Below are 115,673 nucleotides of genomic sequence, written 5' to 3'. Positions count from 1 at the left end.
AAATATATAGTAAATTGAATTCAGTGTAAAACGTGTATTCTTTTGTACACGCTGTTTAAAATGGTAACATTTCTGGGGGAGGTAGTATTAATATTGTTGTTGTAATATTATTATGAAGAACATTAACAACAGCGATAATATCATTCAGGGTGAATGGTTAAGTAGATGAACTAAATAACTAAAACGTTTTATCCTTAAATGACCCAAGAGTAAAATGTCACAGCACACACTAGTTTTTACTGTGAATACTGGGATAGTGTTCTTTCTGACAGCAGATGTTCTGAGTCCAGATGTTTATGAAATGATCAGCAGAGGGCAGCACATTCTGAGTGTTAGCTGCTGAAGTCCTCGCAGACTGCATCATATAAAAGATGGGGTATTCTACAACAGGGTCAAAAAGTGTGGGCTCTGGAAGATATTTATCTTTAATCTGTTTCCACACACAAATACACAAAGACATCATACACACTGTCCTTTCTGGGCAGTGCACAGATATGAAGGTGGGCGGTGATGAATGGCTCATATCAGCTGAGTGGAGAGGCAGGAGAGAGTTAAATGAACTATCCTTGTTCTGGGGTCTATGTATGCGCATACATTGTTATATTTTTACCGTGGCCAGCGGAAAAAAAAAATCTGGGTTAGTCTTTGGTTTATTTTCTTTTGTGTCCTCTCTGCTAAGATTCCTATCTCTCCTCAAAGGCAAAAGCACACTAAAGTAATCAGCTACAGCCAAACTACTGTATGTTTTAGATGTATCAGTGTCTGGTTCACCTTCAGCTTCAACACTAGAATAATCTCAACAATCTTATTTTAGAAAAGGAAAAGACAAACTGGTTACAGGACAGTCTTTGGAGTGGCGTTGGTTTATTCAAAATAGGAATCATGTCAGACCTAAAAGAACAAGAGCAGAAAAAGGAAAAGTAAGCCAAAGCTGACCTTGCCACCCTTAGCTGTCTTTGCCAGACTTTGCCTGATATGTGTTTGGGCAGCTGTTGCCTAGCATGAGCTGGTGTTTGGGTTGGCATCAACCATGCAGCTTACCCTCACCAGCCAACACAAACATCTGCTTTACCTCCCCACAACTATTTTCGCCCAACATCAAACAACAAAGCTCGCCCGCTCTACTGCCCCCATGGCCATCCGAAGAATTAATGACCCACCAAGCACATTAGCGGTGCCCTATTGCCCCGGCCTGGCTGGAGCGGGGAATAAGGAAAGCTGTGGCAGAGAAACAAGGAGAGGGAAGGGTTAGTGGGTCGGGATGATGAAATACTTCGCAGGTCAGGAATCGAGATGGATAGTTATTCAAGTAATAGTGTGATGTTTACTGCATTCATGCAAATCCCTTTTCATCCTGCAATGCGCCTTTAGCATTCATTTTACAGTCACGTTCACAGATGAGACGTTTGATTTCATAGCATGTTATTGTTTGCAATTCTGGTTCTATGATAGATGTTAAGGGTTGCAGTGAAAGCACAGTATTACTCTCTATTTTTGCAACTTACCCTAGTGGTGTACTCAAGTTGAGGAAGGAGTTTGTTAAAATACAAATCTATGACTAGAAGGCAAAGCACTCAAACTGAAACGACCTGCTCTTGAAACAACGAAAACAGAGGAGGATCTTCAGCCGACGCTGCTGCTGTGAAGGCTCACTCTTTCCCCAACTGTTGCTGTCAGGGTGTGGAGAGGAGGGCTGGGTTATCTCACTGACTGCAGCCTCGATGCAGCTGAGAAACAGTCATCATTTCCCTAAGAAAAAGAAAGAAAACCGTCCAGCCACTCTCTTTAGAGCTGTCTGCAGTTTTAAAGCTTTGAACGGACTGAACAGAAAAGTAGGATGACCGACAGGCTCGGCATGCTTGGGTCTGTGTCTCCGGTTCCACTTTATGGCCTCCCTATTCAATTTCACACAATGCGCTCGAGAGACAATGTACAGTAGACTGTTTTCACAGCACAGCGAAGTTACAGTCATGGCCTCGATCAATCATAATAAATGTTCACCCCAGTACACAGAAAGAAAGGCTTTGAGCAGTTTTTTGTCCCACATGCAGGCCACCAGTGTTCCTCGTTTTGTGGTTGCTTGTGAGGATATTCACACACCCTGGCTTATATTTGTAAAATGTTTACAATTTTCAGTTTTGCACTGTTCAGCTGTCAACACTCGCAGGCCTTCAACCCAGAGTGTGCAGGAGGGAAGAAGTGCAATAGTTTAGAGAGAGTCGTGCTAAGTGGGACTGTTTAGGATTGGTTGGGTAGAGCATGCACTCAGCGCACCACAATATATACCGCTGTTTTCTAAATGGCCCCTATTAACTGAATGGGAATAGGCTGCACTCAGGCCTGTGCTGTTAGCTCAGAGAGGACAGGCTACATGGCTCACACAGCCTGGTGTCGTGTGCACACGGCTGACCTACCACACAGACATGTTTCATATCCAGAAGACTGATATGGCGCCGTTCACAGTCACCAAGGTGCAATTTGTTAGATTTGGACTATAACTGTCAGGAAGAGATATACCCTCACTTAAATAGCCGCCCATAATCTGCCCCTCTCCCTGTATTATCCTAATTGAACCCACGGGCGGCCAACGCCATCAATAGCTGAGCTCATCTGCAAATTAATAAAACATGGGCCCTCTCCAAATCTGTGCTTGAGATAAAGCTTGAAGCTACTTAGACACACTAAGACTGAGTGTTTGTGATTGTTATTTTCAAAAGGAATGGAACACAATAAAATGTTTTCATTTTCTTTTTCAGCAGTGATGAGTCCTTATGGCTCTCCAGGTCCTATGTGTATTCCCAATTCGCTAGTTCTTCCTTTTCGTAATGGAAACACTTATTAAAAACATAAAACGTCATTTACCTAAACATGCTTTTGCAACCCTCGAACACAGGGATGTTAGATCGGAGGCCACACAGCTTTGAGGTGCAGATTCTTGATGATTCAACAGGTGATCACCGAGCAGGATGTTTTGTTTTCTCCTCACTGCTGACTGTTGTGAAGCCACATTTTCCTTGGTCAGGACTTAGACATACTGGCACCACCAACAAGTGCCAGATCAGCACAAGAACAGGGGGGTTTTGACTTTGTGTTTATTTTGACTGTCTGGACGGACGCCCAGCGTGACGTGGGAGTTGATGAAAAGGGTGGTCGTCATAATAAGACCTAGATCTTAATAATAACAAATCCTAGAGGACACTAAAAAAGCAGCCAGGGGTTATTAAAGACATCTATCGTGTATCTTGGGCTCGTAGTCACTGAGTTACCATCCCTTCCTCTTCCTCCTCCTCCTCTTCCTCCTCTCGCCATTGTTGATCACTCTTCTGTTAAACATGCAACCAAGGCCATGGTGACAAAACTTCCCCTCCTTCTCTTTTTCTCTCCCATAAAGCTTTCTATCATGGAGCACAAATCCATTTGTTTTCACACATACATAACCCAAGCAAGACTTTCAACCTCCTACTGTTCCTCCGAATGGAAGGCCGAGCCTAAAGTGGCATCAGTCTCTGAGAAAAGGTGGGACTCCTCCATATCAACATAACGTACGGCCTTGAGTGCACCTGAAAGTGGTTGGTTTGCTCTTGGGTTTATTTTACAGCACAGTATGCTCAGGACATAAAGAAAGGAATGCTGTTAAAGCTGGAAGGCCATGACAACTTGATTAGCCATCAAGATCAACTGTGAACAACCTGGGAGCACGGAGAGAAAAGGCTGACATCACAGAGCTCGGGTATATGGAGCCATGGATATATGGACAACATAGAAAAAACATACTGACTCTCCAAAGAAAACAGTGACTAATCCTGGGACAGAGTATTGTTTGGGCATGCACATGATTGTTGAAACACCTCGATGCCACAGTGAATGATGGTGCTCACTTGTCTATGCTGGACCAGTTACAAAGTGAGGGGTGTAAAAACACGAGTAATCATCAAACCAGAGGGTAAGCAGGTTCCCATGAACAATATACACAGAGACAAGCCTTTTCATCCACAGAGCCTAGATGGTTGAACTTTAACAGTGCACAAAAAGAAGACACAAGGTGCTTAAGGCATCTTCATGGCACAAAAGGGCTGATCATTTGTTGGATTTGTTCGTTTTAAGTGGTTGTTCCTAAGTGTATTTACTCAAATATTACTGGGCTCATGTTTTGTCAAAGAAACATATTGTACTATATTGTAATGGGGCACTCAACTGATTTAAAACATTAAGTGTTAAATCCCCCATTTTGTTCGAATCCTTCTCTATCGCAACAATACAAATGTTTGCCATTTTATTGATTATGTGTCAGACAATTGATTTGCCAGGAATGGTAACTCAGCCGTTTGCCTGGACACTCAAAGCCAATAATAGTTCAAAAGTAACATTGTGTGAAACAGCAGGGGGTCAAACATTGCATTGATGCTTGTTACAGGTTAAAGAAAACATATTATTTAGTGACATTTGGAGATATTGGTAAGTTAACCACTTTGTCTAACAACCATATAGCTGTCTGGGAAATGATATGATTACTTGATTGTGGGAGTTCATATATATTCAACAGTTTGACGAATTACTTAAAAATACTCCTTACATCTGTATATTAACATTTCACCCCTCTGAAAGTGACTATTCATCACAGAGAGTGCTGTTACTTTTGATACCTGTATAGATAATGTTACCCTTAATAATTTCTTTGGTCATGTTTTATCTGCATTGACACTGCAAATGACATTTTTAGGGCTGAAAACACAAAAGTGCAGTGTAATATAGGGCTGTCTGCATTCTATTGAATGATTTACTCCACCAAACTTCAGTGGAAACATAATATTTTACATCCCTTTGAATGTCTTGTCTAGTGCAACAGAGCGTTATGTCGACTTTCATTACCGGAACGGGTTTTTTGGAAAAAGTAAACCTTGGAGTTTACCCAGGCAGCCTTGTTGAAATTTGCTGTGTTGATTAACACATTTTTTTAAAGAACTCTCTCACTGTCATTGTCACTACCTATAAAAAGTGAAGCCCAAAGGACATTAAGTGGAGGATTTATGGCCTCCATATATTTGAGTGGAGGGCTGCTAAACCTTATGAAGTCTCTCTTGGCGCTGTAAGGTTTTGCTTTCTCTGTCTCGCTCTGTTGGTTTTTTCCCTGTTGCTTGAGAGTGCCTACAATTTCCCTCTCTTTATTTTCATTGGCATTTAAAGAGCTCAGTGCTCTGTTGAATGTATTCATTCAATGGCGAGCTTTTCAACACACACACGCACACACAAACACATTAGGACACACATGCATGCACACACACAAAGAAAGCAGCCGCGAACATGCAGAGAGTAGACCCTGACTCTCATGTTAAAGGCACACAGGAAGTTGAAACACAGCAAGTTTCAAACGTACATCAGGTCTGAAAGCTTGTCCCTGTCTATGCTCGTCATTGTTTGGTGGCATTAATTGATTGGCTTGGTTTCTATTCCCTTTTGTGAAGTGGCTTTAGTCCTTGCTTTATGAAGGTTGCTGAAATCCATTCAGACCGTTCTCTTTGCCTGCCGAGCAGAGCACAGCAGTGGAGCAGCCGCTGTCTCCACCTTTATTGGTGGAAATCACCCTTGCACATTTTAATCTGCCATCTCCTGGGGTCTCATAATACTTTATAGCTTTATATGTCTCATCAGGTTTAATACTCTAGGATCATACAAAGAAATTACTTTCCTTTTTATTTGTATTCTCTTGGTCTTCTTGGCTTTTCGGTCACCATCATGCTTTTTAGCTCTTGTATATTTAATCACTTTCTGCTGTGTGTGTGTGTGTGTGTGTGTGTGTGTGTGTGTGTGTGTGTGTGTGTGTGTGTGGTGTGTGTGTGTGTGTGTGTGTGTGTGTGTGTGTGTGTGTGTGTGTGTGTGTGCGTGTGTGTGTGTGTATAATGAGATCAAAGTGTGTTGGTGCAGCAACATTTTATTATCAGCTTTTTTTAGTAAAGGAGTGTGACAAGATGCTGAAAGTCTTTGTACACTCTCCAAACTATGTTCCAGTAATTAAACGTTTAGCAGTTTTTCCTCCCATAAAACAGCCAACCTTCACCTCGAGGCTATCAGGGTCTACAATAATCCTGATGGGGGGGTAATTGGAGAGGTAGGTGTAAGAATCAAAACATCAAAAATAGTTACGTTAGTCAATTTGACTCATGTGAGCTGCAGCTTTCCATGCCTGCTTTAAAAGAAAAAAAAGAAAACGCACACAGTCACACATACACACACAAAGTAACAGCTCATGCAGATGGTCCTATCCACATCTGGCGACAGCTGGAGTTGTAAGCACATCTGTTCCATCCTAGGTGGAAACAGAGAGGGTTACTGCCGCTTTAATACTGACCTTCCTTTAGATATTTTTTCACTATTTTGAACCACATGGTGGCCAAAAACCAATAGCAGGGGGGTTCTCTTCCCCCAATTCAGACAGGATGGGCTATTAAGCTCGCCCAATGGGAACAAATGTCTTCCCAAATTACATCGTTTACACTCTCACACACACACACCATACCTCCTTATTTTTCCTCTTGCTTCTGCAATTGTTGTATCCTTTGTTCTTTCACTTCTTTACTCATGCTCTGCTTTTCCTTCTCCCTCGATCTCATGTCAACATATGATCAAAGCAGCTGGTGAATCACCTTGAACTGCTTTGTTCTGCGGACAACAGACCGCTAAGATCTGTGTGTGTGGGAGACGCATCGTTGCTACAGCTGCGAGGGTTTGTGGTCATTTTGTTGATCACTTTTCTGATGACACCTTGCCTTCAGAAACCACCTTTGCATCGTAACAGATGTACCTTTATAGGGCCTGTGCAGATGGCACAAAATATTGGAAAACACACATTTTGAAATGTTTAATTTGAAATACAGCCAAAGACACATGGCCTGTCTGTTACTCATTTAATTTCACTCTCCCATCCTTCTTTCTGGAGATCCATGATACCTATTTCCTTTCTCTTCCATCACCTTCTACATCTTACTTTTTACTTGCCCCATCTTGTAATCAATCTGCTGTTCATCTTATCTAATGAGCTCATTAGGGTGTCTTAAGCAATGGTGATTGATAATAATGGCTTAGAAATGTCCCATTGATTCACTTCTATATCAGGCCTGTAAGGTAAAGGCACTCTGCAATAAACTCATAGGTCAACTGAACCCTCGTTCCTGACTATCCCCTAAATCTAGTCGTTTGGTATCAACACAAAGGCCCCTCCCCCCCGTTTCAAATCATGATGAGTGAGACTGGTCTTAGTTGACACATCTGCTTAGACTGGTGATAAACATTTACGCAAAGTTTCCTTAACAGTGTGAAAATGCATCACAGTTTAAAGGATACATCAATGACAATTTTTTTCCTTGAACAGGTTTAAATCCTGACATATTTTACATGTTTACAGAGACTGGTGAGTGAAACCGAATGTTAAGAATAGACATCTCATTTTTCCAGCCAACCAAAACATAGGAGACGTGTTACAGTCGGTCAGTTTGCTGGAAGTATTTAATTTTTATTGCTGGGCTTCTTAACAGCCATGACTGATGGAGGCATTTGAATTTAAGAGCTACTGTTTGGAATACAGGAAAGTTTGTGAGGCCACTGCCAATATGTATGAGGTTATAGTATAGCTTTTATGTATGCCGTTTGTGTGTTTTCATTTGTATGTGCATGAAGGAAATAAGGAGAGTGAAAGACGGGTAAGGGTGTTAATGATAATTTGGGAGGGGGTGTGTGACAGAATATGCACCCACATGAATAGCGCACAGTCAGCATGCAAGCTCAAATCACTTCAATAGTTTCACATCAACCAATTTAATGGCACAATCCCGGGCCAGTGAAGTTTTTATTCCAAATCCTGTCCATAATCTAATGGCCTTTGAAAGTCTGCCACTTCCCCCTGGCTGACAGGTTGTGCATTTGGATCTAATTGAATCCATTTACATCCTGCACAAATGGAAAGCACATGGAGGCCTTCCCACCTGGTTCTGATCAGCTACTGAGTTGGGAGAACCACGCTCTGCGGAGTGCGCCTGATGCCAGCAGGGGATACACCAGTGAAGTCAGAGAGAGGGGAGGAAGAGAGAACACCTTTTGATAATTCTCCTGGCTTTAATTTAATTCAGCTTGAGTTCGGTTACCTCTTCACATTTCCATTTATTCCTATCTGTCTGGCAGATTGTGGTCTTTTTCCAGTAGTGTAATATTTAACCACTAGGGGGAGTCCAACTAAACCCTCTCATGTATCACTGTGTCTGCTAATGTGGACCTGTGAGCATTCATATGCTGTACAACAGAGAAGAGCTGAGTTAAGTTTAAAATGCTACGGTTTTCATTACATTTAACAAAACCTTAATGTAGAGTGTGACATCTGGGCCAGAATTATTCATTAATTAGCATTTGACATGCCTTTACAAAGGTGTGGGAAGTTAGTTTAAGGGTAATAAGACATCTGTCAGTGAATACGATTTGACAGTGAGCTGTTTTAGGTTTTCAAAGCAAAGCATGGCACCTGATAACTAAAAAAGGGCTAAACATTATCAAAATAATCTGATGTCAGACTGCAGTTGTTTTGTTATTTTTTTAATATAAACAAATTCAGTACAAACAAACAACAAGAATGAACAATATAAATAGATAACTCTGTTGCTTATAGGTTTTCATTAGCATGTTTAGCATGACATCTAATTGTACAGACAATGTGCTTATTTGAACGTTACAGGTCGTAAAAGAAATAGTTTGACATTTAAAGAGGGGCTTGCTTTATTTCTTGCTGAGGAAGATGTTAGTTTAACAGTGACCATAATCATGTATGTTTAATAAACAGGCTAAAACAAGCAGCCAAGTAGCTAGCTTAGGACCAAGACTTTTAGCACCCCGTTTTATATGGATAAAACAAACTAAATAATGTGTTAGCAATGAGCTCTAAAGGGCTGATAGGCTAGGGTGACCAGACGTCCCCGTTTTCCGGGGACAGTCCCCGTTTGTATTGGCCTGTCCCCGGTTGAAACTGTCCCCGAAAATGTTCCCGTTTTTTAATATACGTTAAAAACACATAGCAATGTGAAATAAAACGTATAATGTCAGGTAACACTGGGTAAACAGACTGTGGTCGATCCAACCCCCACTTCGGAAAACACACTCAAGCCAGCCCGCACGTTGTATTGCGGTGCGCGAATATGCATTACAGTAGAGGCCTGTAAAAACTGCCTTCAAAATAAAAGCGTTTACTCGGTCAATAACAAATATACCTAAAAAAACACACCAAACATATTCATATATAGGCTACTGGAGCTTAAATTAAGAAATATGTACTATATAATGTGATCAATAATAATTTAAAACAAACTACGTATAAACCACATTATAACTGAGTGAATGTAAAATGTAAGGATTGTTGTGACCACCCCCACCCTCCTCGGCCCCTGTGGTGCTTACTCCTCGGACGCAAGGATTTTTTTGCCATGTTTGAATTCTGGGGGGGCTTGTGTGGTGACCACCTATTAATACACTGGGACATAATTCATACATGGAACTACAGTTGGGGCTATTGTTCCCACACGGACATGTTATGTTACTATATATGTTGTGTGCCCTCCTGACTTCACTCTCTTCTTCCCGGACTGCAACCGGATAACATGACCTGTATTACTCTCTCATAAAGTACCCTTTTGCACCTTCCTTGCACCGCCTCTGACTCCCTATCTCTCGGCACTACACTGGTGACCCTGACAAAGTCTCGAGAAGTTTCCGGGACGGACCCGAACACGGCAAAAAGAACGCAAGTTTTTTTCTCGAAATGCCGGGGATTTTTTGGAATCGTCCGTGGCTGCCACCGGCACGCGGACTGAGGCTCGGTGGGCGCCCCGCAGAAGGCTGGGGACGTTGCTCGCCGTTCCCGCATCGGCTTTCCAACCAACGGGGGGACGATGCACGACCTGCTGGGTCGACCAGCAACCCGATTGCTACCTCGTGGGCTTGTTTCTTCGGGGCGTGCGGCTGCACGTCCCGGCTGCACTAGCTGACGACGACTAGCGGCTAACCACGAGGGGCTAACGACGGCTAGCAGCTACCCATGGCTGCCAGCTAGCGGCTAGCTGTTAACGGCTGTCGACATATATCTGTTAACATCTGACCATGCGGCAAACTCTGGGGAAGAGCCGGGACGCCAATACGGAAGTGCCACACACTGCAGTTCATCTAGTGGCCAGTAGGAGCAGGCTGCAGAAGGGAGCAATTTCCATAGACCCCATGTTAAAATGCCCAACTTTACAGCAGAAATAAACATGTTTACATCGTGGTTCAAAAAACCATATTCTCTGTATAGTTAGATTCCCCCTTCATGACTACTGTGTGGGGGGGTGAATTTTTTCTCAACTCATCTGTTTAATTAATATTAAGCCTTAAAGCTTTTGCATAAATTAGGGCGTGGTCACTTTGATGGACATGTACATGCCTCACTGTCAGCTAACAGCAACTTGTTCACTCTGCTAGGCTACAACCATAGAGGCTACAACGTTAGTTAGTTGTCGTTACTGTACTTGACCCTTTAGCCGTGTTCGTGGTGATTGTGCCTTTTAGGGAATATTGTTACAAATACCAGACAATTAAAATGTTGTGCTGTGCGCTTGAATGTACTAACATAACTTCCAAGAAGTCTAAAATTATAATATTATACATGTTAACCCCGTTCGCAGGTGTTTGTGTGCTTGGTAGCTTAGCTTGCTACTTATTAGCCAGCTAAGGACGTAACCCTTTATACATACATATACATTTTAGTTTATGATTCAGCCTTGGGTAAGACTTTTATAGTCTATGGCTATGATGCCCATAATGGTAAACGGGAGCAAATGTTAATAGGGGACCCAATTATCCCAGTGGTGGCCGCCGGAGCTAACGGAGCCGCAGGGGGCTAGCTCCAGCCGGCGTCCCGGAGCTAGCCCACTGCGGCTCCGTTAGGTCCGGGCGGTGGAGTCCGTCTTTTCTCAACGTGTGAATGACAAGCATTAAGAATAACAAAATATAGCTAATTCTCTTGCAGATTGCCTCATTTGATTATGAATGTAACATTTATATAGGGGAACTACAGTACACTGTTAGCAGTAACTTGGTATGCATGTATTTCATGTTAGCTTAGCTTCTTAGCCTGAGCTAGCTCTGTTTACTTCCAGTTCGGAGGCAGCAGGTCCCGCCTCTTTGCCCTTATTTGGAGCAGGCGGGATTAGACTCTGACGTTGCTGTCAAGCCGTTAGTGGCCGACTCCGCCTACTAAGGGCTTCACGGCAACTCTGCAGAATCCTATGGGTGACGTCACGGACACTACGTCCATTTATATATACAGTCTATGCATCTGACTTAACAATTTGTTCCGGTGCCGGAGAGGAGGTTCGACCAGCCGGTTGACCTCGTGTGGACACTCTCACCTTTTTCACCACCTCGATGGCGGTTCCAGACGCCACTCACGTTTTCATCGGCGCCTGGGTGGCGCACTCCTGGACCCCGTCTCGCCTCGACGGTTTCGGACGTCGCCCATGCTGCCATCAGCCCGTGGGTGGCGCGCTCCGGAACCTGTCTGGCCTCTCCTGCTTCCCGGGGATACCTCGACGCCTGCCGAGGACTTCGTGCCCGCCGCCGTTGTGCACAGCGTCTGCCTGCGGCCGGGTTGCGCTCCTGCCTCCCGGGGATACCTCAACGCCTGCTGAGGACTTCGTGCCCGCCGCCGCTGCGCGTCTGCCTGCGGCCGGGTTGCGCTCCTTCCTCCCGGGGCTCTTGTCTTCCGGGGATACCTCGACGCCTGCCGAGGACTTCGTGCCCGCCGCCGTTGTGCACAGCGTCTGCCTGCGGCCGGGTTGTGCTCCGGCTCTTGTCTTCCGGGGATACCTCGACGCCTGCCGAGGACTTTGTGCCCGCCGCCATTGTGCGTCTGCCTGCGGCCGAGTTGCGCTCCTTCCTCCCGGGGTGACTGCTCCTCCCTCCCTGAGATACCGCTCCGTCCTTCCAAAGATTTCATGCCCGCTGCGGCCGGGCAGTGCTCTTTCCTGCTGGGTTCGCCACGACACCTACTGCGGCCCCATTACGACGGCCCTTTCCGGCCCACCCCCAGTGGGGGTGCCCTCGTTAGGGCCCCTACCCTCTCCTGCTGCCCCCTTTCGTCGGCCCGTTCCATGGCCCGGCCCTCATCTGCGACCCCACCCTCCTCGGCCCCTGTGGTGCTTCCTCCTCGGACGCAAGGATTTTTTTGCCATGTTTGAATTCTGGGGGGGCTTGTGTGGTGACCACCTATTAATACACTGGGACATAATTCATACATGGAACTACAGTTGGGGCTATTGTTCCCACACGGACATGTTATGTGTTTACTATATATATTGTGTGCCCTCCTGACTTCACTCTCTTCTTCCCGGACTGCAACCGGATAACATGACCTGTATTACTCTCTAATAAAGTACCCTTTTGCACCGCCTCTGACTCCCTATCTCTCGGCACTACAGAATACAGTTATGAAGACATATCTGACATTTCCACTGGGTGACTAATTTCAATTGATGTTGACACCATCTCACAACCAAATCTGAGGCCATGGTTCTCAGCAGGAAACCGATGGACTGTCCACTTCAAGTAGGGAATGAGTCCTTACCCCAAGTGAAGGAGTTCAAGTATCTCGGGGTCTTGTTCTCGAGTGAGGGAACAATGGAGCGTGAGATGGGCCGGAGAATCGGAGCAGCGGGAGCGGTACTGCAGTCGCTTTACCGCACCGTTGTGACGAAAAGGGAGCTGAGCCAGAAGGCAAAGCTCTCTGTCTACCGGGCCATTTTCGTTCCTACCCTCACCTATGGTCATGAAGGATGGGTCATGACCGAAAGAACGAGATCGCGGATACAAGCGGCCGAGATGGGTTTTCTCCGCAGGGTGGCTGGTGTCTCCCTTAGGGATAAGGTGAGAAGTTCGGTCATCAGGGAGGGACTCGGAGTTGAGCCGCTCCTCCTTCGCGTCGAAAGGAGCCAGTTGAGGTGGTTCGGGCACCTAGTTAGGATGCCACCTGGGCGCCTCCCTAGGGAGGTGTTCCAGGCACGTTCAGCTGGGAAGAGACCAAGGGGTAGACCTAGGACCAGGTGGAGGGATTATATCTCTTCGCTGGCCTGGGAGCGCCTTGGAATCCCCCAGTCAGAGCTGGTTGATGTCGCCAGGGAAAAGAAAGTTTGGGGCTCTCTGCTGGAACTGCTACCCCCGCGACCCGACCACGGATAAGCGGGAGAAGATGGATGGATGGATGGACCATCTCACAACACTCCTAAAATAACATTACTTTCTGAAGCACAATTTTAAATGTATGCTGTTTAAAATCTCAAATTAGATCTATTGTCCATCTATATTTTGATTATTATTTAATGGAAACCGTCCATAATCAAAGAGTCATTCGAATTCAATAAAATACTTATTTCACTTCCTTCTGTTTTTGTACAAGAATAAATAAAAAACTGTCAAATTATCAAAGACTTATTTCACTCCAGGGTGATAGCAGGACACCCCACTCAGAGAGAATCTGGACAATCTGATGCACAGTTTCAAAATAAAAGACCTTTGAAGTCTCATAAATGAGCTATCTTCCTTCTGTTTGTATCCAACAGTTCAAATGTTCGAATTACATTGAACCAATTGTCCCCCTTTTTTCTTTAACAGTGAAGAAAATTGGATGTGTTAATGATATATTGACCGCAAAACTCAAAATGTCCCCGGTTTTAATTTTGAAAATCTGGTCACCTTATGGTAGGCAGATTATTTTCCCTTTTGGACAGGTCAGATGTTGCACCTTTTCTAGTCTTCTGCTGAGATAAACTAAACAGCTGCTGGCATCAGATTCATATTTACCTACGAACATGATAGGTATCAAACTACTCCCAACGAGGAACTCGTAGTGGCATTTCCACTATTCCTATTTTTGGTCTGGACATTATTTAATTAAAATAGGACATTTTTTTTTTTTTCATGGTAGTGTCATTCATTCTTGCATTTGGGTGACCACAATATTACTATACACCGGTTGGTTCTGACATATGGAAAATTGTGTTTTGGAGGATTTATTTGAATATACACACGAATAGTCCAGGCTTTAAACATGGCCTACATGCATGTGTTTTTGCAAATATGGTTAATGGGGGCAGTGGGTAACATCATGACCTTCATCAGATCTCCCCTCGTGGTCCATTCAAGCCCCACCTCAAAACACATCTGGTTTGACCATCTCCCCCCCAGACCCCTGCTAGCCACCCCCACCTGCACCTCATCAATCCTCTGTGTCATCATTGCCACACTTCTGGCTATTGCCAAAGTAAGCCATGACACAAAGACGTGAAAATGATGAATGGACTTTTCCGGACAGGAAGCGGCGATGGTTGAAGAGACACCCCACCCTCACTCATCTTTCCGATCCATTTTTCACTTTCTTTCGACTGTCACGTCTCTCTGTTGTCTGTCCCTCTTGAGTCAATAGGAACTAAGCGTTCATATTCCACAAATAGAGCCCTCCAAAATATGTGGTTGTGTTTTTCATTTTCTTAAGAAATTTGAGTCCTAACATTGGCTTTGAATAACCAACGTTTTGGTTTGGTTTTGGGTTTTAAGCAATGTTGTGGAACTGTAACTGAAGAAACTTTGGCCGGACAAAAAGAACATTTATATAGACTTGTAATTTTCACATTTCTTACATCTGCGTCCCACTTTTTCTTCCAGTTTTGACAATTAAAAACATTGTAGGTTATCGCTGTTTACACAATTCAATCTGTGACTACTTTAGTCCTCACATCTGCAACCACAAGAGTTACAGTAAACCTTGTGACGTCTTTATACTGTCCATTGTTGTGTCTGCCTACCCATAACATGTCCATTCACTAGTGAACAATGCTGTCCATATATGAGTTGCTGTGGTTTTTCTGGTTGTTGATAGGAACAAAAGTCCCACTGTGTTCCCTCAGAGACATAATCAATCTTGATCGCCAAAACTATCGGTTACAATTTACGTTCTAAGCAAGGCATTGGTCCAACACAGTCCCTAAATGCTGTAGAGTTTCTCATAATGGCTCATGAATGAGATATTCGTTGTTAGCTTTCATCAGACATGGTTATTACCTTTATAAATTGTAGTCATTTTCTCTGTCATAGCCTATGTCATATGATTTTAATGTTTGTGTCAGGGTGTGTCTCGAGGCTTTAGGCGCATATTTTCCAACTGAGCTAGCTCTTAAAATCCTTATAGTCATCGCTTACATTTTGCCTTCATGAACTCTAGCTTCCAATATCAGACCAAAGAAACACTCCCTTGTTTCAATGCTCCCTCAGGGCAAAGTGGCACTGGTAGATTTTTAAGGGATTTAGGCCTCCTTTGTTTAGGGTACTGAAGCCACTCCTTCCCAAGAACCCTAAAGCAGTATAGGAGCAAGAGCGCTGCTTTAATAAAAGATCTTCATCATCTATAAACTGATATAAGACACCGACATCTTAGTTTCCTTCAAATAAATGATGAATAAAACATACACTACATTTAAATACAAGTTTTCTTGAGACCATTTGTTTTCATGCCTCCAAAGTAATTCTCCAAGGAGTTACACAGTTTGTCTGACATCAATTATTTCAAATAAGACAAACAGCTCTTGTTGGGCCCTCTTCACACAGCAGGACAGATGTGAATATTCAATAAATTACCTAATATTGCAGGTTAAACACTTCACCAAGTAGACGTTTTGGGTGCTGATATTTAATTTCAGTTACCCCAAAAGACATATAGAGACTTATTCTTGCATATTTACAGATTCTCTTTCATGTAATTTGATTAGTGGACCAGGATTTCAGCCAGCCCTCCCTAATTTACTATTACTGAGAAGAAAAACAATTAAGCTATACGTGTTAGCTATCAAGGAGACAAGGCACCCGTTCACAGGCACACCAATGGATACAACACACACACACACACACACACACACACACACACACACACACACACACACACACACACACACACACACACACACACACACACACACACACACACACACACACACACACACACACACACACACACACACACACACATACACACACATACACACACACACACACACACAATCACCCACACACACAGTCTAATTTAATCCTTTATGATGCGCCTGGAATTTGTAATGATTTTAATTAGGAAAGGTGCAATAGGAGTCTACTCCGTGGCAATGCTTACACTCCAGGGTGCCCAAAGCCAATTAAAAATATGTGCTGATCAAACAGCCTGCCCTCGCCATGCACGGCTATCCCTGGAGCCTCCGCTGCTGCAGAGGGACGGCCAAGCTCAGGGCCTCTTGCTCCCACCGAACAGGCTGCAGAGAAGTCGGGGAGCTCCACCCAACACTCTCCGCCCTGAGATCTGGTTCAAGGCTCAGCTTCGCCCATTAGCTGCACGCTATGGTGGGCAACCGGCGACTAAGCAGCCCCATAAGAGGAATCTTTCAATTCACAATCAAAGGTCTTTGAGAAAATGTCACACACCCATTTGATCCCCACAGAGATCCTTTTTTCCCCACAAGGGAAACTGGCTATGTCTAATTTTCCCTCACACTCCGAGTGAGAATGTCACATTAAATTAGAATTATAAGACAATTTAGAGTGACAATTAAGCCCGATATTAATTACAATGTTCCTTTTGTTTTGGGCATCCCTGCGATGTTGCCAGACCCAGGGGTGCCCAAAATAGATACATTTAAATGAATTTGAAAGCAACATATATTTTCCAAATGTTAATATTCTAGAGGAATCCTTCATCTATGTCATATCCTTCCCCCTCCTTTCTCTGTGAAGTCCCTCCTCTCTCTATCATTAGGAATCACTGTCCCCGGTGATTAATGATACTAATGAGCATGTGCAGCCATTCACTCTGCCACACATTATTCTATCCTCTGGCCCAGGCCATGTGTCATGTCCTCCTAAGAACTAAAGAACATGTTTCTCTGGTCTCATTCTCTAAAACAATAATATTAACTCATATTTTTGGAAATAATCTCGTGTAAAAAAGAAAGGACATGGAAAATATATATTTGCATGTACACTGAAGGCACAGGATAATAAGACAACTCTTAAGTGTAGCTAAATTGACAACCTACTGCTGTCTGACCTGAAGGAGTCCGAATTACAGTGTGCACTATCAAAAAATATGTATCTTTCTTTTGTTCTTACATTTTCAGATATTTCTGTTAGTTAATGGTTGAAAGTTCCCTAGTGCATATTCCCACCTCTTCTACCTGTAGGGTTTTAGAGCACATGTTGCTCATTGAACCCAGAGTGCTCACTGCCATTTCTTCTTTTCTCCACTTTGACATTGTTGCAATTATCTGGCATTGTTAAACTTTATCTTTGGCACACGTTGCAGGCTTGTCAGGTGGGCAGCCAGAGCGATAACTGCATATTTGAAGATCCATAAAAAGGCCTTCCTATCTTTGGGAGTCGTATCAGCCAGGACACTGAAATACAGCTCATCACTTTTATGTCAGAACCACAATCAGCCATTGGGAAGTGAAATTCATATGACAGGGGGGCCATCTGCTATAGGGGGGGGGGGGGGGGGGGGCGGGGGAGGAACAATGGCAGGCAGGACAACGGGTTTAGGCCTTGCAGAGGACATATTTAATTGGACGCTTCATGTAAATAGCATATACATGTCATATAAACTGATTTGTTGGTATGATGACTGAGCTGGATTTATGGCAGCAGGCACAGACACAGGGAGAGGCAGAGAGAGAATAAAAAGCATGACATGGAAGCAGACAGCTGTACAGTTTAGCTATTACCTCCATCAATGCACATCAGATAACTGTGAAGAATGCTTGGTTTAGTTTAGTTGCTCGTTATCAGAAGCCATTATAACATACTCTAACTTCAGTACATGTCTGTTTTTGTTGTTTTTGTTACAGCAGATAACATTCAGAGGCTGTTGCCTGCTGTGCTGCAAGGCCTGAATCACTGAACCCCTATTGATCATTGATCAGTAACTGGTGGGCCTGGTCTCAGACCCTTCTTGATTCAGTTAACAGAGAGGTGGATGATTGGATGCTGCTGCCATGGCTTTACCCTGGGTTCATTTTCTGGTTGCCTTGCTGTCAAGTGTTCCTACTCTGAGGTTCACATTAGTGATTGTTACATGTCTTGGTCACATTGCAAAAGTGTGGTGAAAAAGTTCAAATGTTAGCAATGTTTGGTCAAGTGTACACCAAACTTTAATAGCTGATTACAGTTTATGTCTCCATTTCATTCCAAGAGATATGTGGACATGTAATATGCTTTGCAAAAATTATCCAGTAATATGACTTTGTAGGCAAAAATCCATTATACAAATTTAAGGGAATTTTAGCTGTGATTCACAAATCAGTCTCCAGAGGATTTGATCAGTTTGATACAAGTCAACATGAAGCAGGCGCTTCTGCATAACACAATCTCTCTCATATCCCTATAGCATAAGCAGGACATAGCCTTGATTTGCACCATATCAATCTTAACAGAATTCATGTGGTGTTTCTTTATCAAACTGGCAAGAGAAATCAGAATATCTTAATAAATCAGCCTTAACAAGCATTAAGGGGGTCGTAGCAGAAAGAGAGAAAGGGAGCGTTAAGTGTGTAAAATGAATGCTGGGGGATCTCTAAATGAAAAAGAAAGAAAACCTGGGAGTTGGAGATACCAGGCCTATGTCTGGGAACTTGAACTGATCTCTGCCTAGTTTAGCCATGTGATGCCTCCACCAACCTGCAGCTGGGGGAGAATCAATCACACCACAAACCCCCTTTTCTTCTCTCAAACAAGAGCTTTTTAGTGACAACAACAGCCATCTTGGTCACATGACCATGGGAGCATCATGCATCCCCCCAGTGTCCACCAGCACCCTTCACTGCAGATGTTGAGTAACAACATGGCTGGTGAGTTTAATAATGGAGGCACAATGTTGCTCTTGTGCGTTGTTAAGCCCTAAACAGCTGTTTTAGATATCCATGATCACAAGACCTGGTCAAGGAACATGATGACATATTGTGCGGGACATTCTAAAGAAATTATCAATGAGATTATTGAAACAAAGAGTCAACTAATTCAATTTATATTCATATTAAATATTATATTGTCAGTGCAGTGGTATTTGAAAGTATACAAATATGCTGATGTCCATGCACATCACCTACAGACAAAATACAAATTGATTAATAAGAGTATTTATATCTGTAAGTGTGAGGTTTAATAGCACATTTATGGGTTTTATTCTGAAAAGTGTATTGCTGTTAGCATGGAATTGCACTTGCAGCCTCCAACTGGTGATGAACTTTGCAATGTTTTAATTTTCACTGAGGGCCCGCAGGGCTGCAGGGGAACAGTCCTGGCCTCATCTAATCCCAACTGATGGGGGGGGGTTAAAAATACAATGTCAGGTTCCATGGGTTGATGAATTTAAATGTAAAGAAGGGGATGTCACAGAGCTGTAGACTAGTGCTATTGTCTAGATCTTCCATTTGTATAGACAAACAAATATAATGCATGTTTCATTATCAAAATCACTGTGTGGAAAGGAAACTTTTTTATTTAAGAAAATAGACATTTGGCATAAACAGTCATGGACATGTGTATTTTTTAATAAATAAATATAATTATATTCATTATATAATTATATAGATTTTTTATTTATTTTGTTTTGTGCTCTATACTATAAGCAGTTGTTTTACATTGGCTGTGTTTACCATCTTACACACTCATTCCTCCAATGATCTTTGGTTGTCAGTCAGAGGAAGTCTGAATGAACGAGATCTGGTTTAAAATTGATTGGCCTTTTGCTAAAAAAAATATGAACCAATACACACATTAATAATTACTGTGAAATTGGGGTTCCCCCTTTAAAGCGTTTTGGGATCAATGGACACACACACAGACACACACAGATTTAGATTATGTGCCTATTTCCACCTTGAGTATGCCACGTCACCCATGATAAACATTAAACAATTGCCTATTTTTATTTAATTTATCCTGATTTATATTTTCAGTACTGCTCTCGATATTTGAGCAGTTGCAAAATGTTATGAGCTTTAAATAAACCTATCCATGTGAGATTAATTTCATCCTAATTAATATATTGACTGATATCCAATCAGATACAAATACAGGCACTCGTGACTGCTCCTATACTCACACAAAGCCAAACACACACACACACACACACACACACACACACACACACACACACACACACACACACACACACACACACACACACCACACACACAGGTCAAAGGCTATTGGTTGTCAACTCACCCCAAATTATTTCGGTTGCATGACTTGTAACATGACCAAATGAAACGCATAAAAAACGTCATTTAGGCCTGTTCACTTATTTGGGATGATTCAATTCATTTTTAAACAGTTCTTACAGTGAGATTTTCATTTAAGTGGCTATATTAGGAAGATCATCTATTGACCCATACAACTTTAATCTCGAGGTAAATTAAAGCGTTGTTGTTTTGAATTTACCCTAAAACAATATTTTCAGAGAAGTAATTCTGTGTCTAAATTTCCATTTGATCCAATGTGCTTTTATTGTATTTTATGTGGGGAAATAAAAGCGTATAGACAATCAGTTTGTCCATCCTTAATGTCCAAGGGCGCTTTCTCGTGGACGTGGGTGGGAGGCACACACTGTCAATCATCAATGCTCCATTGACCAAGGACAATCCTCGTCATAAAACTGGTATTTTTCTTAAGAAATCCCTCACTCCGCATTAATTATCGCTCGTCTGTGTGTATGTGTATGTGTATGTGTGTGTATGTGTATGTGTATGTGTATGTGTATGTGTGTGTGTGCGTGTAGGTGTATGTGTGTGTATTCATGCACGTAGAGCTAACCTCTTTGAAACCTCTTTCACTATTTCACATCGCATGCACTCACTCAAGAGGAGCCCACTGAGATGAAATTCCAACACATTCTGCTAAAATACAAGTTAGTATTCAAGCAAAGCAGCCAACCCTTTGTACAATCTCACACAGCAGGGCAGTGCACAGTGAAAATAGTGTCAGCTGTGGTGGTAAATGATTATGGTCACACTGAGTGGACGCAATAAAATCCATTAAATTTGGCTTGACGTTATTGTGTGCAAGCTTTAGAAATATTTCGAATTTATTTTGTATTGGCCTATGTTGAGGGAGGGAAATCATGCCATATATAAATATTATACTCCTCGAAAAAATATATAAACACCAATTACTGAAGAGTACTATGTCAAAAAAAATCTTACGTATAACAGGGCTCATTAATACAGGAGGAAATGTGGCAATTTAACCATTTTTATGTCAAGGGCATTAATAGCCTTGCATATATATTATTTTGCATAAAATATTATTTTGCATAAAATATTGGGCCTCGTTAAATGCACGTTATGTAAAGAAATAACCAAATTAGACGTAAATTAGGAATATGATCTTTATTTTTTATTATAAAAACAATAACAAATATATTGTAAGTGGCAGCTATTAGGGAGCCTCCAAGAAGTATTTCCAGAACAAACAACTATTAACAAAATAAAATGGCTGTGTGGTATAAACCATGTCAAATATTTTTGGCTGCAACACATTTATGATTATTTCTACATCGTCTTCATATCCACTAATATTGTATACGCAATTCTGGATTTACCGACTAGAGCCACAACGACTAGCCTAAAAACAGCATGCTATGCGAATGAGCCAAAGCCATAATTTATATGAAAGAAATTACTGTTTTTAAGACGTTTTATTTTAATTTCCACCACACTAATCCCACGACGACAAACCTCATGCAGCCACAATTTTAAAGGGTGAAAAGACTCCATGCAGATTTTCTTCATTAAAGCGGTTTTCAGCAGGACGATCCACAACCGGAGCTCTGTTTCTCTCCCTCCTCTCACCCTCGCGCAGCCTATAACCTGATATTGTTTGGAGGCTCCGCTCGTGTCACTTGTTTTCATAACTTTTCCTAATAATTAGCCATTCGCTGGTTCGCATTTATCCCAAAACTAACCTCGATTATTTAAATATCCAACATATAATTTCCCTCTCTCTGCAGTGTTCCCTTTGATTCACGCTTGACTCATATGGCTTCAGGGCCAATGGGGGTCCGCCTTTGGGGTGCCTTGAAACCGACTCTTCTTATCCTCTTTCATCATCTAACCAGGGACGCCTTGAAACCGCAGGGCCAGTTATTGCCTCTTTTTTTCAGTCAGCCCAATGCGGACTGGCCAACAGCCAATCAGAGTCTTGTTTACACTTTGTGACTGACAATGCTTTGGCACAGCGCCAGCCAATCAGAAGCGTACATACATGGAGGGATTCATTTGTAAACATTTAGCATAATGTAATAACCAAGTCCATAGTAATAACATGATGGAAATATTACAATTACAGTCTTGTCTGCATGATTCAGTGTAGAGTTTCAAGAAAGTGGCTTTAAAAGCACTCGTCAAAACGCCTCTAGTGGTTTTAAAGAAGGAGAAATTAGACTGTAAATGTCATAAATGCCTTAAATTGTTAGCAAAAGTGTTTTTCAAAAAGGTGTTTTCAGATGAAAAACAAACATAAATCTTAAACAGAGCTAGTTCAGTTTTATATTACAAAAAGTCAGCTGTACTTCATTTCAATTAAGTTGTATTTAGATTTGGTCAACTTTAAAATCAGTGTGGTATTTCAACATTAATAATTAGATATTTGTTTTAATATATTTTGTAGTTTTATTATTCAGCACCATAAATAGTTGAGGACTATTAAGCAACAAGTCACAGTAAAGGAAGGGATGTAAACATTCAAAACAATTTTAAATGTGGTATCAATCTTTTTGATTTATCAAAGTCATTCATTTGGGTCTTTTTCAAAGCACTAAGCACGTAAAACCGCACCTTTAAAAAATATATTTTTTTGTTTTTCCGTATGTTTGCATCTAATTAGGCTATTTATATTACTATGACCTTTTGAGATGTGTTCAGGGTTCTAGGCTAGAGCTTTCTAAATGTAATAAAGGTAAGGTAATTTAGCCTAATTGTTCGGTTCTAATATATATTTTTGCATTATCCATTGTAATGTAAGTTTGGGGTTTTAAGCATGCATGAATAGAATTGCACATTCTGATTGATTGCATTTACTTTTTCATTAGGGGCTGTAGACTTTTTTATTATCTACATTTTTAGCTGTTCCCAAGCTGCTCTGAGTTGTGAAGGATTCAGACCATCCCATGCTTTAAATCTGGCGCTTTTCTCTCTGTTTAGCATTGCCAGTCATCACACTATTGGCCTGTGCTACCGGCCAATCAGAACCTTCTGTATCTCCGGGCGGGCGGCACGAGCTAATTAACATGCAGGTATCCGACCAATGGGAGGGCGTGTTTACCCTGCCCCGAGACGCGAGGTACGCAGTTGCACCGGGAGAGAAACCGCTGCTCGGAGATCCGAGCCGCGATCCAGCCAGGCCGGAAGCCCTAGTTCCACAGCTTCCATAGACTGAACCAGCAGGCTACAGCACAGCCTCAGATGGAAATATTGTAGGATTTCACTCTAGCCACATGGTTTATTCAGATTTTGATTTTAAATGGGCGTCGCACTTGGCCTTACTCCTTTCCACCCTGTGTTTTGTGATTTTATAATTTATTGTTATGCAAGGATTTAACATACCAGTAAGTAGTCATTTTTATATTCAATTTTTGTATTGAATACAATTTATTAAGGCCTGTTTCCTCGTTTAAAGATGACAGAGGTTGTAATTTAGTCCAACACGCTATGACATGCATTTTATTTTACCAGGTGCAGTGCTATAATTTACAAAATAACACAACAGGATGTATGAGGTGTATCCTATGAGAAATACATCGATCATTTAATGTATTGAGCTGACACAAAATACATCCCCCTGAATAGTTTCTATTATAACATATTATAGTCTAGTTTTATTAATATTAGGTGGTCCATATTTATGAGCATTTCTAACAATTTAAATGGTTTCAATATATGTTGGCATTGGAAGCATGTTCGTAATTATTAAAAAAATTGGACTATTGATTGGATTTATTTGCATGTTGTTTTATTTTTCAATTATGCTATTACAATGGTGCAAGGCTGTCTTTTTTTTTTATCAATAGGCAAGTTCGAGCATTTACAAATTGTTTAAAATAATGTAGATATTTTTGTGAACTGGTCAGTGGGGGACTGACTATTGTTTTATTTATATTGCAATAAACTATTAGCGTGTAACTTGCATTTGTTGAGCGGAAGACGTGTTTCTACCCGACCCGGCATTGGTGCACTCCCTGCCGGCCAGCTCAGTCACGGAGGGCCGCCTGCCTCTCAGCGCGAGTCCGAACTATACAGCGTAATTTGATTTATTATCTGCGTTTCTGCTTTCGATTGGGTTCGGTAAATGCAATTGACAGCTGCTTAATGAATTACATTAGGGGCGTCGATCATTTGAACGGTTAAAACAAATTAAAGCGTATATTTGTGAGGATATTTGCACAGTGGAGGCTGGGAGAAACCTCCGTTTGTTTTTACGCTGCCGATATTTAATTCATATGATTGTAGGCTACCCTTCGAACATTTACAAAACAGCGGTCTCTTCACAGCCTGGTAAATGTTAAATATTTTTTCCGTGAGGATGTTAGTGGACATACAGAGGGGGCTGAATTCAACAGCATGGCGAGGGGGAAGGTAATGGCTGACTGCAAAGCACTGTCTCAGTGTGGAAACAAAGACAGTCCTGCTGACGGGCGGCCATTCACCTTGGATCTCTACACAGTCCTCAAAGTGAATAATCAGCCTTCATGCAGGCAACAGCAAGGCTTCTTAAAAGTGTTCACGTTAAAGGACCTACATGCATGCAGCACATTAGCTCAGGAAGCCTCAGTGGAGGAGATTTGGTCTCGGGCAGCTCCGTATGGAAGGATTTTATTGTTGTTGATGTGGCACTGAATTGGAGGCTCGGCTGTAACTGGCTACATGTGGAGATAATAGTGCTTGAAGTAAAATAGCATGTATTTAAACAAATATTCCATTCTTACACACTTTAGCCTATATATATTTGTTATAATTAATTATAGCCTATTTATGGTAAAACCACTCATTTATTTTTATTTTTTAACACCCCCTGCAACCAATTCGAAACCCTGTAGGGACCCCAAATTGAGATAATAAAAATGTAAAACCACACATAATAGTAGCTGTAGTCTACTGTATTGAGAATAACTGCATTTTCTTTCAAACGTATACTCATTTGGACCTATACAATGGCCTTCTGTTTGCCTGCTTTGTTTGTAATTACTCACAGGCAGAAAAACAATGATTTCTGTTAGGACTAACATATATTTTAACAGTGAAATTGCATTTTTTTTAAATTGGGTTTTTTGTCGACTAGCCAATATAATACTACTCCATTTGATTACCTGACCTGAAATAGGTCAACGCAGATGAAGACAGTGAGAGTGCAGTTATTCACATGCACACACACTCGCGCACGCACGCACACACACTCACGCACAGACAGGGTCCATGTCTTTCAGGAGTTGATGCATCTCTGTTATGGAGAGCTATATTCATTATAGTCTTATTTGAATATCATGACTTGCTTTACAGATGGTTTATAAACTCTATTTAACCAAAAATAACAGGTTCGTTGTGCAAATTGTTCGATGCATTATGCATTTTTTTCAATTGAATGTTTTATTATAAATAAACCATTTTGTAGATAGTGCAACATATTGTATATTTAGGTGATTTTTGGGGCTTATATATACGATCACTGTAGTGCAGAATGTGAACATGTGGTGTGTAATGAGAGCTGGATGGAAGTTATGGAAGCAGAAAAACGCCCGTATCAAACCGAGACAATAGGACGAGCAGGAGAAGGCAGGCAACGTTGTTCACCTTGAGATGTAGGCTGAGAAGGCTTCAATCATTTTAACCAGCCCACACTGGACACCACTCTTTCTCCTTTTACAATATGAGGCGTTTTTATATTTGTTGCATCATACACGATTTCATTTAAAAACAAAATGCACGTTTGTTTTTTCATGGTTTTTAGAGAGAGTGACAGCTGGCAGCTGCTGACGTGGTTGTTGAATCAATTGTTATGATACAATATAATATGAACCTTACTGAATACAATGGGTTATATGGAAACCTTAAATTTTATAATCTGCTCGTTGTGCCTGTGTCTGTGGGATATGAAGGGCTCGTCACATATGATGCATATTAGGCCTGTATCCCAGGCTGATCAATAGAGCTGAATGAGAGCCCGGCTCAGTGGGCTTGTGGACGCCTCGCCTGCCGTTTCTATCTGCGGTGATATTTTTGCACCATCGGTTTTAGGTCGAAAGGGTTGATTTCAGTTTTACGCATAATACAGGAGACGCCTTGATATGACAGATTGAATACTGGGCTACAATTCATTTTAATGGAGCGGTACTAATAATTAGTTGTCTTTTACATTTGTACTGCACTGTCAGTAGCTATGTCTGCATATTGCAATTCCTAACAGGGCTTACCATTTTTCTTGATAATGAAACTGGATTTCTTTGACAGAAAAGATGATCGGGGGCTACGTGTTTGGCTGGGGAAGCCTGCGATCGACTGAATGCAACACATAGATCTGAAGGAAAGGATTATTATATGGGTTGCATTTGATTTTCCTGCCCTATCCGGTTTTCGGATTACTCAACATTCTTCGGAATGGAAGGACGAGATTTTGCTGCTCCGGCTCACCTCCTATCAGAGCGGGGCGCCCTGGTGCACCGAGCCGCCTCTCGGATCGCTCCCTCGGGCCACGGCTCTGTACAGCACGGCGGTCACTTCACACCGGGGAAATATTACCCCTCGCACATACCAATGGCTCCTCACTCAGGTTAGTAAGAGGTTTTATTGTCATACAAGAATGCAACTGAAATATCTGTTTCTAACAACATGCTATCTTAAAGCTGGCTCTTGTTTCAAATGCTCTTATTATGGTGCACTATAAATTTAACCCTGTACATTTATCAGCGTTGAGTGATATGCTATGCCTGTGGTGAAGTAGCCTACAAAGCAGGTGATGTTTTGCTCAAAAGAGAATAATTTTATGGTGTTTTCCATTTTATATAAATGATTGCTCAGGTGTGGCTGTTGACAGAGTTTCCCTATTCAAATATCAGCTAATAAATCAGGCGAAATTTGATTTATACAAGGCCTACGATCAGAAATTTTGATTAAGCTGAATCAACATTTACAGCTCAAATACCTCAAAGGTAATAAAGACATCTTAGTTGAACAAATAGCCATTTAATAAGTTATGTAAATGCCATTGTATTTAAAAGTTGCATTTGACATCCGTTTTAGTTTGCAGGAAGTTGGACAGACCACACTGGCACTGGTTTCCCACTGGCTTTGGGGCTGAATCTGAAATGAGATTTTGTCACTTCACGTTAAATTGACAAGTGTCACACCATTGCCATCGCTCAACCAAAATAAATAAATAAATGAGCCCTGGGCCATACCCAGAGCCATGGAGCTGGGTGATCAGGTCTGCATAGGTTACAGTATGATGAGGAAGAGGAGCAGTACTGAAATCCTCCTTCCATATTGGGCTTCAAAGTGTCAGGGTGCAAATGTGTTCACAGTGCATGCATCAGGTTTAACAAGTAACTTGAGTATCTTATGTACCCAAATGTGCCCACATTTTGTCGCCAGATAGAACAGTCTGAATATATAACTCAACCTTAAGACTGCTGAACAGATTAACAGCTGTTAAAATATGGGTGTGGACACATACAATAACTTATAAAACAAAAATGTAATGGTTATAATCATGCTTAATGATCATTTTTTGTATTATTATAATGTGTTAAGATATCTGGTGCTAGATTTTATTAAATAAAATATAATCCCTTATTTCGGGTTTAGAAAGAAACAAAACAAAAGAGAGTTTAAATGAAGCACTCATATGACTGGATCAGAATACACTGTCTTGCTTTTATTATTCCCCACCCATGTAACACAAAACATATTTAAATATGTCACAACAGTGGCATACTGGTTGCATCAAACAGTTATGCTTCTGAAACCATTTGCTTTGAAAATATTGTTGACGGTTCTTCAAAAAAACACATGTTTATCATGCAGCCGCTGAGAAATCTAGGGTCACAAGGAAGCAGGGAATTTTTAGCATTTAAAAGTTATTTTATGTAACATATCAGCCAAAATTACAAGTGGGCCCAGTGTAGGTGGTTGTTGTAGGCGGTTGAATACAGCACGAAAGTAACATTTACCAATGTTTTTGTATTCTACATTAGATTTTATTTGTTTATATAGCCTATATATTTTAAATATGTTATCAAATGGTTATTCTATAAGAAGTATTATGGCAGGTTAATTCAAGATGTAATTGAAATTCATTTGATTGTGAAGGATTCATTTGCAAAATTATGCAAAAAAAAAAAAGATGTTTTATTTTGTCATTCAGGAGAATTCATGAGCAATGTTCACCATTCATCACACACCATTCATGTTTACTTTGGCAGCACACACACACACACCCAGATCGCCTGCGTCTGTATGTGTTCTTCTCTTATGGATGTTTTGTTGAGAGCATGAAGGGTAATGCTGGCTACAGGGTACAGGTGCTCCCCAACCAGATTTGCAGTTTCTTTTGTATTATTGTGCCGCACCAACACAAGGCCTACCCTCCAAATGTCATCACTGTTCAATGAGCAGCACAGGTGGTTTATTGTTCTCCCCAGCCTCGTCAGTAACACATGGGCGTGACCGTAGAGAAGTCTATCTAATATCCTCAAGATCTAAAAATGACTTAATTTCCTACATTTAAGGATTTATTTTATTGAATTAACATGGAGAATAATTTGAGTTCCCATAATATCTAAATCCCCTCCAGGCGCCGTTAGAATTATTTTGATATTTGGTCCTGCTGATGTGCTACATCTGATTTATTGTCTTAATATTATTTGAAAATGTCAAGCATGTCATAACGCAAATAGGTAGCTGAGACACGAAGCATTTTTCACAAATATTCATTACGTATTTTTTCAAGATGGTAATCCATCAAAACCACGAAAGACGGGAAAAAAATCACGAAAGACAAAAACATGTTTCTCTATTATGTCCATAAAGTTTAATACACAATGTATACTTGTTATTTTATTTAACAGTAATGACTAATTACATCTGTCTTATTTCATTTAGCTTACCAAAATGAACACAGATCAGTTACACCATGTCACCAGTCAAATGCTCGTCGGTTTTCTGACCAAACTGCTCCCAGATTGTTGTTCATATTGACAGGGCCGGTCATTAGCGTCCCTTCAAGTGTCCCGTATGTTAGCAACATTAGCACAACTGAGTGTGTTGGATCTCTTCAGTTTTCTGCACTTTCCCCCTGGGGACTAACTTGCACACTGGTTCACATGAATACTTTACAAAGAGCATGAATATTTCAGGGTTGATGTAAAAATGCATTCAGAGGCAGGTTTCTGATGTCGCTCCTTGAAAAGGCTCCTCTGACTTTGCAGAGGTATTTATTGTGAGCGCTCTCTTCACCCTCGCTGCAAAAAAAAAAGAAAAAGGATGGAGGTGGCAACACCCTCCCTCAACATTGTTCCTTGGCGTGTTACAGAATCTTCAACATATTTCGGGGAGGACATCTCCTTTCTTTTTGTTGTGCACACTTTTTGGTTGCAATCAGGCAACAACAGACACACGCTCCTACCCTGTTGTTCACTGGAGCATGTTAGCTTAGAACCGGTAGAGATTCTGTCAGTGTGCATTTGCCTGTGTCCATCTTCGCCTACTACAAGCCAGTCATTTGTAATGCATGTCAGGTGGTCGATTTATGTTTGCACTAGGTTCTGGGAATGTGACATTGAAGCAACTTCTCTTTGTGTGCTTGCTGATACAGAGAGAGACCTGTAAACTCATATAATGCTGATTCATTCAGCCAGTTCATTTACAAGGACTTTAAAATAGTAATGTTATCTCCTGCTGGCTCCGGTACAGAGTTGGAGACTTTCTTTACTTGGCTGTGAAGCCTGGATTCAGACGTTGGATAGTGTCAAAGCAGGAGAAACAGTGAAGCTGTCTTTACCGCTGGCATTTATGGCTGCGAGCTCATCTTTCAGCCATATTGTTCTGATCAGTGTGCTCTGGCTGAGGTGTGGCTGTGTGAAAGCAGCAGGGGTTCAGAGGCGGTCCATGGCTGAGCTCTGCTCTAAACACCCCATGTAATGAAAGGTCATATTTGTGTCATCTAGCTCGCTCTGCCTCCCCTTCCTTTACTTGTCCCCTGTCTCCTTTTCCGTAAAGCTGTCCTCTCTCTCCTCCCCTCCATTTCTCAGTCTCCTTTCTTTCCAGCAGGAAGACCCTTGTGTCTGGGAAGCGGTGGTCTTCCTGCCACCTCTGTTTTAGCCACCCTCCCCTGCCCCGGGCCATTGTTGCAGACCCCAGCTTTGTGTGCGTTTTACGCCCTGCTGTTAAAGATAAAAAACAGTCCCCTTCCACCCCCTTTATTGTTTTCTGGTAGGATGTCCCTGTCATTCCCTTGGTTTTTATGTCCTAGCTGGATATCAGAGAAGCTTCCCCCTTCAAAGGTTAGCTATGCTGTCTGCCTTCTCCTTCTTTTTTTTCCAAAGGGGAATAAATAACTGAGACTTTTATTGAATGTCTCATTGCTGGAGTATCCCATGGCTCTATGGTTGTTGAGAAGACGCTTCAAAGGCAAACACAGGTGTGGAGTGAGCAAAGAGATGGTTACAACCCAGGTCTTTAAAAGAATAAACCTCAGTAGTGAGTGGGTTGTTTGTGAGAAGGGAGGCTTCTTCTTTTTGGCCTTGAAGCTCTTGTGTTGTGAGCACTCACATATTGTACCCTGCTTCCCCTAGCTTTATTCACCCCACCATCCTTGCTGACCCCAGACAAAAGTGTTGGATGGAGTGTGTTGTACATCACACAGTCTCACTGAAAGTCAATACTTTCCTTTCTCTATATATTTAACAATTAGGAGTTGAACATAAATAATTTAGATAGATATGGAGTACACCATTTAAGCCAACAAGACATAGACAATTTGCAACAAAAAAAAGATACAATACTATAATTGAAAATAGCTTGATTAATAATACTATTTGAGTGTGCATGTGTGCGGTTTACATTAAAGGGGTTTAATGTATGAAATTCAAGAGGTGAGCCTTACCAGATTGCAAAGAAAACTGATATGCTGAATACCCCATGTTAAATATTACATTAAAAGGCCATTTGTATCAGAGAGCCACTGTGGTGGCAGTACAGTGACAGAATGTGGGTCTCAGGCCAATTTCATTTGACTCTAGCCTTGTGCACTCCCTCTGTCTTTCTCTCCGGCTCTGCAAAACATAGTGAGAACCTTGGCCTGTTGTCAGGCTTGTTTGTGGATTGTTGTGAGATGACACGGTTCAGCCACGATGTCACAGGAGTCCCCCTGAATAGTGAAGGTGTTGCTTGGCATCCTACACCTGGCTGAAATAGCAACTTGCCCAGTGCCGCCGCCATCTGTCACCTTCCACTGACAGTACCACTGGAAGCCCAAATGACTTGCAAGGCAGTCAATTGCATATTTTTCAAATACCTTTGGTAGATTGCGGTCACCAATTTTTCCTGGGCATCTGTAACAAACTCCGCCATATCTTATCACTATTTAGATCATTATACCAGGTGCCAAATATCTAGTAGTAAAAAAAATAAGTAACAGCACGTGTAAATCATTAAACTCAGGTAACAGACAGATTTGACGTCAGAACTGTTTCAAAATGGCCTAGGTTGAGAGGCGAGGGTCTCAATTTGTAAGAGGAATTTAGCTAGTAAGTAACCATGCCGCCTCATAGACAGGCTCTTCAAACAGACCGCCACCCATACTACACCGTGTGGCATGGTGCCACAGAGCCCTGGCCTCGAGCGTGGGGCGTGTACGCAGGACAAATACAAAGGAGACCCACGGGTGAGAGTGACGACCAGAGTAATACCTTCCTGTATCGGATTTCAGAGCATTAGATTTCAAAGACCTTCCCGTCTATTTTTACACTCAACACAAGGGAAGTGAGAAGTTGCATTACAATTTGAAGTGGCTCGGAACATTTTTTGTTTGCTTCCCATGAAGAACTCACATGCACACACACACACGCAGAGAAAATGGAAAAACACTGGACTGAAAATGTATTGTTGCAAGATTGAATAGACTGATACGGTTGCCCAAAGTCAACCACTTCTGTTTTGTTTATGATTTGGATCTCTCTGTTTTCTCTGTCTGTCTTTTTTTCCCCTTCATTCTCCCTCCTTCTCCCAGTATCAGACTGCCCCTCATCAGACAGCCCCAGGCCCACCTCAGTGCATGGCTGTATTGCATGTGACAGCTGTTAGACATTATTAACGGCTCAAGCAGAAAATCCAGATTACTTGTTTTTTTAATTTCAATTTTATTATTGTAAGCGTTCAGTGAAAAGAACAAAAAAGGGCCGTTGCCCTATTGTTGTGAGCAGATTTGTGGTCAGTGACAATACTATAAGAGCGTGTGTGTGTGGTAATGTTTGGGTGGGTGGGTGTTTTTTTCCCTGTGTGTGCTAGTCTGTGTTCTCCAGACACCCCCACTAGATCCGAGGCACCCTGTGGTTGGCTGTGAGGCCCAGACAGGTGCATTGTTAACCCTCTAACGCCTGAGTCTATCCCTGGATGTGCTGCTTGCTGTTCATGGCAGGGTTTTATGTACGTGATGCAACTTTTGTAGCGTTCAAATTTTTCCAAATGTTGCACTATTTCTCTACATATTAGAGATGTTGTCAACAATCACAATTCTGCATCTGTCAGACAACAGTTAAGCATTCAGCCTGGAATTCTACATAAGAACAGACTGAAGTTTCTATGCTAGCAATAACAAATTGTTAATGTATGGGATTCATTTTTTAAAGGGAAATGATTATACAATTCAGCAGTTGTTCCTCTACTGAGCTTCCTTTTTGTCTGTACACTAGGCTTCCCCACTCCTTTCAAATAGCAGACTATGATCCATAGATGGGGTGTGATGGAGTGGAAGGACTAAGAGCAGATGAACTCAAATACTGGGCCACAATGTTGGCGACTTTCAGTGTGAACAGTGGGGCGCTAGTGACACACAGTACCAAACAATGAGGTGTGCTGCTAAATGTATGCAGAGATTTGCCATTAAATATACATGCCTCTCAAGGATGTGTCAGCCCTTTTGCAAGAAAACAAAGATTAGCATCAGGAATTCCATTTTAATAAGTCTCGCGGGACAATTGAACCAGCTGCCTAGCCCGCGATCCAAAGGGAACTTGTTGCTCTCTCTCTTTCTCCTTTTTTTGGCTTCCTCCCTCTCTTGCATGGATTTCCTGTGCTCCTATTGACATTGATCAGAATGAAAATCCTGCCCCCTCCCATTCGGTTTTATTTGTCAAATAATTTGTGTTACACCACAAATTCTTTCATTTATTCATGTTCTATCATTGATGATCTTATGTCTATACCCCCTGCACCTCCACTCTCTTTTGAATTTGTCCGTCTGTCCACCTCATTTTCCATGTTTTTCCTTGTCCCCTCTGCCTGGTGTGACCACTAGGCTACACTGCCTCCTCTTTCTCATACAGTAAGTGTCCTGAAGATCTGGGGCAAATGACTGGCTCCTCAGCAACAGATGTGTGTTTGTCTGCCGGTGCTGCATGCATTAGCTTCTTCTGCTTGAAATGCATGGCCACTGACCTACCCTCTGGTGAATGTGGGGGAGGGGACTGAGAGAGTTTGTGTGTGTGCATGACAAAGAGACAGACAGGCCGAGAGAAAGAGGAGGAGAGCGACAGCAAGACTAGATGCATGCTGTCACATGCTGTCATACACTTGCTGGTGCATTGCAAGTAGACACACATACACACACACAATCACACACACGCATAAACACACACATATACACACGCACGCAGACTGGCACTACACTCACATCTTGCTTCCCAGGAGGCCGTGGGGCCAGTGGGACAGAGTAAGCTTGAGAGTCTGGTTTGTCTGTTTACATCTAATTATAGAAACAGGACTATTTCTGCAACCACTGCTCCAGCGTTTTATATTGAGAGAGAGAGAGAGAGGGAGAGAGAGGGAGAGAGAGCAAAGTGAGAGCAAGGGAAAAAAAGAAGAAGCTTTGACCGCCTTTTCTCACAATAGTGAATGGTTATCTCATCCCCTCAGAGCTGCTACAGTCTGCGGGCTCTCAGTACAGTACGGCTGGAGGCAGGGGGGAGGGTCTTGTACTCTTGTATCGTATTCTCTCATCCTCATGTAACATGAATGTGCAAACGTACAAGAAGCAAGCGACAGAAAAACAAGGCTATGTATTTCCCCCATTAGTCTAGCTGATACATTCAGTTCACAGTAAGGAAAGAAGAAAAAGAGAACAATGTGTTCACCCCTGCCCTGAAGGCTCTTGCTTTGACCCAGTGGAAAGGGCTGTCCATCACGAGAGTCAAAACAAAAGGAAGAAAGAGTTGATGTTAAGGATTAGCGTTGTATAAAATGTATCTAGTATTAAAGAGACAGGGCCAGTGCGGTAGTTAATCCTCAAGCTTGGTGGCTGATATCCAGCTGAGTGGCTGTTGTTAGCCAGGGGGGCCTGGAGAGAAGGGGGGGTGCTGTCGGCCCTCCTGGGGTTGCCAGGTGAGAGTCAGATCCGGGCAGGGTTGTGGGTCTGGGCCAGACAGGTTGCAGCCTCTTGCAGGTGTTCTCATAAAGAGCCCCTGAGGCCAAATCCCAGCCTGCTGGATGCAACATGAGCCAGGTGCTCTCCATCCCCCACCCAAAAAACATAAACCACTACATAATGGAAAAATGTGCTTGCATACACACCACTAGCACCACCCACTGCCACCCCCTTTTTATTCTGAGACATGGCAGGTAAATTAATTGGCCGTGAGTATGTAACGTATATGCCGAGATAAAGGTGCGCTGTCTGGCCGAGGCGTAGCGTAACGGCCGTAATGATGGCTCCATTGTGTTGATGTTGAGGGGGGGTAGTTAACACTGCCAGCGGGGCCTTTGCTGGAGGGCTGGATAGTCTCTGATTAATAGTGGGGAATGCTTTGAAGTGACACCCAAGTGCACCGGCTCACAGTCTAATAGCAATGCCATCAGTATGGGGAGTGCTCCCTCTTCCTCAGTCTTCATTAGCTAACGTTTCCCTAGCGCTATCTGGCCACCCTCCCCTCACACGCCCGCCTCATCTACAGAGGGCCTTTAGCAGCTTTCAGGTTTTCATTTTTGTAATTGTTTTGTGATTTTACTGTCATTTCTCTCTCATGTTTGGTAAAGTAGGAGATATTTTTTTTCCTAGAAGGCCTTTTACTCAAAGAGCTCCACCGCAAAGGTGAACTGTGGCACAGCCTAAAGACTCCTGGGATTGATGTGGCACAAGTGGGACATGGCTGGAGACTATTCCCAGGATCCATTTTGATCCCCCATACTGACAGACAAGCTACAGCTGTGTGTGTGTGGGTTTGTATATGTGCATGTGTGTTTAGGAAGCCGAGGCGAGGAGGCAGGGTTGGGTCTGTCAGCTGTTGGAGTAAAGTAAACTATTAGCGGTGGGAGAAGGCAGTGTTTCCAGCGAAGAATTAGAACCACTTCTAATTGCAGTGAGGTTGGGCTATGATTACATGCTGGCTAATGCACTGACAGATCTCTCACTTGGCTGGCGCTCAGAACGCTGCTGAAATGGCTGAATGCCTTTTGGTTATACAGCATAATGGGAGGGTGTGTGTGGACGCACGTGTATGTTTGTGTGTGTGTTTGCAATGTGTGGGTGGCTGCCTGTGTGTATCTGTGATTAAACTTGCATTTAAAAGTGATTTCCTGTGCTTTTTACATGTTTTTGTGAGTTATGCATTTTGCTTGCATACTTGTGTGTTTGTTTGGCGTGTGATAACTGCTCTGCTTGTTTTTTGAGTGCCTGTCGTTATTTGTAGCGGAGGCAACTTTTCTCTCCAAATCAAAACTCAGCTGGCGCAACTGTCTCCGAACAGTACAGAAGAAGTGTGCTTTTGTGCGCTTCAGCTTTTGTGTTTGCATTCGTTGTGTTAGCGTATGCCGACGGGAAAGAGCAATCAAAGGAGCTGTGTGGTGGAGAGATTGTATGAAAGGATCCAGAGAGGAAATAGAGTGGCAGGCAGCTGAGAGGGCAGCATGGGGGGGTGGACGGGGGGCTGATGCAGGTGCCTAATTCTACCTTAGCTCTAGGCGTTTTATATTCCATCCATCTCTCTCTTCTCCACTTCTGCACGGGACTGTTGGGAAATGTTGTAAATCCACCTGCTTTAATTACAACGTTGATTAGCGGATATATCTGTGACAGTAATCGGAGTAATAACACACACAGATGGATTTATACAACATTATATTGTAAATCTGTTGCATAAGTAATCAGGTAAGAGTTTAAAAGAAGCTGTGTTCATTTTTCAACTCATAATTTTAATTTTTTTGTGGAACAGCTTGCTCTCAGGTGTGCGGATGCCCCCGTTTGCGGAAAGCTGCAGTTTACTGTTTTTAAAGACGAGTGCTGTAAATCACATCACATTCCCAGCATATGGAATGACAGTTATGGGAGTGTATGCTGTTTCTTCATCACACCCTAAGGGCTGTGTTATCTCTCTTTTAACCAGACAGAAGGAATACAGACATCATTGTGGATTCTGTGAGGGGTCAGGAGTTCCAGCACAGTAACACAAGTTGTGTTGTCTGCATCCCTGCCTATTTCCTGGGTTATTTATGGGTCAAAGATAGGCTAAAGGGCTGATCAGGTCACAAGGGACCTACAGGAAGCATTATGCAGGTTTTTGGAGGTCAGCATAGAGTGAGTAAGTAGGGATGGGTTGCACACATATGGATTTGTGTGCAGTTGTTAGAAAACAAAACAGGACGTGTTCAGTTTATTTTGGTGATGTGGAAGGTCTGTACTTTTTCAGACACATGGAGTATGAGGAGAGAAGTGGTCATCCTGGGTAACAGGGCATTACCAGACAAGAGTCGTCTGTGCTCATGGAAACTGGATGTGTCAATACCACAGGCATGCTGGATGTGGAGTAAACTATGCAGCCATGTGGGAGTGAGGATGGTCAGGCATACTGGAACTTTGATGGTGCTGCAGATGTCTGGTATTTAAAAAAAATAAGTACAGAATGCATGTCCCGCAATTTATGAACACACACGCACACACACACGCACACGCACACACACACGCACACCATGTTTACATCACTTCAGGGGACATTACATTGACTTACATGCATTTCCTGGAGACTTATCCTAACCTTAACCATATAACCAACACATGCCTAACCCTAACCAAGTCTTCACCCTAAAATTAATGATTGGAGGTCCCCATAAGGGAGGCGAGTCCCCACACGTGACTGTGTAAACAGATGTAGGTCCCCACAAGGATAGTAATGCTAGGCCACACACACACACACACACACGCACGCACACGCACACACACACAGTTTTACGCTTACTGTCTCATCTGTCAGTTGACAGAGTTTTCTCCCGCTTCGTGGCTTCTCTTTCCAGCCAGGCAGATGGTGTACGTTCAGAATGAAAGCAGATCCTAAGTCGTTTTGGATCGCCATCAGTTCGGTGGTCTCTGAGCCTGTCCTGCATGGGGCTCAAGTTACTTAGCAGTGACTGAGCCCAACCAGGGCGTAGTCGCTGCCTTCACTCCCTCTAAAGTGTACATATGTCCAGTCTTAAGTGTAGTGCTTTTTAAACCAAAGCAGCGGTCCATATTCACTTGCACAAACACTGGAGCTGAACAAGGGCTTCTGACATGTTTCATTGCGCTCTCCTTTGCTCCCTACCAACTACAAGATACCTCTAAACCCAATGGGGTGCCTCCATGCTCTGCTCTTCCACATTCGCACACAGTTTCTTGTGAGCCCTACTGTGTGCAAATAGCAAATTCTCTGATGAACCCATTTCCCCATGCACCACCCTCAGCCCTCCACCCTCTGTGTTTTTATGTGACAGAATGAGCTGGATTTATTTTAGCACGCGGGCTCGGACCCCTTTAACAGGGCTAGTTTGAGAGCACGTCACTTTGAACCTCTCCTAACTGTAAGTAATTTTATGAGACGTGCCAGTCAGCCAGGACACTGCACCACACTCGGATTGGTGGATAGCAGTGGGGATTCCAGCACACACCATCTGGAAGACAGTGTACGTTCCTGAGTAGGTGATTATACACATATGTTTGTGTAGGTTTGTGTGTTTGCGTGCATGTAAAGGAAAAGGGATGGTTAGCTCTGGCTGTGAAAGGAAACAAAAGTTAGGCATTTTCAGGGAGGCATCATACTGCCCCTGCCAGCATCTGCTGATTTATGAGCTTGTGTAGGAAATCTCCCATTTGTCACTTTTCATCTCTTTTCTCCACGTTATCCTTTTTTTTCTCTCTTTCACTCTCAATGGAATTCAGCTTTTCCCCAAATCTTCCACTGCCTCCTAAAAACAGAAAAGAAGGGAGGAAGGATAAGGGGAAATGAAAGCAGCCAGGACGGAGCTGTTTCCCCCCCTAACCATGTAGAACAAAAGGCCTGTCTATTTGGATATGTTTTAGTAAATATTCATAGGTGTTGACATGACAGCGTAATGTATTTTGTTTGTGGTAAGGAGGCATGTCATTAGGCAGTGTATACTTTCAGCGTGTAAATAATTCAAAGCACTTGTTATGGTGCTGTCCCCTCTGCACTGTGGTTTAAGCATTTTTGAACAAAGTAAGAAAATAAACATTGTACCTGAGTCTTGCATGCAAAGCTGTTTGTGTGTGTGGAGAACAACATTTCTGGCCAGAGGGACACACAGGTTTGCTGCTCATACATACATACAATACTGCACTGAGGTCACAGTCAGGTCAACTGTAGTCTTGTGTGTGTGTGTGTGTGTGTGTGTGTGTGTGTGTGTGTGTGTGTGTGTGTGCGTGTGTGTGCGCGCACACACAGCATGTGCGAGTGTGCACCTTACTCACTCAGGCTCTAGCTATAAATCTTCCTCACCCTTTCCTGGCCCGCTGAGGACACAGTAGGAGCGGTTTGGGATTTCATTCTTCTTTTAAAGCGGAGGAGAGTTGGAAAAGGAGGGAGAGGGTAAAGGGTTGGAGGGGAAGAGAGATACATGAGGGAGGGGGCTTAATGAGAGCCCTGACTCACATGATTATGGTACTGGCTGATACAAATCAGGATCTTTCTCAAAGAAGTCAATTAACCCCCTCCCCCCTCGCATAATTATGCATGGATTGCTCCACTAGCGCTTTACTGATAGGGCTGCTCAGCTCAGCTCAATATGCAGACTCATGCTGCCTGCATATACACAGGCTTGTGTGTGTATTGTGAGATCCATCCGTCAACTTTTTTTTGTCTGAATCTCCTGGCTGTCTGCTTTAAACTGCAGGGTTTTTCATAGCCATTAGTTATCCCCAACCCACTCGTCTTTCTTCTCACCTGACAACCTGAAAGAGCCAGTACCGATCCGAGCCAGGAGGGGGCTCCACCCCAGGAAGCCTCTGATCATTAGTGCATTAGGGGCTAGATGACGGCTGAACTCTGTGGTCAGAGTAAATAAGCAGTGCTGTAGAATGTCAACACGACCATGCAGCTCCTTCACAGCACCCAGTGTTGACATAACTGCTCTCTTATCTGAGGAGCGCAAAGCCCAGCCCCACAATAGAACCCTGTGCCAGAACAAATACAGTAAGGAGATAAAACACACACACACACACACACACACACACACACACACACACACACACACAGGCCATGAGGGAATGTGTCACATGGCACTAAGAGTCTAAACTGCTGCTGATACCGGCATCCATATGGCACAAAACAATGCATTACTAAAGCAGGGCTTTACAGCGGTAGTGAAATGAAATTCATGCCACTGTCTGGTGTTCATGTGAGCTCATGAAAATAATGGGGTGTTTAGGATCAGGGTAAAGGACCTGGACTCGGCTTGCGCTGCTTAACCTGGTGAAGAATGAAGGGCAGTCTGACAGTCATGAGATGAGCCCTGCCGTCTGGCTCCAGCGAACGAACAGTCTGTGGACGTTGCGGCTGGAGCTATCACTTGTGTGTGTGTGTGTGTGTGTGTGTGTTACGCTGAGCAGAGGGAAAGAAAGGGAAGTGAGGTTACAGAGAGAAAGATGACAGTGGTTTTCTTTTCAAACCCTTGTTTAAGTACCTGTGTCACATTTGCTATTTTTATGTGTCAAAACATTTCAGATGTTCTTCTTCCCCTCATTGCCTCACATCACCCTAATAACTCTTCTTTATCCTCCTTCCCTGTCTCTCCCCGTCCCTCTCCACCTCCCCTTTCCTCTCCATTATGGCCCGTGCCAGGTCTAGACTGAGCTTGGCTCACACTGGCATTGTGATAACCAGATGAAAGCTGTTGCTCTCTCGTGGATATGAGGACACCCATATGTGCAACCTCTCTGCGTACCTCTCACTGGTGCTTCCTCCCTTTAACTCCGCAACCATGACTCTCTCTCTTCGTTCCATGCACAGATTCTCCAAAATCATTTCTCTGGTCAGGCCTGCCACATAGCTTGAGGCTTTCTGGCCCAACACATAGGTGCTGACATGTTTTATGGCCAGCAGAGCTAAGCGTATATTAAATACAAATAAGAAAAGCCAACATGTTCACATGTGCACTGTTCAAAGCCAGTTTAATGGTTACTCTGGGATGTAGGGTTTTTATTTGAGACCCCAGAACACTACCAGAAGTGCCATTGAGCAGTTGGAAAATATATGATTTTAATTTCGATCCTGCTGACATTATATATATATGGTGGTATTTTGTGTGTGTGCTCTTTCAGTGAGGATGGGCTATGGCAAACAAAACGACCAGCTGCAGAACATCTGTTAACTTCGATCAGATGCTGCAAGCCTCCCGTAACCCCTACAAGGCCCCCCTTCTTTTCTGTGCTGTTCCTGAACACGACCTGCAGAAGAAATACACAGGGAGGGGGGGGGGGGTGACATGTGACTGTTCGGCCCGCCTACCTGTCCAGCGGGCTAGATGTGATCACCGCAAAGGAGATAGACGACCGCAATGGTATATGTGCAGCCAACCAACCAGACAGACAAGCCATGAGCAGTTGATCAACATGATACCCCTCCCCTCCGTCTCCCTGGATTGACCTTGGATTGTGCCTTTCCTACAGTTAAAGACTACATCAAGCTAACCAGATGGCAAGAGGAGAGGAGAGCCTTTTTATGGCTGCCCTGCTCTATGTTACACTTCATACGCTCATGTAAGGGTGAAGATGACCTTCTCTCCTCTGTACAGATTGCAGGAAATGCTCCTTATTCTACTCATGTCTGTTCGAGTGTGTTGCTGCAGATGTTGAGCAGGCCTCGGCAGCAGCATTCCACGGATGACCAGTGTCAGCAGTTGGGAGACACAACTCATATTTAAAGCAGTTTGTCAAATGCATTTCGTAAAATCATTTACTGTGTGATTTGGCTGACCTTGTATGCACTTTAAGGTGTATGTTGTTAGTGACTGTGGGTTTGAAGGTGGTTATCTGTATGGGCCAACTGGATTAAAGTCCTTCAAGTCAAGGATATGCAAGCTTGTTATAAAGTGTGGTCTTTACAATACTTTATATGTGTTGGCCTTGCCTCTCCAGGTACATGTTCTCCCCTGGTTTGGAGGCTATCAGAACAAAATGGTTGCATTTGTCTAGGCCAACGCTACAAGAATTAAACCGTTCTCCTTTGTTCCCCTTGTGAACCAGCAGCAAATTATATTCAGGGCTGCAGAAAGGGGGCTGACTGGCTAGTGCGGTGGCTCTGGGCTCTGTTATCTGCACTGTTCTGTCTCCGCGCCCCTGACAGGCTACAGCAGACGGAGAGAAGCCAGAGCAGGGAGCTGCCTTCTGTTTCTCTCTCACACACATCACTCCAGGACTTTATCATATTACAGTCCAATCCAAGAGTACTCAGAGGACAGCAGCAAAGCAGCCTCTTCAACCAGGCCCCTTGTGTCCACCACTGCTCTCCATGACCTAAAGGAGGCGCCGGGCCGCAGATTAAATAGGAAGGAGAGAGGATGGGAGTACTAAAGAGAACAGGACATACCGACAAACCCCGGTTGCCAGTTGAATGCTGGGACTCTGATGTATTGGTAGTTCTGACGGAGGGTGGGCTGGTCCTATGACTCCCCATAAAACAAGACGTTCATTACCCTCCCAGGCTTGAGGAATACTGATGGACAAACAAGAGCAGAGAAACAGAAAGCAAGTCGGACCAGGGAGTGGGAGGGAGGGAAAGTGGTTTTTAAAAAACCCAAAAAATGAAGAGAAAGTGTTTCCATTTTTGTAAGAGCGTGGATGACAGCAACTGAGGGAGAGCGAGGTGATGAGGGAGGACAGAAATATGGAACTTAGCAGCAGGGGGAAGGAGTAAGAGTGATGGAGGGATGATGGAGAGGGTGTGAGGACGGAAAGGGAAAACCGAGAAGGGGAATGAGTGATGGGGCTCAAAGGAGAAAAGGGAGAAGAGGGATGAAAGTGAAAAAAGAGAGACAGCAGGCAAAATCTGCCCCAATGAGTGGAGCTGCTTGCAGATTTATGTGGAGTTGTGGTTATCATTATACATCAGCCAGAGGAGATGCCGAGACTCGAGCAATGTGACGCCTTTGGGGTTGTGTGTGTTTATCTGTGTATGTACTGCACCGCACTTTTATTCTCCATCCTCGCGCTGTTCATGTCTCCTCCAAAGCAAACTGACTTCTGAGTTCCACAGAACACACTCGCCTGTGGTGAGGTAACATCCACCCACAGCCACACTCCACTTTTCCGAAGCCTATCTTTCTAGCACTGCTGGTTGAGAGAAGAAAGGTGTAGACCACCCAGGACTGGGTAGTCAAAGAGCTGCTTTGATGTGGCACAAGCATATGTGCAGTGCATGGGTACAATCTCTGGTAAAACAAACTCGCAAAACACAGTTTTACTGCCTCCTGTGCGGCATCATTACTCCTCGTCACAGGAGCGGTGGGATGCTAGAAAAGAAAAGAGTGTGAGAAGAGGCAGCCACCTCCTGTGCCAGGCAGTGCCGGGCTGAAAAACTGGAGCCGTATGGTTACCCTGAGGGAGAGGAAATCTGCCCAGTCTAACCACATCTCAATTAACCAATTACGTTCAAAAGTTAACAGGGGACTAATTAGAGGGAATAGTGCTGAGCACTTGTTTTAAATTCCCAGTACCAGACACGTTTGTGTCCGTGACCTCGCTGGCTGAGCTTTGATTGCGTTGGCTGAAACATGGCACGCAAGCCAACGTTAGTCACCCATCCCTCCCCTTTGCCAGAACATAAAACCAATGGATTTAGACAGATCAGTCATCAGCTGTAAAACAAACCAGATCCAGAGCATTCCACGTGATGTTTCCAGTAGAACAGTAGAACCATGAAAATCCCATTTTTGGATCTGAAGATCGAAAGACCTGTGAGAGAATGTACAAAAGTTGAGTCATATCTAACTTAGCCGCTTCCTGTTTTCCCCTCTCGTATTTGGTCCTACAGATGGGTTTTAATGGATGCCAAATGGGAGGTTTAGTGCTCCGCTATTGGCCTGTCGGAGTATCTTTTTAACGTTGTCATATTAAATGACTTGTGTTTAGGACTGGAGGCTAATGTGTGACAATATGCCTCAGGCAGAGAGTGTTTGTAACTTACCTCTAAAAGTACAAATGTGATCCCTGTGTTCAAGAGGAGGAGGGGGTGTTGCTATATTGGCTGCTACCACCAATAAAAGATATGTAGGCTGTATGACACAATTGTAGTGGGGCTGCTTTAAGCCCCCGAGCCAAATACAGTGTGTTTGGAATAAGGCTGACAGCTAGAGAAAGAGGTGGAAATCCCTCTTTGACTCTTCTCGTCCTATAGCGAAGATATCTTTTTTTTAGGCTTTAATCAAATGCTATTACACTTTAAGTTCCTACATTCTTGATTGTGTGTGTGTGTGCTGTGTGTGTAAGTTTCTGCATGTGTGTTTGAGGGAAAGATTGTCAGGATGCAGTTTGAGGGGTGAAGGACTCCCCTGTTGTATGTGAGGCCCTCAGGATTCCTCCCCCCCTTCCTCTTTACCTCCTCCTTCCTTCTGCTTCAGCCCCCTCCTTACACTCATGTCTTCCTCTGTGAGATCCACAATGCTGGGAAGAAATGTGTCATTAACAGGGGAGACCAAAATAATGTTTATGGGCTTAAGCAGCACTGAAATCATTTTCCATATCAGTGCAACTGCATGGGCCCTGTGGGGGAGTAAATCAGATGTTCTCCTCCCTGTGCCAATGGGAAACATCATGGGAAAGAAAACAGATTGGATTGTTAGAGAGATGGCCTGAAGCAGCTGTGGGCGGCTCTTTTTGTGTTTGGGTGTGTTACTGTGTGTGTGTGTGTGTGTGTGTGTGTGTGTGTGTGTGTGGTGTGTGTGTGTGTGTGTGTGTGTGTGTGTGTGTGTGTGTGTGTATCTATCTATCACGAGAGGGGAAGAAAGAGACAAGTAGGGAAGGGGAAGAGATCAAGAGAAAGCAAAAATACAAATGCGGATATTTAGCATGCATGTGTGAATGAGATCGATGAGCCCCACTATGGTAATCACAATTTTATGCCTCAGGAATAAAGAGCCGGAACGCAGCAAACGGCCCTGAAATGTCCCCATGTAACAATGGGTCAGTTAACAAGCACACTCACCAAAGTTTGGACAGATAACAAATGGTTCTCCTTGAGAAGTGTGTAGCTGCCCTGTATACAAAGCGCAAAATGATTCTGGCCTGATGATTCTGGCCCAGAAAAATGTCAAGCCTTTATTGGCCATTCTGTAAGAAACACTTGCATATACCAGGACACAGAAATCACTTACATTGTTACGTAGCATGGAGGAGAGATTTAATCAAGTGAAATGCAAAATAACAAGGAGTTGCTTGGAGACATAACACTTTTTTGCTACAATATGCACATCATGAATATGTAAGTTCTCAGAAGGTGAATGATAGTGAAAGCAGAGTTTGTGTTGTGACATTGTTTTTGCTTGTGTGTGCTATTACATCTCTGTTGTGGGAGTAGGGAATGTGATTGTGCATGTGTGGGTGGATGTAAAAGGAACGTAATGGGCCTTGAGCTCATTTGTCCTGGCCTGGTCCTGCTGCTGTTTCGGATCTGTCCTCCCACCTCCTGTCCTGGCCTGGAATGTCTGCTTGTTGTGCATAGAGGCCAGCGACTCAGGACACTACTGCACTTTCACACGGATCACTTCAACACAAGTCCAAATGACAAGTCCAAACCCAACAGACAAAACCTTTACTTTAGCTTTCTACCCAAACACTTATGTCCCAGATACTCTTTGTCCAGTATATTTTCTTATCAGTTAATCAATCAATCAATGTTTATTTATATAGCCCAATATCACAAATGTTACATTTCTCTCAGTGGACTTCACAGTTTGTACACCCTCTGTCCTTAGACCCTCACATCGTACAAGGAAAAACTTCCAGAGAAAACGATAGTTACGGCTGTAACTACGGTTCTATGAGTCCCGGATGACCGCCAGAGGCGGTGCTTTAAGCACTGGATATGTCCATCGCGCGCATGCGCAGCTCGAGTACCAATAACAACAAAGTCACCTGTGACCCACGTGACACCGGCTATATCAGCCGGTGTCGTCAGAGGATCTGTTCCCAGAATCTTCTCGCGAGCACACAAGAATTCTGAGTGACAGGGAACTCTGGCGGTCATCCGGGACTCATAGAACCGTAGTTACAGCCGTAACTATCGTTCTATTTCGTCTCTACTGACCGCCAGAGGCGGTGCTTTAAGCACTGGATGACTTATACCAACAATGTCATGAAGAATCCAAGCCCTTGCTCACCACTGGAAACAGCGGAGCTCGGCAAAAGGACCACGCCCAAAGAATGGGGAGTGGCGACATTGACCTGATGACAACTGGAGAATGTGCCAGAAGACGCCCACGATGCCGCGGCGCAGATGGTCTCCAGGGGCACCACCCTCAGGGCAGCCCAAGATGTTGAGATGCTCCTTGTAGAGTGGCATCTCAGCCTGATGGCAGGGGGCGGCCACTGGCCCCGTAAGCCTGTGAGATGGTATCGACAACCCAGTGGGGCAGCCACTGGTTAGAGGGCATAACCTCATTTAGTGCCGCCAGGGCAAAATCAAGAGTTGCTCCTACTGCCGTATACAGGCAGTAGCCTTGATATACGCCCTTTGGGCACCCCCAGGGCACAGCAACTTCGACGTGCCGTACTCCTGAATGTCAAAGTGTGCCAGCTGGGCAGGCTGATTGAAGTGGGTATGTGGAAGGACCCCGGGCAGGAATGCCACATTTGCTCAAAGGGCAACGCCTGAGAGTCCCACCTCGGGCATGTATTGTTTATGGAGAGGACATGCAACTCCCCGACTCGCTTCCCTGAGGCTATGGCAAGCAGAAATGCTGCCTTCGTGGGCAGCCACCTAAGCCCCCCCCTGGGCCACGGGCTCGAAGGGAGGAGATGATAGGGCAGCAGGGGCAGGTCCCAAGCCGGAGCCCTCGGGGTGCTAGGGGGACGCTGCCGTAAAGCCCCTCTCATAAAGAGGGACACCGACCTGTGGCACCCCGCCGTGGCGCCGTCGACCCGAACATGTCGGGCAGAAATCGCAGCCACATAAATTCAGAGATCTAGAAGGGACTGTTGTCTAAGCAACAACGTACATGCTGTCCCCAAGGAACACGCACATTCTTGCCCCCCAGTTGGGGTAGAAAGTGCGTGAGTGCAAGCTGCACAGCCCGAAGCTCTAGCACGTTGACCTGGCGCGCACTCTCCTGGGCAGACCGCTGACCCTGAACGGTCCTGCCCTGCCGCACTGCACCCCACCCTGAGAGACATGCACCTATGGTGATGGTCTCCTGGCGGGATGGGATGGCGCCCATGGGCACGCCCACTAGGAGATAGGCCCTGCCCCTCCAGCGTGACAGAGAGTGGAGGCAATGCTGTGACACCCTGACTTCCCTGTGCCTGTGCCACTTGGCGTCCAAGTGAAAGCTGTTCAGCCACATCTGCATGGGGCGCAACGACAGCGGGCCTAAGGGCTCAGCGGCCGAGGCAGCTGCCAGTCTGCCCAAGGGCCGGAGGAACTAAATATAAGGCACCATCTTGCCCGACCCACGTGGAAGTAGGCATCCCTCAAGTCCACGGTTGAGAACCACTCCACCTGTGCATATGCAGTGGTCAGCATATAGAATGGCAGCACCTTCGGGAATCTGTTGATTCCTCTGAGGTCCAAGATCGGGCGAAATCCACCGACTTTCTTGCTCACGAGAAAGTATGCCGAGTAGAACCCCCTGGGCTAAGCAGAGGGTCTTACTGGCTTGATTGCGTCCTTGGACAGAAGGACGGACAACTCTTGGGCCAGAGCTAGGGCCCCTGCCGGATCGCTGACGACTGTCAATTAGACCCAGCCGAAGGCTAGGGGCCGGAGCTGCGGTCCGTACCCCTGGGTTAAGGTGAAAACCACACAAGGGACGGAAGTACAGACCGCCCAGTAACTGAGCTGCTGCTGGGAAAGCAGCCGACGACCGCCCCCGGGATTTCAGAGCCGAGCCCCCCGGCCCCTGGAGCCTCTTGGGGGGCGCCGGTAAGACTCTGGGGCACAAGGCCGCCTGGAAGGCGGGCGACCTGGGGCACGAAAGTCATTGGGTTGCGCCGCTAAGACCTCTGCAGATCACCCCTGTAATCCGGCGGCTGCTAGAGCGGCCCCTGGGCCTGCTGGGAGTGGGCACAGGTCTGCGAAGACCCGAGAGCTGCTGCGTGGTCTGCCTAGCTTGGGCGGCACGCTCCAGTGCCTCCAGGGCAGCTGACCTAAACAGCTCCCCTGGCTCGACTGGTATGCTACGGAGGACTCTCCTACATGCCTCCGTTAGTGCTGACTGGGCCAGCGAAACCTGGCGACAAGGCGTCCTCATACAGAGGTGCGTCAACCGAAGGAGGTGCGCCAGCCGAAGGAGGTGCGCCAACCGAGGGGGGGGGGGGGGGGGGGGGGGACAGGCGGCCCGCTAGCAGCCCCTACACCGGGCCCAGGCTGAAGGGCCAAGAGGCGACTTCATCATGCCCCTATCGGCAGCTAGCCAATCCACTTTAGAGGACAGCCTGTTTCTAGTCCTTCTATTGGGGGGAGCACACATAGCCATCGCTCCCTCAATTCACCGGGAACGGCCGAATTGATCTGGAGGAGGATGTGACAAGGAGAGGTGTCTGTTGGCTGCTGCCAGACGTTCCACCTCAGTGATTCTAGCCACTCTGAGCGCCCGAGGCATGCAGCTACAGCTCATGCAGGTGTTTACCGTGAGAACCTCCCTCAGATGCTCACATTTCGTCCCCACTGACAGCCAGAGGCGGCCGAGGCAGGAGGGGCAGCAGTCGTGGCCGTCCTCGGGCTCAAAAGAAGCCATACAGGCGCTACATGAATGAGCCATTCTGTAGGTAGCCAAATGCAGCGTAGCCGGGAGCGGGTGCGGGAACACAGCCTTCACCAGCTACCTGCTTAATGGAAAGAGTAGAGCGTTGCTGCTACTCGCCGAACAGAAAGAGGGATGTAATTACACCCACGTTACCGGCAGAGGGAGCGGGAGCGAGAGCACTGCCTTCACCTGGCTGGATTAATAAACACGGCAGTTCAGCGTCTACCAGGAGCGGGGGCGAGAACACTGCCGGCTGAGTTAGAGACGAATGCCAGATGCAGCATAACCGGGAGCGGGTGCGGGAACACAGCCTTCACCAGCTACCTGCTTAACTGAAAAACAGGGCAGTTCCGCGTCTACCAGGAGCGGGAACACTACCTTCACTGGTTGAGTTAGAGATGAATGCCAGATGCAGCGTAACCGGGAGCGGGTGCGGGAACACAGCCTTCACCAGCTACCTGCTTAACGGAAAGACAAGGCAGTTCAGCGCCTACCAGGAGCGGGGGCAAGTACACTGCCTTCACTGGTTGAGTTAGAGACGAATGCCAGATGCAGCGTAACCGGGAGCGGGTGCGGGAACACAGCCTTCACCAGCTACCTGCTTAACAGAAAGACAAGGCATTTCAGCGTCTACCAGGAGCAGGGGCAAAAACACTGCCTTCACTGGTTGAGTTAGAGACGAATGCCAGATGCAGCGGGTGCGGGAACACAGCCTTCACCGGCTACCTGCTTAACGGAAAAAAAACGAGGCAGTTTGGCATCTACCAGGAGCGGGGGCGAGAAATGCCTTCACTGGTTGAGTTAGAGACGAATGCCAGATGCAGCGTAACCGGGAGCGGGTGCGGGAACACAGCCTTCACCGACTACCTGCTTAACGGAAAAAAACGAGGCAGTTTGGCGTCTACCAGGAGCGGGGGCGAGAACTGCCTTCACTGGTTGAGTTAGAGACGAATGTCAGATGCAGCGTAACCGGGAGCGGGTGCGGGAACACAGCCTTCACCAGCTATCTGCTTAAGGGAAAAACGAGGCAGTTCAGCGTCTACCAAGAGCGGGGGCGAGAACACTGCCTTCACTGGTTGAGTTAGAGACGAATGCCAGATGCAGCGTAACCGGGAGCGGGTGCGGGAACACAGCCTTCACCAGCTACCTGCTGAACGGGAAGAGTAGAGCGGTGCTACTACTCACCGAAGAGGAAAAAGGGATGTAGCTACATCCGCATTACCGGTAGAGGGAGCGGGAGCGAGAGCACTGCCTTCACCTAGCTGGGTAAAATAAAGAAGCTTAACAGTACACGCAAGACGTTAGCCGAGCAGCTGCTGCTAACGATCAAGCGAGATCAAGTCAAATAACACACATGTTTAAGACCAGATAACTAGCTTCTAAAGAAGAGAACAGCACAGACCCGTAGTTACAGCAGTAACCATGGCCAGTGCTCACACGGCATATAACCGTAGTTACAGTAGTAACTATGGCCAGTACTTACACGGCATAGAGCCGTAGTTACAGTAGTAACTCTGGCCAGTACTTGCACGGCTTGGAACCGTAGTTACAGTATTAACTATGGCCAGTACTTACATGGCTTGGAACCGTAGTTACAGTAGTAACTATGACCAGTACTTACACAGCATAGAGCCGTTTACGGTATTGACTATGGCCAGTACTTGCACGGCTTGGAACCGTAGTTACAGTAGTAACTATGGCCAGTACTTACGGCTTAAAACCGTAGTTACAGTAGTAACTATGACCAGTACTTACACAGCATAGAGCCGTTTACGGTATTGACTATGGCCAGTACTTGCACGGCTTGGAACCGTAGTTACAGTAGTAACTATGGCCAGTACTTACGGCTTAAAAACCGTAGTTACAGTAGTAACTATGGCCAGTACTTACACAGCATAGAGCCGTTTACGGTATTGACTATGGCCAGTACTTGCACGGCTTGGAACCGTAGTTACAGTAGTAACTATGGCCAGTACTTACGGCTTAAAACCGTAGTTACAGTAGTAACTATGGCCAGTACTTACACAGCATAGAGCCGTAGTTACGGTATTGACTATGGCCAGTACTTACACGGCTTGGAACCGTAGTTACAGTAGTAATTATGGCCAGTACTTACGGCTTAGAACCTTAGTTACAGTAGTAACTGTGGTCGGTGCCTAAAAGTGTCAGCCAAACGGCTGCCCACTAGATAATATAATATTGGGAGGATGAAATCCTCCTTAATGGCCACACATGCAGAGCACACAGCACACACAGTGAAGATTGTTCTCTGCATATCATCCTAGTGCTAGGAGTCTAGTACTAGGAGCAGTAAATACAACGATATAGCGCTACTGCAACCATACCATGCGTTTACCAGGAGCGGGAGCGAGAGCACTGCCCTCACCGGCTGAGTTAAATAATGAAGCTTAACAGTACATGCAAGATGTTAGCCAAGCGGCTGCTGCTAACAATCAAGCAACCAAGTCAGAACACAATGTTAAGACCAGATAATTAGCTTCTAAGAAAGAGAACAGCCCGCATAGAACCGTAGGCCATGGTTACAGTAGTAACCGCACATGCGGAGCACACAGCACCCGCAGTGAAGATGTTCTCTGCATATCATCCTAGTGCTAGGATTCTAGTACTAGGAGCAGTAATACAACGATCTAGCGCTACTGCAATCAAACCCTATGTTACCGGGAGCGGGAGCACTGCCCTCACCGGCTGAGCTTAAGCTCAACAGCAAGCTTAAAGGGATAGTGGAAATCCGCGAATTTTGGGTTTAACTTATGTATTTTTATTAAAAAGAAGCATATTAAACAATTTTTTTTAATTTCATCCGCCTAGTTTCATTTTATTTTCAATTTTACTGCGCCCTCTCAATGAAACGAAATACTTCGGGAATCGGCGGGAATCTTCGGGTGATGACGAGAGCTCAGGAAGACGGGCACAAACAATGGCGGACATTCAATAGCATTTGCATGTGAATAGCCGACCTTTATTATGGTGAATAGATGTGTTTTGTATGGCTGTAGTGCGACAGAAAAATTCTACGTGACACAACGACATTGGATTAACCTTGAGATGCGTTTTTATTCCGTTGAACACAACTTTTGATCACAAATCAAAAAAGGCAAGACGTAATTATTGTAATATTTTTGGAACCGGATGTTGTTTACTTTCTCTTTTCTGGCTGATAGCTCCAGGAATTCGAGGTCTTACAGTGATGACATTACATGTGTGGAATCTGTGGAGTCTCAGCTTTAAATCGTATATCTTGTTTGTGCAGTTAAGATAGTAATAAGGGCATTTCTACCGTGTGTTGTGTGTAAAAAAGCGTTAGCATTAGTTAGCATTGTTTCGCTCAATGCTAATTCAAAGGCTTGGTATTACACTTGTGTTTTTTCTAGCTAACAATTGTTATTATTGTCAGTTAGCGGAGTGTCTTACCTTTAAAAGGGTATGAAACATTAATAGTTTCATAAATGTTAAGAAGCCCTGAGACATGTGAGAGAAAAAAAACGGTGGGAGGGGTCCACTGGGGGGAGCTTCGGCCTTAACTGGTTAACAATGATTAATATTTGTAAAGGCTACAGGTGATCTTAAGATGCGTGAGCTATGCTTAGGGACCTACCAGTCAAGATTATTTGTGCGTAGGGGTGCATCATCTGGCGCCTGGTTCTGGTAATCCTCGCCATTGCCCATGCCGTGAACCATCACCTCGGGCTCGGGCTCGAACAAATAAGGACGTAATGGTCCATCTTCTGGCTCAATATTGTCACCATCGTCGCTTACTGAACCGGATTCAGATTCAGTTCCTAAAACGACATTTTCGTAGGAAAGCCGAGAGGATGTTTCTGACTCGCTATCATCACTGGATACCTCGTACAATCCTTCTTCTTTGTCTGGTATATTTGCCCTTCGACGTTCATTCTGCATAGACGCCATGGTTTGTTATCGTATCGTCTTCCTGAGTTTTCGTCACTTCCGGTTAGGCTGAGAAACATTTCGTTTCTAAAAAACTTCGGGGAAGCTGCAATAAAGTGCTTCTAACATGCGTAAGGCAATTATTATATTTTTTTAATCAGGTGTGATTGTTTTGGTACGTAATTATGCTTGTATATAAGTTAAAACGAAACTATTTGAGGTTCCATTTCCACTATCCCTTTAAGCTTAACAGCAAGGTGTTAGCCAAGCGGCTGCTGTTAACAATCAAGCAACCAAGTCAGAACACAAATGTTAAGACCAGATAATAGCTTCTAAGAAATAGAAAGTACTTACCTTACTCTCTGCATCTAAACGAAAAACGGGTTTAAAATATGACACTCTGGGCTTTCCATACTAAATTGAATGAGGGACACAGCCAAAGCTGGGACTCAAATGCTAATGATAGCTCGGGCACAACTTTCAAAAGAGCATAAGGGCAACTTTATGGGAGAGGAAGCGGGAACACTGTCGTCACCAGAAAGTCCAAGCCAAACAAAAAATAAGACAGCAATCAGGACAACTTGGCTGGGAGAGGGTGCAGGGACACAGCCATCACCAGCAACAAGCTGACACCAACCTGTCTGTCGAGGCTCTGCACATCGCACAGCCGGCCACAGCTCCTGGAGGACGCGTTAACGACCCGTAGCTCCGACTGTCAGTCACGAAGCTGCACGCGGCCAGCTGCTTGCAGAGCAATCCCTCAGATCATACGTTCAAACCTGAACGCTGTAGGCTACAAAAATGTAGCCACGGTACCCTCGCGCAGGAACAGATCCTCTGACGACACCGGCTGATATAGCCGGTGTCACGTGGGTCACAGGTGACTTTGTTGTTATTGGTACTCGAGCTGCGCATGCGCGCGATGGACATATCCAGTGCTTAAAGCACCGCCTCTGGCGGTCAGTAGGGACGAAATAGAACCCACAGTTTAAAGGGGAAAATGGGAGAAACCTCAGGGAGAGCAACAGAGGAGGGATCCCTCTCCCAGGACGGACAGACGTGCAATAGATGCCGTGTGTAAATTGAAAAGATAATACATTTGCAACATAGGTAGTCCAAATGTTTGGAAAAGCATGTGTGTATAATAGGAAGATGAATCCATGAGGATATCCATCCAGGACTTAGTAGCATCAACTCTGGGCCACGTGCCCTGCACTTTACCCAAAAACTCTTCATCTATATATCCCTTCTTACTCTGAATCCTTCACCCTTTAGCCAGCCCTCACTTTGACAATTAATTTATTGTCTCTTTAACAACACACTATCCGGTCTGCTCCTGCAAATAGCCGCACCGGTCTGTGTCCAGCTCTTTATTCACTGTGCCATTAAAAACCCTCTCCAGCAGGAACTCTTCCAGACATTACTATCTCTTCCTGTCTGTGTGCCTTGCCTCCCCCACAACGCTGTTGGCACAAGAGTGACGGGATTAGAGGTGGTGCCCCTTTTTGACAATGATTACCCTCAGTTAAATGGAGGCTTAATGAATGATTCATTTCAGTAAGTTGAGGTGGAATACCCCTTGAGGGGGCTGGTCGAAAGTGTAACACTAGCTGATGTTTGTGCACTCGCCTGTACAAATAGTGACAAATAGGGAAATAAATAATGGAGAGAAACATATATTGGTGGGATATGTGCATGTTCTTTGACGTAGCTTCAACCTTTCTAGAAGAAAATATCCTTCAGAGAATTTTTCGCATAGCTTTTTCTCTGCTATCTGTTTTCTATGCAACATCACTGCCTGTTTGGATCCATTGTTGTTTTCAGGCTCCCTGCCAAGCCAGGACGAGCCAGTTGGACTAATTTGTTTAGGATTAGAATCTCATATCCCTATCATGTCAAGTTGTATATTGTATAAACAGCTGGGAGAAGTGCGTGGGGAGCCTTGACCTCCCCACACCCATTTTATTTGCTTAGTAGTAAAAAAAGAAATGTTCAGAATTAATTTCAACCCTCCGTCACTTCAATCTCGCGCAAGTGGCTGACCACGAAGCCACTCTGCAAATACAGGCTGTCAACTTTCAGCGAGACGACCACCATACGCACACACAATCACACACTCAAAGCCTAACATATGCTCAGCGACACACACTCCCACACACTCGGTGCTGCTCCTTCACTCTCAAACTTTCTCACAGTTCCTCACACTCTTATCTACACTTCTAGTCTCAACTCTCGCCCCTTACTCCTCCTCTGGATGTTGCCCTTTCGTACATTCTCCCTCTCTTCCTCCATCCATTCTTTCAACTGCTTCTCTCGCTCCCTTTCCACTTCTCCCACCCCCGCACTGACCACATCCACTAAACTCACTCCACAGGCACGCAGTGTGGAGTGTCGGAGGCGTGCGCTGCTGGCACTTTCCCCCACCCCTGCACTGGGCCCAGCTCCAGAACTGGACCGCCTGCTCACTCTCTTTCTCACTTCAGTATGCTTCTGATCAGACCAGCCTTCCTACTAGAGTTGTAGAGGGGGGCCCGCTCCCTTAGCCCTACCATTCAAACACCTACCAACCCAAAAAATATAAAGTCAGGGAGGGGATTTGTAAAGCAGGGGGCAAGTAACTACCCACACAAAAAAAACACTTGTTTCTGAAGTGAAGAGGTATCTGGCTACAGTTGCAATAATGTTTTCAAGATGGCTTTGACTGTTTGAAGGAAATCCCCCCTCTTTAGTAGCCATTTGAAATTCCTTCTGTGTTTTATTGTGAGGAAGTAGGCGCTGGGTTAGTCAGCGGCCCTCCAGGGTAGCGTGCAGTCTGTCTGGGGCTGCTGGTGTGTACAGTACAGAGAGGGTCAGAACATTTCGTTGTGTGTTTGTGAATGAATATGTGTGGAAAGTCTGAGTGACTTGTTCTTGGTCGTCTGAATTCCTGGGACATGGAACTATATCAGTAGGAGACTGATGAAAAAGACATATCCTGCTCAATATGTTTTTACTTGGTAAGTTAACTTTGAATTGTCTAATTCTTCATTGGGTCTTCACTCCCTGCTTTAGATTTCTCAAGTGTTAAAGAGCCTAACCAGGCCATTGCAAACTTCAGAAATACATGTTTTGTGTCTTGTCTTGCTTTGTCAGAGTTGAAGCAATGGAAGCTTTGTTCTTTAGATTTCTCGAGTGAGCCAAACCATAACAAACTTGCCTAAAATCAGAAACCCTCTTTTAATATGTAACCAATACATGTTATTGTGTCTTTTCCTGCTGTGTCAGTTAAAGCAGTGTAAGCAACAGCTATAATTCAACTAGACGCTGAAAAAAGGCAACTCTTAGAAAATAAAATGATTACCTAACCTGTTGATTTAATTTAAGACAAGAAAGAAGGGGGTTTGTGCTCTGTCTTTGGATGTGAGTTTGGAAGAGTATATGAGCTGTGATCGCTCAGGGTGCATTATGAAGAGCTCCAGAGCCTGGCTGCCACATGGCACTGACCGCTGACAGTGCAACCTCAACTTCTTGTGATCGTAGGTCTAATAAAGGGTGTGTGTATGTGTGTGTTTCTGTGTTGTTTCCAACTCCATGCATTTCTTCCTCTTTTAGCCTTCCCTCTCTTGTGCTGGCTGATCACTGAGCTGTGGAGAACAGGTTGATGCCGTCACACCTGCAATTTTCTTTCTGTCTCTTTTCTTCTCTTGTCACTATCACTCTCAACTCTCGTTGTCTGTCTGGTGTCCTTGTCTAGACGACACGTCCATCCGTCCCTTCAGGCTGCCGTCTGCAGATAAGATAGAGAGCCGCAGAATAACCTGGCTCACTTTTCAAGAGCAGACTGAGAAATATGATGCACCTCGGGAATAATTGTTCTTTATCTTCTTTTAGACAATAGACATAGTCGTAGATCTGAACTGTGTGTGTGTGTTGATGTGTGTGTACGTGTAGTGTGCTTATATGCCGAACAATGAGTGTGAACAGATGTGTGTTTCTTCCAGACCAAATTTGTATCTGATTCCAAGGATACAAAGAACGCGTTATGGGTGGGTGCTTGTTTTCCTCTCAGCTTTTTTACCCATTGGGTTAGGGTTTACATCCTGTTATTGTTTAAATCCTTGTTAAGACACCAAATGACCACTCACCCATAAGCTATAAGTAGGGGCAAAGATTATGACTGCTCACATCCCACAAATGAACAAATGTTGCCATATTAAATTCCAGAGAAAGGTTTGTATGTGCTGAGCAGGAACTTGGGTGGGGTTTAAGGTATGTTAGAAAGGCTGTTGCTGAGCAGCACACTGACCATCTGCATCTGCCCACTGCTGTTGTAATATCTAGCATTCAGCCTCCTTGCCTCAAGCGCTGTTTCTATTTTGTTCCCATGACAACTGGGCCTTCATTCTCCGCCTCCCCGCCTGCTGCTCATCCATGCCGCGCACAGGGGCCTGTGCCTCCGCCCACATTACCATTTGTGCATGTGTGTTTTGGTTGTTGTGCACAAACTGGACTCCTTCACCCTACACTTCCACACTGGAGCGTGGGTGGAGTAGCACTTAACACCTCCACCTCCACAGGTTCTGGGATATTTATTTGTTTGTTTTAGTGTTTGTACATTTGAACCAATTTGAACACAACTGTGCTAGTGACGGTGTCAGGGTGAGGAAGGTGGGGTTACCCATCCCAATGCTCCGCTCTCCTTTAATTCTTTAATAGGATTAATCTTCATTGCTGTCAGGGATCGGCACTGATTAGGATGCACATGACCCGATTTCCTTAAGAGACCATACGAGTGCACTGCTGGCCCCACTTAAGAAACCCAGCTTTTACAAGGAGCTGGTGTGGTAGTGGCATCAATGTCACCATTTAATAAGCTGCTAAACAAACAGTTATGGTGAGTCCAGCCCCGGTGCTGTCATGCCTCAGAGCTTTGCTCCACTTGTTCCGCACTGCTTTGGTTGGCACCTAAACTGGAACTGCCCCTACACCGAGGCAGACCAGCCCTCTTTAATAACCTGTGTTTTTTCTCACCAACACCTCTGATTCATTAAGCTTTAAATGGGTTTAGGGAGGTCATCATATTAAAACAGTGAGTGTTGCACATGTCCTTAGATTCCACAGTGGTATGAAAACGCTTAAGAAAATTGCAAGGGAAAAGCATTTTTGCGCATCATGCACAGTTTACTTCTCAGCAGGTGGCAAACAATAGACAGAGCACAGAGGGAGGGGTCATTTAATGAGTGACAGACTGTGGAGTCAGCAAGAGCCAATGTGACAGAGGTGAAGGCTACTGCATTATTATTTTTGCACTAGATGAGATTGGGCGATTGCCCTTCTCCCAGTAGAAACGGTCAGACTCTATGGCCAACCTGGATCACTGAGCGGTCTCCTGGCGTAGTATGAGTTGATCTGAGACCCTCCTAAGGTTTTTCTTCAATGCCTTTCTCCCCGAATATCAGTTTGAATGTCAAAGATCCCCTTGCCTTACATCATGACATTCCCTTTGTATGTATTGTAACTCTCCTCCCCATGTCCTCCTGGCAGAGGATCTCTCCTCTCTTGGTGTGTAAAGAGGGGCTTCATGGCCTCTCTCATGTCACTCTCATTGTCTCTCTCACCCCTTCTCTCTCTCTGGGGCGAGGCTGTTAATAATGCAGGAGGATTAGCTGATTTATGTGAGCCGCAGGCACCGAGGAAAGCTGGGGTTCCTGGGGGCGACTGGCAGAAAGAGAGGGCAGAGAAGTGTGCAATGTTGTGGGCGGTGGCATACAGGAGCCCTGGGTGTCTGGATGATGGGGTCTGGATGGGTGCCTGGCGAGCAAACTGGCAATAATCCACTCCCTACTGCCCCCAAACCCCACCCTCATCCACAGAGATCTGCCAGGAGCGCTCTGCAGGGTCAGGGGTGATAGGGGGTGGCAGCAGAGAAGGAAGAGGCAATGGGGTCTGAAAAGGAGAAAAGCATGGATACTGTCATCAGGCTACATCCCTGCAACATGTACGATGTTGCTATGGCACCCATTTTGACGTGGTTGCCTCCTGGAAATATTTTAAGTAGAGGAAGTATTTTGTTGTTTCCCTAGCATGGTATCTAAAATACATTTTGTGTACTTTGACTCAAAAGGTTGAGTCATAAAAACAGTTTTCAAAGCATGTTTGTGCTGTAGTACGGAACAATCTATTACTCAAATAAAGAACCTAAATGTATAGCACTTAAATTATGTATGGTGAATAGGGATAAGATAATATATACTTTATTGATCCCAAATTGGGATACAAATGTGTAATGTTTAGGTAGGTGTGCTGGTCTTGATGCATTAAGCATTAACATTAAGTTGGTGCTATTTAGTAGCGCACACACACACACGCGCGCGCACACGGTTGGTTTTAAGGTAGTTTCTGAGGAAGAATATGGTTGGGGATTGTGGGGGACTTCCACCTGTCTTGGGCTGTGGTGCAAAGTGTTTCGAGGTGTGTCTGCCTATTTCTATGTGTGAATTGTGTGTGTGTGTGTGTGTGTGTGTGTGTGTGTGTGTGTGTGTGTGTGTGTGTGTGTGTGTGTGTGTGTGTGTGTGGTGTGTGTGTGTGTGTGTGTGTGTGTGTGTGTGTGTGTGTGTGTGTGTGTGTGTGTGTGTGTGTGTGTGTACTCATGGTATTTGAATGCTCCTGTGCTCTGGCCCATGAGCCACAAGCCATCGGTGCAGGAGCCAGCTCAAGACTGATGGGTTTATTCCTGCTGTCTGCTCAGAGGATGCGCTCGCTCACCGCTTGGCTGATTTCGACTTCCTTGCAATTGTTCTCACACTCCCAGAGAAAAAAAAGATCGATTCATGTTTGAACTGATTCATGCTTAAAGGAAATCAAACCACACCGTGTTCCTTGTTAGATCAGCTCGTCATAATGGTTGATAATTAATTTTAACCATGTTGCTCTCCCCAACGTTTTCATAGCCAGTCCCGTGTGCACAATGTATGATACACCAATGTGTGAGTTTGTGCAAGTATGAGCCTGTGTGCTCGCATTCAGGCACCATACATATGCATGAGACTTCACGGCAGTGTGACTTGGGGGAAATGAATGTGCAAAGAGTCGGGCACCTAGACCCCTCTCTCAAGTGCACTGGCGGGCGCGTAATGGGAATGTAATTTAAGCAGTGGTTAATCAGTGTGTTTTCTCCAGATTGCCCAGCAATGCATAATAGACAATCAGCCCCCAGTCACACGGGCGTCGCTACGAATGGTCAATTACTCATCATAGTCTTGTTAAACACACAGTTCAGCCAGCCAGGGACAGATTGCTCTGCTGGTGCCATCATTATGGTAAAGAACAAAGCAAAGAAATGCTATGTGTCAGAAAGAAAGCAGGAGAGAGGGAGGGATAGAAAAGAAAAGGAGGGTTGGGAAGAGGCATGCGCATTGTGTGTTTTTGCTCATCGTTATGGGACAGTGGAGGGAAAGAGAAGAGAGGAGAGGGCCACTGTGATAAAGCAGAGGGAGAAGAATAAGGAGTAAAACGCCAACATGGAAACAAAGAAGAAAGTACGGGATTCTCAGAGTCATGCAGCGAGAAAGGAAGAGCGGAGAGACAGAGAGGAGGTGAAATGGAGCAGAGCAATAAGAGAGATTGAGGGCATGAAAGTGAGAGATAGAGAGCATAAGATAATGGAGGGAGGGAGAGAAATTGAGAAAGGGACACTGGGGAGCGGGAGCAAAAGTGTGTGAGAGCGAGAGGGAGAGAGCCTGAGAAAGTGTGTACTCAGCTGTGAGATGAGACCTCTGTCTGCCCATGGGGAGAGGCGGTGTGAGAGGAGAGAAAACGAGGGGAGAGGCCCGGCTGTCAGTGAGGGGGAGGAGAGTCTCACACTTTTTCTCTCACACACACACTCACACACACACACTCTCATTCAAGCTCTCCACGACCAAATCGACCTGGCTTTGTGATTCCAGTGGGCTTCATCCTTTTAGATCTGTTGTTTTTTGTTATGGTCACACTCATGGCCACTTTGCACTCCTCTAATTCTAACCATGTTTTCTCTCCTACCTTTTTTCTCTTTGGGTATGCAGGCAGTGGATTGATGGGCAATTCCTCCGCCTCCTTCATGGGGACCTTTCTGGCCAGTAGTCTGGGTACCCCCCCTTCCCACCCGTCTCACCCTTCCCGGCCGCCCTCCTCGCCCTCCTCACCTTCCTTCCGGGGCGGACCTCACTCCAGCACCTCGCAAATCTGGTTTCCCCATTCGCATGAAGGTACCTCAAATCACACATGTACACAAACACATGGCCCTGGTCTGACCACATATATTCATGTCCTGGCAGTATTGGGGACAGAGCTTCACAGGGTGTATTGTTACTCTGATATTGTGTATTTTTAGGCAGTGTTAGGTTTCCACAAAAGCAAGGCTTGTAATCATCCAGCAAGAGCCAGGCTCCATCCCTTTTTATTTTAAAACCAAAATAGGTCTGGAGTACAGTGCCATGGTTTCTGGATGGGGACACAGGGTCAATAGTTGAGCCAAGGAATCTAGCGGTATTCAATTCACGTCAGCAGGAATGTCACTCAAGACTCTCTGAAGCAGCACGCGCCAACGCGGGCTAATTCAAAGTTGCAGTGATTGCAAAGCTTTCAGCTGGTGTCTCCATCACAGTTTAATAGGGTAGTTCCCAACCAATGCTTAGGATTACAAAACCCTGACACACACACAGAAAATATAAACACACACTCAGTTCAACACGTCACACTTCTTTTTAGATACAGCCAAGAAGTCAGACAAGGATAAAGTAGAGAGATTAATCTGTTGGGGTATTTTTGAAATGTTAATGCTAAGAGTGACAGATAAATGTAGGACTTTTTCATTGCCACCTACTGATCTATTAATGCAAGGTCTTCTTTTCTGAGACTGCACATCTGTCACTGTTAGATTAACACGTTTATAATCTTTTGCTAATTACAAGATGTAATGGCAGCCCAATGCCATCTAGTGAACCACACTGGTAGAAGTTGTTGGACTCTTGCTATTTCAGCCCTCTTGTATTTATTTTCTAAGAATAGCCCAGCTGTTACTCCATGTGGGAACGCCAGTGGGTTGTATTTGTGGTCACTGATCAGCGTCGCCCCAGTTGCCTGATGTTGGTTTGGGGCTGATTGGGCACATACAGCTGAGATGCAGTTTTTTTTTGTCCCCCCCCCACACACACCCACCTCGCTCTTATATCCTGACTAGGGGTTAAGTCAGTGGACAGCTGCTACAGTGGTGAGAATATCTGAAACTCTAGACCTTTTCAAATAAACAGAGACGGGACAATTACATTTGAATGAGATACCTTCGGTAGTTCATATTCCCTCAATTTCCCTCAAAACTAATTTTGTAAGCATTAGTGTTCCTTTTACCTTATAGTTTCAGGGTTTCATTGTCAAATATTTTTGTTCTTGTGGAAAAGTAGAATAATATTAATAAGAGTGATGATGATAATGCCAAGCCTAATAAAAGTAATGGAGGTGATTATGACTGGGATTATTACTCAGTTGGCAATGGAGGCCATTATCTCTATTGCAGTTTAATTGCATATAACGCACTAAGAGCATGATTGAATCCAGACTGTTCATCAACCACATTCAGCTGTTCCCTCCTCAAGATAATTGCATATTGTCTTTTTTCTGTTTTGCATAAAAAGCAAGTCATCAAAATGAGCGGCACAATTACCCAGACTCTCGCCTCCTCTCTCCGGGTGTCAGCAGAACCCCACCAGCAGCAGAGCAGGCACTGGCTCGTGTGTGTGTGTGTGTGTATGTGTTTGTGTATGTGTATGTGTATGTGTATGTGTATGTGTATGTGTATGTGTATGTGTATGTGTGTGTGTGTGTGTGTGTGTGTGTGTGTGTCACTTGTAACCTTAAAGATATTCTCAGAATGTTCTTATTTTTTTGTGAGCAGTGTGTTTTTAAAGTGACTGTTTGCATGCAAATCCGAGCATAGCAGCTCGAATTTGTATTGAAAGATTACTGTATGATCCTCATGTCTCAGGCATATACCTGTCATGGTGCAGAATGTCTTTGTCTCTGCTACTCTTCCAACACGTTTGCCACAGATTAAAGAGGTAACATCTACCACGTATCGAGCAATACATAACAAGGATCTCATTAGCCACTCAGCATCCATTCACTTAATGTCATAATCATAAAATATACATCTACATTAGTTAAGTGTCTTAAGAACAAATGCTTAGTTTCTCTATACGAATATCAATAGCAAGCTTTTAAAATAGAATTATGGTGAAAAACACCAGGGAACAATCCTATCTGAATGTTTGTTTTTAATGATACAGTACAAAAGGTGTAGACATCATTTGGAGGTAGATCTGCAACAACATTTACACACATTTCATTGAGTGCATGAGAAAAAAGCAACAAATGTTAAAACAAAAAAATCTTGAAAATGAAATGTAATCTGGATTTGAATCAACAAATAATCACAAGATTGTTTGCCTGAATTTCCACTACATTAGACATCTGTTGACTATTTTCTTTAGATAATCTGCTGACTAACATAAAAATAAGCCTCTAAACAATAGCTCCTTCAGGAAGATAATAGTGATAATAATAATAATAATAATAATGATAAAAACGATAACAATGAATACTTCTGCTAATAATAATAATACTAAATAGTCATTCTAATTAATTACATTTTTATTCTGGCATTAGAAGGCAACATCAGAGAGAAAAATAAGTGTTTTCAACTTAATCCACATCAGCGCAGGCATTAGTTTGGACATGGTCTGAATATTATAAAGAGGGCCAGTTAAATCATGCCTACAGACCACATTGGGAGCATAAGCAACAAATCTTTAAATTAAACATTAAACACACCTATAAATAACATCCCCAATAACAGTGTTGGACCTCTGGATCCAGATCATTTTGGCAAAGAGAGTGACTGTGGGACAGAAAAGTCCTGTGTTGACTTATGTTTCAAGATTCATTGTGTTGGGAAAAATAAAGTCTACAGTACTCTGTCTTACAAATGTCGGGATATTTATAAAAGGTGAAAAGACCAAAATCACAAGGCTTTCATGATGTCAAAGAGTAGCACAGATTAAAATAGTTCTGTGTTTTTAGTCTCTCTCTTTAGATTGACATTATGTGTACTACACACTGTTGTTTATCTGCTGAGTGAAGACATGGACTCATTGGCACTGAGTTTGAGAGGGAGAAAGCGGTGGCAGTATATGATTGTGGGTGGAGGAACACAGCAGAGAAAAATAACAACTGTGGTGAGCATTTTAATAAATGTAATGTAAAATGTTTTTCACAACACCTGGTAAAAAACGGATTTTGTCCTCTGAGCTTTTGGAAGATTTATTTTCATGTTTGGAGCAGTTAAATAAACAATGAACAACCCCCCCTGAATCAACTGAGTGGAAAAATTAAAAAAGAAAAATGGACTAAAGGAAAAAAAAACCTGCGGGCTCCTCGAAGGCCTGAGGCCAGCTGGCTGCAATCCAAATGACTTATTACGTTATGCCAAAAACAATTGCAGCCTCATATCTCTGTCAACACATAGACACACACAAGCATGAACACACACACAAGCTTGCCTGCGCACACCTGTCTAATCCACTTCTGTTTGATACGCCTTTCCAAGCCTATCTTCAGTTGTCCATCTTTCCTTCTGTGAGCAGTTGCAAGCCTTTTTCCTTTGTGGGATTTAAGATGCACCCCCATCGCTTATTTTCCATACTCCTGCCTCTTTCATTCCCTCTCTGGCACACTCTCTCTATCTTTCTCTAGCTCTCTCTCGTGCCAGCCTGCATCCCTTCCTTTCAATTAGTCAAACCTGAAAAGATCCACCACAGCACTGCCCCTCCTCCACCAAACCCCTCCTCCTCCACCAAACCCCTCCTCCTCCCGTTCAGCGTCTTGATGGTTCTGTCACTTTTTCTCAATTAGCGGACCTGACAGGCAGCTCAGCCTGCTCCTCCTCTCCTCTTGGTCCTCTTCTGCCATGCTCTCTCTCTCTGTCCTATCTCGAAAATGTTACAGCCATTTTCGTGCTGACAATTTACACTTCGGGCTTATGTTATTTTGCCTTTTAGCAAATGAAGAAACCCACATGAGGAAGTATGGGCTAGTGTGAGGAAGGGAGAGCGAAACTAAACACTCTGTCGTCTGCCTCTTATTCAGCACGCTTAATTCTCCACTGCCTCTAGGTGCTGTTCTATATCCAACCCCCTTCTTTGTCCTTCATGTCGGCCTGCTTCTCTCAACCCACCATGCTGTGAGAAATACCTTCAGAACTTCTGGAAATCCCTCCCTGGGATGCAGCTCTGTTTGTTCTGCCGCTCGCCCCTGCTCCGCCCGTGGAAAAGAGGGCAAGCGCTGTGAACTCCCTTCTGTCATTCGCTTGCCGATGCTGACTCGTGTGTGTGTGTGTGTGTGTGTGTGTGTGTGTGTGTGTGTGTGTGTGTGTGTGTGTGTGTGTGTGTGTGTGTGTGTGTGTGTGTGTGTGTGGTGTGTTGTGTGTGGTGTGTGTGTGTGTGTGTGTGTGTGTGTGCTGTGTGTGTGTGTGTGTGTGTGTTGTGTGTGTGTGTGTGTGTTGTGTGTGTGTGTGTGTGTGTGAAGGGAGAGAGAGCGAGGCTGCTGTGCAGTCAGCAGACTGCACTAAGACCCTGCTCACGTCGCCTGCAGCAGCAGAAGCAGAAGCAGCAGCAGCAGCTCCCCTTGTCCTGCCCAGATTAATGGCTGAATGGGCTCTGCCGTGCCCAGCAGTCCCCCTCTTGCCGCCCCAATGGAGGGCATGCTGAAACTGAGCGGGCTGGCATTATCGGGCACAGCCAGACCACGCTGTGAAAAGGGATTACGCCGTAAATCGTCACGCTCACAAACAACACGCTGCCGCAGAAAAAAAGCCCCTCTCCCAGCTTGGATAAAGACTACCAAACAGCTCTCTGCTTTTTCTCCCTCCCAAAATCCGAGAAACATTTATTTCTTAAACAAAGGATTCCCCCTTTCACACTGTAGATGAATTGACATAAATGTGTGTGCTTATTACTCATTAAAAAAGCAAGACAACCAAGAAAGAGACAGACAAAAGGGGAGAGATAGAAAATAGGTTGAAGAAAGAAAAATAGGGAAAAGGTGAGGGCATGTAATTATCACCTCATTGCCCTCCTCAGAAAGCAGCACCTCCTGTGTTATTGCAGGACTGTTTGCCATCTCTGTGCATTTCATTAATTAAGATGGGAGCATGCGGAGGCCGCTATGAGACGAGGTCATTAAGCCCACCACAACACTCCTCCTCCCAAGAGCCAGCTCACACCATTGTTCCACCGGCAGAAAGTGAGACATTCAACACCCAGAGCTCCTGTTAAAACCACGGCGCTGCGCACACACACAGCAAAATGAACTGCATCTGCGTATCCTGGATCAGGCCGCACGCTTGCCAACACAAATATGTCTGTCTTTCATTTAGCTTGTACAGCTATGTTTTCCTCCCTTTATCCCCCCTCCTCCTTCCTTCACTATGTGTGCGAGTTGTTTGAAACTGAGGCTGGAGGGTGAGGCAGGTGCAAAATGAGGGGAAAAGAGATGTGACACACCTGAGCTTCTTTAGATGACTCAGAGGTCACTGAGATGGTTTAATGTGGTGCTGGTGGAACGTAGACATACTGTCTGAAAAGAAGCACAAAAAGACGCTTCATGTCTCTGGTCTCGTCTCTCTGTCTGTATTTTTCTCCTTCGCTTTTCTTCCTGCCCTAATACTCTTTCTCTAATGGTGAAAGTGCATATAGGTTATTTTCCTCATTCTTCATTAATATCTCTGTAGGCTTTTCGTATCCACAAGTATATGGGTAGCACACAGGTTTATTCATGCATATTACATGACATTCGGTATTCAGTAAAGAATATGCACTGCAATGTTCAGCAACATATTTAATCAAGTGAATCTTTGAGTACTTAATTAAGAGCAATTGTGTTAAATAATTAATTATACATAAGTAGAGATGGGCTGATTACATTCATATTTATTTGTTTAGATGTTTTAGTTACCCAATTGTGTAAGTGGGTTGTCATAGTGATTCTTTGTCTAATACAGCGATATGCTTTCATCTCAATCCATGTTTTCTCTCTCCTCGCCCTTCAAAGCCTTTTGTGTTTTTGAATGTCCCATTGCAAAAGGAGTTTTGTGTTTGGTTGTGGTGTAAATCTCCTCCTGATGGGCTTGATGCAATAAGCCCAGGTGTACTGGCTTAAGGGCCCAACATTGAAATGACCTTTTACCCCTGATGTAGGTCAGTAAAGGTCAGCCCCCCCCCCCCAGCTCTCTCTTCATTGTAAACACAAGCTTCAAATCCGTACTTATCGCTCCATCCAGGTGGAAAGAGGTGCCAGTGCCAGCTCTGAAAAAGAGATAAAGAAAGAGCCATATATTCCAAAGACACATTTCGTACAGCAATCTCCAATCTTGTCTTGTATTGTTTGCATTCTTAACTCAGGCAGGAAAGGCAAACATGACAAGCAGAGCCAGTACTTATTTGCGTATGAACACCACCAGCTGCATTGGACCTGAAGGCTTATGCTGGGTTAGTCTGGATAACTGCATCTTGGAGGTTATTGTCCTGTCTTATCAATTCTCCCCTCTCTCTGCTATCCGTTTCAACAGCTCCAGGGTATCCTCGATTCTCAGGGAGTCTGGCCCACACGTTTCTTCCCATGAGCCACTTGGATCACCATGCCAACAGCGGAGTTCTCTACGGTCAGCATCGTTTCTATGACACGCAAAAAGGTGAGGCAGGCGATGATTAAAATGCAATCAGACAGAAATAAGACATCTAAATCCAATTCAAACATAGTATGGTGTAATTGTATGTGGAATATTTATATAAGGATGCCTAGGGACACTATCATGAGAGCTGAACTATCTAATTCTGTCATTGCCTTTTCCTTTCTTGACTAATGCATTTGTCTTCACTGTCTTACCTTCCTTCTTCTCAGAGAACTTTTATCTGCGAGGTCTCCCGTCCCAGCCACCCCTCATCTCAACCAATCACAGTCTGCCACCTATGTCCAGGGCAGGATCAGGACACTCTCAGGGGTCCTGCAGCAGAGACAGAGATCCAGGGGTAGGGGCAGGTCTCCATAAGGGCCTCAAAGAGGGGTCTGTGGAGAGAGGAGTTGTACCTGCTAAGGACAAGGAGAGGACCAGTAGCAAACAGGAGGCAAAGGAGAGACAACAACAGCAGCAACAGCAACAGCACCACAGCCACCAGCCGCCCCAGCCCACACACCACCACCATTCCCTCTCCCATCAGCAACACCCACACTATCCACAGCACCCACTGCCTCTGGAGGAGGTCAACAGTCGGGCCCTGGAGAGGCATAAGGCATCTCTCACAATGGAGTACAGTAAAGAACACCTTCAGAGTATGGGCAAGCCCCTCAGTGCCTGCTTGCACAATGGAAAGATGCAAAATGGAGATGCTGGAGCAGGGGCTAAGCCCCCAATGCCCAGCTGTGGGGGGGAGGGCACAGTCCTTGTGGCTATGGGAGGTGGGGGGAGTAGTCAGGGCATACATATGGTTCCCAGTAGTAATGGTCGCTGCGGCAAGGAGGGGATAAGTGGGGAGATGAGGATCAGTGAACAACCTTCAGAATGTCTGGAAAGGAGTCAGGCACAGCTCCACCACACTCTTTCCTACTCAGTACCCCCAACCTTACACATGGGTTCTGCTGCGGGAGGTGCACACCCCCATCAACATCCTCATGCTCACCCCCATACACATCCACACCCAGGGGGCTTCCACTGCCTTCAGCTCCATCCCAGCCACCCACACCACCCACATCATTCCCACCACGCACACCATCACCCAGACTTTTTCTGCCCGCCCCCTCCGGCTCCTTTAGCCAACCCTGCCTCACATGACAGGGGGCCAGCCAATGTGGGGCGAGAACCTAAAGTCACAGGGCCTACATTTGTGCCATCAGTGGCAGGCCTGGGGGACAAATCCAGTGGTCCATTCCAGCATGGTAACCCCGAATGCCACGGTGTGGTTGGTGTGGTTGGTGTGGTTGGTGTGGTTGGTGTGGTTGGTGGCGGCAATGCCAAGGATAAGGTTGTAGAAAAGAATGGAGGCAGTGGGCACCATAGTAGTTGGCACAGAAAACAACAGCAACAGCAACAACAACAGCAACAACAACAACAACAACAACAACAACAGCAACAACAACAGCAGCAGCAGCACACATACAGAAAGACAGAGAAGGCTCCGGATTGGATGCAGGCCCACCATCAACATCTTCAGCCCTCACAGCTTCCTCAACCTCCCCAATTACAACAGCCTCCACATCCACAACAGCAGCACCAGGTTGTACGATCACGCAGTGCTGAGTGTGTCAACAGTGTTGTGGACATGGATGTGTTCAGACCCTCGCTGTCCCAGGGGCCAAAGGCTGGACACTCAGTCCCACATTCTGTCAACACTTCCCCTTACAGAGACTGTTCCCATCCAGGACCCCAACCACACTCCTCCCCGCTGGGAAGTAAAAGCATAGTCCAACATAGTGGAGCTGGGGCAGTCCATGGCCCAGGTCCTGGAGTTGGCTGCACCTTACAGAGAGATGGTCAAAAAGTAGCCAGGATACGCCACCAGCAGCATGGCCGACCTGCGCCAGATGCTCCTTCTCCTGCAGAGTTGAACCAGGGTACTAGTCAGGAACTTAAAAGAAAGATGGACATGTCTCCTTATGGCTACAGCAACAACAGTGGGCAGCATCACCACCAGCAGCCCCCAGTGCCACCATGGGCCATGAGGCCTACCCAACACATGTCCCAACCTGAGGAGCAGGGGAAGTCTTACATAGAGTTAGGGGTGACTAGTGGACAACACTCCCAGCAGCAGCAACAACAGCAACAACAACAACAGCAGCCAGGAATGCCACCTCCGCAGCCTCCCCCTGCACCTCCCCTCAGTCAGCAACAGCAGCAGCCACCACCGCAGCAGCAGCCACCACCACCGCAGCAGGAGCAGCCACAGCAGCCGCAGCAGCAGCAGCCGCAGCAGCAGCAACCTGAGCAGCAACCTGAGCAGCAACCTGAGCCCCAGGGCCAAACTCAGGGGGAGAGCAGTGCCATGAAAAGCTTACTTAAGTATAGCAACCAGCAACAGCCACTGCTTCTCTCCCAAAAAAGCCCATTTGGGGGCCTTGGAAGCCTCAAATCAGCTGCTGCTGCTGCTGCTGGGGGGAGCTGTGCCATGCAGGGCAACAAACAAACTCTACCTTCCAGAAAGGGCCCAGCCAATGACAACGAGCGCTCTGATTACAGCGGGCGAGGCCGGGATATTGGAGACACAGGACATGGGGAAAGCGAGGTGCGGCAACCACCAGTGGGAATTGCAGTGGCTGTGGCCAGACAAAGGGAGCCACCATGTCGATCTGCAGATGGTCATCCAAACAGCCGACAGGGCAGGGTACATCCCTCAGTCAAAGGTAAGGAGTATAAGTCACTGCCTAATAAACAAATACAAGGAATACTGAGCCAAACTAATATGAATCCTCAGCACTCTGTCACTATGTATCTTGGGAGTCATATTAGTATTTTGAGAAATGGTGAGGGACTTGGGAACATATCCTTACCAGGTGAAAGCTAATGGTTAAGCTAATACTTCTCTTGCAGGACCGCCCCGCCCCATGTATCCCTCAGATCCCACCGAAGAGGAGAGGAAAAGGATGAGTGGGGAACAGTTGGGTTTGAATTGCTTGGATAGAGAGAGAGATGCATATATCAGGTAAGCTAAAGAAAAGCCTTTGCCTGTTAAATACATTATTTTCAGAAACTTCATTTGTATTTTTCTGTTTTTGTCTCAACCTAATGCCAGGGATAATAAGGAAAGGGTGGAGTTTGCAAGAATCCACCCCTCCAACAGCTGTCATGGAGACCTCACCTCTCATCTCATGGTCCCAGGAGGGACTTCCCTCCAGTCTGGCCAATTAGGAGATCCTGCTGCACATTCTGCTCACCATCACTGGATGCCAAGAACTGGAAGCCCATCCCTCTGGATGACAGGACACTCTTATGGTAAAATAATATTGAGTACTTAAGAAATTAAGATTATTCCAACAGTGTGACTTTTTACAGTGTTGCAGATCATGTAAATAAGGCAGTGTTTTAACCTTTTATGGAAGAGTTAAAAAACAAAGGTGTTTATATGCTCTGATGACCTACAGGTCAATTATTCTTGCTCAGCAGAACATTTTGAGTTGGCTTTAGTGCCTGCAGAGCTATGTGTCATTTCAAAGTGGTGCATAATACAGCTGCTGAAATATTACATTACCTGAAGAGAGAAAATATTTAAATCTAAGCACGTTTTCAATTGTTCACGCTCAGGATTAGAATTGATTTTATAATGAAGTGATTATGATTGGTAGTTGGTCGTTGTATATTTGTAACAGTGATTTACTCACTATGTGGTGGGTATATACATCTAACCTGACATGCTTTCTATAAACCAGGAATAGGTCATTCAGCACTGCACCAGAATCTACCCCCAGGTTTCTCTACAGCCATGTCAGGCCCTCTGCAGCCAGTCCTGCCTCTGCCTCAGGACCCCTCTGCCCAGCTGGTGGTCCTGCCCTCTGAGCCTTCCAACCATGCAACGCATCACCTGGGTATGCATAACTTTGCTTTCTCCTCTGTATACCCTAGCTTACTTTTGAAGAACTTTGAATGTGTATGCATGTACAGCCTCACACATGAACGTTAACATTAACAGAACTGTTGGTAGTTCATCAGCAGTCTTCACAGGATCCCTCCCTGTGAAGACTGCTGATGAACTTCCCTTTAAGGGGCCCATTCAGAGAGACACACACACACCACAATTCAAACATTTCCTGCGCACCACCTGCTCGGCCCAGCAGGAATAGGGCTTTCATTGGTTTAGAGTACTCATCCAGAGCAACCCCACACACATGCACACACTGAGTACCACGTCACAGAAAGGGGAAGTGTGAAAGTGCGGGAAAGATTCAGTGAGCAGGCTGTGATATATAATTAGCTCACAATCCTGGATAGTAAGTTTCCCTTTGTGCTCACCAGGAGTTTTAGCCAAGAGGGGTAGTGCTTCCACAAAACGTATCTATGGTATTTTTGGTGTGTCTTTGAGAAAAGGGGTAAGGGACGAGTCAAAGGTGAACAGGTTTTTGGGGTTACTTCAGTGTAGACCCACTTCTTCGGAAATTGGACCTCTGTCATAGCACAACACCCACACCAAGCTGTACTGGTCCTTGAAGCCACAACATGAGTAGGTTGTCGACACAGACATGGGAACTGAGCTTCCTGCTGGGCCCTTTCACAGACTCTTTTCAGCTAATGTTGCTGGACAGGTCAGAGCTTTGGATGGAAAGTCCACACTGAATGCTCCGGTGAGACAAACATTTCCAGTCCAGTATTTTGACCTCTGATCAAACTACAGCCAACCGCATCTGTTCACATTTTTTTTTTTCGCCATTCCAGCAAATTCTCAAGACAGTTCTTAAGAGACAGCTTTCTGTTTAGAGCGGGGGAGAGTGTGGGATTGCTGCTGCCTGGGGAGATGTTGTTCTGCGAAGTCAAACATATTTTTTCTGAACACATTTGTGGTTGCTATAAAATGTGAATACAATGATTTTTAAATGATCCATAATGATTTCACTGTCTTACAAATGGGTGTGTAGGAGGTAGATAATGACAGGATAAGGATATGAATATCACAATGTTGTGTTGAATCCAAAGGAAAAAGGTTGCCTAAGTGTGTATGCACGTGCGTGTCTTTTTGTTCTAAGGTAGCCCCCTCCGTTACAATCCTCCTCCTTTTTCTCATTAGATGTGATGGAGCAGCCAGGGCTGTGGCCCCCTGTGTATGGCGCCCGGGGCCCACCCTCCCACATGCAGCATCCTGCTGTGTACTCCCGATCCCAGTTTCTACGGCAACAGGAGCTGTACGCTCTCCAACAGCACCAACAGCTCCAGCATCAGCATCAGCACCAGCACCAGATCCACCAGTCGCAACAACCACAGTCTCAAACCCAGCAGCAGCAGCAGCAGCAGCATGGGGCTGCGCATGGCATCGACATCCAACATCATGCCACTCAAAACTCACAGGTGATTATAAGTCAAAGAATGCAGGAAACATTACAATTTCAGTATATTTGTATCTATATATACACACATATAAATTAAAGCAGAGTGAGTGAGTCAGCCTCACTCTCTCACATGACTACAGCCTATTTTTAACTCACCTAAAATGTTTTGGGATTTGCTGACTTTGTAACAGGGATTGAGTAAATCACTGAATATAGGCAGCAGAGCAAGTAGCTTTAAATGTCAATATTGCAAGCAATTGGTAATTACAGTGCCAAAATATGAATTCACATGTTTTAGATCTTCTAGATTTGTAGGGCCCTTCAGTAAATGTAAAAATAACTATTTTTCAAATGCCATAGATGCAGAAAGGGCCGGATGAGCCCTCTGTGGAACTACAGGAACTCATTTCAGAACCCAGAACGTCCAAACCTGCCAAGCCCTACACTTATAACGCACCTCGGAGGAACACCCCTCCCCCCGGGGCCTGTGCCACTCACCTGTCCCCTTGTTGCCAATCCCCTTCACTACGGCCACATCCCAGAAGCACTCCCTCTACACCCTGCCCTGCTCCCAGCCCTGCTGCAGCGGCCCCTCACTCGCCTGCCATCAGCCCTGCCCCACACCAGATTCCCAAAGGGGCCGAATCCCAGGACAAGCGAGGAGAGGGACAGCCCCCTGAGGACTACCCACAGTGTCTGGAGCCTGGTGAGAATAAGCAAACATATGTATATGCAAATAAAAATGTGGCTAAACATTTTCGAGCCGCCTCTCATGGACTGCATGCAATTGCTTCATTAAAAGCCATCAAATAACATGCCGTTTGTATTTAGTTTGAGATTTAAAACTAAATATGGCAGACACAGAAAGAGAAAAATAATTTGTATTACTTTGTAAATTATACCCAGTGGTAATTGGAATCGCTACTGTCTTAAATTATCCTTTTTCTCTGCTGGTGTTGTGGTAATATGTGTGGTTGGCTCTGTTGGCAAACCCCTGATTGACTGAACAGCTCAAAGCTACAGAAAATGGCTGCTGGCTGAGCTGGGGCTTTTCACTAACGTTACTTCGGGAATGACTGAGAAACACCTCAATAGCAGCCCCCCCCCCCCCCCCCCCGGCCCCGCACTCTCTTGATCATCATTAATGCCTGGCTAACGGCCACCGCACGCCAGAGGAATTGTGTCAGGTGCTCTGATAAACCAAAGCCTGGCACACTTCAAAAAACCCACTCACACAACGTTGCATGTGGTCCTCTACCCTTCTTACTGCTGGGAGATTAAGGCAGAATGCATTTCCTTTTTCTGGTTTTCATCACCTCAAAAGGTAGCCAGGGGACTAATCTGAGAGAGGCCCTGATGTGAAAGGACTTTTGATTTGCATACAATTTTCATCAGCCAAATATAATTTAGGAAATAATATATATAATGATAATTTTTGTGAGAGTTATATCAGAAATATTTCTCTTATATTGACAATTAATGATTTAATTATCTATATTTCTTTCTCTCTATAGACTTGCCCCGTGGATACACCTACCCTGCAATTTCCATGGGCTACAGGAGCGGGCCCTCCCCCCAGGATGTTCGACTCACTGAGCCAGCTGATCTGGAATCAGTCCAAGTGGAGCCTGCTGAGCATGCTCCCGAGTCTCTCTCCAGTCTGGGGGAGGAGCTAGACTGCCAAGTGGTTGTCAGGCCCCTCCCAGGGCCACTCCCATCGGAGCAAGTGCAGAATGCAGAGGAGGAAAGAGTTGTTGATAGAGTTCTGGAACAGCGGGAGGAGGAAGACGTAGCAGCGGTGAGAACATCCAACTATGTGCCTGGAGAGAAGGAGGTGGAGGAGCAGGGGCCCGCTGAGGAAGAAGTGCAGATTTGCCCCCCTGCTAAGAGCCCAGTGTGCGAGGCTGCTTTGTGTCCAATGCCACTTTCAACAGAGGAGCCTGAACGGCCAGAAGTTGTCGTCACCTTTGAAGATGACGATGCAGCGGTTATTGAGGAGGGCCAGGTCAACAGGACCAGAGAGAAGGAGCCAGAGCTGCCCACCATCATCGAGCTTGACCCTGCTTCCCCTGCAGCTCCTGGGCCTCAGTCCTCGGCCATTGAGGGAGCAGAGGACAGCGACCAGGAACAGAAGAGCAAGATGACCCCTGATGACACCACACTGGATTTTGTGTCTCTTTCCCCTGCCTCAGTTATTGCCCCGAGCCCGAACCAGGAACCTGTCGCAGCGCCCACAAAACCTCTGGTCCCCTGCTACTGGAGTCTGGAGTTGCTGATTGCGGCTGCCTTCTGCACAGACGTACCTCCATTCCCCTTGTATCCTCATAGCACCCCGTCAGTTGTCCCCTCAAAGCCCAACCCCCACCACGGTATGGAGCTCCTGAGTGAGCTGGCAGATCTGGAGCTACAACAGCAAAAGCGCACCAGTGGAAAAAGCCAGGGTGAGGGACAGTGTGTCTTCCTTAACTCACATAACACACATCAACATGCACACAAGAACACAATCCTATCAGCACAATGCACCTAATTCCCGTAGTTTACCCTCATTCTCCTCTGCGTCCACTGAGACAAACTCCCACTCCCCCCCCAGGCCTAGCCTCCGTCGCTCTGCCTTCCCTCCCAGATACTCCTCTCTTCCTGCTGGTCTTGAGAGCCTCTGGTGGATTGCAACATCTCCCCAGAGAAGATGTCTGCATGCCTGCTTGCCGTTTCTCTTCTTTGGTGTGTTAAAAGGCACTTTTATTTTCTAAAAGGCTGTTCTAACGATGCACAGGCCTCAGGAGAGGCAGTAGAAGCAGGAGGACAGGGCTGAACAACTACTGAGGGGTGCACACCTCCCTTTCTCGCTCCCTCTCTTTCCCTTCAAGCTTTCCTCAGGGAGCTGTCTCTGTCTCTCCATCCCGCCGCTGTTTGATCCACACAGGTGCACAAACGCACACACAAAATTGCAAATACGCACATTAAAAAGAGAGAGACATACCAATTGGCTTCCCTCTCTCTCCCCCACACACGTTACTGAAAGTTAGTGTGTAATCACAAAAGCAGTCGATGTTTTCAGCACCCTGGAGCATTGCCTGGCTAATTAGACCCCATTGTTTTAAAGTGCCTTTAAAAGCTTCCTTGTTTTTCAAAGCACCATGTGTTTTTTGTATTCATGCAAAAGGATGTTTTGTGTTTACCACAGCATCTTAATGCATTTAACTGCTCCCAAAAGAGGGTTCTATACAAAGGGTATCATCAACTGATACCAGAGTCACTGATGTTGTCTTTGTGATGCGATAGTGTTGACAGCTCAACGAAGTGGCACATGTCAAGTCACAACAATAGGCTTTACCAAAACAAGCACTAAAACAAGTGGGAAGGATGAGTATTTTTATTTATAGATGGAAAGATTCTAGATAGTGTTACTCCACAAACAAAATGTCATATTCTTTCTTTGTCACAACACTGCAACTCCTCATATTCGGCCTTTATCTTAGTCCATAATGGCAGTCCAGTCAGTTCCATAGGTGGATAGGAATATACAGGAAGAGCTTGGCCCAGATGGTCTTTGACATAGTAGCATCTGGTTACTCCACATTGATTCAACCTCTTAAACAATATGCCCCTGGTTCCTCATTCTGGTTTATTGCACAATTTATTTATTTCTCACCATTTATCCGCCATATCACAAGCGACATCTTTAATGCCAAATTTCTTTACTTAGACATTAGCTTCTTTAGGCACATTTTAAGGCTTTGTTCAAATATCTCTTCTTAAAATCAAGCATGGATTAACACAATATGACCCAAACAATAATTGTGTTCCCGTTACAGAAGATGAGCTGCTGATGTTTGACCTCCAGAGCCTTGCTACCCTGGCCACTGCTCGTGCTCTGGAGATGGGCTCTGAGGAAGGCAATACTTGTGGTTCAGGGCGACACTTCCCCGCCCGCAGGATCCTCAATTTACGTAGGAAATGCAGCTGGACACCTCGCAATGAACCAGTAAGATCCCGGTGTTGACGCCTTGAATTGGAATGCCCCTATCAAGTTGAAATGTCTTTGATTTTAGGATGTTTTTAATATTAAAAATAACCATAAATGATGTGCCCCTCAGGTGTGCCCAGCCAAAGGTAGCATGGAAACAATAGACGGTCCTGAACTTGCAATGCGTGTGAAGTTGGCTGAGCTACAGCGGCGCTACAAAGAGAAGCAAAAGGAGCTGGCCAAACTTCAGAGGAAGCACGATCATCAGTGAGTGTGGCTCTATCCTCCGTACTAATGCCCGCCCTTTGCATTCAGAGATTTCAAAAGTAATCCAAACTTTCAAAATCAACAGTCCTCAAGTATCAGATGATACCTTTTATTAATTATTTGCTGCACCATCATTTTGAGTTAAGATATGTTTTTGTATCCCAGACTTTGTCTCTCTTTTCCTCACTGTTTAAATCTGTGTTTGCAAGCAGGAAAGAGGAAACACCCCGAAGCCCAGCCAGACGGGGACCGGGACGGCCAAGGAAGCGGAAACCTACCCTCACCTCAGGTCCAGTGTCCTCATCCGAGGGCCAAAGAAAAGTCAAGTAAGTATCACAAGCCCATCTACGCTGGCTGGCTATAATCCAATCTTGCCTGAAAAACCCCTCAGTATCTCTGGAGTACAGGGACCGCCTCTCATTAGCACAAACAGGAAATGGGAGAACACACAGCTGAACCATTCAAGGAAGTCCCCATTTCTAGTCTAGCCAACACAGGAGTTAATTGTATTACAGCAGAGGTGTCATTCGTGGGTTTATTTGCTAGTACAGAATGTTTATATGTGCTTGATATATGGACTACACATACCTAGACTGCTCACAAGTCTCATTAGGCTTCAACCCAGCTAATCTTCAACCTATGTGGCATGACTGTAGAGCATGTTGAGCTTAGCTAGGCAGGGGGGCTGCTGGGGGAGGGGGGGGGCTCAGTGACAGGCAGAGGATGTAATTAGAGTACTGTGAATTCTCCTGTAATCTTTCCCAGCAGCAGGAATGTGACACACACCACTGCCATAACCGCCCCGCGGGGTCACCAGGGGTCCAAAGGATAACATGATGGTCCAGGCACTCGGTGATAAGCTGACATTTAGAGCTCAAATACTATGTATGTGCGCGTATAAGGAAAACAACAATTAGTGGAATACAGTGAGCAGAGCAATGGAAAAAAAAGAAAGACAGATAAAGCCATACTGATTGCAAGGATGATATTCAAGGAAAAAGAACCCTGCTATTTCTTAAAATTGGTTGATGAAGTTTTAGCTATTTAAAAAAAAAGGGGTGTTAGTGCTATTTGGTGGATGTGATAAACCAAAAGGTAGGGGTTAAAGGTTTCCTGTGCGGCTTCAATTAGCCTTGTCATCAGGGGTTTGAAAGGCAAAGAGCACTAAATGTCACCTCGCAGCATTCCCTCTCTCTCCATCTTCCCCCTCCTCTTCCTTTGCTGTGGTTTCTGGGCAACAGTCCACCATGTTCCCAGCTGCCCCTTTGCGGTGTCACCTCCACTCTCCTTCCATCCATATACCCCTGCCCCCTCGCCAGGCCAGCACTGATCCGAGTACAGACACTGATGCTGGGTGACAATGACACCAAAATGAAAGGGTAAGGGGCCAGGGCCCTGCAGCAAAGTACAGTGGAGGGAGGGAGGGTGGGTGGGGGGGCCGACAGGAGGTTTGTGTGGTGTTTTGCAGACCACAATACAGTAAGCCACAGCAGAGGCACCTTTTTTGGAGGCAGCCAGGCTGTTCACCCTTTTGTTGATGTGTGTGTACAATGCAGAGGAGAATGACATGACACATCTGAACAAGGGAGAGGCAGACAGGGGACTGATTAGCCCCATGTTGCTTACATGGCAGGGTTATGTAAAAGCATGTACTGCACATGCCACTCATGCCGCTACAAGATACTGATGCTTGGGTGCTGTAACGGGGGGCAGTGGGTCAGTGGGTAACAGCCCACCCGTTAAGCGTCTCCCGACTTATTTTGCTTGAACCACAGGAAGTGTGTGTGTGTTTTAGTGAGCGATAACTCCAAACCCTCCCTGCTCGCATATTCTTTGCATCTGCACAATTAGATATGGATGCAACTGTGTGCTCATAGGCATTAATGCAGGGATTGTTTGTTTTTGTGGGTGCCTGTTACTCCTGTGTGGTAGAGCCCTGGCATCCTTTGTGGGGCTGCTTTGATTGGGGGGAAGGCTGGAAAGAACTGCTGCTATCCAGCAAACCCTGCTAATCAATTCTGTTTAATTAGTCACTGTACGCTCAGCCCCCCACCGAGGGGAGGGACTCTGTCATATTGTGTTTGTCAGCAGCGGAAGGCAAGCCGTGGCGGGATCTGCCTCACAGACAACTCACACTTCACTGACGCCTCTGACGCTCTCCCGCCCTTCAGTGGGCAGACAGTCCCACTGCCCGACAAACGTCTGCATTTTGTTATAGATGCACGCTGACACACACTTTTGATTTTAAACAAAATTGAGTTTAAATTCGTTGTTCAGATAAACACTTAAGCACACATTTGGTTCCAAACAATGTGCAGTTACAGAATTGTATAAATATGCAACAAAGGACAAACATGAAATGTTAAATGCGCTTTATTGATCTACTTCAAATTTAAACCCCGCCTACTCGATACATGTGACTGATTTCCTCGGCTGCACACACACTAGGAGAGGGGAAGTTAATCTTTTGTTTGAGCATGGCCTGGCTCACGTCGGTGTGGTCTATGGGCAGGCTTCCAGAGGGAAAATTCAAGGGCATTTGGAGTGGTTGGCCTGTGATGCTGCTCAGCGTAGGGGAAAGAGTGTGCCACAGTGATATGAAAATGCAACTGGAGAGCTATGATGTTCACTGAGAACAATAGAGCCGCATACAAATGCAATGCCTTCCAACCATTCAGCGCATCTTTCAAAGCAATGCAGTGCTTCACAAGCTGCACAGACACTCCCCAGATGAAGCGTTAAGGCTTCTTATGCGACACTGCCCTCGAACAATCCCAGGTTCCTTGTTAGATCACAATTTCTTCAAGTGTATGGTTCAGACACCGGGCTCTCCATGTCCTTTTTTGTCATGCTGTTCATCAGACAGAGAAAGGAGACTTATTAGATCCCAGAGAGAGGTGACTCAACTCCGTTTCCCCCTGTGATGTCCTACCCCCTCTTTTTCTTTCAAACCACCGCCGTTCTTTTTCTAATGAATGCTTCTCCCTTGTTTTGACTGGCAGGTCGATTGGGGCGGGGCTTGCCCTGTCGCCTGAGGACCTAGGAGGGGGCGGAGACAGCCAGAGAAGGAAGAAGAGGCTGTCCAGTCAAGGCTTTGAGTGCCTCAGCAGCACACAGGTCAGAATCCCCTTGTCCTCCTCCGTTTTGCCCTTTATGCAACATGAAATTAAAGAGACCACTCTTTGTTTCTTTGCTTTTGATATATTCTTTTGTTGCACACTATTCCTAATGAGTTGCTACCCTCAGGAGTAAAATCCTCTGCTCTCGGTCTTAATATCTCTTTCATTGGAGCTTCTACTGTTCCTTTTTCTTCCCTGTGTGTGAACAAATGAGAGCCTTCGCCCTCTGACGTTCTGATGCTTTTGCAGCTGCTGTGACCAGGAGTGTAACTGGCTTTCTCATCTCTCTCTGTTGCAGCAGATAAAAGCACAGGGCTGCAGAAAAAGCAGTCTTCACAGCATTCTCAGCTCCAAGCTGGCCGATGATGTGACTCAGCTCAAACAGAAAGCCCAGGGTAAAAAAATTCTCTCAGGGACGGGCTCTAGGGACAAGGAGGTTTCGCCTTGCAACTCCAACCCCAAGCATGGACACAGAAGCCAGGGCTCAAGCAAACCTGAGTTCAGGCGAGAGTCTGGGGGACAAAGTGACACAGGTAGATGCTGCCAGACAATAGTAATGATTGTACCTCATACCGTTTGGTTTTAATAGCACAGTGCAGTGTTTTATTTTCATTCTTAACCTAGATATGTAATTGTTTTTTGCAATTTTTTTCAGCAGCCAGTGTGGACAGTGGCCCCCAAGATATCTGGTCTGGACTAGTGCACCGTGGACGTAAAAAGGGATCCACCACCCCGACACAGGGCTCCTCCCGTCCCAGAGCAAGGAATCTCCGTGGCCAGAGGCAGGAGGCAATGGAAGAGGGGGAGAGCTCCCCGGCAGAAAGTGACTCCTCTGATCAAGGTGAGGCAGAGACTACTGAGAGCTACTTATGAGACAAATACTGTGATGGTAAATTAAACTAACCACAGCAAATGAATAGGGCTCAGTTATAAAACATTGTCCTCTTATAGTAACAAATACTGGGTGGGTTTCCTGTTCTTGACCATTTTTGGTGGCAAGTTTAACTGTGTAAACACACACACACACACACACACACACACACACACACACACACACACACAACTGGGTTCTACACTCCCACAAACAGACAATTGAAGGGAATTGAGGACCTCTGATCAGCTAGTTATGGAAGTGTATAATAGAACAGATGAAAAAAGAAATGCTACCGAAAATATATAAGCAATGGCTGCAGTGCTTAAAGGACATTTGACAAGTTAAAAATAAAGCAACAACTACTAAGATATCGTTTTTTATTACAGAAACATTGGGAAAAAAAACACCCTATAAAATCCAGCAGGCCTTTTGTCAATTTGTTAATCCCTTTGAAGGCAACACGAGTTGATTAAATAGGTGTTGATAAATGTTTTGTAACGGACAGGGGTTTGGTGGACATTCGACACCTCAGCGATCGCCTTGTTTGCTGTTCTGGGCTAGATGTGCGGCCACAGCTGTGGACATTTGCATGTAAGATGCTTTGACAGCCCTAGAGACTAGCAGCATGAGTCAAAGAGCTGCTTGAAAACATGCACATTAGCTCTGTGACATGTGGGTTCACATCATAAAATAGCACTGAGGGGAAAACACTTCATTCATCATTCCTATGAAGAGTTAAGAGAGGATATTGAATTCTAATGAAGTGCCAGTGAATACTCGCTGGTAATGACGTAAAGAGATGGATTTGAGAAGCCATGTTAGTTTATAAAACCGGCTTCATAGTAGAATCCTAATGCTGTATTGTTTGCTATCTCCATTAGACGATGAAGAAGAGGAAGGCAGTTATGATACTGACCATGCTCAAGACTACAGGATCCAACACCCCAGAGAGGTCACCTCTAGCTCCTGCATGACAGGTCCGAGTCCATCATCTGTTGTAAAACTAGAGGCCAACCAGAAAGCCAGGAACAAAAAACAAAGACAGGAGCTTTACGGTAAGACTGTCCTTTGAAACTGATTCATGAGTCAACAAAGCTGCCCCACATCTTCGTGGGAAGCGTCTGTTCCGTGTTTCTCCCGCTGGCTTTTAGGCTTCGTCTAAATCTGTTTCTCTAATTGAACTTCACAGGATCCCAGAGTCTGTCTGCAGCAGAAGGTGAAGTCAAAATAAGGAAGAAGACGCCTCGTAGGATAGGCCTGTCCCCTGCAGTCAAAAACCGGCATGAAGACCATCGGCCTGAAGGGGTCAGAAAGCCATGTGGGCCCAGGTCTAAGGAGCCTCGGTGGGGCAGCCTCGGGACCAGAGGCAACCGCTACCGAAGGGGCATGGGCCTGGCCACCTTCACCACCACCAGTGAGAGGCTAAAGAGGGCGACCCGCAAAAGCACAATGTTGAGAGGAGCCATCAATAAGGTCAGTAGAAAGCATTTGGATATATAAATGTTACATCATAAACATCTACTCAAAATGACTTTCATGGTATAACAATTCTGCACATAAATTACTGGGACTATAGTGGTGATATTTAACAATTCACCTTGTCCATTCTCATTAACAGAGAAGAAATTGCTGGTCGGTTGGGGCAACATCTTCACAGACTGAAGACAGCAAGGGACGAATAACCAAGGAGCAGAAGGTACTAGAACCGGAGAATACTAAAAGCACTCAATCCTCACTCAACAAGGAACAAGCAAACCACCAAACAGAATCCTATTCTCAAAGACTCCTTCCTACATTCTATTAAAAATGCTGGTGATGTCTTACTGTCCCAGTTTTCTCACCCTGAGGATGGTTACTGTAGAACTATTAAAAGTACATCGCACATAGCCCAACCTCCTGCTGAGTAATCTTAGGGGAGAATAGGATAGGAGAAGAGATGTGAGAAGGGGGGGCGGCTCACACTTTTTGCTGTGACAGTGTAAAAAAAGGCTACTGATAGGAGATAGTACAGGCGCTGTGAAGCCCCCTGCGGTTAATTGCTACTTTGAGTACCATGCTAAACAATTTCTTGCCACTTTTATTTTGTATCCATTCCTAAATCCATTTATTCTTCTGTGCATCCCTTCTGTTGTACTTTACAGCCAAAGGGGCGAGCAGTGAGTCTGCTGCTGGAGAGCTTTGCGGCCGATGAGGGCTTTCAGATGGATGGCAGCAGCTTCTCAGAAGAAGAGGAGGACAGCAGCTGCTCTTACAGCAAAAAATGCCCGGAAGGCAAGAGATTACACAGGACATCTTGCAACAGTGTTTGAAGCTAGTTTCAGTGATGTGGTGAATTATTAAATGCAATGTTTGCCTTTTGCTTATACAGTTCCCAACTGTGTCCTGACCAAAGAGCTCTTGACTGATGGACTGAAGGTGCTGATCTGCAAAGAGGATGAGCTACTATACGCTGCAAGGATCCACACACTGGATCTCCCAGACATGTAAGCACACATTTGAAGTTCAAGTGATAAAGCAGGGTTTTAACACACCTCATTTACATATCTTAATCATTTTTCTTCTATTCATTTAAGGAGGTTGTTGAGGTTGAAATCACAAGAATTATATAATTAAAGGGGCAGTTTATGTCAAAGTCAAAATAATAATATTACTTATTGTGCTATATATCAATCTGGAAGGTTTCGATGTGAGATGGCAAGTGTTAGAGATATTGGCAATACAAATGTCTGCCTTCTCTTGAATATAATGAAACTACTGTATACTGCAGTCAGGCCTACAAGGTGTAATGGGTAAGGCTCTTTAAGGATAAAGGAAAGAGGAATTTAGCATGATGGGACTAGAAATGTCCACCAGTATCCAAGTTAGCCTATTTTTTATCCATCTTAATGTCATTCCTTAGCTTAAAAACGCCATCCATACCTAACTGAGTGTTTATTTGGTTCTCCTGGCTTAGGCAGCAGAACAATGTTTTAACAACAGCTGAGTGGGAGTCACATATGACATGTGAGCAAGGCAAGCATAATACAAGCATCTGAAAATATATTTTTCTCTCTCTGTTGTGCTTTATTCTCTAGCTTTAGCATTGTTATCTACGGTGAAAGAGGAAACCGCCCAAGAATCTATTCATTGGAGCAGCTGCTACAGGAAGTTGTAAGTTCACCCTGCTGCACAAAACACTCTTTGCTACAGGAAACACCATCACTCGTTTGGTCTTCTTGGTCACTCAACACTTCTATTTCTCCTAAACATCCTTCTCAACCGCCACAATCCTTCATAGCCTTTCAGCCTCTCTGTAGCTCTGCTGGTCCTTTAGTTTTCAGTCTTTAAACCTCCCTTGACAGCCTCTCAGGGTCATTGAGGCCATTAAAACCCTTTAAATGCATATGAACATATGTGAGACAGGATCTTTGGGTTTGTGAGTGTGTGTGGGTGAGATAATCCTACAAACACCTGGATCCACTCACATTTGAAATGAAATAACTTAACATCTCATTGCTGCTTGAGTAAAATAGTTGTTTACTTTAGAGGATCAGATCAATACAAACAAAATGGCGTTTAAAGAGGGTTAGGGTTGCTAATGATGACTGGAAATGATCCAATAGTGTAGAGCTATCCAACTTTCAAACATAATCTATATTTCACGATAAAATTGTTCACCCGTTTCAGTTTCTTTCTCAGTTGCAGCTGGTGTGGTTTTGATTTTTCTTTCCCTAAACCACAAGATCGTTAGGATCTGTAATTCTCACTCAAATTAAGATACAATTTCAATTTACGCACGTCATTCATGAAATGAGACAATTACATACTGTAGAAACCACATATCAGTCTTGGCTGGTGTACATTTGCATTTAGGTAACATGTGCTTCTTGGTGTGCTTTGTAACCGGGATAAAGTTATAGTGTTTACTTTACGTCATCATGCACTAATACAGTAGCAGCTAGGTCACCTAAAGCAAATACGTCATACCCATATCTTCTCCAACTTTGGACATAAGTCTTCACTATTGCCAAACAGGACACAGGACGTGGTGTTTGCACACAATAGAGTAAGTAGAGCAGAGTTTGACTTTGCAACATTGTTCCTTAGATTAATAACTGTTGCCGTCACTCTAAATGGGGGAAAGGAAAAGCAGCAAGGCATGGTAACATGAATTATAAGTAAGCTGCTTCTTTTTTTAATCAAATGACTGGCAACACTTTCTCCTTTAAACCCTTGAAGAATTACTAGCCATAATGTTAATGTTTTGAGTCAAAGCAGAATAAAATGTTATGTAATTATTGCCAGGAAATTTTAAAACCTGGCATTTTTAACTCTCTTGTAACACTTGCTCAAAATAACCAGATTAATTAATTACTTGCAAATGATTCAATTACTTTCTCAAACAAACGACTTTTGTACAGTATTAGGTTTTTGTTTATTTTCAGTATAAATTCAAATAAATCTACAGTTATATCTCCCGAATGGCCAAGCATTATTGTAACTGTCGTCAAGAAGTTAGATACTAACAAAGCACTTATAAACCAACAAAGGACTGGCTTATCTAAAGCCTGTTGAGTAGCACTTGAAATGTTTTAGCTCTATGAAACCTAATGTTTGCATATGATTCTGTTTTCTTCAAGTTTATATCTTCTTGATCGAATGCACTTTGGATAAAAGTGTCAGCTAAATGAACTGTAATGTAAAAAAGATCAGTTTTCATCAGGTACCTGTTGTTGCAGGACCACACATATTAGTCCATTTAGTATTTGACCACTTGCCTCCTCTGTCTCTCATCCATGTAAGCTCGCTCATACCAATTCTCCCAGCAGCTTCACACAAAGCACTTCTGGCAACTTATTTAAACACTCATTAGATAGCAGCTGGTCCTAATTATGCCATACTTCCACTTTCTTGTCTTTTAAATTAGTCCCAAAGCCATTTATTTGACTCTGACACCAATGCCCCGATTTCCACCGTGCTCCTTCACCCTCCCCCATGCACACACACTCTAAACACACCCACATCCACACCTCATCAGTCAAAGGGTCCCTCGCCATGGCAACAGTAAATGAAAGCAACCTGAAAGAGCCCCCAGTGAGTGGCGGATGCTGGGGCTGCCTGCATTGTTGGAGGGAGGATCTGGCAACCTGCAATCACAAGCCCTCTATTCAGACCCTCTTTAGTATTACTCAGCAAGTCAGGATTTACTGCATCATGGCTTCCGTTCCTTTCAGCCCTGACTGGCACATTGGCATGAGATAAGTGCCGCTTGGTAATGTGGCACAGTGGCTGCCCATGCACAATGCTCGAAGGCTCTCTCACTGTTTGTAAGTGAGTGTGTTGTGCATGCATGTCTGTCTGTCTGTCTGTGTGCGATTATGTGTGGGCTGTAATGAATCCTAATTATGTTTTGGTCTTGCCTTAAGGTGCTGGATGTACGGCCAGAGTCGGAGGCCATACTCAATGAAGGAACCAGGGTGTGTGCTTTCTGGAGCGAACGTTCACGCTGCTTATACCCAGGTTACGTTCGCAGAGGTGAGACAACAGCTCTTTCTATATCCGTTTGTCCCGTGTGACCTATGTATCTTAAACTATATATTCAGTTGTATGTTTAAACAACATGTTGTGCTCTTGTCTCTTGCAGGTGCTTCATCTGATGAAGGGAAGCAAGGAGGAGTGATGGTAGAGTTTGATGATGGAGACAGAGCGAAGATTTCTCTCCCAAACATCCGCCTGCTGCCTCCAGGATACCAGATTCGCTGTAGGTGTCTTCTATTCTGTGGAAGTTCCCTTCCATGCTACACTCTATTGTCTACCTGAAAGTCAATGTTAATAAGCGTCTACCTCTTGTTCATCAGGTGGCGAGTCATCTCCTGCCCTGTATATACCCAGTGAGAAAACAGTCAGGAGGAGTTCCAGTCTGGAGCAGGCCCCTTTCAGTGGCAGACCTTCAGACCGATTCAACATCATCAACACTTTAACAAATAGCCAAACTTTAACTGTCCACAAAAGAAGACCTGGTAAGAATAATACCCCGCAACTCTTAAATTCACCTTAAATTCCCTCATAGTGTATATGGGGTAGCATTGTTTTTTTATGGCTGCAGTATTACATCAAATGAAATATTTCTCTAAAGTATTACATTTTGTTCACTCTAGGGAGGCCAAAGGGTTCTGGTAAAAAACAAAAGCAGCAGCAACAGCAGGCTGAGAATGCCAATAAAAGTCCTTCACCTTTCTTGGGTTGGCCTTCGTTGAGCAACAACAGGAAGCGGTCATCAGACAACCTATTTCAGCTTAATGGGACACCCAGGAAGGTCTTAAGAGGGACAGAAGATGACTTCTTTCCCCTGTCTAGGACCCAGCCAATGTCCTCCACCCCAGCCAAAGGCCTTTTCAGCAGCAGCTCTTTTGAGGTGGACTCTTTCAGCAGCATTGCAAATGGCTACTCCTCTTTTTGTACTCAGTCTTCAGGATCAGGTCCAAGTTTATCTCAGGGCCCAAGAAGTGGGCTGTATGCCCAGAAGCGCAGGCAAGATGACCTTGTAGTTCCAAGGAGCAGAAAGTCTGGACAAGAGTTCTTAGTCAAGTTAGATCATGAGGGAGTGACCTCGCCTAAGACAAAGAATAGCAAAGCTCTAATGTTGCGAGCTGGATCTTCAAGTGTGAGTGGTATGCCCAGGACAGAGTCGTACTCTCACCCAGTGCTGCTGGTTAAAGACAGCAAAAAGGGTGGTGCCTCCAAAGTAGAACTCCTCCTGAAAGAAACCACACCTCAAAGAAAGCCCTCTTATTCTCTGCGTATGGATGAATATGGCGACCTGGGTTTCAGCTCTCACAGAGAGTGTCACAGCTCATACTCTGATCTGGATGATGATGATGATGAAGATGATGAGGAGGAAGAGAGGAGGAGGGCTGCAGTAGCTGCAGCCTCAGGGGGACTAAGGACGGCTGGCCGCTTCCTGTCTCGCCTCTCTGTCTCCTCATCGTCTTCTGGTTCTTCAAGCTCCTCTTCTTCAGGCTCTCTCTCTAGTTCCAGCCTGTGTTCCTCTGACAATGATTCCTCCTACAGCTCAGAGGATGAGGACAGTTCTACATTGATGCTTCAGAGTTGTCTAACTTCCCACCGGGGGCTTCTACAACCCTCTGAACCCTCAACTTCTTCAAGGCCACACTCGCACTCCTTTGTGGCCAAAGCTGTGGCTGTTTCTAATGTCAAAGGAGGCCCCCCGGACCAGGTCTCCAACAGCAAGTCCCTAAAGAGGAAAGAAAGCTCCAGCTCCACCTCTAAATCATCAAAGGATTTTGTAAAGAAACCTAGGGTGCTTCCAGAGGAAACCTCCTTTGTTCCAAGGCCCAAGATGTCTTCGTGCCTTGCAGGACGACCAATTTGGAGGTGGTCAGGAAATCCTACACAGGTAGGAATAGTTCGCCCATTCTTCTACTGCATGATTTTAGCAAAGATATATCCGCTTTTCTTTCATAATATCTTCCAATACTAAATCATTAGGTCAAGAAACATATTCATCGTCAAACAATATGTGTTAATACGTCTTGTTTTCCACAGCGGCGAGGTCTAAAGGGCAAGGCAAGGAAGCTTTTTTACAAGGCCATTGTGAGAGGCAGAGACACAGTAAGTGTGGGTGACTGTGCTGTGTTCCTCTCCGCTGGACGTCCCAACCTCCCATATGTAGGTCAAATTGAGAACTTGTGGGAATCTTGGACCTCTAACATGGTGGTCAAAGTCAAATGGTTCTACCACCCTGAAGAAACCAAGCTTGGCAAGCGGCATCGAGATGGCAAGGTGAGCCGCTATGGAGGATAACATTTTACGGAGACAGTTAGTTATTTGTTAGAATTACATTCTTTCTCTGTTGGTTCATAAACAATACAACTTACCCTGTGCTTTCCCTCTACAGCATGCCCTGTACCAGTCGTGTCATGAGGATGAGAATGACGTCCAGACAATCTCTCATAAGTGCCAGGTAGTGAGCAGGAAGGAGTATGAGTGTCTGACTCACAATCAGAAGCCGAACAGTACCTTCCCAGACCTTTACTACCTGGCTGGGACGTACGATCCCACCGCTGGTCAATTGGTAACTACTGAAGGAGTTTCAATCCTGTGCTGAACCTCCATGAGGACACTACTGAAGGACTCCTTTGGAGGGAGGATATAAGTCCATGACTCTACCAACAAGACCATCCAGTCTGCGAAGACAACAAGTATTTCTTGGGTATGCCTTGTGGACCCATGGAAAAGAATATCAGCACCAAAGCAGGGCTGTCTGAGGTTACACACTGGAGTCTATTGACCTCTAACCTCTTCTTGGAAGTGAAGGGCTTGTCAATAACTGGTTTAACCTTTCATGAAGAATAGAATAAAGTCTGGGTATTCCTGGACATAACAAAATTCAATATGTAAGGTTTTTTTATCATCTAACTAATGTCTTTTTAATGGGTCTATGTGATAGACAGCTTCATACATGGTTTTAGGACTCATGTTTCTAGCTCCTATCATGTGTAACCAAAGGAGAGCTGAGAGTGCATTGAACTGTGAAAGTATCATGAGGCTGAGTAGTCTCTGTGGACCAATTCTTAAAAAGGTAGCCTTACCTAAGGGAATGGAAACAAAAATGAGGCATGGGGCTTTACCTAGACCTCTTCATTCCAGGGAAGTTGAAAACATGTAAAGGATGTAAAGTTGATGTCTGTAAATATTTAGAATTGTTCCTAATCAAGCCATACACTTCAGTACCTCTCGCCTGTCTTAACTGTTCAGGTGTACATTGTATAGGTCAATTATTGTATTGTTGTCTGTTGTCTATATGTATATAAAAGGTATTTTATATAGGAGTTTATTGTATATATGAGATGTATCTTTCCATGTTTGCGATTGATTTATTTTTATATGGGTGTAGAATACATTACGTTGTTTTTCCTTAGCTTTGGGAAGTCAAGATTGGAGATGTTAGTGTTGCACTGCATATGCCCTGCTGAGACAGACGGAGCACAAAGACAGAAGGATTTATTCTATAACAGGACAAGACTCACTTTCTGAGAGAGAGGGGTCATCCTGTTTATAAAAAAATAGGTCAAGTGGCTTTTTTCGTAAAAGTGTTCTGTTACTTTTCATTACTATTATGCTTTTAAAAAAAATGTTTTTATTTATGTACTTCTCAGTTGGTCATCATCACAAGGCAGATCCCACTGGACTGCAGTCACGGGTCAAAAATTATTTAAGATAAATGTTATGAGTATAATATTTTGACACAATATTTGTGTGTGATGAGTGTCCTGGCATCACTATAATCATGTCCACACAAATCAATTTAGAACAAGACCGGGTCTATTAGTGAAAATGTGTTAAATGAACACAGTTTGTCACATTACGACCTACCAAATACCAAAGTGTCTTTTAATATCTTTATTTCCTTTATTTCAATTTAACATATGTCAAGCACCTGTATTGAACTCGAATCAGAAATCACTGGTAAATTATAGAATACTTGTCCTCCACTATGTGCGTATATATTGGCTTTGAATTGTGACAATGGTTTCTTGCACATGTACCTGCAGATTTGTGTCGTGCAATCATGCAGCAAAATGCCACCTGGGAATGTGACTATGAAGGTCAAGGTACTGACAAAGTAAGATGTTGAGTACTGACGATGTGTTGGAATTAGTCTATTTTAGTTTCATCAGCCATCTGTGTCTATTTTGTACAGTGCACGCACATACTCAATGCTAACTGTGAAGGACAATCAAATTCACAAAGCAATGGACAGAGTAGGTTCACTCAATCTGAAAATTACTTGTGTTTATTTAATTTGTGCCAAGTACATTTTGTCTATTTTTTGTCTTGTTTGATATGCAATCCTGAGTATTCTTTGTTGACAAAGTTTAATTTTATTCGCCAACATTTTATTTATTGTCATTGTTGCTGTTTGTTCATGCCAAGAGCGCTTTATAAGAATGTGACATTGTTTTTCTTGATGTGATGTCGCATTTGCATTTCTTAAATAAAGCTGGTCTTGTAGAGGCCATCTAGTGAAAAGAAATAAAGCAACACTGGATCTTCTCATCCGCAAACCTCTGTGAATTAATTCTATTATTCTGGCTGTGTCCTCTTCATCTCACTGCACCTACCTTCTCCCATCAACATATGTATGTTAAACAGTTTTGTAATAACTAAGATATTGCCTTTGAAAGACAGAATCAAATGTGTGTTTTTTTATCTAAATGGGACTTCTCGACACAAAATTATACCAAAGAGACTGTTTTTAAAGAACAGACCAACCTAGTGCTTTGGTACATTTGTCTCACAAATATCTAACAGGTTTGTTTTTTTAACTAGGAATAAAACCCTTAGTACTTACCTATTAACAAAAATGGAGTAACTAGTTCAGACAGAGCTACAAGGCATTAGCTGATCAGTACCATTGTTTTTATCAATCAACAGGAAGATGACTAATTAGGAGTATTTTGACTAACTTGCATTCATTCTTTTTTAATAACTTCTGCTGCCATTGCAGAAAAAAATAATAGTTAACTCTCACCTATCGCACAGCAGATTTCTCGGTTCACCATTCCCCAAACTCCACGTGTTCTGGTTTCTTATTACCACACATGGTAATGACAGCTCTTTACTCGTTGTGCATCAGTTATCTAATTTATATGTAGAGCATGAGCCAGGTTCTGTTCTCTATACCCCTGAGGGAGTTGTAATGTGCTCCCTTTAGGATTGTGAGGCTACTTATATTTTTGAGGCTACTTGGAATAATTTGTAAAGCACAAGACCCTTTTCTGACAAATTATTGTATTTGTTGCGATAAATCCTTTGATGTAAGTGTCTCTGGCTGAACTAAGTTTATATGAGATTTGAGTTCCTTAGTAAATAGAGACAGATCTGTCACAGCATCAAATAAAGCCTACTGGGTTTAGCTGCCAAGCTGTGTAAATAAGATGATGGCTGATTCAGAGATAGATGTGAACTTTTGTGATTCATGTGCAAGTTTTTTTATTTAATTTTTTATTTAAAATAACTGGTTCTTGTTGGTGTGTGATAGAAAACTGAGAAAAAGTCGCCCCTGAACATATCGGTCAGCGTTGAGTGTGTTAATGTTTTAAAATACTTGTACATTTGTAATTTCTGTATTTGTGCTGCATTTTTTTTACAAATGTATTGTATAGGATGAAGATTTTTTATAGATATAAAAAATAAATACGATTACACAGAAATGTAACAATTTATTTAAATTTGATATTTGTTTTTCTGATCAAAATAAAAAGGGATTTTTAGATGCGTTCTTCACATCGCCTTAATAAAGAATGGATGTAAAGGAGGGCGCTATCTAGTGGAAGAATAAGAATACTACATTTCATACAATAAGCTTTTACACTGAAAACAGCTTATTTGTGTAGTTTGACTTAAAGACACAGTGTAGTATTTCCATACTTCTTTGTCTACAATAGTGCAATTGCAATATAAACATCCTCCATCCACAGCCTGGAGAAAAAGGTAAATGCCTCTTTCACACAACATCATCCCTAACCTAAAGCATTTGCACATTTGCATACTTGCTCATCAGCTTTGACGAAGCCAATCTCGGTAACCTGAATCACTGATATAACCACTGGCTGGGCCTAAAGGAGACACAATATGGGTCAGTGACCTTTCTCTGCAGGCCCAGGGATGTTTTTGTCCTGCATGGAGCCTGAGTACCACTCCCCCCTGCCCCCTAATGCCCAGACAGGGGCTAATGGGCACATCAGTCATCTCCAACAGCAGCCCAATGAACACAAACAGCTCTGTTTATGACCACAACCTTTTGTGTTGACTATGGCCACTGCCCCGTGTCAGAGCCATGGTCCTTCCTGCACCATCAGCATGGGGGCGGGAGGGACTCACCACCGCTGAAGATAGGGTTAAGGGTGGGTGGATGGGGGCCTTAAGGTTATTTTCATGCTTTGAGAAGGTTTTACTTCATTAAACCCCTTTACTAAGAGATACATAGTCAAGATCATATTCATCAGGGATCTAATGAGACAATTTCAGTTGTAGTGGACATTTTTTGACCGATTACATGCTTTGAATTATATCAAACATTCACTTTGCATGGGAACGATAAGGTCACTAAAACAGGTCAATGCCCCAAATTCTTTATCGTTTTCCTCATTGCGACCAGATTTTTAAAGTCTACAACCTGCATTCTGTTACCTCTCACTTGACAGACTGCTCTGCCTGTCTTACTTTTCAGTGCCTGTCTGGTTCAGCTCGTCCAGCATCCAGTTGACTGTGTTGCTCAGTGTCAACAGGAGGAATGCTTTCCTGCACAAATATCTACACCTCATAAATGTCTCGCCCTCTGCTCGACCCTGTCTGGCCTCTGACTGTGAGGGGGTTGTTCAGGGGACAGACAGACTGGTGTGTGTGTGTGTGTGTGTGTGTGTGTGTGTGTGTGTGTGTGTGTGTGTGTGTGTGTGTGTGTGTGTGTGTGTGTGTGTGTGTGTGTGTGTGTGTGTGTGTGTGTGTGTGTGTGTGTGTGTGTGTGTGTGTGTGTGTGTGTGTGTGTGTGTGTGTGTGTGTGTGTGTGTGTGTGTGTGTGTGTGTGTGTAGCAGGAGGGTGAGGTGAGGCCTTGGGTCTTAACAAGGTGCTGGGAGAAGAGAGCAGGACAAACAGATCATTCAGACGCTGACTGCTGCTTCTTCTCAAAGGGCAGTAAAGCCCTAAAGATCGTTTTTGAGAATATCAATTATGGAGCAGTTACGGCCAATGCATAATACCTCAACTATACTGTATGCCGAAGTAACACATTTATTTTATGGAGTAAAGCAAAAGTGCTGCCTCGGCGGGAAAAATATCTTTGATCGTGACATTTTGGACTCATACAAATATTGGAGAGAGGGGCTTTCAGATAAGTCTGAAATTAAGTGAATATAAAATGTGTAAATTCCAGTTTGGAAATATTTAGGTGCATTTGATGTTAAATAAGACCATCATGTTGTTTAGGGACAAATAGGAGACTTTACAATATTAAGTGCATAAGGTTTCCAAAAGCTTAAACTGTGCACATGTTTACAGCATGTTTAGTAGGAGGCTTTCAGAGGTGGCTTCAATGCTGTGCTAACTGCTGTTAGCAAATGCCTATACTTCCTCATAGGGATACATTGGACTAATACGTATACTCCTGTGTTGTATAGACACATGTGCCAGCACACAGCCAAGTCACTAAGTGCTGTGTGCTGCTGGCCATGGCCCATATCCAGCCATGCCACCCCTAATCCAATTCTCTGTTGCTCATTATTGGTGGCTTGTAAAGATTCTGTATCAGCGATGCAAAAAGAGCTTTTCAAAGTATTACATGGGATTACGGTTGCTCCTCGCTACATATGTTGCTCAAAAACTCTGATGTAATATTGCCTCCCTGTTTACATGGCCCCGACAGCATAACAAATAAATGACTCAATATCATAGTCTCTTTGGCCCTGTTATTTGTGGCTTAAAGTCTTGTCATCTTTTATACAAAAACAAACAAAAAACACTTTTCATACTTTCCTTCTGTTGTGTGATACAGCTGTAGTGTTTCCATGACTAAATAAACGTAGAAAATTAAAATAAAGGAGATGTTCAGAAAGCTGAAATCACTGTGCGAGTATACATTGAAGGAGGATTGTCCGCTTGCGGGTAATTTCCCAATGAGCGTTATAGTTTAAAGGAAAACAAAAGATCTAAAAGCCACATCATCTTCAGCTATCTCGGATATGTATTGAAACAGCGTGGCAACAATCACAATACTATATATATACAATACTAGTGTGTAATCAGGGGATTGTCTCCGTTTTAAAAGGGTCACAAAATCAAAATATCTTATCTGCACCAACCATAATTGTGTACAAACCAAACTGAGCCTGCCTGCACGGTCAGTCAGAGGGTGTGGCTTCTTGCTCCAATCTCAACACCGGCATTAATTAAGGGCTGATCTCACAAGTATGGATGTCTTCCTTGTTTAAAACGATACTTTGCCAACAGCCACCGTTTTTTTTCTCACTGTCCACACTATTGACCCAGCAGCAGGCAAAGTTACAGCCTGTCATAAAAGGGGTCAGGCGCCTTCTCGTTCTATCCCAGTTGTAAGTGCAGGACAGCTGGAAACGCTCTTTGTCTCATAAATAACAAAGAAAGGCATTTGCCCCCCTTAGGAAGGAGATCAGCTGTTAGCTCAATTAATCAGTTACAACCAAAATCTAATCAAATTAGGGCGTTGGGTTGATGACTAACCCACAGGTTAGTATTAAGACTTCAAATGCTTATATAAACTCAAATGATTATCCGTCTCATCAAAATAAAAATATTATGGCCAGGTATTATATGGGAACCTGAGGCTGGAGAAGAGCATCACTGTTTCCTTATTCCCCATGACACCCCCCATTCTTTCCACACCCTCCTGTGTAGTGGTGTTTGTGCATTCCTGTGTCGACAACCTCTCCGTCTAGTTCTCTGGGGTGTTTACCCCCTTTCACAGTAGCAGCTCCCGCCATCCCATCTCTGTTTACATTGCTCTTCTCCTCTATTTACTCTGTGCTCCAGCGCCCTAGTGCACGGCGCTCCAAACAGCTGTTCCATTATGGGGAGAGCAGGCACTTCAACCACACAGCGCTGCCACACAGCTCTCTCTGACAGCCCACCATGGGTGCTACCATGATCACTGCCTGGCTCCGCTGGCACGCCTGCCATTGTGGCCGTAAAGCGCATTCTCCTTTAATGCCACAGTGGCTTCTGGGCATAGAGTCAGCCAGAGCAACTGTCAGAGATTGTCTTCAAACCTCAAGACAAATTTGCCAACTTCAGCTTTTGATTAAGTGCGTCTGTACAGGATGCAGTTCTGCGGTGATTTAAACAAGCAGCAATTATATCCAGATGATCTAGAATAAACGGCCACAAACATCTTTACACTGAAACAGAGCTTTTAGTTTGTCATTACAAATCATTCTGCATTTTTACCATTTCGGCACATTTTCTGTAAGTACCCCATATAAATCTTGCGTCTACATGACATCATCCATAGGTCCATTATCCCACAGAGCATGATGGTCTTTCCTCTGAAACGCTTTGCCTGGTTAGCTGTCAGGGAGGGAAAGAAAGACGGGTGTCTAACTGTGTCTTAGGATCATACTATACCATGAATCTCGACTGAATTATTTGTACCCTTTGCGTGTCCTTTTCCCTGCTGGTGTGCACAGCTGGTGCTGAGTCAGGAGGGATGAAGCCTGGAAGAAAGGCCACCAAGCATCCCCATGCTCCCAGTAGACCGCTGCAGGGCCCTGTGGATATAGGGGCAGGAGGCCCTCCATTTATCACAATACAATAGCTACCACTCGAGGCCAATAGAATATGCGCCTGTCTGTGTCATTACGCTCCTTCACGTGCATACAAGTGCTAATATGTACATCGGTATATCTTGTCTCTTCCTTTTTAAGTTTTGCCTGGACGCATGATTAGAGGTGTTTCACATAGCATTGCACACAGTATTTCCTTAAATATGAATGATTATCAACCTTGGCAATACGTTAAAAGTCCCATGTTAAAATAACTGGTGACATTTTTGAATGTGCAATTCAGACTTGAGGTATATGAATGACAAAATGACAGTTCATGTTGCTATTTTATCAGACAAGCGTCATAGGGTCATAGGGTTAGAGATCCCACTCCCTTTTAATACCCTTTTACGCTCCGTTGTTTTTATTTGAATGTTTTCGATCTGATAGTGTAGATACAACTATTACTCCCATTACCCTGCATTTGTTCCGGCAACAAATACATATATGGATATTCTTCAGGTGATACCGTAACCATGACGGCCTGTTTCTAATGGCCCATACCAATAATAATGTTGGATATTTGCGTGGATAAGTGACTTGTGATGCTAGTCAAACACCCAAATTGAATAATGCACTCAATTGAATAAAAATGTGGAAGCTTTTATATATACATATAATAAAAGAAGAAAATCATAATCTCCCACATTCTAGGATGCAGGTGGTCGAAACTAATACTCACAGATTTTCTGTAGACACACACACACGCCTAACCCTAACCCTTAACCTTACCCTAATCCTAAACCTAACCAAGTCTTCACCCTAAAATGAATGATTCCCCTCATGGGGACCTCCAATTTGTCCCCACACGTGACTGTGTAAACAGATTTAGGTCCCCACAAGTATAGTAATGCTAGGCCACACACACACACATACACTTTTTTCCTGTTTAGCTCTGTAGTAGCTCTACCCACGATGAAAAGGGATCTCAGCATGTATAATAGCACAAGTTGCGAGCATATTGGAGAGAGACATAAAGAGGGAGAGACAGACCATGGACTCGTGTGTGTGTGTGTGTGTGTGTGTGTGTGTGTGTGTGTGTGTGTGTGTGTGTGTGTGTGTGTGTGTGTGTGTGTGTGTGTGTGTGTGTGTGTGTGTGTGTGTGTGTGTGTGTGTGTGTGTGTGTGTGTGTGTGTGTGTGTGTACAAGTGCCAGTCATAGCAGGATATAAAATAATTATGCCCAGCTGCCAGGCCCCCTGAGTCCTTAAACACATCCATGTCCGTTAATGGATGGCTTCGCTCTCTTCTCCTTCTCGAATATATCTAGCACTTTAAAAATATACAATCTGCTTAGATACTAGGCAGTCATAAGCTCCATGACTGGCATTTGGACATTTTATCAACATGAGTTGAAGCCCCTTGGCAACTATGCCAGGCTTTGATCAGACATTTTGGAGACATCTCTCATTTTCTTCAAACAAATCCTTTGGGGTTGGTGTGCTACATTTGAAATAAGCTCAAAGCACTAAATGTACCTTATGATAGCAGACAACAGAAGCACAGACATATACAGTGAGTACAATAAAGAGGTGAGAGGTCTGATAAACAATCTTCTTTTCTGACTGAGAAGAAGAAGTAAAGAAAATGTTAAAGAACGGTGAGGACAAAAAAGGTGAAAGAAATGTAGCCAGAGAGAGGGAAGGGAAGATCACAGCATGCATGGGCTGTGGTATGAGATCAACGGACAAACATATCTGCAACCTTGGCAGTCACAAATCAGCATCCATCCTCTGAATGGCTTGTGACAGTTATGTACAGAGAGCCAATTTTACCTTGTATCTTCTCCTGCATTTTTGCCTTTCTCCCTGTCTGTGGGAGAGAAACTGAAAGTGAGTGAGTAAAAGAAAGAGATAGAAAAGTCGGCCCCAGCTCATGCTGCGGAACAGTAGGGGAGAAAGTAAAAGAGAAAGACAAAGATGTAGACAAGAAAAAGAGAAACCTAAATGGACCAATTCAGCTGCCGGAGCCACACAGAGAATTCACCTGAGGGCAGTATCATGCCCTGTTTGTGTCTCCATGGAGACGGGCCTCCTGAGTGTGTGCTTCTGTACACATTGACAGTCGTCCAGCTAGCTGGTGCTGCTATTGATTTCCACACACTTTACCTCAACAGTTCAGGGGAATAAACAAGCCTGTGGTCAAATTATCTGCTGCAAACCGGGTTGGTGTGGACCTCTGCAGAAGCTGCTGTGTAATCTTGTTAAGGTTTAGATTAATCACACATTTTGGATGCAGTTGATCATTGACTATTTTAAGAGACATTTCACATGTGCACACATTGCATTCCTCTACTACACTCTAATATGGCTTCAATCAGTAAACTATTTTCTCAGCTGCTAAAAGGCATTTGTGGGGGAACTCTTCAGCTCTGAATATAATATGTTTAAAAGACTTCAACCAACTGGGCTAAAGGCTTGATAAAATCTTACAGTCTGGTGCCTTGAGATATTATTATATCTATAGTCCAGGGCATATCAGTGTTGTATCCTGCATGGTTTCAAGCCCTGAAGCAGTTGTCCTTAATGACAAGGCTTTTCTGTCATCTCACACTACTTCCCTCACTATCCTGACCATAGGAGCCAGATCAGAGGCTCGGGATGGCCTTTATCTGGGATCTTTTTGCCAGTGTCCGCTTACACTCCCCACTCTGAACACATGGCACATTATGGAAGTTTTAATAGGTGATCAGAGCAGCTGTTGCCAGCACCGCGATGATTTACTGTTGCTAAGAAAAGGTTTAATGACTATAGAGGAAGACAGCTCTTAACCCTTTGATGTGTGTTAGATCATGTAATAGGATCAGGTAGCCCCATGGGAAAGTTGCATGCACTAACATGAGCATACACTAGCACAAACGCTTTAGGAATACAATTACAGTCTAAAAGCTCCTTAGTAAGAGGGTGCCAACCCCATACTGTTATACAGTAGAAAAAACAACATATGGGTTTGGCTTGTGCCACTAGTCATTGCTTGTGACAGGCTTGTAAGGTCCATGCATGAACATATAAACACACACACAAACACACATCCACAGACATTTGTGTTGCTAGCTGACAGGTGGTGCATGCTCAAGGAAATACAAGCTTACCCAGCACAAACAGGCCCAGTAGGCTTAGCACATCAGCAGAGAGCAATTGGAGTACTTATGCAGAAGCTAGCACTATTCAGACCATGCAACATCCATCTTAAGGATCAAAGGGCACAAAATCTGTGTGTACCTTGAAGAAACCAATATCATTTATTTTACAGTGTGTCCGACATCACTGCTGCAAACAACAGGGATTGGTCTGTTCAAACTGGCATGAGCTGAGATGGATTAAACATCTGATGATTTATAGCTTTACTAGAATAAGACTACAAGGATAAAACTAGGTACTGTTAGGCTAAATGCAAATGTCAGTGGTTTAACTTGAAATCACTAACATGTTGATGCTATTTAATGTTCATCAAGATCATCATCGTAGTTTAGAAGCTACGATTAGCTATTTAACAGTAAACATAAAAGACAGCCGAGACTGATCAGTTCATTAATATGTGCACCAAATTTCAATGCAATCCATTCAATAACTCAAAACCACAAATGTCAACCTGTAGGCACATGCACACATACATGGGAAGAGAAATAGCACACCAACATTTATGTGCAGTAATCATTGCTGTAAAAACAAAAAATCTCAGCCTACTCCAACATAAACCTCCAGCTCAGGCCCCATTAACCCATCTAGCAATGATAGCTAAATTGTCCACCGCTCTCAGAGGCTAGCCAGGATGTAATCAAAAACAGACGGAATAATCAACAAAAATGCTCTCTATTCCGGTAAGGATGTCTCCCAAAAGCACATGAATTACATTGAAGCAGGCACTGGGACTGTGAATGATGTTGGGCTACGGGCACCAGCCAAGTCACTGTCTCCCAATGCCAAGTAAGGGGATGCCAGGCACTTCCTGCTGTAAACAATCTACCCACAGACAGAGAAAGAGGGGAGGAAACCTCTGAATGAGAAACAACAGGAGACGGGAGAAGTCCCAGTTGCTCAATGAAAATTTCTCCTGTGAACAAATGTGCTCAATTTGTCAGACAAGCTACCGTAGTCATTTGAGGGAATGTGTGTGTGCGCACGTGCGTGTGTGTGCGTGCGTGTGTGTGTGTGCTAGGGCAAATGGCATCTCTGTGTAGATGAACACATAAAGCGCTCAGGGCTTATGGAGACAGACGTTGGATATACAGCTTGGCTGAGTTCAAACTACATAATAAGGCCTCTCCTTTCCTCATCACTCTTTCCTCCAAAATATTGTCTCATTTATTTACAACTGTTGGCTGAGGCAGTTGTCTTAGTTTAATTAGTTATCAGTGCTAATATTGACCTTACATGGCGCCATGAGTAGCTGTTACCTTGTTGACTTTGATCCCTGTAATGTCTTGGCACTTGCACTGTTTTGGATAATTTAGTTTTTCTTTCCCCTTGGCAACTATACTAACAATCCCACTGACAGTTTTTGCTGGGATGCTAAACAAACATGCTCCTCTGACCCTCTTAAAAGTAACCTAGGACTAACTGGAGCTTTCGAATCAGCATGGGGAGGGTTATAGTGCATGGACTGTATCACCAGCTCGCAGTATCTATTCACTTGTGTGTAAATCACTCTCTTTACAGTCTCTGCGTGTGGGAATGCAGTAAAAAGTAAGGGAGCCGAAATGCACTGCGACGTATGTCTGGCTATTGCAGGCAGAGCTTGTATATAAACCTCTGAGTGAACAGACCAACATGTGGAGACACTGGGACACATGTGTTTGCACATAAATGATCATGTATGCATGCACACCCACGCACAGGCAACAAACAAAGAACACACACAAGGATGGCGAGTGTTAGCCACGCATGCAGGCTCACATCCCCTCAGATATAAGCTCACACACAACAGATGCATACCTTTAATTGTAATTCACACGATCATTCTCTTAATACAAAAGAGACGGAGGTAATTGTGAGAATGGCATAAGAGGAGGCCTCATATTAGCTCTGCTGTTCAGAGCAAAGGATGACATTAACATGAGCATCCTGTCCCTTAAAGCTCACCCCGTCTGCATCGGAACAAGAGCCCAGTCAGTGCACAGCTGTATGCAGTCAGCCTACAGTGTAATCAATAAGAGAACTGCTTTTATTGCTTACCTATTTACACATCGCTTTACTGAGAGTTGAGTTATCTTTGTCAATAATGTATTGCACTGACAGCGATGTAACCTCCAATTAAGTTATACCACCTTCTTTCTCTGCATGACCAGTTCTCGTTTTCACTCCTCGGAGAATAGGGACAGGGGGAGGGATGGTTTAACAAGTTTGGCTCACTCTAAAAACAAATGACAGCCTACAAAACAAATGTGGCATTACAATGGAGAATTAAAAGGCTTGACATTTACCAAGGCTCATTTATATGGCTGCCCATACTTAGCTCATTGGCAGCCCCCATTACACTGGTAGAGCAGGAGTGAGAGGCTGGGCCGGGCAAACACAGTGGGGTGAGCAGTTTACGGCCGATGGAAGGACGGTCCTGTAGATGAATGAACACCTGGATTAATGGGGTCAGTGAGCACCAAGCTGCTGAGGAAGGAGAATCCCAGCCAAGGCAGCCATTTTACATTTTACTATACTGCACGTCTCATGGACCGTTTTACTCTGCTGGTTTTACGGGGGGCAGCAGGTTCCAAAGGGGCACAATGGAGCAAAGAAAGGACATGTTTGGACCTGTGCTGTACTGCATAGCACATGAGTAGTGGGGGTGCGAGTTATACAGTAATGATTTTATGAAGCCATTTCAAGGACAAAACCCAATAGGTTATGCTGGTTTACAATCATGTACAATCGTGAGAAAATGTTATAGTTTTGAGTCTTTCAGGAACTAAGCTCATCTGAATTGGTAAATGCACCGTTTTTAAGATAATTCATGGTGAAGAGATGAACTGTCTTCAAATCCACATCATTTTCTGGGGTGCCATTTTTTTTGATTGCTTAAATCATTTGAATGTCTTTTAGGAGTAAGTTGGGCTCAATTTGCACCTGAAAAGCTTGACTCCTCTATGAAAATGCTTTACAATGCAAGCTAAACAGGGAGGGTGCTGGCCCTTTAAATGGAGCTCTGAGTGCTTGGCAGGCTAATAGATGCAGTGTAAAGGTGCTAGTGGATGGCAACCTGAAAAATTGTCTTATCTGAAAAGGTCCAAGACAGTTATAAATGAAATAATCGCACTGGGCACATTAATCCATGTTCATGCCCGAGGGGGAGACCTCCATTCACTATTTGATCTGTGCGTGGGTGCATGTATACAGTCTGGGTATGTGTGTGCACATGCGTGTCTCTGTGACCAACAAACCCCTTTCACACTTCCCCGACCCCCCCCCCTCCTTCAAGCATTCTCTTTTAGAGCTAACAGTGTAGGTTTCGTTATTCTCTCAGGCAGGAGAGAAAAGTAAATACATTTAGGTCACAATATGCAATTTGGCATGACCACTGGACCACTACAGTTTAAATGACGTGCAGTTGTTGCTCATTATGTTCCTGGAGTGAGAGGGAGAGTTAGGGCATCTCAAGGACAGGAGAGAGACAGTCCTCTTTTGTTGAGGTTTATTTCTGTCATAAGAGACCTGGTATATTAGCAACAGTACGTCCTCTTCCTCACAAAAGTTATTTTTTCAGTTTGTATTTGCAATAAATGGTGTTCAGCTGATTTAAAGATGTCAAGCAGTTCATCACTTCACAGCAGCAGCATACTAATGACTTTGTATTTTCCCTATAATTCAAGTTACACTTTCTGTATTATTCCATTTTGGTGCAAAACTGTGCCTAAAGACTAAACTATAATAGGTTTTACAGTGTCACAACTCATTGTTGCCTGGTCATTTCCCTATTTTCCATGGTTTTTTCTACCATTTAAGAGTTATTTTATGGCAAAAATAAATAAGATTGAATCGTTTAACATTTGTAAATGTTATTTTAGGGATTTATGTATTTTACATTTTATATAGTCCATTATTTATCAATAAACACAATTGCTCAAGTTACTTCAGAATGAAACATAAGTACATTAATTAATACTGAACACATTTTGATTCCGCTTTTGCTTTGTGTTTAACCAGCCAAACAACTTATTTTCATGAGGAAGTTTGAGAAAATGAGAAGTGACATCTAGTCCAGTGAATCCATTGATCAAAGGAATTCCAATTTGTGAGAGAAAACAAACTACAACTCATAGTCAACACTGCCATCTACTGGTCAAGAATCTTACCAACCACTGAATCACTGCTATGTGTATGCACACAGAACTGCTATATTGATTGAAAAATTCCACATTTCCTCTGGTACACCAAGTAGCTCAGAGAGTATTTGTAAATGATCTACTTTATATGTACTGCCATGGCATACATTACAAAGATACACAACACTATTTGACACAATTACCAATACCTTAATGTTCACTATCTCAATATGAAAACCAAGTTTTGTTTATAGAGAAATGGTTTTAGGATTACATACCTAATTGTATTTCTGAAACTGCGATACCATTTAAAAAAAGAAATATGACAATCTTATTATATTATCATTCTCATCTAATAATGTTTACTGGCCATCTGTCCCAGTATAACCAATTGTGTACTAGTACATGGCAATGCTGCCACCTAGTGAGCACAGGCTGAAAACACAAACAGAATATTTAGACTAATTGTGAAAGACGTGATCTGTTAACGTGAAAGATTTTTCCTCACAGTTGAAGGCAAGTAAGAGCAGGATAACCATTGCTTTGGTCAAGTTTGAAGAATTAAATGTTACCATTTAAAAACAGCTAGCTTCAAGGAATAAAAGCTAATGCAACCAATAGTAGACTCGCCTGAAGCCTAAAAAAATGTATGTTGTTTGTAATATATGTTTGGTCGTGAAATTGAGTCCGGATCTCCATTTAAAATCCTCTAATGCTCCCTTTGTTATTCTTCTAACTAACTTGCATACACTTTTAGTATGTACAAACGAAGGTGACACTTTAAATGCCATTGAGGAAAGATACTGAAAATGATTGAACTGAATGTCAGACTATGCGTATTTAGAAAGAAAAGCCCCAACAATTACAACCTCAGGTAAGTGTGATGGAAGGAGGTTTCTGAAGCTTTTCAAACCAGATGACAAGCACTTCTGATGAAGCATTATGAGAAAAAACTGGCATTCAACAAAAATCGACCCAATGCCCTTTACCCTGTGTGACCTCAATAACAATAATTGTCCTCAAGCTACTACACAAATCAAAGCTTTGGGCTTTTACAACCTTTGTCTTTAGATTAACATTAGAACGTGAACCCCCTCTGCTGGCCGAGGATCACTCTTAACTGTCAACGTTAATAGATCCCCTTCATTAAAAACGTCCCTTTAATGATTATCAATTAGAAATCACACACCAAGGAATTTACGTTGTGGTGTGTTTTGAATTAAAAACGTCTTACAATTAGTTCTCCTCGGTATTACCCTCAACGTCCCCAGGAACCTTATGAAAGACGGTGGTAATGCTCTTACAAAAGGTTGCCCTTCGTGTTCTCTGTGACAAAGGTCATGGAGTCACGTCATGTATTATCAGTTGACTGACAGAATACCAGAGGTGGGTCTGGAAGGATTGTCACTTGATCTGAGAATCTACTAAGATGACAATGGAGCAAAGGCAAATGTGCAAACTTGCACATTCAAATGTATGCAATTCAAATCCCTCTTAAACTCACATCCTAAATGTAAATGCTTCTGAAGACTTGAAGCAAACAGTATTGCTTTATAGCTCCTCTACATGTGGAAATTAAGACTGTTCTTTTAACTCAGTCAGCCACGTACATTATCGCTGACTTATGAAATGTGAACAAGGCTCTTTGTGAATTTAATTTGAATCTTTACATCAAGTCTTTAAAAAGCAGAAGGTTCATTCATGGGAAGTGAACTATATTCAACATGGGCTCGTATTTACATAAACTCATGAACATGAACCATTTATTCTTTGAAAAGAGAATCAAAAAAGGGAAAAAGAAGCAGCGGGGAGTAAGCGAAAGCACCTTAACTCTCTGGACATTTTCGAATTAGGCTGTGGCTCGCCAGCAGATCAAAGCTAGGATAATCCTAAAGCTGGATGGCCTGGCTACGAGTAAATGGACCTAAATATGAGAGTAACAACCAATAGGCAGTCAGCAAGAAAGACAAGTGTACTAGTGTGAGTTACAGGAAAGAACGACAAGGGCAGGGGATGACAAAAAGAAAGAGGTGATAGAAAGTAGAAGATATGGAAGAGATAACGAGAACGAATCTGTGCTGAGCTTGTACTGGGAAAGGAGAGGGAGGAGGGGAGGTTCACGGTTGGTGCACTGGTATGTGACGTCAGCGGCTTGTTGGATTGAGGTGGTGCGTCCTGCTGATTTTAATCCTAACTCATTAAGGAACAGGGAGCAAGTGCCTGTGCAAGCTCTCTGGGGAAAGAGAGAAAGTGACGGGAGAAGGAAGGAACACTAAACCATCCGTCAGAGGAGATAAGTGGAACTAATTTACAGCTTGAGAGACATAAGACGGAATAGATCAAGCATTGTCTATTTCCGTTTCATGCCTGTTTTCCCTCATTACCCTTTCCCTTGTTTTTACTAAACTTATTTACTGTTCAAGCATGCCCACAAACGGATTTAACAGGGCTCTGAAGCTGCAGTTCGGCCTTATCAACTATGACAGCCGCTACCTGACAGCCGAGGCCTTTGGCTTTAAGGTGAATGCCTCGGGCGTCAGCATGAAGAAGAAACAGATCTGGACCCTAGAACAGGATGAGAAAGACGGCCAGGTAGTTTTCCTCCGCAGCCATCTGGGACGCTATCTGGCTTCTGACAAAGATGGGAAGATCACATGTGGGGCAGAGAAGCCTGACCCTGACAGTCGCTTCCTTATTGTGCCTCAATCTGATGGCCGCTGGGCTCTGCAATCAGAGCCTTACCTGCGTTACTTTGGAGGCTCGGCTGACTACCTGTCCTGCTTTGCTCAAGCCATTGGGGAACAAGAGCTGTGGGCCGTCCATTTGGCTTTACACCCGCAGGCCAGCTTGCTCAGCGTGGCACGTAAGCGCTATGCCCATCTGTCTGCTTCAGATGGAGAGATCTCCGTGGACAGTAACATTCCCTGGGGAGTTCACTCCCTGGTCACCTTGGTATACCTCGATGGCAAGTACAGCCTGAAGACCTGTGACAGTCGTTTCCTCAGCAATGATGGCAAACTGGTGAAAGAGAACACCAATAATACAAGCTTTACACTGGAGCTGAAGTCCGGAAAGCTGGCCTTTAAGGACAGTGATGGGAAATATCTGACCCCAGTGGGCCCCACAGGGACGCTGCGGTCCGGCCGCTGCTCCAAGCCTGGAAAAGATGAGCTGTTTGATCTCGAAGAGAGTCATCCACAAGTAGTTTTTCAAGCTGCCAACAAAAGATTTGTCTCTGTCAAACAAGGTAATCAGTCCTAATGAAGTCTTGAGTTAAAAAGTACATTATCTAAAATTGAAAAGTTTCCTACATAAAATGTATTGGATTGTTACCGAAACAGCAGAATGATTTTTATTCTGGAAACTAAAAGGAAGTTAAAAGACAAGATATGATTGTTTGCAAGTTCCTTGTTTGAAAAAAGTAGATTTTTCCAAAAATAAGGCAAGGTGAAAGGCCTAACAGATGGTATGGTAACAGATGGGTGTGAAAACAATATGGCAAATATGTAGGCTAGGCGTAGCTAGATGCTAAATTCAAGCTTGGGGAAGTAAGAAATTATCACATTTTAAAAGACTGACAGCTATTTCCCAATATATTTCTTTCAATAAGATTAATGTTTTTTCTACGTGTTATTCTTATTATGTTTAAATGTAGTAGTCACCTTTCCGGTACTGTTGATTTCATATCAGTGGTTCACTTTGGTTTAGTTTTCTATTCTGTCTCCTTTCAGTATTTAGTTTACCTGCATTTCTTTGCAAAGCTGCTGAAAAACTGAAACAGACTTTGCAAATTGTTAAATTTAGCAAATGTAGGTATTGATATGTTAGCTCATAGCCTAGCCCTAGCCTTTTTAAAACACCTGAACAAATAGCACAGTAGAGTACATTCTAGTGACCTTGATAACCCAAGATCGCCTGGATTTGTATTATTTCTTTCTTACAGGAAAATTAGCAAGATTTACCCGCTAATGTAGGGAAAGTTTTACTTTTATTGTCTACACGCTGCATCCAGAAAGGTTGACAGCCGTACTGTGAATGTAATTGTGGTAATGGGCTTTGTCATTTCCACTGCGTGTCCATTGAAGATTAAGCAGCATGCAAATTACTTCAGGGCAGGTCTGTGCCCCACGGGTGTCAATTACTATCATTGGACTTTAAGCGGTTACTCGCTATTTACAATCATCCATCGAGTGTTGGTCTGCAAATGATTTAAATCTGTGGGTAGTGGCTGCAGAAAAACAGAGCTACAGCCAGTACAGAGTTACAATATATATATATATATGTTGAGCACAATGTGTTCTGCTCTGTCCTGTATAACAATTCCAGCAAACAATGTGGGAGGACAGCGGAACAAATTGTGTTTCTGTTGCAAGTAGTTAAAGCTTTAAAATTCAATTACAAAGAAGAGCCTTATTTAACTAGCTGTACAATGTTCATTCAATATGAGCGCATATCGGAGGAACAAGGTTCTCAAGCAAACATAAGACTGCAGTCATCATTATGCTTATGAATGAATAAAATGCTGCATAAAGAAGGTGCCTTTCAGGGCAATATTTGTACAACCTTGCACTCTAGTCTCATAATATAGAATAAACAATTACATTTTGTATTGTAGTGTTTAGCTTGTGGCATACACGTTTTTAAAGGAACCGAGCACTGAAAGCTGCTTAGTGGGCCCTGCAGTGCAGATTTGCGTTTCACCACTCCGGGAATTACAGCAAGCAAATGGACGAGGAAGGGTGGAGGGGTTACTGTGGGGGATTAGGGTTGTTACAGGCTTAAGAGAAAGGTTGAAGGATATTTCTGTGGCATCTAATTTGAACTACAGCAGACACAGTTCAGTAGCGTCTGTGTATTCTCCACCACCTAACACACGCCACCAGACAGTGTTAATACATGTGGATTAAGTGTACAAAATTACACTGGCTGTAAATCAGGCCGCATGTTTAACAGAATGGAGCAATCATTTACTATCTGGAAAAATATGCACAATTTTATGCAAAAATGTAATGCTACTCTGTTAGATTGATCTTTTCTTTACTTTATTTTGGACGTCAAAAACACATCACGAGTTGATTAAATGAGATGTGCTTAATAGTTAACAGAGTGATGCATAAAAACATCCGCAGCTCACAGATAGCGACAGAGCAGGTTGTTGTTTAAAGTGATTCTGTCTTCAAAATGTATTTTTTTAGTATAAAACACACAATGATATGTTTGTTATGGTGGTGGAAAAAGGGCAAAACATTGCTACTATTATCCACGTCTCCCGCAAATCTTGCCAAAGCATCATGTATTGTACAGAACTTTCCGTTGGTGTAATCCATTAGAGTGGATTAATTTTAAGAATGATGTAACTAGACCTTGAATCAAGCAACCAACCTAATTTAGTAAGGAAACACACGGCAAGTCATTAATGTAAATATAAACGTAATCACAGCTTAAATATGTATTATTAATCTGCCAAATAAAATGATTTGTGACCTAGCAATACATGCATCCTATATAAGGAGGCAGAAGCCTTGAATGAGTCATTGAAGGTAGCACCCTGTATAATAAGGCCAACAAAAGAGAAGTGCTTAAATAATACCATGTTAAGTACACGTCTCCTGAGAGAGCAAATTACATTCAAGAGGAGGCAACCATAAAGTCAATCATTTCTATTGAACAAAAGGTATAATTATGGCTGTCTTTTCTTCCCTTATTACCAGGAGTGAGTATTTCCGCCAATCAGGACGTAGAAACAGACATGGAGACCTTCCAGATGGAGATTGATAAAGAGAGCAAAAAGTCTATGTTCCGGACCAATGGTGGATCTTACTGGACTCTCGTGACTCACGGAGAGATACAGTCCACTGCCACAGAAGTGTAAGTAGCTATTACAGCTTTCAAAAGGTGAGCTCCCTTTAATGTTTTCAATGACTTCGCCCTTATGTCTTCATGCCTTTTTCCCAGGGAGGTCAACACAATGTTTGACATAGAGTGGCGAGGACAGAGAGTGGCACTCAGAGCAAGTAATGGGAAGTATGTATGTACAAAGAAGAACGGTCAGCTCTCAGCAGTCAGCGATGCAGTCGGTAAGTCCTTTCAGCCAAGCCACTTGAGATTCACTGCTGCAGGGTAAGCCTTGTAGATTAAATGCACACAAAGTGAACAGTATTTTTCCTGCATTGTAGGTGCTGATGAATTATTCCTGATGAAACTCATCAACCGCCCTATGTTGATCCTTCGTGGAGAGAATGGCTTTGTGTGTCACCACAAGAACTCCAACACTCTGAACGCAAATCGATCAGTCTATGACATTTTCTCATTGATTTTCAATGATGGCGCCTACCATGTAAAAAGTAAGTATTCTCATGATGTTCTTGACATACTATCTTTCAACATAACAACCATTCTGTTTTGATAGATATTCATTAATTTAAAAGGTCACCTATTATGGTAAAATCCACAGTTTCATGTATTTTATACATACACATGTGTCCCCTCTGTGTAAAGAGATTCTGAAAGTTTCAGGAAAAGAGATTCTCTCTCTTTTTGTCATGATCAATTTATATAAAAACTTGTCTGAAAATGAGCTGATCAGATTTTGGCCACTTTATGATGTCATAACGATATTTTGGCTTGTGTAACCATTAGCCAATCACCAACCAAGGTGACACGCCGATCACCAACCAAGGTGACACACCCCCCCACCCACCCCCCCACCCCCCCCCCGTATCACCTTAATCTCCTCTTAGAGCTCCATTGTGTTCTTTTTTAACCAAATGTCTCTCAGAGGGGCGTGGGGAGTGGCTCCTTATTTTCATCTAAAGTAACAGACACAGAATCAGCACTTTTGACACAGGGCTGAAACAGAGGAGTTTATGGGATGTTACAATGCATGATCTGTTTGGTATTTCGAGCCAAACACTTCAGAGACATGTTTTGTATATATCTGAAAACTATAATATATTGATGAAAAACAGTATAATAGGGGACCTTTAAACAAACAGTGAACCTATAATTCACCCATATGCCCTTCTGCAGGTGTGAATGGAAGGTTCTGGTACGTTTCTAGGAGTGGCCTAGTGTGCTCAGATGGAGAAAAACCAGAGGACTTTTTCCTTGAGTTCCTGGAACATGGACGCGTCGCCATTAAGAGCTCTGATGGCAAGTACCTCCGTGGAGACCAGGGAGGTACACTTATGGGTGATGGTACAAATGTTGATGTATCTTCTCTTTGGGAGTATTGATCCTTTTCAATCAGGGCCCTTAAAGAGGGAGCAGAAAGGTGGGGTGCAGGACCTGCTTTTAACAGCTCAAATGGAACAGACTGAGAGGGTAACATGTTTTCTGTTTTTATACTAGCTGCCAGGTGCCCGATCCAATGTTTTTTGTTGTTATTTTTTAACACTAAGGGCGATATGCATGTTATTTTTTGTGAATGTTAAATGCCAACATCAAACAACACATACTGGTTAAAACATGTCATTTCACAAATCCAGAACAAAAAGCAGCTGTATCAATTATTCAGGCTTTTTGTTTAGTATACATAGGTACACTGACAACCAATTGTCTTTGAGGGCAGACACAATGAGCAGTCACTGAACAAAGATATGTGTAAGGGTTGCTGCCTCTGCTTGTTGCTGCCTTTAATGTCATTTTCAGTTTAGGCTATTCAGGAAGCTTGGCCATAAAAGGCAAAAAAGGCCCGATTAGTAATTCTGCTGAATTAACCTGGTAAAAAACACAAAATTCCACCAAAAGCTGGAAAAACCTTTGACGATTTCTCCATCTACACAATGTAGGATCAATGTGGCTGCATTGTTAGGTGTGCTGTTTTTACAGGGATACTCATTTATATTTGTTTAGACCTTAGTCAAATATTTGTATTAGTATATTTCTTCTGTAATTCCTGTCAACAACCCCACTGCGTTTTTTCACTGTTTTTAAGTTATTTCAATATTTTTAAATGTTTTATTATAAATATGTGGGCATTTTGAGCAATGCTAATGTACCACTGTCTTCAAAACAACAAATGGCTGGCGCCAATGGTGTTTTGATTCATCTAAATGGAGGGCTCTATTAGAGAGAAATATGAAGAAAATGAAGTGTGATGGAGCAAATAGCATCACAAAGCATCACTTCAAACACTGACATATGTTTTTGTGTAACACAGAGATACAGAGAGTTGAGCTTTTCAGGAATAGAGGATATCAGTAGAATTTCCATATAACCACACCGGAGAAAAGCAAAAAAACAAAGAGGGAGCACATTTAAACTATACATCATTTTTAATGTACCAGGTATGAACACAGAAAGTGCTTCTCTGATGTTCTGCCTAGGGGCCTTAAACTATACTGTACTCTACATCCCTTTATACACTGTTCTGTGTTCAGAGTTGGGAGATAAGATTAGAAAATGTTATGGAATAGAAAAATGCAAAGGTTTCCTACTGGAATAAATAAGGCCTTTACAGCTCTGACATAATGCTATAATACAATCTAATGTGTGTGTGTCCAAACAATGATTGTTTGTTTTCTGTCAGTTTGACCACACGGTGTACAACCTGAATATGTACACAATTCATCCTGTAGATTTCTGACAGTTATTCCCAGAAAGAAATACTATTTGCAATAGTTCAAGTATAATGTCTAAATCAATATTATAACCCCTAACCTCTGTGCAATTTGCAAACATTAGAGAGACATTTTTAGAAAGCAGGGCTTAAAAGGCTTGGTCACCCATGCAACCTGCAACAGCTTCCCTTCAGACATATATTAGAATGTATTTAAAAACAGTAGAAATGTATTGTTGAACTATCTTTGTTTTCTGATACGATTTTTGAAAATGATGATGACAATAAAAACTTCACAATATCCTTGTTGACTTTGGGACAACAGTTGTATGCCAGATTAAGATAAGGAACCATGTCTCCTGCGTTCTGCATGTCAAATGACGAGCAAGAATGATCTGTTTGGACAAGGTTATCTGCCAATGTATTCAATATAATGTCCACTAGTCAGTATTATCCCACAAACAACAGATGTCTGCGAGTAAGAAATTAAAGTACTATAAATTCAGTCTGGTGCTTTCATGTTTCAGCTCAAGTACCATAGAGCAGAAATTACTCAAAATGCCTTTTATATATATGGCATTTTAACTTTTTATAGTAGGAACAGTTCATGGTAATTGGATTGCACATATACCATTCTACTTTTACAGACAAAGCACAAGCTGTCCGCCCGCTGTCACGCACGCCCCCGCACACAGGAGGCGATAATAATGATGAAAAAACTGCTTGTTCATTATTGATTTATTTTATATTTGTATTTTTAGTAACAGTATTAATAATAATGGACGAAAGCAACAACAAAGGGTTTAGGGCTCAATCATTTAACATGTATTGTCATTCACAAAATATAGCATAAGTCCTTCCCTATAAAAGGGAAAAGACACAGTGAGAAAAGCAGTAGGCTATAAATACACTGGTGAGGAAATAATGACTACACAATCTGGGTGTGCTGGCTACAAGTTCCTGGTAAAGTGCTTGCTGGCATTAATTCTATAATGGAACTTAATTATCAATTATGGTTTTCCATTGAAAGTATATGAAATGTCAGTGTGCCCAAATATGTTCCCATTCACTACACTGGGTGGCAGTGTGCACCTCTACTAGTTCACTCTCTGTTAAAGTAATCGTCTGTGACAAGTGCCTTGAAAGGAGCATATCCTGATACAATCACCATAAGCACCACACCTGTTAGCAATCCAGCACACTGCACCCAGTCACCTGAAAGCTGTAATTACACTGTCCACAACTCCAGAGTTTAAATTGGAACTGGCATCAGCTGTCATTTGCAGTGCACAACACTAACAGTATTTGACTTACTGTGAAGAGAACTGGACAGGATTTCACAGTAACGTGTTTGCCTTCTTCAATGGTTTAATAATGTTTATCTCTTTGTATATACAGTCTATGGTTTATCCACAACAAAGTATTGTGTTTCATTTTTTTCAGAATTTCAAATGACTCTTTTACAAACACAAACTCCATTTTCAACACCAGAACATTTCACATTGACACTTGGCCTCCTCTTGTTTAATTCTATAATTGCACTAGCAAATGTGTTCTTTGAGCATCACAGCTCCATAATTGCTCTGCCCACTAGCCCAGATCATTACCCACTATTCACTGAACTGAAGGAGTTTTATCAGATTAACTTAATAAACTGGACGGACTCTGCTTTTGGCCAGGCATTTCAACTGTGCAAAGTCTGCACTGAGAGTGGGCGCACCAACGTTTTAAATTAAAGAAAAACGTTTGAAATGCAGACAACCAAGTGAAATCCATCTTAGCTGTGTTCCTCTTCTTTCTGTCAGTATTTAAACCAGACAACTGTGAAAACAAGTTCATTTTTTGTGAAAATGGATGGCTAGAGGTCAATATGTATAACTGCCACTCTTTGTTTGTTTTGCATTGTGTGTTGTACTGCAACACTGGCAAGTTTTGCCTGCAGCCAGTGTTGTTCTGGACAAACAATACTAAAATTGGGTTATTTGTGCTTGCATCAGGTCAAACATGAGACAGAAATCCAATTACGATTTCTTTAGGATAAAGGCAAGTGCTTGTTATACAAATATGGAGTACATCCCCTAAGGTTGATCAAATCAGGATAAAATCTCCTTTAAATTAAGTTCAGGCAACTCCTTGGATCAGCCTTTACATTCCAGTAGGACAAATACATACATAAAATGTCAGTGTATACACAAGAATCAGTGTAGATTCACTGGTGGATGGCTTTTGAATAAAAGTTCTCTTCAGAGGATGAGGGCAAGCTCACACAGTAATTGCAGATCTTTTCATTAAGATTGCTATATAAAATAGGAAAAAAACATATCAATCCGATAAAAAGAGATGTGTACTACTTGTCAAAAGCAGTGGTACAATTCTGATCCATTAAAAAAAGGTGTCCCACCTGTTGAGTGTAGTCAATAGTCATACAATGCTGCATTGATTTGGAGTAACTGGGTCATAGGAAATTGGCAACTGTTAAAAGAAATTGACTTTTCAATAAAAAAGTGAATTTCCTTAAAATATAATTGTACAAAATAGACGGTGGATTAAAATTCAATAGAAAGAGGTTTGTTTCATGTTCACTATATAGTTATATTATCTGGTATGCAATGGAGGTCCATGGGTCAAATTACATGGAAGATATTGAAACATTTTAAAGAGCACACATTAGCAATTCAACAATACGTTGTAATACAATGCTGCATTGATTTTGAGTTGCTGGCCATATGACATGGAAGCCATTGAAAGAAAGAGGTTTTTCAAAAAGGAATTTCATAACAATAGTATGGATTTGCAGTCACTGAGACAAATTAAAGTTGTCTTTCAGACTGTTCATGCTGTAATGAGGCCACCATGTTGAATAGTTAGCCTATTTGTTTGATAAGGCCAGAATATATTGGGGAAATGGAGATTAGTCTACTTTGTCCTAAATACATTCATGTGCCACCGGTTTACCTTTGAGTACTCAATGCTAGAATGGAAATATATTGTAAAGATATTGTTGTCATACAAAGATAACCCAAATAAGTAGTGTGAGGCATACGATTGGTGCAATAATCACCAGGACATATTATTCTGAAGCATTCTTATCATCCAACTGCACAACATTCAACATCATTTAATCAAGTCTGACTAGTTTTAAACCAAACTTTCCCTTCAGATGTCAATAACTGCATCTTTTGATTCCAACCTGAACCTTGGTATGAATATTCAAATCAATAACTAAAAAATGGGTAGCGATGTGTAGGGACACTGACAATGCAATGCTAGTTAAATTAGGTTTAACACCCAAGAGAAATCTAAAACTAAAGTGTCCACAAAAATACAGCACACATTCAATGTTGGGCTGAAATAAACCAATTGCCACTTTTAATTAGAATCCAAAAAACAGCAATACAAATTCTACAAACACCTTAAAGCCAATGAGCCCAGCTCCAACCCTTTCAAAGCTGTACATGAGACTCAGCTAATCGACAGAGCTCAGACCTCACACAAGAGGACCAACCAAAGGAGGAGGATATCAAAAAATGGAGATCACAGACCTTTAAAATAAACTGCAATGTCGTTAAGCACTGACCAGATAAGAACAGGGCTGATTATCTGGGAACAGTGAGCAACTGTGAAAGATTTAAACGACAACAACCTCACCCCTTGAGACTGGTGGACTCAGACAAACGTGGCAACCCAGAGTCAGTTCTGC

At 43.8% G+C, this 115,673-nt stretch overlaps 2 protein-coding genes across 9 annotated transcripts; both read left to right on the top strand.

Annotated features, from left to right (window-relative positions):
- Window positions 1-23,452: 23,452 nt before the first annotated feature.
- Window positions 23,453-90,864, top strand: LOC117548374 (BAH and coiled-coil domain-containing protein 1). Of its 8 annotated transcripts, none has more exons than XM_034219612.1 (29): window positions 23,453-23,566; window positions 26,595-26,913; window positions 60,527-60,709; window positions 67,123-67,245; window positions 67,455-69,947; window positions 70,135-70,246; window positions 70,337-70,536; window positions 70,971-71,126; window positions 72,320-72,597; window positions 72,939-73,284; window positions 74,093-75,019; window positions 76,394-76,563; window positions 76,676-76,812; window positions 77,022-77,138; window positions 79,815-79,929; window positions 80,230-80,464; window positions 80,587-80,772; window positions 81,687-81,860; window positions 81,995-82,278; window positions 82,424-82,501; window positions 82,947-83,076; window positions 83,174-83,288; window positions 83,880-83,955; window positions 86,211-86,319; window positions 86,429-86,545; window positions 86,643-86,804; window positions 86,943-88,201; window positions 88,351-88,587; window positions 88,703-90,864. In XM_034219612.1, the coding sequence occupies exons 2-29, from the start codon at window positions 26,742-26,744 to the stop codon at window positions 88,910-88,912; spliced, it is 8,901 nt and encodes a 2,966-aa protein (XP_034075503.1). In that variant the 5' UTR covers window positions 23,453-23,566; window positions 26,595-26,741; the 3' UTR covers window positions 88,913-90,864. The 8 variants fall into 8 exon arrangements, with proteins under 8 accessions (XP_034075503.1, XP_034075510.1, XP_034075506.1 ...); XM_034219619.1 differs by having other exon boundaries at window positions 23,461-23,698; window positions 77,025-77,138; window positions 80,233-80,464; XM_034219615.1 differs by having other exon boundaries at window positions 23,461-23,698; window positions 77,025-77,138.
- Window positions 90,865-105,837: 14,973 nt separating this feature from the next.
- fscn2a (fascin actin-bundling protein 2a, retinal) lies at window positions 105,838-110,648 on the top strand. The gene is made up of 5 exons (XM_034220301.1): window positions 105,838-106,660; window positions 109,125-109,281; window positions 109,369-109,490; window positions 109,590-109,757; window positions 110,443-110,648. Exons 1-5 carry the CDS (start codon window positions 105,838-105,840, stop codon window positions 110,646-110,648), a joined length of 1,476 nt encoding a protein of 491 aa, XP_034076192.1.
- Window positions 110,649-115,673: the final 5,025 nt, after the last annotated feature.

The sequence above is a fragment of the Gymnodraco acuticeps genome, unplaced genomic scaffold (assembly GCF_902827175.1).
Source record: "Gymnodraco acuticeps unplaced genomic scaffold, fGymAcu1.1, whole genome shotgun sequence".
Lineage (NCBI taxonomy): Eukaryota > Metazoa > Chordata > Actinopteri > Perciformes > Bathydraconidae > Gymnodraco > Gymnodraco acuticeps.
The sequence above is the reverse complement of the archived record's forward strand: the minus strand, read 5'-3'. Positions and strand labels throughout refer to the sequence as shown.

Bases quoted from the DNA above. Each gene is read 5' to 3' on its own strand.
- LOC117548374 (XM_034219612.1), top strand. From the start codon at position 26,742: ATGGAAGGACGAGATTTTGCTGCTCCGGCTCACCTCCTATCAGAGCGG. The intron at 67,246-67,454 runs GTGAGGCAGGCG...CCTTCTTCTCAG, and splicing joins TTTCTATGACACGCAAAAAG to AGAACTTTTATCTGCGAGGT. The intron at 86,320-86,428 runs GTGAGACAACAG...TGTCTCTTGCAG, and splicing joins CCCAGGTTACGTTCGCAGAG to GTGCTTCATCTGATGAAGGG.
- fscn2a (XM_034220301.1), top strand. From the start codon at position 105,838: ATGCCCACAAACGGATTTAACAGGGCTCTGAAGCTGCAGTTCGGCCTT. The intron at 109,491-109,589 runs GTAAGTCCTTTC...CCTGCATTGTAG, and splicing joins AGCAGTCAGCGATGCAGTCG to GTGCTGATGAATTATTCCTG. The intron at 109,758-110,442 runs GTAAGTATTCTC...GCCCTTCTGCAG, and splicing joins TGGCGCCTACCATGTAAAAA to GTGTGAATGGAAGGTTCTGG.